This window comes from Gallinula chloropus, assembly GCF_964237585.1.
Source record: "Gallinula chloropus genome assembly, chromosome: 26".
Taxonomy (NCBI): Eukaryota; Metazoa; Chordata; class Aves; order Gruiformes; family Rallidae; genus Gallinula; species Gallinula chloropus.
The window spans coordinates 2,790,358-2,923,342 of record NC_140111.1 but is presented as its reverse complement, the minus strand read 5'-3'; the positions used below and the strand labels follow the sequence as shown (position 1 = coordinate 2,923,342).

The 132,985-nt window shown below is 63.8% G+C and overlaps 11 protein-coding genes across 16 annotated transcripts; 3 read left to right on the top strand and 8 right to left on the bottom strand.

The window, feature by feature from the left end:
• Nucleotides 1-9,725: 9,725 nt before the first annotated feature.
• On the bottom strand, nt 9,726-17,556 carry RAPGEFL1 (Rap guanine nucleotide exchange factor like 1; the record flags this gene model as incomplete). The annotated part of the gene is made up of 15 exons (XM_084275625.1): nt 9,726-9,875; nt 10,497-10,551; nt 10,833-10,897; nt 10,999-11,086; nt 11,331-11,381; nt 11,501-11,591; nt 11,675-11,853; nt 12,903-13,025; nt 13,135-13,232; nt 13,358-13,525; nt 13,783-13,895; nt 14,276-14,373; nt 14,463-14,640; nt 14,945-15,023; nt 17,154-17,556. The coding sequence occupies 15 exons, from the start codon at nt 17,554-17,556 to the stop codon at nt 9,751-9,753; spliced, it is 1,914 nt and encodes a 637-aa protein (XP_084131751.1). The 3' UTR covers nt 9,726-9,750.
• A 3,937-nt stretch (nt 17,557-21,493) lies between these two features.
• CASC3 (CASC3 exon junction complex subunit) lies at nt 21,494-33,748 on the bottom strand (the record flags this gene model as incomplete). Of its 4 annotated transcripts, none has more annotated exons than XM_084275502.1 (14): nt 21,494-21,938; nt 22,637-22,713; nt 22,866-22,988; nt 23,958-24,172; nt 24,885-24,983; nt 25,526-25,640; nt 25,899-25,963; nt 27,932-28,626; nt 29,291-29,467; nt 30,050-30,201; nt 30,289-30,447; nt 32,012-32,049; nt 32,366-32,393; nt 33,491-33,748. In XM_084275502.1, 13 exons carry the CDS (start codon nt 33,746-33,748, stop codon nt 22,678-22,680), a joined length of 2,160 nt encoding a protein of 719 aa, XP_084131628.1. In that variant the 3' UTR covers nt 21,494-21,938; nt 22,637-22,677. The 4 variants fall into 4 exon arrangements, with proteins under 4 accessions (XP_084131628.1, XP_084131627.1, XP_084131629.1 ...); XM_084275501.1 differs by having other exon boundaries at nt 21,494-22,549; nt 22,637-22,700; XM_084275503.1 differs by having other exon boundaries at nt 22,637-22,700.
• Nucleotides 33,749-35,211: 1,463 nt separating this feature from the next.
• Nucleotides 35,212-40,397, bottom strand: MSL1 (MSL complex subunit 1; the record flags this gene model as incomplete). Of its 2 annotated transcripts, XM_084275325.1 has the most annotated exons (9): nt 35,212-35,424; nt 35,463-35,559; nt 35,679-35,751; nt 35,836-35,960; nt 36,141-36,208; nt 36,376-36,440; nt 37,174-37,559; nt 37,910-38,133; nt 39,834-40,397. In XM_084275325.1, 8 exons carry the CDS (start codon nt 40,395-40,397, stop codon nt 35,469-35,471), a joined length of 1,596 nt encoding a protein of 531 aa, XP_084131451.1. In that variant the 3' UTR covers nt 35,212-35,424; nt 35,463-35,468. The 2 variants fall into 2 exon arrangements, with proteins under 2 accessions (XP_084131451.1, XP_084131450.1); XM_084275324.1 differs by having other exon boundaries at nt 35,212-35,559.
• Nucleotides 40,398-46,506: 6,109 nt separating this feature from the next.
• On the top strand, nt 46,507-52,211 carry NR1D1 (nuclear receptor subfamily 1 group D member 1). 2 transcript variants are annotated; one of them, XM_084275322.1, is made up of 8 exons: nt 46,507-46,602; nt 48,746-49,093; nt 49,184-49,272; nt 49,368-49,512; nt 49,944-50,404; nt 50,550-50,735; nt 51,271-51,481; nt 51,574-52,211. In XM_084275322.1, the coding sequence occupies exons 1-8, from the start codon at nt 46,575-46,577 to the stop codon at nt 51,771-51,773; spliced, it is 1,668 nt and encodes a 555-aa protein (XP_084131448.1). In that variant the 5' UTR covers nt 46,507-46,574; the 3' UTR covers nt 51,774-52,211. The 2 variants fall into 2 exon arrangements, with proteins under 2 accessions (XP_084131448.1, XP_084131447.1); XM_084275321.1 differs by lacking the exon at nt 46,507-46,602 and having other exon boundaries at nt 48,393-49,093.
• A 2,723-nt stretch (nt 52,212-54,934) lies between these two features.
• THRA (thyroid hormone receptor alpha) lies at nt 54,935-67,189 on the bottom strand. The gene is made up of 10 exons (XM_084275323.1): nt 67,097-67,189; nt 61,129-61,169; nt 60,236-60,461; nt 59,155-59,216; nt 57,937-58,037; nt 57,687-57,834; nt 57,263-57,468; nt 56,709-56,855; nt 56,354-56,612; nt 54,935-55,576 (listed from the first exon to the last, which is right to left on the bottom strand). Exons 3-10 carry the CDS (start codon nt 60,286-60,288, stop codon nt 55,326-55,328), a joined length of 1,227 nt encoding a protein of 408 aa, XP_084131449.1. The 5' UTR covers nt 60,289-60,461; nt 61,129-61,169; nt 67,097-67,189; the 3' UTR covers nt 54,935-55,325.
• Nucleotides 67,190-71,675: 4,486 nt separating this feature from the next.
• MED24 (mediator complex subunit 24) lies at nt 71,676-89,907 on the top strand (the record flags this gene model as incomplete). Its single annotated transcript, XM_084275535.1, has 25 exons — nt 71,676-71,805; nt 74,150-74,232; nt 74,695-74,733; nt 76,195-76,268; nt 77,401-77,624; nt 78,173-78,284; nt 78,761-78,911; nt 79,155-79,268; nt 79,878-79,925; nt 80,139-80,221; nt 80,586-80,672; nt 81,017-81,128; nt 81,662-81,804; nt 82,558-82,595; nt 83,246-83,328; nt 85,118-85,296; nt 85,418-85,517; nt 85,876-86,051; nt 86,140-86,404; nt 86,557-86,738; nt 86,886-86,979; nt 87,324-87,423; nt 89,116-89,193; nt 89,328-89,476; nt 89,565-89,907. The coding sequence occupies 25 exons, from the start codon at nt 71,676-71,678 to the stop codon at nt 89,679-89,681; spliced, it is 2,961 nt and encodes a 986-aa protein (XP_084131661.1). The 3' UTR covers nt 89,682-89,907.
• Nucleotides 89,908-92,550: 2,643 nt separating this feature from the next.
• CSF3 (colony stimulating factor 3) lies at nt 92,551-94,988 on the bottom strand. The gene is made up of 5 exons (XM_084275740.1): nt 94,959-94,988; nt 94,436-94,605; nt 93,932-94,039; nt 93,610-93,756; nt 92,551-93,443 (listed from the first exon to the last, which is right to left on the bottom strand). The coding sequence occupies exons 1-5, from the start codon at nt 94,972-94,974 to the stop codon at nt 93,273-93,275; spliced, it is 612 nt and encodes a 203-aa protein (XP_084131866.1). The 5' UTR covers nt 94,975-94,988; the 3' UTR covers nt 92,551-93,272.
• A 2,523-nt stretch (nt 94,989-97,511) lies between these two features.
• Nucleotides 97,512-102,152, bottom strand: PSMD3 (proteasome 26S subunit, non-ATPase 3). Its single transcript, XM_084275612.1, has 12 exons — nt 101,924-102,152; nt 100,589-100,779; nt 100,237-100,374; nt 99,899-100,035; nt 99,616-99,806; nt 99,354-99,457; nt 99,144-99,258; nt 98,874-98,993; nt 98,687-98,790; nt 98,260-98,415; nt 98,109-98,159; nt 97,512-98,014 (listed from the first exon to the last, which is right to left on the bottom strand). The coding sequence occupies exons 1-12, from the start codon at nt 102,090-102,092 to the stop codon at nt 97,937-97,939; spliced, it is 1,554 nt and encodes a 517-aa protein (XP_084131738.1). The 5' UTR covers nt 102,093-102,152; the 3' UTR covers nt 97,512-97,936.
• A 511-nt stretch (nt 102,153-102,663) lies between these two features.
• On the bottom strand, nt 102,664-108,137 carry GSDMA (gasdermin A; the record flags this gene model as incomplete). The annotated part of the gene is made up of 9 exons (XM_084275365.1): nt 102,664-103,699; nt 104,166-104,239; nt 104,879-105,020; nt 105,417-105,571; nt 105,848-105,895; nt 106,684-106,777; nt 106,864-107,029; nt 107,551-107,761; nt 107,924-108,137. The coding sequence occupies 9 exons, from the start codon at nt 108,135-108,137 to the stop codon at nt 103,454-103,456; spliced, it is 1,350 nt and encodes a 449-aa protein (XP_084131491.1). The 3' UTR covers nt 102,664-103,453.
• Nucleotides 108,138-114,101: 5,964 nt separating this feature from the next.
• ORMDL3 (ORMDL sphingolipid biosynthesis regulator 3) lies at nt 114,102-120,940 on the bottom strand. Its single transcript, XM_084275583.1, has 4 exons — nt 120,840-120,940; nt 116,342-116,548; nt 114,815-114,966; nt 114,102-114,674 (listed from the first exon to the last, which is right to left on the bottom strand). The coding sequence occupies exons 2-4, from the start codon at nt 116,513-116,515 to the stop codon at nt 114,539-114,541; spliced, it is 462 nt and encodes a 153-aa protein (XP_084131709.1). The 5' UTR covers nt 116,516-116,548; nt 120,840-120,940; the 3' UTR covers nt 114,102-114,538.
• A 5,715-nt stretch (nt 120,941-126,655) lies between these two features.
• Nucleotides 126,656-129,449, top strand: LRRC3C (leucine rich repeat containing 3C). Its single transcript, XM_084275338.1, has one exon. It carries the CDS (start codon nt 126,668-126,670, stop codon nt 127,448-127,450), a length of 783 nt encoding a protein of 260 aa, XP_084131464.1. The 5' UTR covers nt 126,656-126,667; the 3' UTR covers nt 127,451-129,449.
• Nucleotides 129,450-132,985: the final 3,536 nt, after the last annotated feature.

Genomic DNA, 132,985 nt, shown 5'->3' with positions numbered 1-132,985 from the left:
TAACAGCAAAGGTCACATTGAAAGACCAAAATCAAGAGGCACCGAACTCGGCACGCGGCAGCGACTGATGATGATTTCACAGCACGAGAGAAGCCAGAGCCTCTGGGTGGGAATGCTGGGGTGATCCCTGTCTGTCTGTAAAGCAAGCCTGGAACATAGAATCATAGAACCACAGACTGGTCTGGGTTGGGAGGGACCCCAAGGATCAGAGAGCTCCAACCCCCTGCCACAGGCAGGGACACCAACCTCCAGGCCTGGAGCTACACAAGGCTGCCCAGGGCCCCATCCAGCCTGGCCTTGAACACCCCCAGGGATGGGGCACCCACCCCCTCTCTGGGCAGCCTGTTCCAGCCCCTCACCACTCTCTCTGTAAAAAACTTCCCCCTAATATCTAATCTCACCCTTCCCTCATTCAGCTTCACTCCATCCCCCTTGTCCTGCCATTATCTACCCTTCTAAAAACCTGAGTCCCCTCCTGTTCCTCTGCTCCCTTCAGGGACTGGAAGGCTGCAATGAGGTCCCCCCTGCATCCTTCTCTTCTCCAGCCTGAACAAGCCAGCTCCCTCAGCCTCTCTTCATAGGGGATCTTAGTGTTCTGGAAGACAGAGCCAGCCCATAAAGATTAGGGAGACACAAACTAAATCCTCCAAGAAAAAAACCCAACCAAAAACAAGAGGAGGGGGTTCTCCCAGCAATGCTGACCACCCCCGAACGCCTGCGTACGCCTTACGGAAACCAAACCCTCTAAACAATGCTGCTCCAGCAGCCGACTTCTCTGTGTTCCTTCCCCTTTGTTCTTCCTTACAGGGATCCTTTCACCCAGCCAGGGCTGAGCATCTGAGGGCTCCATATGCCAGGCAGCAGCTCCTCATGCTCGCAGGGAAAGTGGTTGGAAAGACCTGAATCGGGGCAGGAGAGAGACACCCAGGAGATCAAAGTGCAGAGAAGAGCTCTGGAGAGCTTGTTTTCTGCTAAGCCAGGAGGGGCAGGGCTGCATGTTACCTCTCCTTTTAAAATCAAGCAAACCAGCCCCAAAGAGAGTGGTGAGAAAGTCAGGAGGAAGGTGATGTGTGAAAAGCTATCGCTCTGGAGGGGAGCAACTTCCCTGAAATCAGGGTGACCCAGCGTGGCTGCTGGGCCTCACCAGCGCTGCCTTTGGGGCAGGCCAGCAGCATCCCAAATCAGGGCTCTCCTGCCAACCTCGGCTTCAAAACACTCCTAAAAATGAAAACAAAATCAAGATGGTTACAACCAGCAGTACCCCTCTCCTGTAATAGGCTGGATTAGCCAGCTCCAGCCCGGACAGGAGTACCTGCCACGGTTTTTGGGGGCTTTTCAAGCCCCCATGTGCCGTGAAGGGAAATGAAATGCCATCTCCAGCAAGCAGCCCTGGATTCCACTCATCCCTGGGGGCTGGGGAAAGGGGGGGGGGGAGCGGTTGCTTTTTTAGCAGGACAGGCAGCAGTGACCTTCAGACGCTGTTTCCTGGCTTTTGGGGGATTTGGGCGCCGGTGGATTTGTATTTCACAGCTCGGCTGGCTGCGCCCAGAGCCGCATTTGCAAAGCCGAGCTGAAGCGCAGCATCCTCAGGGAGGCACCGGCTTTGAACTGCAGATCAAGAGGAATTTCCAGCCCTCTGATGTCGGCTGCAGAATGCGGCTGCACCGGTTTGGGGACGACTTCCAAGGCTGGACCTCTCAAACACCCTCCCCTCCCGCCCCCGCTTAGCAGGGAGCCTTTATCTTCCACCTCTTCCCATCCAAACCCTGAGCCGCAGCCCTTCCAAATGCAGAGCCTGTCCTCCCTAAGCAGCCTGACATTTCTCCCCCTGTTCCTGAGGAGCGCTGAGGATGCGACATAAATAATTTATCCTGAAAGACAGCCATCACAGGATTTAAGGTCATTCAGGCTTTTAAAATCGTATCAGCATGCTTTGAGAGAGCGAGCTGCCATCTCGATTTGGAGCGTCTCAAAGAGCACCCGGCGCATCTCTGCGTGCAGACAGACAGACACACTCCAGCCCCGCAGGACTCAGACGCTCACTGTGAATTATTAACAACCCACGGTCACTGACAATGCGTTTTTAACCAAACCCTGAGCACACAAAGTTCCTAATGCCCTGGGGGTTGAAGCCCACAGTCCCCGCAGCTCCCCCCAACCCCGAGCGGGGACCCCGGCGTCAGGCTGTTCTCCAGCAGCTTCCCACCCAGCTCAGCGTGGTTCGCTTTGGCAGAGGAAACCTTTAATCAGGAATTGTGTCCTGCCATCAGGCTGTGGTGAAGGGAAGAGCAGGAAAAGCCCGTCCCAGGAGGGCCTGTGGACTTCCCTGCCTCTCCCTGTCCCGTGTGCCAGGCGAGAAGGGAAAGGAAGCCGGAGCGGGAGAGGTGGCACACGAGGGGAGCGGGCAGGAACCGCTCTGAACCACCGCTCTCCGCGACCGACACCTCCGATTGTTCCAGGGGGAGGAAGCGGTGGGAGACACACAGCAACTTCCTGACTGCTGGGACGGTGACCCGTGGCTGGGAGCAGCCTGCTGCTGGCCCACCCCTCGCAAAGAACAATACGCTGCCACACAGACAGCAGCTCCCGAGCTGGGCACTGCTCAGCCTCCAGACAAAAACACCTTCTCATCATCGCCATCCCCTCCAGTGCCTGCGCCAGCACGGGGCAGCCACAGAGCTGTGAGCTGAGAAGGGTTCCCAGCCACCTCTGAGAGCCTTTGAAAGCCCCCTGGCAGCACAGGGGTTTGTGTGGAGCTGACCCAGCAGGGCAGACCCAGCACAGCATCAGCCTTCGGTCTCTGCCAGGCTGCGGCTGACACGCAGCCGGAGCAGGGAATGAACCTGGGGATCTCCCCAGCATCACTCAGAGCCGGCGGGGTGTGCAAAGTTATCCCTAAACCAGCACCGGGCGCAGAGCTTACAGCACCAGCAGCCTCACACACCCGGAGCAGGCAACCAGTCTCCAGCTCCAGCCTGCCACCCTGAGTCGATGCCGTCAGCTGCCGCATCGTCTGCCGACGCAGCTCTGAGTCATGAGGCAGGGACAAGAGTGCCCAGATGAAACCCTGCCAAAAAAAGCACATTAACCGGACGGGACCCCGCCGAAGGCCACGCTTTCAAACCAAACCCTTGCTCTTCTCCCAGACTCACCCCAATTTCTGAGCAGCTGGCAACAAGCCCACCCTCCCTCTCAGCAGAAGCGATGCCAGGCCAGCACTGAAGGTTTGGCATCTCTGGGTCTTCCTCCTCTGCTCCCTGGGAGTGGTGGCCCTGCCCCGGCCCATGGGGCCAACAGGCAGTGTCCCCGCAAGAGGTCACAGTACCACAAGAGCAAAGGGGCTGTGCCAGTGGTTTAGGAGAAAAGCCAGAGGTCTGCCCAGCCCCCAAGGGTTTGGTTACAACAGTGAGAAAAAACCCCAATAATCCTGGTGAGAACCCACGAGCCAAACACGCTGGCTGCCCAGAGGGCTGCTGCTCTCAGGAGCCCCCACAGAGAATAACCATGCCTTTGAAACACTGTAGGACCGGCTCCAGCCTCAGACCCTGTACCAGCCTCTGCCTGTTCTTAAACACTCGGCTTAAGCACAGCCCAGAGCATGCTGTGCTCCTGCAGCAGCCACCCCACCGCTCTGCCTGTGGCCCTTCAGCCCCTTCGCTCACTGAGGCAGCACCCAGACTGTGTTGGTCTCCCCAGCCCTGGCCAGGAACCTCCAGGACAGACAGCACCCCCCTGTCTCTCCCACCTCCCGCTGGGCTTTCAGGGAGGCTGAGGACAGAGACCCCCAGCTCTGCCACCTCTTGTCACCCCCCTGCTGCAGACCAGAGGCTCTGGGGCTCTGCCTGCTCACTGGCCTCCCGTGCCGGCTCTTTTGCAAGAGCTGCTCCCAGCCCGGCTGCGGGAAGGAGCCCTGAAGGAGCCGAGCTCGAGCCGGACCGGAGCACGAGGTCTCCCGCTGTTCCACGAAACCTGGCCAAGTATTCTCAGGGTTTTTCCTAGACAAAGGCCAAGCAGAGATGTGCCGATTCGCAATCCAGAATATACAGGGCAAGGTAACCGAGGCAGAGGGCAAGCTGCTGGGCGCCGTCAGGAGGTGCCAGCTAGAAGGGCGCTGTCCCCACCACGGAAAAAAAAGTCATCCCAAAGCCACAGAAAGGAAGAGGCCACTTGGAAAGTCATCACCAACTGCTCCTAAAAGATTTAATGGGCTAAAGAAACACGCCTTTCCTCCAACCAGGTCTGCACTCCGAGCCGTCAGGGGAAGGTTTACAAGGCACCGTGGAATACCCAGCATTTAAGTGTTATTCTGGGACACGTGCACGCACTTGGATGCTTGTGCAAGACCCCTGAAGCTATGGAAACCTTACAGAGAGCACTGATCCGTGCCACAGGATCAACAGGACGGCTTACGGCAAGCAGAGACCTTGGCGGGGCACGAGGCCGAAGGCGGCAAGGGCCCGGTGACAGCCGCAGCTGCGGGAGGTGTGAGAGCGCGAAGGAAGCGCCTGTGCCGGTGCCAAGGGGAAACGGAGCCAGGTCCCGTCAAGAGAGAGAGTTCTCCACACTCAGAGCCACACTCGGCTGCTTTTCAGGTCGGTGGGTGCCAAGAACACGCTGCGGATTTGCAGCCGGCGCGGAGGGAGAAGAGGGTTTTGCTTTGAGACGTGATCAAGGTAACGGGGAGTGACAGGCGGAGAGACTCCACGGCGGGGTCAGCCGGCCCGTGCGGACACAACCCCGGCACCCCCAGCGAGTCACCAGCAGCCCCCAGGCCACACACCCAGACTGCAGCCAGGGTGAGGGGAGATTTAAGCCCCCACACCTGCAGGGAAGGTGTTCAGCTGCTTCAGCAAGAGGGGAGACAGGCCCTGGGTGCAGGTAAGCACCGCGGGCATCGCCACAGGGGTGCCACGGGCATCGCCACAGGGGTGCCACACAGCAGCTCAGGCCTGACAGGGACACTCAAGTGCAGCAGCAGCACTGAATCCCTGCAAGAAGCATCCCGGGATGCAGCACCCAGCACCACACCCATGTCTCCCTGAGGCCCAGGCTCCCCGGCAGCCCCACTGCGAGGAAGCCCCATGAGCAGCATCTGCAGCTCACCTCACCCGCTGGAAAGGGGCAAGGAGCTTCCTGCAAAGCCCTGCACCCATGGCAGCTTCTCCCCTTTCCCCACCAACATCCCTCCGGAGCTGCCTCCGGCAGAGTCTGCGCCCAGGGCACGGGGCTGGAGCAGCAGGAATTTCCAGGGTTCCAGTACCACACGTGGGAGACACCAGAGGAAGGGGGTGGGGACGGGCAGAAGAAGCAGAGATGCAACCGAGCCCCAGCATCATGGTGCTGTGAGAGACCCCCATGATGGGCTTCAGCTCCCTGTACCGCAGACCCCCCACCACGCCACTCTGAAGCCAGGGATGAAGCAGCCAGCTCAGCTCTGGAAAAGACCTGCTTAATTTTTAAACCACCCTCATCACATGGAAGCGAGCAGCAAGCCCTGGGAGCAGTGCTCATTCCAGAGCTGCCCTGGCAGAGCCAGCGGGAGAAGCCCAAGCCACTCAGCCCCTCGTTTGGAGGGCACTTCGCACCCCCCCCCATTCCCTGCTCCCTCCTCCCACCTTCGCTTCTCAGCAGAAAGCTACTTCTTTGGCACAGCAAATCTGCCTTCCTTCCAAGCAGCCAGATGTAAGTAAGTAGGTCAGACAAGGACCAGAGCGCCTTGACAGCAGCACTTCACAGCACAGCAAAGCGGGAGGCGAGCCCTGACCTGGAACATGCCCCAGCACCTTGGCACTGGCAGCAGGGAGGAGGGGGGGGGGGACAATGACACGCCGGCATGCCTCACCTCAGAGGCAGCACGTTCAGCAGGGCAGGGGATCCAACAGCAGCAGAGCAGCGCCCTGCCTTCCACACACAGCTCTGACACCCGGCGGGCACAGCAGCCACAGGCTTTGCACGCGTGGTCGTGGCACCCAACTGCAGAAATGGGCTCAAACGGACCCAAATCACCAGGAGGGGACAGGGAGCAGGGGTGGTAAAGGTGGCACTGGTCAGCAGTGCTCCCACTGTGCCACGCTGCCATCTCCGCACCGGGCACGAGACGCAGTCCAGATGGCACCAGCCTGGCACAGCAATGCCAACAGCTCCCGATTGTTCCCAGCGGGATGGAGCCAAGTCCTCCCTCGTCACCCGGGGCACAAAGAAGGGTCTGTGCTCCCAGCCCCAGAGCAGCCATGGGAAACAGGCTCTGCCTGCACATTCCAGCAGCAGCGAGCGGCAGAGCGGCCGTGCCGCTGCCTGGTCACCCCCACGGATGGGGAGTGCAGCTGCCATCACACGAGGTGCAAAGAGGGGACATCTCCCCAGGGGGGGCTCAGCCAAAGCCACGGTGCTGAAACACGTCAGGGACATGACACACTCCATCAGCCCTGACAGGCAGGAGTGAAATGCAGAGGATGCACTCTCCAGGTAGCTCTGCTCCGGACAGGACAGCGTGTCCGAGCTGGAGCTGGGCAGATTTGCACCTCATCTGCAAACCCAGCAGACTCCTTGGTCCAGAGATGGGAGTCGGGTCAGATTAGAGCCTCTCTGGCACAGCTGAGAGCAGAGCAGCAACACTCTGCACCAGAGATCAGGCCAGAGCAACCCGAGCGGATGCCCATCCACAGCCAAGTCTGCCAAAGGTAAAACAAGGCCAATTTGGGATCATGGCACCTCCCCAAGGGCTCCTGCCCAGCCCAGCGCAGCCTGCGCCTCGCTGAAACCACTTTCATGCAAAACCTCTGCCTCCACCTGGCCTGAGGACGCTGCTGCACCAGCTCCATTCCACCTCCCCAGCAGCCAGGGCGGGAGGGAGCAGCAGCCCCCCCTCCAGCCCATGTTTCATCTGGCTTGTAGTGTGGTCAGCAGGTGTTGGGTGCCCTGTGTCTGCCCATCAGCGAGGGGCAGGAGGCAGCTGGCATCTCCTCCCTCCGCATCCCACACCACAAGCCTTGGAAACACTCCTCCAGTCCAGGCAGGTGGTGGTGGGGGGCATGACAGAGCCAGGGCCCCCACCTGCTCTCTGCTTGAGGGGTAGGTGGAGCAGAGTTGTGGTTCACAGCAACAGGGATTTGAGAGAAACCCCCCAAAATCTCATCTCTGAGCAGCACTCAGAGAATAAGCTGTTTCACTGCACGCTGCACAGCCCTGCCTTGCCCCAAACCCACCCTGGCTGCTGCCTCCCCAGCTCTGGGCTCACCATGACAGGGCAAACACCAGAGCAAGCAACACCTCGGTGGCAGCAGAGCCCCTGAGGTGGGACATCTCAGTGCCCAGGCACACCAGCTCACCGATACAGGCATATGCACAGCATCCAGGCTCACCCCTGGGGGACACACGTACCCTGCAGCCTGAACCCATCTGCGTCCCTCCCACATGGCAGCCGAGGGCATCGAGGCAGGCAGGGAACCCTGTGAACGCAGAGCCAGGGTGGCCAAGAGCTGCTCTGAAGGGCAGGCAGGAGACAGATCGATTCTGCTGAGTCTTCACGGGGGGAAGAGACGGCTGAGGCTGCTCACGCCACGGCCCCGCCGCTCTCCCTCCCCCTGTCCCAAAGGACACACAGAAAACAATCGGCTTCTTGTGATACGTGCTTAGGACCAGGGCTTGGGAAGGGGCCGGCGTGCCAGCCCGCAGCAGGGGTTGGGTGCTGGAGGCTGGGGCGCTGCCTGGACCACGTCAGGCCAGGCAGGCAGGGAGGGCCGGCCGGGAGCAGGCAGCCGCGGCCGTGTTTACACGGAGCAGAAGGCAGCGCACAGCCTCCTCCACCGTGGCATCTGCGGCACGGCCTGAGGGGGGGCCGGGCCGGGCCAGGCCGGGCCTGGCCCCGGGAGCATCACCCCCCCTGCCCAGGTCACCCGTCCCCCCCTGTGGCAGCTGCCCCCGCGGCTCCCCCAGGCGCCCTCCCAGCTCCCCCAAGGGGCAGCGCTCGGCGGGGGCTACGGGGGTGCCCAGTGGTGACACGGGGAGAAGGGGAGAGGAGAGAGCGGGGGCGCGGAAGGCGAGAGGCGGAAGATGAGAGCCGGAGGCAGAAGCTCTTCCCGGGATCCCCCGAGCCCCCCCCCCGCCCCGGCGCAGGGCTCCCAGCCGCCCGCTCCCTCCCCCGGGACCCCCCCCACCGCCCCTCCCGCAGCCCCAAAGGCCGCCTCGCTCCCCCCTCCCCGCGCAGCCCCCCGCGCCCGCCCCAGGCCCATCCCGCGGGCCCGGCCCGGCTCACCGCGGCCTCCTCCCGCCGCACCCGGAAACGCGGCCCCGCGACGCCGTCCGGCCTCCAGCCGCCGCCAAACAAAATGGCGGCTGCCGCCGCTCTTGCGCCTGCGCCGGCTGAAGCGGATGTGGGCGGGGTAGGGCGGCGCAGCCATGTTGGGGAGGTCGGGGTGAGGCGGTGGTTCGAGGCGCCGTGCAGGGCCGTGGCGCCCGGTAGCCCGGGCGGGTCTATACCCGCCGCGGGAGCGGAACGCGGTGCCGCCGTGGGGCCGTTCCCCGTTCCCATCCGGAAGCGCTGCTGAAGGCCGGAGGTGCCGTGGCCTATCAGCCCGCTCCGCCGCCATGCTGGGAAGGTCGGGGGGGGTGTGGGGTGGGTACAGCGGCCGCCATCTTGGTAAGGCCGTGCTCTGCCGGCCGCCACCTTGGGAAGGTCGCGGCTCCGGTAACGGCGCACGGCGGGGAGGGGAATGCCCGTCCCGCTCCGGCTCCGGGCGTGACGCCACCTCGCAGCACGGCTACGGCGTCACTCCCCGCATGACATCACAGCCGGGCGCCGGGACAGCCTTTTATTGGGGCTCCGCGCGCGGGGCGGGGGGTTGGGGCGGTTTTGGGGTCTTTTTTTTTTCTCCTTTTTTTCCTCCGTTTTCTTACAAAACCCCGGGCGCGCGCGGGCCGCGGCTCGGTACAAAATACACCCGCCGGGGGCGGCTCGTACAAAAATAGAGGGGGAGGGGCGGGGCTCCTCGGGGGGGGGGGGCTCCGCAGAGGGGGGCGGGGCTCCGGGAGGGGGAGGCGGGGCTCCTCTGGGGGTGGGGGGGGCTCCGCATGGAGGGGGAGCGCAGGGCTCCGCGGGGGAGGGGGGCGGCGCCGCAGAGGGGGGAGGCGGGGCTCCAGGGGAGGGCGGGGCTCCGCATGGAGGGGGCTCCGCCGAGGTGGGCGGGGCTCCGCAGAGGGAGGGGGGGCTCCGCCGAGGTGGGCGGGGCTCCGGAGAGGGAGGGGGACTCCGCGGGGGGGCGGCTCCCGAGGGGGGCGGGGCTCCCCGGGGGGCGGTGCCGCAGAGGGGGCGGGGCTCCGGGGGAGGGCGGGGCTCCGCATGGAGGGGGCTCCGCCGAGGTGGGCGGGGCTCCGCAGAGGGAGGGGGACTCCGCGGTGGGGGCGGCTCCCGAGGGGGGCGGGGCTCCCGCAGAGGGAGGGGCGGCTCCCGAGGGGGGCGGGGCTCCCCGGGGGCGGCTCCTCAGAGGGGGCGGGGCTCTGGGGGAGGGCGGGGCTCCGCATGGAGGGGGCTCCGCCGAGGTGGGCGGGGCTCCGCAGAGGGAGGGGAACTCCGCGGGGGGGCGGCTCCCGAGGGGGGCGGGGCTCCCCGGGGAGGCTCCGCAGAGGAGGGGCGGGGCTCCTTAAGGGGGCGTGGCCAGTGGGAGGCAGAGCCCCGCCCACCCACACCCCACCGCCCCGCCCAGCCACCCGGGCCCCGGGCAAAGTGCGTGGTGCGCGGCCGGAGGCGGGGGCTCACTGCCCGCCCGGCTCCAGCTTGTAGGAGAGCTCGAAGAGCAGGTTCTGGTTGTCGATGACCCGCAGCTGCCGCACGTAGGCCTTGGTCTGCAGCTGGCTCGGGGAGGCCTCCAGCTCCAGGCCTGGCGGGGGGATGGGGGGGGGAAATGGGGGGGGTCAGTGCCCGGGCGTGTGGAGCGCGTGGACCCGCCGGTGGGGGGATGTGATGGGGGGGGGGATGTAAGGAGGAGGGGGTAGAGGGGCAGGGATGTAGAGGGAGGATGCGGGGGTGGATATAGGGGGGGTAAGTAGAGGGGGGGGATGTAGGGGGGATGCAGGGGTGGGATGTCAGGGGAATGCGGGGGGGATGCAGGGGTGGGGGATGCAGAGGTGAGGGGATGTGGGAGGTGGGATGCAGAGGGGGGGGATGCAGGGGGGGATGCAGAGGTGGGGGGGATGCAGAGGTGGGGGGATTGGGGGGGAGGGATGCAGAGGTGGGGGGATGTGGGGGGTGGGATGCAGGTGGGGGGATACGGGGGGGGATGCAGAGGTGGGGGGGATGCAGAGGTGGGGGGGATGTGGGGGGTGGGATGCAGGTGGGGGGATGTAGAGGAGAGGGAGGGATGTTGGTCCAGGTACAACCCTGACCGGGGGGGGAGGGTACCACGCACATGTCCCCCACCACCCCCCGGGGTCAGCCCCCCTCACCCCCACCCCACCGGGGCTGCGGGGGTCCCGGCCCCCCTTCCCCCCCCCATACTCACAGAGCGGGCGGCTCCGGTACTTGCGGATGGTCCTCACCTTCTCGGCGATGCAGTGCTGGGGCAGAGAGCGGCGCCCCCCCCCGTCAGACCCCGGGTCCTGCTCAATCCCCTGGGACCTCCTGCTCCCCCCCCAGGACCCTGGGGACTCCCCTCCACCCCCACAACCTGCTGCACCCCCAAGGGACCCCATCACCAGGTACCACACTCCCCCCTGGGATCCTATTCTCCGCCCCCAGGTCCCCCCCACCCCACAGGAGGGGCAGGAGGGTCCAAGCCCCTCAGTGGGGTCCCTGCAGGGGTCCTTCGGCCACGTCACCCCCAGCAAGGGGCACCCACCAGTTTCTCCATGTTGACCAGCCCATCCAGGAGGGTCTTGCTGCCTTCGTGCAGGAAGGTCAGATCTGGGGGGCGAGGGGAGGGGGGGGGGTGAGGAGGTGCCTGTGGGGCAGCAGCAGGACCCCAACCCACCATGGGGTGTGGGGAGTCCCCCTGCCCCCCTCACCTTTCAGGATAAGCGGCACGAAGGGGATCAGGGGGGGCTTCATCTTCGCCAGCACCTCCCGGTAGGTTTTGTGGTTCCTGCAGGGGTCCTGGGGGGGTGGGAAGTGTCAGGGCTGGCAGGGGTGGGGGGGACTCCCCATGGGTGCCAGGACCCTGCCCTGCCAGCCCTGCATTGCTGGTGGCCTGGGAGTGGGGAATGGCTCAAGACCCCCCACTCAGGACACTGTCAACACCTCCTGCCCACCATCTCCCCAAATACCCGGTGGGGGGGGCACAGGGGCTCCCCCAACACCCCGGGAGGGGTGAGGGGTGCAGGGGGTGGGACTCTCTCACCGTCAGGTTCTCAAACTTCCGAAACAGGTTCTTGAACTTCCCAGGGAGCTTCTGCAAGACAAGTGCAGGGGAAAAGGCAGCGGGGTGGGGGGGGGAGCGGTGAGGACCTGGGTAGGGTGGGCTGGGATCACCCAGGGGGGTGCCAGGATCCCACCCCCCCAGTCCCTCACCTCCCAGGTGAGGCGCAGGCGGCTGATGGCAGAGTTGTTGAGCCCGATGATGATGGCGTAGAAGGAGAGCATGTCCTGGTTCTGCTTGCAGCTGGGGTGGGGGAGAGGGTGAGGGGTGGGCAGGTGACACCCCTCCCTTCCCATTGCCACCCCCCCCGGGCCCCGTGTGCTCACATGGCAGCGATCTTGATGAGCTTCTTGAGGAGGTGGGCGCGCTTGCCCAGCGCCTCGCAGAGCAGCAGCTCGGTGCCCACCCAGTGCTGCACCTCGCTGCAGCGCTGCAGCAGCAGCTCCAGGTTGGCCGTCTCGCGCCGCCCGCGCTCCCCGTGGAACACGTAATCCACGAACTCCAGCTGCAGGGGCAGGGGAGTCAGGGGGGGGACACACACACACATACACCTTCATAGCCTCAGGGTTGCCCCCACTCCTCGACCCATGGCACGACACCCCCGACCCCGCAGCCCCCTGGCCCCACAGCCCTCCAATCCTGCAGCATCCCTGACCCTGCAGCCCCCCAGCTCCCTGACCCCACAGCCCCTCGACCCCGCAGCCCCATGACCCTGTAGCCCCCCAGCTCCCTGACCCCACACCCCCTCGACCCCACAGCCCCCTGACCCCGCAGCCCCCTGATCCCACAGCCCTCCAATCCTGCAGCCTCCCGACACCGCAGCCCCGCAGCTCCCTGACCCCACAGCCCCATGACCCCACAGCCCCTGATCCCACAGCCCTCCAATCCTGCAGCCCCCCTGACCCCACAGCCCCCCAGCTCCCTGACCCCACAGCCCCTCAACCCCACAGCCCCCTGGCCCCACAGCCCCCTGACCCCACAGCCCCCCTGACCCCACAGCCCCCCAGCTCCCTGACCCCGCAGCCCCCTGATCCCACAGCCCTCCAATCCTGCAGCACCCCTGACCCCGCAGCCCCCCAGCTCCCTAACCCCACAGCCCCTCAACCCCACAGCCCCCTGGCCCCGCAGCCCCCTGACCCCACAGCCCCTGACCCTACAGCCCCCTGACCCCGCAGCCCCCTGATCTCACAGCCCTCCAATCCTGCAGCCCCCCCAACCCCACAGCCTCCCAGCCCTCTGACCCCGCAGCCCCTCAACCCCACAGCCCCCTGACCCCGCAGCCCTCCAATCTTGCAGCACCCCAGCCCCCTGACCCCACAGCCCCCTGACCCCACAGCCCCCCTGACCCTGCAGCCCCCTGATCCCACAGCCCTCCAATCCTGCAGCCCCCCCAACCCCACAGCCTCCTAGCTCCCTGACTCTGCAGCCCCCTGACCCCACAGCCCCCTGACCCCACAGCCCCCGAGCTCCCTTACCCTGCAGCCCCCTGATCCCACAGCCCTCCAATCCTGCAGCCCCACAGCCCCCTGACCCCACAGCCCCCCGACCCCGCACCTCGTGGATGCAGCGGAAGAGCTCCCAGTGGAAGGCCGTGAGGTGGTTGGCGACGTCCTCCGGCTCCGCGCGGTGAATCTCCGTGTCCCCCGGCACCACCTGGATCTCCTCGGGCAGCGGCACCTGCACGGGGACACGGGGATGCTCAGGGGGTCCTGTGGGAGGGATCCCCCCCATTCTACCCACGGCGTCACCGCAGCCCTGGGGTTCGGGGTGCCGGCGCGGCGCTCACCAGGGAGTCGAAGGTGTCGCGGGTACAGGCGAAGAGGTGGCTGTTGATGCCCAGGGTGGTGAAGACACATTCCTCACTGGGCTGCAGCACCGCTTTCTCTGTGGGCAGAGCGAGGTTTGTGGGGGGGGGTCAGCTCCTTGCAGACCCTCCCCCAGCCCTCCCAGAACCCCCCCCCCCATCCAGACCCTCCCAGACCCCCCCCCCAATCCAGCCCCAGGGGTACCTCCGGACGAGGCCATGGTGACGAGGATGAGGGCGTCCTCGCGGGCGCTCTGCTCCTCCGAGTACTGCAGCTTCTCGGTGACGGAGGCCAGGATGTCCTGCACCGAGGCCGAGAGGCGGCTGCGGATGGTGACGTACGAGTGGTCGGGCATGTACACGCGGCAGAAGACTGGGGAGAGGTGGGAGGAGGGGGGGGACACACACACGTCAGCCCCACGCCAGACCCCACACACCTCCCTGCATCGCTCTGCTGCCCAGTGGGGGAAACTGAGGCACGGAGCAGGCAAGGCCCCTTGGATCCCTGCTCGTTACCGAAGGGCTGCTAATGATACCCCCCCCCGAGTCCCTGGGCATCCTCAGGGACTGCAACTGGCAGGCCAGGGAGGGGGATCCCAGCACCCAGCGCCCATCCCAGCGGTCACTCACTCTCGTCGGAGCCCCGGAAGGCCACGCGTGTCTGCAGGCACGAGTCGATGCGCCGGAAGTGCCTGAACAGCGGCTTCACCTGCTTGTTCGGGGGGGGTGTCTCGTCGGCCACCCTGCGGTACCGGCACCGGGTCAGACCAGGGGCCCAGCACCCTGGGGTCCTGCACCCCAAACCCTGCCAGGGCAGGGATGGGGCACAAAGACCCCCCCCCGCCCTTGGATCATTGCTCATTACCGAAGGGCTGCTAATGACACACACACCCCCCCCCCAGCCCCTGGGCATCCTCAGGGACTGCAACTCCTTGTGTGCCCCCCCCCCCCCCAGGGACACTCTGACCCACAGGGACCCCCTGCCCCCCACCCCAAGGGATCCCCTGACCCCACTGGTGACCCCCTGACCCCCCTCCCAGAGACTCCCCTGACCTCCCCAGGGACCTGTTGACCACTCCGGTGACCCCCTGACCCCCCCAAGGACCCTCTACCCGCTCCTCACTTGAGCTCCACAGTCTCCACGAGCTGGTGCAGCTTCAGGATCTCGTCCTCCAGGTCGTGGTAGAGCGACGTGTCCTTCATGATGAGCAGGTAGAGCTCCTGGGGGTGGGGGGGTGGGGGGAGCGGCTCAGGGCGGGGGGCTGCGGGGTCGGGGGGGGGGGGGAACCAGGGAGGGGGCCGGCACCCACCTTGATCACCTTCCCGGCGCTCTCCTCCTCCTGCAGCAGCCCCTTGTAGGTCTCGAGGAAGTGCAGGAGCACGGCCAGCACCGCCCGCTTGCGCCGCAGCCCGGCCCCCTCCTCCCAGCGCGGCGGGGGGCTGCCCGCGGCCCGCACGAAGGTGGCAGCGTCAAGGAGGGACCCCCGGCTGCTGGGTACCCCTGGTCGAGGGGGACTCCCCACACCCCACCTCCTGCCCCAACCCCAGCCCCTCCTCCCCACGGCACCCCAATATCATCCTCGCTGCTCCCCACCTGCCCCCCCCTCAGCGCCCAGCCGCACCCCCCTCCCCTCCCCTCCCCTCCCCGATGCCCCCCCTGGGTCGCACCCCCCCCCGCGCTCACCCTCCCTCCATCCCCAGCCCCGGACCCCTCCCCATTGCAGCCTCGTGCCCAGCCCCTTTCCCATCCTTGTGGCCCCCCCGATGCCCCCCCCGTGCCCCCCAAGGATATTGCTGGTGCAGCTGCTGCAGGAAGCGCTCGGTGGGGAGGAAGAGCGAGTGTGTGAGGACGATGTCATCGAGCAACGACTCTGGGGGACACGGAGCAAGGGGGTGGGGGGCAGGTGTGGGCACCCTGCCCCACACCCCCCCCCCCCAACTGACACCCCCCAAGGCCTCGCGCCCGGCGGAGGGGCGCGATGTTAATTCCCAGGGTGGCACCGAACCCCGCGCCGAGCCCCCCACCCCGCACACACCCCCCCCCCGCCCGCCGCTGACTCACGGCCCCGCTCCCAGCCCTGCGGGGCAGACGGGGCGCGGGCAGAGCGCGGTGCGGGGGCAGGGCAGGACCTGAGCCGCGACGCCTCGGCCTGGCAGCCCCGGCTGCGGGCAGAGCGGGACACACACAGCTCAGGGCCACGGGGAAACTGAGGCACGGAGCGAGGCTTGGGGGGCGGGGGGGGGGCTGCAGCAGATATTCGGGCGGTGGCACCGTGGGACACGCAGCGCCGGTGCCCGCAGCCGGAGCATCTGGCTCGGCACAGGCAGCACCGGCCCCAGGGAAGGTGTTTTGAGGCGGCCCGGCCCGGCCGAGCCGAGGGGACCGACACCGGCGGCGGTGCCCGGCGGCGCCAGCACCCAGCCACCGCTGCGACCTTTGGATGAGGCTCCGCTGCCTCGCCCAGCCCCGGAGCAACCCTCAACCCTGGGCCCCGAGTGGGTCCCCGGCCGAGCCGGGGTGCCTGTGTGCCCCAAGGATGCTATGGCAGGACCCCAAGCTCCCCCCAGCACCCCCCCCCCCCGAGGCCCAGAGACCGGTCCCCGCCGGAGGGGCCATGCAGAGTGCCCCCCCCCACCCGACTGCCCCCTGGGCCGTGGCCCATTAACCCAGACGCGGATCTGTGCCAAACTGGGGCTGAGGCCACTCCCCCCCCCCCCCCCCCCCCCGCACCCCACGCAGGGGACAAGCTGCCACCAAAAGCGGGACACAGCGGTCTGGGACACAGGCTGGACCCCCCCAACCCAGCCCCTCGTGCTCTGGCCCCCAGCATTGGGGCCGGAGCAAACAGAGGCACTGGCAGTGGGGGGGGGTACAGGTACTTGTCCCCCGGCTCCCCCAGCCCCGCATGCAGCCCCCCTCCGGGCTGTGCCCGGGGGACAAGAGGAGCTGAGCACCAGTCCCACTTCCCTGCAGGCTGCAGTCCCCTCCAGCCCTGCCTCAGTTTCCCCACAGCACCCACACCATCCCCTGGAGCTGCAGGGATGGCTTTTCGGGAACGGCAGGAGCCTCCTGACCCATGGACCGGCTCCTGCCCCCCCTTACCCAGTCCCTGGCAGCCCAAGCACTGCAGGGCCGGGCCTGGCAGCGTGTTGGTGCAGGCAGGGCCTGGCGCTGCCAGTCCCGGCTCGCTCCTACCCAAAGGGCTCCGTGGTGTCGGTGGGGTAGCCCCACCCGGGCCCCGGGCACCCCTGGGCTCCCCGCTGCTCCCCCGGGTGTCCCCCAGCCCGGCACCGAGCGGAGTCGGTGGGAGAGGGGATGCCCGCGGTGCGGGAGCGCTCCCGGCACCCAGCTCAGCTCCCACGCAGCTCCGAGCGCCCAAAACCAGCCCCACAGAGCCGGGCGCGGGGAGCGGCGGTGGGACGGCACCGGGGAGCCTGTGCCGGAGGGAAGGGGCGTCCGTCCGGACACCCCCCACCCCCGCGCTGCGGCTCCTTCGGGGCTAAATTTAGCACCGGGAAATTGTTAAAGATTAACCGGGAGGCTGATGGCTGCGCCCGGTGCGGCGGCGGCGGTCGGTGCCCGGCCAACCTCGGCCTCCGCCGGGCCCCCGGCGAGCCCCTGCCCACCTCTCCGCCGCAGCGCGGGGACGGGCACCGATGCCCCGCGGGACCCCCGCCGGGCCCCTGCCCACCCCGCTGCCACGGGCACCCCGGCCCGACCTCGCCACCCCAACCGGGCACCCGGCGCCCATCAGCGCATCCCGGGGGCAGCGGGTGCCCATCACACCCCCGACCACGTCCCGCCCCCTCCCCCCCCGCATCGCCGCCCGCTGCCGCATCGCCCCCCAGTATCGCCCATCGCAGCGCCCGGCCCCCGCGCTCCCTGCACCGGGCACCCCCGCAGCCTCTCCCGCCGGTGCCCGCAGCCCACCCACCCCCCACCCCCTCTCCCCCTCCCCGGCCGCGCTCCCGGGGGTCCCGCCGACCCCGACCCGCGGTACCTGCTCCGCAGCCGCGGCCGTGCGCGCCGCCCGCCGGCAGCCGGTCGAGGAGCGCGGCCAGGAGCCGCTCGGGGGGCGCGGGAGCGGCGGGGGCGCAGCCGCAGCAGCAGCGGGCGGCGGGCGGCGGCTCCGGGCTCGGCAGCTCCCGGTCCCGATCGGCGCCCGGGGACGGCTCCTCCGGGGAGCGGAGCGGAGCCTCGGGCGGCCGCAGCTCCAGCCAGCGGCCCTCGCTCCCCGGCTGCGGCCCCGCCGGCCCCGCCGGTTCCTCGGGGGAAGCGGGCGACCGCGACAGGCTCTGCCGCCGCGGCCCCGGGCCCGATCCCTGCCCCGGTCCCGGTGCGGCGGCTGGGCGGGCGGGCAGGTGCGCGCCCGGTTTCTTCAGCAACTTCTCCAGCGGCTTCATGGCCGCCCGGGCGCGGCGGCGGCGGCGGCGGCTCAGGGGGCCATGGGCGGCGGCGGCGGCGGCGGCGGGGCGGCTCCGCTCGGCTTCGGGTCGGGCTCGGGCCCCGGCGCCGCTCCCCGCCCGCCCCGCGCCTGCTGCGCGCTGCGCCCCGCCGCGGCCCGCGGAGCCGCCGCCAGCGCCCGCCCCGCCGCCCCGCCCCGCCGCCGCCGCCTCCCCCCCGGCCCCGCCGCCGGCACCTGCCCGCCCCCGCCCGCCGCCGCACCGGGAACGGCACCGGGGCGCGGGGACCGGGGGCGGACCCGTCCCTGGGATGCGGTGACAGCGGGATGCGGCCGCAGCAGTGCCAGGCGCACGCCGGGACACGGCCGCCCCCCCCCCTCCCCGCAGGTGATGCGTTGCACACCCCCGTTCCCCGCCCCCCGCGGCACCGGGGACGCGGCCACACGCCCACACGCGATCAGTCACGGACGGGGATGCGTTGGCAGAGCCCCCCACACCCCCCCCCCGCCGTCGTACAGCCGAGGGGGACGGACAGACACGCCCCCTCCCGCCATGTAACCCCCCCCTCCCGCCCTCACACCAGGCACCGTCGCATCCCCCGATGGAGCGACACGGTGTGTGTCCCCCCGTGCTGTCTCACACCCGTGTCACACACGGCACAGCCACCTCCCCACCCCCCGCGTTGGTGTCCCCTCCACACGGGGCACTTCCCCGGGCAGGGCATGAGCCCCCCACTCCCCCCTTCCCCCCCAGCCCAATTCTCTACATCCCGTCGCAGCGTGGGAAAGGGCCGGGGGTGGGTGCGGGACCCCCCACCCTGGCGCGGGCACCCCCCCGGGGCCCAGGGCTGCCCGCGGGCAGGGCCGGGCAGGTCGGGGCAGCTGCCCCCCCCCACCCCGCGCTGCCAGCCCGGGAACAGGCCCTGCCGGGGCGGCAAGCCGGGGCAGGTGCGGGGCAGGGCGGGGTGGGACGCGGTCCCCGCCCGCAGCGGAGCCGCAGAGCTGTACCCCCCCCAACCCCCCCGCCCTGCCCCTGCCTTATGTCCCCCAGTCGCCATCTCCCGGGGGCTGTTCCCGGCAAACCCGCTGCCCCGTGAACGGGGAGGACGCGGGGGACACGCACCCCCTATAGTACCCGCTGTGTCCCGGGGGGTCCGGGGGGGGTGGAGGAACGGGGGGTCCCGGCAGCTCCCGCTTTGTTCCCGCTTCTCCCCCACCCGGCAGTTGCTTGGCAACTCCAGCCGAGCTGCCGCGGGCGAGCGGGAAAGCGTGTCCCGGTCCGCGGCCGCACGAGGCTCGGGATGAGGCGGGATGGGGTGGGACAGGGTGGGATGGGACGGGATGGGACGGCCCGGCCCCGCCAGCCCCCAGTGCTGCCCCCCCACACCTCCCACTTGAGACCCCAAAACGCTCCCACTTGGCTGAGCTTCTCCCAGTGCAATGCCCGGCCCCTGGTGCCAGCGGTGCTGCATGGAGAGGGGCTGCTCCCCTGCGGCCAGGCAGGAGGGGAAACTGAGGCACCGAGCCGGTGGGCAGGGGGTGCCACGGCCGGGCCGCAGCGGCAGGAGGGACCCAGAGCATCGTGCTGTGCCGAGTGCCGCGCTCGCCCCCGGGAAACGCACCCCGGATCCAGGCCCAGCTCCTCTCCCCCCAGCTTGGCAGGGACGGGGGCACTGCTGGCGCAGAGCGAGCTATTAGCTTAATTAATTTGCTGTTATTTCTCCTAACGAGCTGGGATCTGGAGCAGGCGCTTCCCTCCCAAAGCCTGCGCCTCCATTTGCAGCCGCGCTGCGTTCCCCCACCCTGCAGCTGAGCGGGGAGGGGGGGGGGGTGCAGCCTCCAGGCACTGCTCAAAACAGACCTTGTGTAGGAGGGAAAAATTACACGGAGGGAAAAATCCCTCCCCGAGCCAGCGCCTTAACCCACTTCCCAGCTGCAGCATGGGGAGAAGCGAGCTGGGTATTTGGGGGGGCCTGGGGAGTGTCCCCTGTCGAGGGGCTTCTCACCTGGCAGCTTCTCCACAAGGTCCCAACGATGGTCCCCAGCTCAGCCCCGAGCCCTGTGCCAGGGAGGGAAACTGAGGCAGTGGTGTTGGGGAGGGAAGGAGCAGTGTGGTGATGGGGGGGGCAGGAGGTCCATGGTTCCTGCCTCTGCTGCTGGATGGGCTCTGGGATTCACCCCTCCATGGTGTTAGTGGTGGGACAGTAGCCAGAGCTGGAGGGAATGGAGGAGAAGGGCTGGGGCAGGATGCAAAGGGGAAGCCAAAGGCCCCTTGCCCTCCCAAACTGCCCCCACCCCGGGCTGCCTGTGGGAGAGGAGAGCCCACCTCCACGCTCCCCGCCTCCCCCCCTCCACGATGGGGGTTTACTGGGTAGGTGCAGGAATGGGGTATGTGCCACCCACCCCCTGGTTTGCCGTGGGAAGCTGGGCGGGGTCTGGGGGGGCTGTCACAGCGCCGAGGAGGGGGCGGCAGCGCAGCACAGAAGCCGGGGGGGCGGGCGGCAGCTCCCGCACCACCTACACACCAGTTGTTCTTTCCTCTGTGAGCGAACAAGGCTGGAGGGAGAGGAAAAGAGAGGAGGGGGCTCGTTTCTGCGCCGAGCCCCGTTGCCAGAGCAGAGCTGGGCTTGGGAATGGGGCAGATGCTCCCCAGGGATGCCAGCACCCAGGGGGTGGCTGGCATCAGCCATGGGGGAGCCGCTCTTCCAGTCCCCCCCATGAGCCCCCAGAATGGGGAGAGCAGGTCCCAGCAGGCAGGACACTGGTCCCACCTGAGGGAATAGAGATGGAGCCGGCTGCTTCCTAAAATGCATCCTCATCCACGTGCTGAGGGAGCTCTGGGTACACAGCGGGCTCCTAAGGGCCTGGCCTACCCCCAAATCCATCCCAGCACTGTAAGGCCCAGGACTCCTGTCCCATGACTGATACACCAAGGACACCTCTCAGCCCTAAGGGAATTCTGCTCCTAAACTGTCGCAGTGACGTCTGTCACTGAGTTACAAACCACCAGCAAAGGGACAGCTGCCAGAGTCCAGCACACGGGAAGAGCTGGACCAGGGAGTGGGCAGGTGGATGGCTGGGCAGCCCCCTCTCCCCACAGATGGGGACACTGAGGCCAAGGCAGCGCTCCCCCTCTCACCGAGTGGCCTGTGCCAGCAGCTGGCACTTCCCCACGCTGCCCAGCACGCGCCCGGGGCTCGGCACGGATCAGCAGCCTGTCCTGCCAGGCTCCCCAAGGCAATCTGCAAACGGCTGCAGGGACATGGCCAAGCCCGAGCGGGAGTCGGAGCCGCTGCAGTGCCGGCGGGATGGTGCTGCAGGAACACAGCGCTGCGGCAGCGCGAGTCCAGCTCGGCACGCTCGGCGCTGCGGTGCCACTCGCTCCGGCAGATCAGCCTTTGAATCTTAACGAGGGAAACCAGCCTGCCAAGGTCCCCAGGGAAGGTGCAGGGCTGAGGCGCTTCCTCCTGGGGATGGGAGCCCAGGCTGGATGCGTCAGGGCGGGTTACAACATCCCCTTCCACTTCCGCGGCAGCAACACCCAGGCACCAGGGAGGGAATCACTCCTCCCCTTGCCCCGTCGAGCTGGTTTGGCTGCTGGCAGGGCTGTTCCGGCAGCATCAAGGTGCCTGGGCGCCCATAAACCTCCTCCCCTGCCTCTGATTTCACAAAGATGCCACCCACTCTGCAAGGGGAAGGGGGTACTCTGAGCATACGCACGGACAGGAGCTGATGGGGCTGGTTTGGGAAACGAAACAGGAGGAGTTTCTACATTAACTGGCAGCTGCACAGCCAGCATGTTCCTGCCAGGCTCCTATCACTGCCCTTCCCAGCCTCAAACAGTGGCAGAATTAAACTTAAAAAGAGAATTGAAATGAAGAATTAACTTAGGGCACAGGGGATGTTACCTTCCCCTTAGCAGAGAAACAAATTCAAAATACCCAAAAGAAACAAATCAGCTTTACTGAAGGAGCCACTTCGTTTCTTAAATAGAAAGAGCCCATGATGAAGCCAGTGGAGTTTAACAGGGAAGGGGCAGGTGTTTAGTACAGAGAGAAGTTGTGAGAACTCGTGGCCAAGGACTGACTCCAGGGGTTGATTCTTCGGTGACCACCGTGCCTCAGCGAGGGAGGAGGAGGAGGGTGGATCAGCAGCGGCGTGATGGTTTTCGGGAGGGCACCGGTACAACCAGAGAGGGAAGGTGTCTGGCCCTGAGCACAAGACGGTGCGGTTGGTTTCATCCCGCTGCCTCACCTACGCACAGGGAAGGAGCCTTTCCTGAGGAGCTTCGTCCTCGCAGAGGTGCTGGGTCTGGCGCCGGGATTCGCACGGCCGCATCCCCTACGTGTTGCTCCTCTCCTTTGGTTTTTCCCCTTTGCTGTCCTGGTGGGGGGAAGAGGAAGAAGAGCAGCAGAGGGTGAGGCTGCCCCACTGCAAACGCTGCGCAGGGCTCACGATGCTCTTGCCACAGTCCTGCCAAAAACACCCTCCACACACGGGTGCCAAAACACGCCCGCCCGCCCACGCCCCCGGCTGCCTCCGCGCCGGGCACAGCCAGCTCCCTTCAGCAGAGTGGTTAAACATTTTCCCATGGTGAGGCCCTTTCAAAGGGAACCTTGATCAGATGATCTCCCTGCGGATTTACAAACCCTGTGTGTGTTTCCCAGCCCTCCACCGCGCCGCCTCCCTGCGTCCCGGGAAGCCACCGGCACATGCCCACTCGGGTCTGGGCTTGCTGGGATCCGGGCTCGCTCAGCTCCCGTGCGCCCAGCGAGGTATTAAGAGAGGAAATGGGACACACACAGCACTCTGGCACGTGCCCACACACGCAGAGCTCCCAGTGCTGGAGCAAGGAAATCCTTCCCAGTGCAGTGAGACAGCTCTCAGCTCTGGGACACCTTCAAGTCCGCTGCCTGGATTACCTACTGCGGTCTCGACACGTGTTCTTTCAGAGAAGTCACTTCTAACTTAGGCCTGGGTTTCTCTCTCTCTCTCTCTAAAGTGTTTTGATTTCTACCCTGAGCAACTTATTTTAAAAAAGAAGGCAAAAAATAAAGAGCAAGAGTTGGCTTTGGACTTACTTTTTAGGTGGGTTTAGTTTTAAAGTATTTAGAAACTCAAATTAACTGGAGCCCTGCTTACCACCTGCAACGAGAAGCTGAGGTTTGGGACATGTCAAAGGTTAAGGCAGTTTAAGAGTTCCTTGGAATAACGTGGGGGTGGGGGAGGTTATTCAGATGGGAGAGGGAGACGGCAACGTCACGCGCATCCCGGCGGCGCAGCATCGCCCGCGCGGCGAGGGGACGGTACCTCGGGAGGTGGTGGCTTGATAGTCACGGGCTGGGACGTCCTGCGGGGTGGAGAGGGCTTGGGCTGTACTTGCTGCTGGACTGTGTTGTAGTAGGTGACCCCACCGTACACCTGGGACTGCGCCTGTGCTCCCCACAGAACAGAGAGGTCAGAGCTCTGTGCTGGAGGGGACACACACACACACACACACACACAGACAGGCATGGAAAGCTGCACCCCTCCCCGTGCCCCAGCCAGAGCTCAGGGCACACAGCTGGGCTGTGGAGGTGCCAACACCAAAGGTGAGGAGCTGGGGGGATGGAGGCTGCTTTGGCTGTGCCCCCTGAGGCCACACAGCACAATGCTGAAGGACTCTCACCTCCCCCCAAGCCCTTTCGGGGGCCTCTCCCTCTCAGCACGGAGAGGCTCCCAGCCACAAGCCGTGGGGCTTGGGATGTGCCCCAGAAGCCGAGGGGTTCCCTGCTGGGATCAGCCCAGGGCAGCGGGGAAGGTCAGAGAGGTTGCAGCGCTCGGGAAGCGTGCACATCTCCCGCCTGCCACTGCGTGTCAGCCGTGTGCCGCTCGCACGGCAGCCACGGGTTGTTCTGGCGTCATCGCGATCATCGCGATGCTCACGGCGATCTGCTGCCCCGCGGCTGCTGCAGACAGGGAGGTCGGTGGGTCGGACACAGCCAGACCCGCGCTGGTCACAGCAGCACCCGGCAGTTTCCAGCCTCCCCCTCGCACTGAAAGGGCCCCCTAAGCCATTCTTAAGGTGCCCTTGGCTGTGCAAGGACCTGCCGGGCACAAGCAGGGGCAGAGGCTGGGGCTGGGCTGTTTCCCTCTTCTGCAGGGGAAGGTGTTGGCTCAGGTCCCCCAGCACAGGCTTTTCACCCTCTAGACCCTAAATCCGGGGTGACTGCCCCACAGACATGTGAACCATGGTGCTTTTCCCACCCCAGAGAGAGGTGTGAGAGAAACAAGCTCCCACCGTGGAGCAGCCTGGCTGTTCCACACCCTCTCCCAGGAAGCCTCACAAAACCCATCCCCACAGCACAGGATCCCCTCTGCTCTTGACAGGTCCTGCTCAGGAGGGAGACACAGCACACTTACCTGCGTGTTGGAATAGAGATGAGGAGGGGGTGGAGGGGGCAGAGCTCCTGGGGGGTAGGGGTAGCCGGGATTCCCAAAATTCATCACTCCAGGAGGGGAGAAGTAAGTTGGTGCGAGCAGCTGCTGCGGAGGGGGCTGGCCTGGGGGCATGGAGACCGGTGGGGGGTACAGCCCAGGGTTGGCCATGGGGGCTGGCGTCTGGTGGGGGTGTAAACCTGGGGAGCAAGGAAAACGAGCTGAAGGAGCACAGGGTCACACGTAAAGCCAGTGGCTCTGATGCCAGCAGGGTAGCATGGCAGGAAGGAGAAGCACTTTGCCCAGAGGCCTTTCCTGAAGCCATGGGACCTCAGTTCCTGTGCTGGGGAGGGAAAAGGGGAAGCACTTCAGCACAGCATGCCCCCCCCTCCTTCCCCTTCCCAATGTCAGGGTCCTGATTCACCGGAAACGGACACGGCCCCGCAGTCAGCACATCCGCTTCAGGAAACGGTTTTTGTGGGCAGGAGAGAGAACATGCCAATTCAACAGCTCTCATTTCTCTTTTCTCCTCTAATCTGCAAGCAGCAGGGACCAGGAGCCAGCCTGGCACAGCAGCTGGCGGAGCCCCACGCCCCACGGAAGGGGCCAGGAGGGGCTGTGCAGAAGCTGGAGGCTGCCAAAAGGTTCCCATCACCCCAGCCCTGCACCAGCTGCAAGGGCCAGGAACGGCTGCTGCTCCTCCCCAAAAACACTCCCTGAGTCGGCCCCACCGCAGAACGGAAGCGGATCCCTTCCACACCGTAGCAATAAGGGAAATGGATTCCCCTGGTGACAAGAGGCTGTGTGAAACCAGAGCTATCTGCTTCCCAGCACAGGCTGAGCCTCCCCAGGGCACAACCACAACATCGGTCCCAGCTGCCCCCGTGTCGCGCCGGGGAGCCGGTTCCTCACCTGGGTGAGGGAGATGCATTTCTGGCTGTACGATCATCCCTTGGGGCGGCAGCGGGGCCGGGTTCTCGCTGTGGGTGTAGATTGGTCCCTGGAATTGTACTGCAAGGCAAAAGGGTTGGGAAGGAAAAGCTCTGCTGAGTTTTACTCTGCCCTAGTGGGCAGCCCCCAGCCAGCTACGGTTCCAGGAACGCCTGCGAGATCCATTCCCAGGCTACCAGGCTCACAGAGGCCACATAGTCCCAACAGAAAAGGCTTCTCCTCCCTTTGCAGGGCAGGGGAATAGACAGGGAATTTCTTCTCCAACACTTGAAGCGCTGGAGTGAATTCCTCAGCCTGTTCTGCAGTGCTCCCCACTCCCAAGTGTCACAGACATCGCCCTGATCACAAGGAAATTTTACATCCTGGTTTCTTAGGAAGAGAAACAGCCTCCTCACACAGGGAGTGGGGGCAGTGACACTGATCATTATGTTTTGGGTTTAAACACCCACCAGGGAGGCTCAGAGCAGCTCTGTAGTTCCTGTACCAGATGCCACAGTGATGCCTTTTGGGAAGGGAAAGGAAGGCAGAGCCCCAGAGCCCCCAACCCCAAGAGAAATGGAGGGCTCCTGCTCCAGCTGCTCAGGAGCAGGAGGGGAACTCACGTGGGTCATAGTAGTGCCCTTCCATGATGCTGATGTGCATGGGGGGAGCAGGCTCTGGCACTGGTGGTCTCTGCCGCTGCGAGGAGTAGCGTTTCACACGGCCCCCCTGCACCGCCTGAAAGAGCCCAAAGGCATCAGTGAGGGGCAGCAGCCCTCCCTCCCACCAGGGAGCACCCACCCGCTTCCCCATCAGCCCCTGGAAACCTCTGTCTGGGTCACAGAGTGGGGAAAACCCCCCCAAACAACCACATACACCCAGAAAAGGGACAAGCTGAGGTAGTATGGGCAAGCCTCTAATTACTGCAACCCCAAAACAAGTAACCACGCAGCTCCCGTGCTCCTAAAGAGAGTCCTGCTCAGCAAGGTGCTTTACCATCTCCTCCATCCTGTTAAACTGAGGTGGGGGCCCAGTTCCCACGTGCAGATGGTTTGGAATACCTGAGGAGGAAGAAACAAACTGGTTATTATGGTTTGCATGTGTTCTCAGCCCAGAGCCAGCTCAGCCACCGGTCGCTGGCCTGCCAGTGCCAGCAGCCCGGGGACATCGCTGTGTGATGAGCAGGTGCAGCTCTGGCTTTCACCATGAGAAGCCTTTTCTAACACCTTCACCTCCTGGGTTACAACTCTAAGTGTTTCAGCACTAAGGAGAAGCTGTTGTGCCCCTGTGCCATCATCACCCACGCTGCTCTACGCCCTCTGAATCTCGCTTTAAAACATCAAATCAGATCAAATCCTCAGCCTGGAATCCAGGTGCTGATCTGAACTCTGCTCCTGCCGGGACAAGGACCTTGTTGGAGCAGGGACAAGGATCTGAGTAAGCTGCAGTTTGAACTCTCAACAGGGTGTGACCACTGTTACAATGGGCAGCTTTGAATTCACACAGCAACGCGGCAGCACCCATCGAACACCCCAGCGCTGAACCGATGGCAGGTGATCCCAGGGGAGCCAAACTGGACAAAAGGACCATGTCAGAGCCCACAGTTGCTCACAGAGGCACACACACCGTGCATACAGAGAGAACTAACTCTGCCTTAAGCCTGTCAGGTGGGTCCAGAATGAGCACCTGCCTTCTCTGCTAGGAGGAAATGAAGGGATGGCGGAGTAATGACGTCCTTCGGACGGACAGGAGGTGCCTCCTTCCTGCAGCTGAGCTGCCTCGTGGTAAATGTGTTCAGATGCTTTATTTTAAGCATCAAAACCAGAAGAGGAGCAGAGAATAAAGGAAGGGAAGGTTTAGATATTAGGGGGAAGTTTTTTACAGAGAGAGTGGTGAGGTGCTGGAACAGGCTGCCCAGAGAGGTAGTGGATTCCCCGTCCCTGGAGGTGTTCAAGGCCAGGTTGGATGGGGCCCTGGGCAGCCTTGTGTAGCTCCAGGCCTGGAGGTTGGTGTCCCTGCCTGTGGCAGGGGGTTGGAGCTCTCTGATCCTTGGGGTCCTTCCCAACCCAGACCAGTCTATGATTCTATGAATCTCAGCTGGAAATCACAACACATCTCAACTCCTGCTCTGCCGGTGAGTTTAACGCCCGGCTACTCGCTCGCACCCACGGCTGAGACCAAGGGTCTATTCACACACAGGCTGTACCAGCCACACCAGTGCAAGGAGACTTCTGGTTTCACAGCCTAAACCTCAGGAGATGCTTATGAAAGCTGCAAGTCGCCTTCTCCTTGCTCCAGTTTTATGTCCCTCACGAAGGGCTCTAAACACTCCCTGGAAAAAGAGACTCTAATTCTGCAAAGAGATAATTATACCCAACGACCTCTCGTGTGGATGCTCAACTAGAACTCAGCCCTTGGCTCACAGGGGGGTAACTCTGCCCCACATCCCTCCCTCAGCTGCTGCTGTGACAGAACAGCTTCCCCCTACCAGGCACAGACATTTGCCAGCCCCAGTCAGGACTCAGGTGGTGGCACCCCAATCCCAGTGCCAGGAAACAAGCTGATCCACAGCAGGAAGCTCCCTCCAACTCGAGCAGGAGCCCCATCTTTCATTACCCTTCCTCACCAGCCGAGCACAAGGCTCCCTATCTCCCAAGCCCTGGCTCCTGGCTGCAGCAGCCAGTCTCACCAGGATTCACACCACACCAAGTCCCTGTTGCCTGTTCCACACATGGAACTTCAGCTTCACTGAAGCTTCCTGCTCTCCACAGACAGGGCAGAGAGGAGGAACAGATCTACTCCCACCTCCATCCCGGCCCCACTTTGATTTAACCTACACCAGCATGTTTAATTTCCCCTTTTTACCCTGTTTTGCCCTCTCTTCACCTCTGTGCTTTCTCACTGGCAGCACACATCACCATCACATGCTTGCCCCAGGCTAAGGCAGAGCGGGTTTGGCTCTGACCGACCACGTGGCCACAGATTTGGCTGGGGTCCCAGTGGAAAACCAAGGGGCTGCACCCACTTACCCCTCAGCTCCCGGGGCTGCAGGAACTGTGACTGCCCCGGAGTCCAGTTCTGCTCAGCGAGATTCATTTGGGTCATCTCCTGCTCCAGTCCATCCAAGCTGGATTCTACCTGCGACTCCCAGTTACCACTCTTGGCTGGTGGGGGGGACGTCTCAGCTTGCACAGGTTTTGGAGGCAGAGGAGTCAGCCCTTCTGAAGCAGGCACCTCATCTGGCAGCTTCCCTGTGTCCCCAGCTTTGATTCTGGTCCTTCTTGCCCGGGAATAAGACTTCTTTTCCACTGGTCTGTCTGGTGGGGGCTGTGCAGCATCAGCAGCTGCAGCCTGGCTTTCCAAAGGCACCTCCTCCTTCACAGGGCTGCTGTGGACATGTGCTGCTTCCACCTCGGGTGACTTGTCTCTCAGGGGGCTCTGCTCGGCACGCTTGGCTCGGTAGCCGCTCTCCGCTTTGGCCAGCTCCCCGTTGCGAGGAGGATGCTGGGCGTTTGCTTCTGAAGCTCGGTAGCCTGGACGGGTTTCCTTGTAGCCCCCCATCCTTGGGTAGTTCCTCGGTGGGGGCATCCTGCCCGTACCCGCTGAGTTCCTGTTGGTGAAGGTTCGCGGAGGCGTCGCGGTGGCGTCTGCTGCTTGGTGCCTCGGGGGCTTATTGGGCCTCTCGTTGGACCAGTTTGGGTCTCGCTGAGGGGGACTCCCAAACCTGGGGGAGAGAAATAGTACAAAGGACTGGAAAGGAAGCCCTGGGTAGGAGGTGCTGCTGTGCCAGGGAACCCCTTTCCTGTATGCCGCATGCAGAACCCCCCAGGACTGAGGTCCCACCCCAGTGGGGTGCCCCCTCTTTGGGGGCTTCATAGAATCATAGAATGGCATGGGTTGGAAGGGACCCCAAGGATCAGAGAGCTCCAACCCCCCTGCCACAGGCAGGGCCACCAACCTCTAGGCCTGGAGCTACACAAGGTTGCCCAGGGCCCCATCCAACCTGGCCTTGAACACCCCCAGGGATGGGGCATCCACCCCCTCTCTGGGCAGCCTGTTCCAGCCTCTCACCACTCTCTCTGTAAAACCTTCCCCCTAATATCTAATCTAAAGCTTCCTTCCTTTAGTTTTAATCCATTCCCCCTTGTCCTGCCATTGTCTATCCTTTTAAAAAGTTGAATCCCCTCCTGTTCCTCTGCTCCCTTCAGGGACTGGAAGGCTGCAATGAGTTCCCCCCACAGCTTCTCTTCTCCAGGCTGAACAAGCCCAGCTCCCTCAGCCTCTCTTCGTAGGGCAGGTGCTCCAGACCTGACCTCTCAAGCGCCCAGCACAAAGGCCCTGGTTTCCCTCTGGGATGAGCCAGGCTCTAGTTTGACTCTGCTGCTCACCTTGGTTTGCGCATCCTCCTTGGCTTGATGTCATCAGGGTTGTGAGCTGACCTGATGTCGTAGCCGTAGAGCGCGATCAGCTCCTGCCTGGTCTTGGGGGCCTGCTCGTCCTCCCTGAATTTGTCATGCTCCCAGCGCCCCTCGTCCTTCCACAGCTTCCGCTGACGACCCTTCGGCCTGGAGAAGTTACAGGGGGAGAATCAAGTTGTTGTGGAGATGTGGCAGCTTCAACCAGCCCCCCACACACAGATGGAGCATTTCCAGCGCAGGGTGTGCTCAGGAGACAGCGTCCCTCTCCCTCCCACGCCTCCTGCCCAGTAGCCACAGACAAATCCTCACTGCACTGCCAAATCCTGGCCAAGGCAGCTGGCCTCACCCTCCCAGAGAATCCCAGACTGTACTGAGTGGGAAGGGACCTTCCAAGGCCATCCAGTCCCACTCCACAGTGATCAAGGACATCCTCACTAGAGCAGGTCACTCAGAGCCCCATCCACCCTGACCTTGGACGTCTCCAGGGATGGGGCCTCCCCCACCTCTCTGAGCAACCTGGGGCAGTGTCCTACCACCCTCATACTGCAGAACATCTTCCTAATAATCTAAATCTCCCCTTTTCCAGTTTAAAACCATCCCACCTCATCCCATCTCTCCATGCCCTCAGAAACAGCTCTTCCCCAGGCAGAACTTTCCTTTCAGGGCCTGGAAGGTGCTGTAAGGTCCCCCCCAGAGCCTTCTGGGCTGGGTAGACACAGGGTCACATACCTGACCTCCTCCTCCTGCGTCTGCCCGCGGAGGTCGTGCTCAAAGAAGAGCCCCTTGCGTGGGATGTAGGCCGGGTTCTTCCGATCCTCATCGTCATCCAGGTGCTTGGGAGCTTTTTTCCCAACTTTATTCTCCACAGGTTCAGTGCTCTCCTGTCAAAACCAGGCAGCTCTCACCACTGCAGCAGTCCCTCCACGAGGAGCCTCCCGCAGCACCCAGAAGGCATGTTGAACACCTACCTGCCCATCCCCGCTCTGCCTCTCACCCGTTACGGCACCTTTGGGGTCAGGTTTCTCCTCCCCTTTCTCTGCTTTTGCTGCTGACTCACAGGAATCGTTACTCTCCTGCTTCAGTTCCACTTTGGCACTCTCTTCCTCGCTGTAATCCTCTTCCTCTGCCTGAAAAAGCTCCTGTTACTCAAACCTGCAGCTTGAGAGGTAGGAATTTCCCCGTGCAAGTCCCCACATCCCTGTTCCAGCTGCTGGAGACCCAGCTCTTGAGGTCCTTCTAATCCCTGTATTTTTACAGGAAAAGCAAAGACTAAACCCAACACCTCACCACTGGCACCAGACACAACAGCCAAGCTTTCAAGAGGAGAGCCAGGACCAGCTCCACTGTGTCTTGCCACCTTGGAAGGGTTCCTGCAAGGCCAGAAGCCACCGAACAAGGGCCCTCCTCAGACCGTCCCTTCCTTCCCACACCGAGGGCTCGGATCCAGCCAGCGCCGTGTTTCCAAATTCCCTGGAGTTACTGGGCTGACTCACTCAGAGCACTCTGCTGGCAGGAGCATGACCTCATTTCACCCTCCAGGAGCCTTGCAAGCCTTGCTGAGGCTGGAACCCACACTAAAAATAGCTCTGCATGATTAACAAAAAGGCTGCTCTATTTTTCTCTTTCAACACCGGGTATTTGCACATCAACTGCTCCTTTTGTTTACGTTGGGGAAACCCAGACGTGGCATTATTTTTAGGCACAGGAATGGAGTCATCCTGGCATGTCAGTGATGCAATACCCTCGCTGCTCCCAGTGCTGCTGCTACACGCAGGAGCCTCCGCGCAGGTTTCAGGGCTGGCAGAGCGGTGGACGTGGCTTTACCACCCCCTCCACGTTACAGCCCCTCCATGTTACAGCCCCACCATGCTCCTTCCCCACTACCAGCAGAGATTCACTCACAAATTAACAGCCCTGATGAGCTTTGAGTTCTCCTGTCTCATCGTTTTGCCTCCTCTAACCACTGTCTCCCTCAAGTCCCCCTGAACCAGCCGTCTCAAGGGAACAGACACAGTTCACTGTGATCGTTGGAAACCTGGATGACCCTGAACTCCCTGATGATGTTAAACTCACAGCTCTGCCCTAACAACCCCCAGCCACGGGTCACAGCCCAAGCTGCCTCCCTGGTGCATGGGAGGGGGGTTGTCAGCACACACCCAGGGCAGAGCTGCCGGCGCTGGCGGGGAGTGTTACCCCTCCAGCTGCTGCAGCAGAAGGCAGGGACGCTGCCTGGGATGCCTCCAAAGTGCTGCTTTTTAATTCCAGCTAATTAAAACACACCAAACATCCTACACTTCCTTCCACACCCTTCTCAGCCAGGGAAAACCCTGCTCCTGGTATTCAATGCCTGAGAAGCCAGGCGGTTTTCCTGCGCATTCCCATCCTGTTCATCTTGGGGTCACATCCACCCTCCTGGTTGCTCAGCACCGTGGGTCTGGTGGCAGAGAAGGGTGCAAGCAGGGGGCAGCAAGGGGCTCTGAAGGGGACGACCCTTCTCCTCTGCGGCGGCGGTGGCTACGCGGCAGCCCAGCTCGCGCCCCGGCTCCGCACGAGCCGGTGTCCTGAGACAGTCACTGCTGACAGGGTCAGTTGCAGGGAAGGAAGGACACAAACTGGGGTTTGTGCTGAAATCATGTGAGATGCAGACACTTGGCAGCACCCTCTGAAGGCCAGGACAGGGGCTCCTCTTACCTCCGAGTCTTCCGCGCTTTCGTAATCCGAGAGTACAGCTGCAAGGGAGAGGAAGGGGGTTGGTGTCAGGGCAGACAGACAGACACACAGCTTCTCTCCACAGACAACATGGGCAGACACACACTGAGTCCCTCCAAGGGGTTAGCAGGGGCTGGAACCAAAGCATCCCCAGTGAACGCTGCTCCCAGTCACACAGGGGGGATGCACACCGTCCCCACCCCCCCGTCTGCCTGCTATTCCAAGCTCATATCTGGGATGAGAACAACTGCAGGACTACTGGGGAGGGGTAAACGTGCCTGGGTTTTACTTTTCACATGCAGGCAACACTCATAGTGCCAGGGAATCATTACTCACCATCTCCCTCGATGCCATCCTCGCTTTCCTGTGGAGAGAGGGAGAGAAAGGTGTGTTAGCAGAGGGGAAGGTCGGCAGCCAGGTCCCTGTGGCACCCAACCATCCCAGGTACAGTCCTGACAAGGTCTGGCCCCGGTCCTAAGGCATCCACCCTTGGAAGTTCAACTTCAGTGATGGAGCAGGAAGATATTCAGGGCTGGCAGCACCTTTCTCTAAGATCCTTCTCGAGCCAACGACGTTGCTGGAATGCAGCTCAAGAAAAGACCACAGAGTGTGGTAACTGCTGGGGGAATTCTGAGGGAAGAGAGACATGTGGATGGACAGACAAGCCAGGCTTCTCTCCCTTGATAACAGAGAGCTAGCAGCTAATGGGGGAAAGGACAAGAGGATGACTTAAAACGGGAGCTGAGGAATAACAAACAGATGCTGAGCAGGACCAAGCTCAGACAGACATCAGCTGGAGACACTGATGACAGACACAGAACCCTGTGCCTGAGTGAAGGTGCTGGCTGAGGCCCTGCAGCTCTGCACACAGAAGGTTTCCAGGGAAGGAACAGACTGCTGGAGCTGGGCAGTGAAACCAATCCCAGATCAAAACACAGACCCGGCCGCGGCAGCGCGGGGATGGAGCCCAAAGGCCCCGCAGGAGCCGGAACAAACTGCAGAGCCCCGGCGGGAGGAAATCGGGGCGGCATCAGGGGCCGGGAAGAGGCTTCCCGCAGGGCGTGGGAGTGTGAGGCCGGTGGCGGCGGCGAGCGAGCGGAAGAGGCTTGGGTGGGCTGCGCCCCGGGCTGAGACCCCGAAGCGGGGGCACAGGAAGGGGCCCCGGCTGGGTGTGGGGGGCCCGCGGGGTGCAGCTCACCGCCCCAGCGCTCCCTCAGCCCACTCCCCCAATCCTATCCCGGCCCCACCCGCCCCCGAGGTCCCCGGGCCCAGGCCCGAGCCCACCCCCAGGTCCCCCCCGGCCCAGGCCATCACCGTCCCCAGGCCCCGCCGCCCAGGCCCTCGCTCTCCCCCCCCCCCCCACCTCCGCCCAGGCCACCCCGGGCCTATCCCAGGCCCCTCCCCGGCTCCCCCCCCGCCCAGGCCATCCCGGTCTGCCCCGGTCCCCCCCCCCGCACTCACACATTCGGACTCGGGAGCGCTCTTGGCCGCCCCCCCGGCGCTGCTCTCGGCCCCGCGGCCCCGCGGCCCAGCGCTGAGGGCCCCGGTAGCGCCCCGCTGGGGGCGATGGGACGGCCTGGGCGACCCGGAGCCCGACCCGGAGCCGGATCCCGACCGGGAACGGGCAGCGCTGGCGGCCGAGTCGGCGCTGTCGGAGGCGGCCGAGTCCGAGTCGTCCTCGCTGTCCTGCGAGGCGCGCTGCCGCCGCCGGTCCGCCATCTTGGGCAGCCGCAGGGGCGGGCGGCGGCGCGGGGCACCACGGGACGGACTACGGCTCCCGGCAGCCTCCGCGCCCGTCCCGGCGTCCCCCGCGGCGCTGGGCGCTCCTTCCCCCCCCCTCCCTCCCTCCCACCTCTCTCTCTGCCCGGCAGAGGGCAGGCGCGAGCCGGGCGAGGCCGCCGACGTCAAGACGCGGGTGGCGTCACGGCGCCGGAAGTGACGTCACAGGGGAAGGCGGGGAGGGGAAGGCACCCGCGGCCTGCGGCTGGTTTTCCTCGTTTATTGTGTTAAAATAACCCCAACACGGAGTGACACCCCCACCCGCCCTCACCCCCTTTCAGAGCTCAGTTTAGGGCTCCCCAGTTCCCTTCTGCCCGTTGCCCTGTGCCTGAGGCTGCTGGGGGTGGGAGGGGGTGGGGGTGTGAAGCCCCCGGACCCCCACAGCAGGGGGGATGGGGGGTGCAGCCCCTGGACCCCCACAGCAGGGGGGTTGGGGGGTGCAGCCCCTGGACCCCCACAGCAGGGGGGTGTGGGGGGTGCAGCCCCTGGCCCCCCACAGCAGGGGGGTGTGGGGGGTGCAGCCCCTGGACCCCCACAGCAGGGAGGGTGGGGGGGTTGGGGAGTGCAGCCCCTGGACCCCCACAGCAGGGTGGGGGGTACAAAATAAACCCGCTGCAGGGAGAGCCCAGCCAGAGCAGAGGACACAGAAGCATCCCCCCCACTCCCCTCCCAGCACTGAGGGGTCTGGGGGCAACCAAGGGGTCCAGCCAGGGCAGGGATGGGGTGGGGGGGGGGAATACATACAGCCACTCAGTGCCAGCCCCCTCCTCACAGCACAGCTCAGCAACCTCAGAACGTTTAAATTATATTTTTTTTTAAAAAAAAGAAAAACCAACCAATTAACCCCCCCAAGTTGTGCGCAGAGGATTCTATTTCACAACAAAAAAAAAAAAAAAAAAAAGAAAAAAAAAGAAAAAAAATTAGTTTTTCCAACTCTTTCCCCCCCCCTCCGACCCCGTTACAGCGACTCACGAGGGGGCAAAACCCCAACTGACAAACCCCAGAGAGGTTTCCTGGCGCTCTCCAGGCTCCTCGCCACAGCAGGGCTGGTGGCACTGGGAGCCCTGGCAGCGCCGCCGCTGCCTCTCACCCCTCTGGGACACAAACCCATGTTTATCCCCTTTCCTAACTAAACGTAACGAGGCGGCTGCAGGAAGAGTCCCGGCAGGATTGTGACCTGCCTGGCTGGTGGGCGCAGCACCCCCCACCCCCCCACCCCAACCCCAAGGTCAGGCTGTGGTGGTCTCCGTGCTCCTGTGCACTGCTTGAAGCTCAGTGTCCAGAACAAACCCAGCATCGGCTGCAGGAGGGCAGGGGCAGCACGTGGACCCGCAGCGGGTGGTGAGGATGGGCACAACAGGCAGGGTCTGGAGCCCATCTGCTTCCCCTTGGGACCACCAGCAGCCAGTGGGGAAACCTTGCCCAGCACTGGTGCAGGTGTGGCCGCTGGCACGGGGGAAAGAAGTCCAAGGAACGTGTTGCAAAACCCAAGAGAACAAAACCAGGGGGATGGAGGAACGAAACCATCCGCCAACGAGAAGGCCGGGGAGGGGCAGCGGCCATCGGCACGACCCGGGGGTGCAGGGAGCTGCCGGTGCCGTACGGGGCTGCCGGTGCCGTACGGGGCTGCCGGTGCCGTACGGGGCTGCCGGTGGCTCTGCTATTTCCGGCAGGTCCGGTGTGGCGTCTGCTTCTTCTGCATCTCCAGCCGGCAGCGGCTGCGCTCATCCAGCCAGGGCAGCTCGAAGTTCCTGTGGGTAGAGCTGGTGTCTGTGTTTGGCTACACCAGGGATGCCAACCCGAGCTGCGGTGCGCGGCACAGCCCGTCCTCCCCTCCCACACACACCGTGCTGGTGATGCCGGTACTCACTGTGGGGTCAGTTTTGGTAAGGGGCGGCCAAAGGCGACGACAGGCAGGTAAGGGGTGATGAGCAAGCTTTCGACTGTAGGGGAGACAGAGTGTTACACACCCACTGTGCCAGCACTCCCCCACAGCAGGCAGCACCCCAACACCGCCAGGCACTCACCATCATCTGGCTCAGGGAAAAATGAGGTAACTTCAGGCTCTGACTCCTGAATCCCTTTCCTTTTGTACATTCGGAGCTGCAGCCGCTGCAGAATTCTCTGTTCCCTGATCCGCTGAATGTCCCACCTGGAACGTGTGACACCCAGGAGGTGAGAACAGGCAGGTAACCGCCGCGGCAGCACCGGATCCTTCCGGGGAGCAGCCCTTCTCCAGCAGCATTTTCCACTGCAGCTGCCAGCCCACGTGTCCCATGTGTGACCCCCACCCCAGGTGACACCCCAGGCCCCCATCACCCTCTGTTCCCACCTTTTCCTTCGCTTCTCATCCAGCTCCAGCTTTGCGTGTCGTTTGGAAAAGACGCTGTCGTCCAGGTTCTGCAAGGACAGAGGGATGAGCGTGTCCTCCTGGCACCAGCGCAGCCCCGAGCCGGCAGCCAGAGCCACAGCAGTATGGAGGGGCTGATCCTCCACCCCCAGCCCGGCCGGGGTGCACCCCGAGCTGCTCTCCCAGAGAGGAGAACCAGCCAGGGCAGTGTACGTACCTCCAGGAGGTCTGAGGGGTTGGGGTCTCTCAGGGGCTCCACGACATGGTCCCTCCAAGATGGAACTGCAGGGCGAGAGGCCGGCCCATTAGCCCCATCCCAGGATCCCCCACAGCCCCATGGTCTGGCCCCTTCCCCACTGCTGCCTCTTGGCAGTGCACCCTCAGCACCCCCAAAACCCCAGTCCTGAGCTGGCAGGTGACATCACCACCATTCCCTGCGCCATTCCAAGGGGAGATGTGCCAAGCCCCTGGACCCCTCCCCATGCCGGGCCATCCAGCACTGCCTTGGGTGACTGGCACTGCCAGCACTCACCACACTGCAGCACCCATAGATGGGCCAGGAAAGGGGTGGGGGGGGTGGGGGGGCAGCAAAGCAAGATGGAAACAGCAGGTGACCCCAGGGAGGAAGCCACACCACGCCGTGGTGGCACAAGCCAGAGACACTTTCCCAACCGCCAAGGGGAAGTTGCATCACTCGAGCGGGCGCGCAGGCAGCTGGGCAAACCGGGCGGCTGAAGCACAGCGCAGCCCTGCCCAGCACCTGCCAGAGCTTGGGGAGCCGGAGACGTGGTTCACGAGCGCCCAAGCGCCAGCAGCGCAGCCGCTACCAGCCACCGCTGCACATCCGCACCGTGGCCGTCCCGCCGCGGCGCCGGCGCGGCAGTGAGGATGCCGACCCCACACTCCCCCATCCAGCGTGCCGCCCCTGAGGCGGTTGGGTTTGGCAAATCCCAATCCAGCTGCCGGGCTCTACCCCCAACGCCTGGCACGCCGTGGCGGACTCTCCATGGCTTACTTGCTACAGTCTCCTCCTTCTTTGGGGAGGGCTCCCGCAACGGCAGCGGCGACGGGGGCGGCTGGTGCCAGCGGCACAAGTACATTTCCGTGGTGGAGAGATAGGGCAGGTCGTCTGTCTCGCTGCTGAAGAAGCCCTTCTCCTTGGGGTGGGTGCCGAGGGCTTTTGGCAGCGCCGAGGCTCGGAGGGGGGTCTCCAGGAGCGTCCTGGGTTTTTCTGGAGTCTCTTGGCTCCGCAGTTCTCGTTTACAAACAGTTTCGGTCAAGGAGCCGCCCGATTCCTCCTTCCCTGGGGAGTGCTTTGGAGTTTTACTCTTCACTTTCGAGAACTCGGACACCAGTTTTTTAACGGGCGTCTTCCTCTCCGCGCTCCCAAACGCCGGCTTCCTGCAGGAGGAAGAGGAGCTGGGCTGGGGTTGCCATAGTGGGGGGGTTTCAGCACCCCTAAACTAGGTTCCTGTGCCAGGGCCAGCCTGAGGCAGGTTTCCAGAGGCAAGAGGGGCCTTCCTGGCATTTCGGGACCCCCCCCGTCATCCCCACTCAGACTTCGGCGAGGTTTCCCTGGGTGCTTGAGAGACACGGTCCCAGTGCTGGGGAGCCTCTCCGAGCAGCTGGGGGGGTCACTGGGCAGCTCTGTGGCTCAGGTGGACCCAGCCCCATGGATGGAGGGCAGAGACACAGGGAAGGCCCCCCCAGTCACCCCCCTGAGACCCACCCTCCCCTCCAACACCCTCTACCTTTTGTGCCCCTTCCCGTTCCTGCCGTAGGGGAAGTGTTTGGGCTGGAGGGTTGGGGGGGGCTCCAGCAGGTCCTGGGGACACTCCAGGGGCAGCTTCTCACACGCCTCAGCCTCTGGCTTCTCGTCCACCTCGAAGCCCTGGAAGATGCGGTGCTTCTCCCGCTCGTTGTCCTTCTTCACCAGCTGCACCCTCCTTTCCATGCGCTCGATGCGCGCAAGGAGCTGCAATGGAGGGAAGGTTCACCTCGCGCTGCGCTCCAGGGAAGGGGAGGATTAAGGACCCCCAGACCCCTGTTCCCCCAGAAGCATGTTTGTAAGACCCCCCCCCAAAAAGCATCTGCCCCAGAGACATCCCTGCTCAGGCTCAGCCAGCACCACGGGCTTCCCAGTGCTTCCCAGCATGTCAGGAGTGCCACAGCTCACTGTGCAGGGGGCCGAGGGCAGTGTCCCCAACCAGGCAGGGGCTACGATGTCTGAACCTCATGACTGGGACACTTGCTGCCCTCGGATGCTCATTGCCATCCAGCACTGCCCATCCCAGGGGCAGGAGGGACACAGCCGGCTGCAGAGCCGGACGTTTCGAGGGGCAATTTGAGGGTCTCAACCTCTGCTGCATCTTCCCAGGGAAGGAAGTTTGGGAGGGTGGGGTGGTAATTAGCTGAGGGATGCATTAGAGAGCAAGCCCCCAGCTCAGTGAGGCCTGACCCCCACCCCTCAGAGGATGCTCCCTGGTGAAGCCCTGTCGCGGCCTCGCCGCAGCAGCTCCTCCACGGTGGAGGATTCGGCACCCTGCGGCATCGCCGTGCGGCCACGCCGGCTGCACCACGTGGGGCGGCCCTTCCCCCTGCAACCGGGACGACGCCACCGCAGCCGCCACCGCAGCGGGGGCAGAGCCAGCGCGGGCTGAGGGCCCACGGCACGTGTCAGCCCACTCCGGCTTTGGCACGGCCTCACAGGAGGGCGATTGGGGTGCGTGGGGGAGACACAGGTGTGGGGCGATGCGGGCATGACACCCGTGGGGAGGGGATGCACATGGTGTGGGGGGAGGGCAGCACGCACCAGTGTGTCCCCCCCCCCACGCGTGAGAGGGGGGAGGCAGCCAGCCAGGAGGGATGAGGAGGACAGCTCCACCGTGGGGGGGGGGAAAGGGGAAGGAAGGGGGGGTTGCAGGCGTGCCCGGTACCCACAGGCCCCGCCCAGCCGTCCCGGTGGCGGCGCTAAGGCGGCCCCTTTAAGTTAACCCTGCACGGCGGGGCGGGCGCGCTCCGCGGGCCCTTTAAGGCCCCCCCCGCGGGCCCGCTGCCATGGCGACGGGCGGCGGCCCGTTAACCCCCGCCAGCCCGCCCCGCCCCGGCCCTTTGTGCCCCCGCCGGTCACCCCGCCCCCCGCCGGCCTTTGTCTGGGGGGGCGGGAGGGGGGGGGTGAAGGGGGCATCGATACCTGTTGGGGGGGATCAACCCCCGGGGGAGCAGGACCTGCCCCTGGGTCGCAACAACCCCTGGGGGGGGGAAGCACTACTGCCCCGGGGGCCGTTAATCCCTTGCGGGGGGGTTGGGGGGGGTATTAACCCCCTGGGGACCACGGGGAGGGGGGCTATACCCCTCCCCCCCCCAGGGAGTACACCCCCCCCCCCCAAGGAGTCGGGGGGGGGGGGGGGGTGTTAACCCGCCGGGTTGGCATTAACCCTTGGGGTGCCAGCGAGGGGGGGTAACCCCGATGGGGAGGGGGTTGTTAACCCCTTGGGTGCCGGGGGGAGGGGGGGGGGGGGGCATTTACCTGGGGGTGGGCGGAAGTCCCGGGGAACCCCGGGACGCCGGGGGAGGGGGGGGAATTAACCCATTGGGGTGCGGAGCCCCGCGGGTGGGGGTTAACCCCCGCCGTGCCACGTTCCCGCCCCTCCCCGCGCCCACCGCCGGTCGTACCGTGTCCCGTTCGGCCTTGAGCTCCTCGATCTGCCGTTCCTTGGCCTGTAGCTGCTGCTGCTGCTGCTCGATGAGGTCCAGCTGGAGCAGCAGGATCTGCCGCAGGCAGGCGGCCTGCCCCGGGGAGCCCCCGCCGGCCCCCATCCCGCCTCGCCGCGGACCGCTCTTCCACTTGCCCTCGGTGGACGGCGGCGGAGGAGGGCCCGGCTCGGTGGGTCCCGCTCCCGGCCCCGGCCCCGCTCCCGGCCCCGCCGCGCCCTCCCCGGCGCCGCGCCCGGGCAGCACCGCCTGGTAGCGCGGCCGGGCGCCGGCATCCCCCGCGCCGGCCTGCTTGCCGCCGGCCAGCGGCACCAGCCCGGCCCAGCGCTGCTGCTGCTGCTGCTCCGCCGCCGCCGCCACCACCCCACCGCCGCGGCCCTTGTGTGCCCCCAGCGGCGGCGGCTCCCGGGGCCGGCGGGGCGGCGGGCGGTGCGGCGCGGCGGCGCCCTCCTCCTCCTCCTCCTCCTCCTCCTCTCCCCCCCCGCCCCGCGGCGGCTCGGCCGCCCGGAAGGCGGTGGACCTCATGGCCGGGGCCCGCCGCTCCGCGCCGTCCTGCTACCGCCCGCCGACACGGCGCAACGGCGGCCGCCGCCGGCTGAGCGGCCCGGGGGGCGGCAGGGCCCCGCCGCCATCGGCGCGGCGCATCCCCCGCCCCGGGCGGCGGGGACGGCGGGACGCGGGCGGGGGCTGCCCCGCCGCCCCCCGCCCCGCGCGGGGCAGGGAAGGGGCTGAGCCCGAGCCCCGCTCGGGAGCGCTCCACGTGGAGGGGGGACTAGGAGAGGGGCGGGGGGAGGGGGGGTACGGGCCGGTACCGGGGGCGGGTCGGGGCCGGGGCCGCGCGGCGGCCCCCGGTTACCTTTAAACCGGGCTCGGTGCGCATGCGCCGCCCGGGCGGGGGGCGGCCGGGACCCCGGGGCGAGGAGCGGGGCAGGTCTGCGAGCGGGACACCCCCGGGGACAGCCTCCCCCCCCCCGTTCCCCCCTTCCCCCCTCGTCGCCGCCCCGGGACGGGGGTGGTCTCCTGCCGCCGATCCCGCGTGGGGCGCTGCCAGGTAGGGCCGGGACCGGCGGACGTCCCGGGCCCGCAGTACTGCGCACGGCCGCCCGGTGGCTCCCAAGCGCGGCGGCTCCGCCCGGAGCTCGGCGGGGTCCCGCTCCCGCCCGCCCCCGGCTCGTTCCGCCGCCCACCGGGGCTCTGTCCGGCCCCGCGGCGAGGAGACACGGAGGAGAGCGGGGAGCCTCCTCCCGCCCCGGGGGAGGGAGGGGGCTGGGGGGGGTGTGGGGGGTGTGCTGCGGGGCTGGGACCCACCACCACGACCCCCCACGCTGAAGGAAGGGGGTGGGCGAGGAGCGGGGAGGTCCCGTCTGCGGGGCCGGGTGTGTCCTGCCGGGGCCGGGCTCCGGCTGTGCCCCCCCGCGGTGTGCGCAGACACACGCGGGGACGTCTGTGTGTGTGTCCCCCCCCCGCAGCTCTGCAACTCCTGCTGTTTCAAGTGCGTTCTCCCCCCCGACCCCCCCACCCCCCCGCACGCACCGCAGCCCCAGCACACGCGCGCACCCCCCCGCAGTGAGGGGCTGCAGCCCCCCCCCCCTCCAGGCACACGCGCATCCTGCTGGCACTGCAGCCCCCCCCCCCCTGTACCGCAGCCCCCACACCCACGCGTGTGCACACACACACACACACAATTACCCCCCCCCCCGGGACACTGGGACATGAGGGACACATGCCAGGGCTGCAGAGGGGACGTGGGGGGGGGGGGTACACACACCTCTCGTTCACAGAAAGGGGTGTGAGGTGTGTGGGGTGCTCCCCCATACCCAGCAGCCCCCCCCATCCACAGGTCCCCCCCTTGCGCTGCAGCATCCACGCTGGCAGTGCCGCAGCCCCACACCACGGGGTGGGGGGGGGGACGGGGGGACGGGACTCATCCCACCCCGTGGCGTGTGTCACGCCAAGCCCTCCGGGGCACAGCCCTACGGCGCACGCGTGGCCGCGCTCGTCCACACGGCCGGGCCGCGCTCACCCACGCGCGTGGCCGCGGCCCGGGGGGTTCCCGGTGCCCGTCGCCGCTGCGGCAGGCCCACGTGCCGGCCGGGCGCCCGCCCGCACATGGCTCTGCAGCAGGGCGGCCGTGCGGGGAGGCTGCTGGGGCTAAAAATGGAGCAGGGCTCACATGCCAGCGCCACGTGACGCCGCAGCGATGGAGAGGGCTCCCTGCACCCGAGGAAGAGGAGGAGGAGGAGGAGGGGGAGGAGGGGAAGGCCCAGCTCACATGGGCTGCCACAGGCGCCAAGCGGCCCGCTGCCCCGAAGCCTGTGCCTGCCATGTCCCCCCCCCCACCACCACCCTCCGTGGGGTCACGGGCTGCTGGGGGGGGCTGCCCCGCATCCCCACCCGGGACGGTGCTGTGGGAAGGGCGGATATGGAGCTGAGGAGGCACGGGAAAGGGGAGTGGGATCCCCACGCTGCGTTCCCCAGGGAGGGGTGGAATGGGGAAAGAGGGGGGTGGAGGGGGGGGGGTCTGTGAGGCTGAAAGAGGCCCCACAGCCCCCACCTCCCCCCCTCCCCTCCCTGCGGCAGCTCCGGGATCCGGGGCTGTGGCGCTGCAAGGAGAACACAAACATCAGCACATGAGATTTATGGGGCTGCGGCCAAGAGGGGTGCAGGCAAGGGGGGGGCCGGTGCTGCTGCAGCCCCACCCCATGGGGGAAGGGGGGCTGTAAAGGTCCCCCCAACTCACCCCAGTTGCTCTTCATGTGGGGGCTTCCCAGAGCATCCCATGCGGAGGGCCCCCTCCTTCCCCCATGAGCTCTGCACCCCTGTATCCCAGTATCCCCCAAATCTTGGGGTCCCTGCACCACCACACCCTGTACCCCTCCACCCTCCTGGGCATCCTGCACCCTCCCTGGATCCCTGGGTCCATGCATCCTCCTGGGGTGCATTCACCCCTAAATCCTGCACCTCTGTGCACCCCTGCACCCCCACATCCTGCCCTGGGGTCTGTGCACCCCCAGACCTGCCCCCCCACATCCTGCCCCCCCACATCCTGCACACCCAGGGGTCTCTGCTCCCAACCCAGGTCTGCCCCATCCTGTGGTAACAGGGTGCTGTGGGGTGCCCCCCACACACACCGTGGGGTGCCCCCGCTTGCCCCCCCGGGGCGGCCCTGCCTTGTTTACCTGGTTTTCTTCCCTTTCCGCAGGGAGGGAAGAGGCGAGTCCTGGCAGCCAGGAGCCGGCGGCCCCAGCCAAGAGCTGCAGGGGCGAGCCAGGGCTGTGCTCAGCTCTTCAGCCACGGGGCTGCTGCTGCACGGCAGGAGAACACCCCAAAACCCGAGCACCCGGTCCTGCCTGGCACCCCAAAGTGAGACTGACCAGCGCTCCTGCCCTCCCACCCACCACCACCCGTGGGATCCTCTGGGGACAAAGGGGGATGCTCAGGAGTGCAGGACCCCCAACTGGGCTGAGAGCCAACGTCTTTGCTAGCTGCCCCCACCCCCCAGCATGACATCTACGGATGGGGAAACTGAGGCACGGAGTGACCCCCCCACACCCCGTGGTGGCACAGGAACCCAGCCAGCCCCAGTATCCTCAACCCCGTGGGAATGCTGCAACCCCACAGTGTTTTTGGGAGAGTGTTCAAGCACGGGGGGGGGGAGGGGAGGGGATTGTGTGTGGGGTGCTGGGGCTGCAGCACTCAAGGGGGTCTGCACCCCACTGGACCCCCAGTGCCCATCCTAAGGGGGGTGCTGCAGGCAGGAACAAACCCCATGGAGACACCCCCCCCTTGTCCCCCCCCCTTTTCCTGGAAAAGGTACAACAAGGTAAACAACCCGGAGTAAAAATAAACCCCGCTGCACGCAGGCGTGCGGCAAGCGGAGCGCGGAGTCACGTGGCAAGGCCGCACGGCACCGCCGGCAACCCGGGCACCGGGGCACGCGGCCGGCGGCCGGCCCTCGCGCCCACGCCGTGGCACCGGGACCCCATTCCTCAGCTGCCTCCTTGTCCCTGGAGGGCAGCGGGGGCCCCTCTGTAGGGCAGGGGGCTGGGGTCACCCCCCTCTCTGGGGGATGTGGAAACAGGGGGGGGACAGGGGCTGGGGTGCTGCAGGGGGTGCATTTGGGGTGGGGGGCATGGTGTGAGAGGGGGCATGGGCACAGTGGGCTGCTGCCCCCAGGCTAGGCCAGTGCTGGTGGCAGGAGCTGAGGTGACACGTGTGTCCCCTGCCGCTCCCAGGCAGCTCTACCTGTCACCTGAGCGCGGCGGCACATGATGACCTTGGGGGGGGTTGAGGTGCCCCATCTGCACCCTGGACCGGCTGGCACAGGCGCAGCCATGTCGGGGTGCACGGGGACCCCTGGAAAGCCCCCCCAAGGCACAGCCCCAGCCTTTGCGAGGGTCCCCAGGACGGCTCAGCCATGGGGGTCCAGCATGGAGCATGGGGTGGGCTCGTGCTTGGCTGCAGCACCGTGACATCCCGGTGGCTTTGGTGGCCCCCCACCTGCAGCCCCACAGCCCATGGGACACCCCCAGTTGGCATCCCCCATCCTGCTGCCGGCTGTCCCCGCTGCACCCACCCTGGGGACCCCCACACCAACCCTCCCTGCCAGGGTCTGGCTGCGGAACCCCATAGGGTTTATCTCATCCCTCCCAGCCCCCCTCCCATCCTGGGGACCCCTGAGGGATGCGGGCAGCCGGCTGCAGCCAAGCATCCCGGTGCGGATCCGGCCGTGTGCCGTGTGCCGTACACAGGATTGTTTTCCAGGCGGAGATGAGCGGCTGAGTCACGGCTGATCCCGGAACGTGCCGGGAGGGAACAAGGCGCCACGCGGGGCCCGTGGCACCTGCACGCTTGCAGGCAGCCCTGGCACAGCCACACTGCAGGGAGCAGGGATGGGGCAGCCCACCCCCCCCTGCCCCAGGCTGGTGTGGCCCCCCAGCACCCTGCCCCTGTGCTAACCTGGCCCCACACATCCTCCCCCAGTAGCTGTCGGGGATTCTCCCTGCCGGACGTGCTGGCTGTGGTGCTGTGCAACCTGCCAGTGACTCAGGGTGAGGATGCTTCCTGCAGGGTAACAGGGTGTCCCCATTGCCCCAGTGCTGTGGGGCACCCCACCAGCTGGGAACAGCTCCAGCACCTATCGAGGGCCCTGGGTGCCCCAGACCTGTGCACCCATGTGCTCCTCAGGGTGCAGGGCTGCAGCATCCCCACAGGCACCCTGCAGGCTCCCGGCATGGCGGGGGCACCCGAGGCCTCCCCTCCCGTGGGATTAGCTCCGAGGATTTCCCAGCGCTGGCACGTCTGTGCTCTGCACCTTCTCCTCCTGGCTGGGAGCCAAGGCAGCACCCGGCACGTGGCACCCAGGAGGGCGCTGGCACCCCTGAATTCCACCCCCCCCACCGATGGCCATGAGCATCCCATGGACCCCCCCCAGTGCTGCTGGACTGGGCTGGCCTCGGTGCTGCGACCCAGATCTGCTGGGTGGCTTTGCCCTGGCACCGCGGTGCTGGGCACAGCACGTCGCTGCGGCCCCTGCGGCAGCTGGGAGCGGGGCCAGGTTGGGCTGCAGCTGCCAGGCACGTGCCACACCGGGCACCAGCCACGGGCAGCACATTGTCCTGGTGGCACCAGGGGCTGGCCAGGGGGCTGTGCTGGGCATGGGCATCGCTGGTATCCCCAGTGCAGGGACCCTGTGGGGTGACAGGGGTACTGGGGTGTCCCCAGTGCAGGGACCATGCATGTGGGCTGGTAAGGGTCCCCGTGTGTCCCCAAGGGACCCTGCGGTGCTGGGTGCCAGCGGTGCCAGTGCTGTGCCCAGGTGTCCCCTGTGCTGGGGACGGTGCTGTGCAGGGTGATGGGGTGCCAGTGCCGTGGCTGAGGGTCCCTGGTGCAGGGGACAGTGCCAGGCTCAGGTGTTCCTCATGAAGTGACCGTGCTGTGGGGGGTAGCAGGTGTCCCCCAGTGTCCTCAGTGTGGGGGACAGCGCCATGCTGGGTGATGGGGGTGCCAGTGCTGCGCGTGGGTACCTCCAGTGCAGGGGACACAGCAGATGCAGGCACAGCAGGGATGTGCTGGATGGGGTGACAGTGGTACCCGGCATCCCCAGAGCAGAGCACAGCGCTGTGCATGGTGACAGGGATGCCTGTGCCGTCCCAGGTGTCACTGCTCTGGGTGCAGGGTACAGTCCCGGTGCCAGCCCTGGTCCCGGTCCGAGCGCAGGGCACGGTTCCAGTACCGGTGCCGGTCCAGGTTGCCGGTACCAGTCCCCCGCGGGCCGGGAGGCGGCCCCGGGGCGGGGGTCCCCGTTGTGCCCGGGCTCCCCGGTGGCGGCGCGGGGCCGGGGCCGCCGGCGGAAAGTGTGTCACTGGGGCACGAGGCTCTCCCCGGGAATCACATGGGGGAGGCGGCGGCGCCGCGTGCGGCCCAGTGCGCAGCCGCGGCCGGTGCCGGGCGGGCGGCGGGGCGGGCGGCGGGCGCACAACAGCCCTTGCCGGGCGGCGGCGCGGCACGGCTCGGCGCGGCTCCCCTCGCCTCGGCCCCCTTCGGTGCGGTTCCGCTTGCGGGAAGCTCGGCGGAGCTGGGACAGCCGCTGCCCCCTCTACACCCAACCCCCCCCCCCCCAACCTACGGCCCTCTATCCATCCATCCCACCCCCCCCTCCCCTCCTTCCAAGCCCCCTCCCCTCCCGCCCCCCGCCGCAGGATGGCCGCCCCCGAGGCCGGCAGCACAGGTCAGTGCCCCGCCGGAGCTCTCCCCCCCCCCTCTCCCCTCCCCCGCCCGCGGGCGTGCGCGCCGGGACCGTGCGGGCATCGGGGAGCGGTCGCGAGCAGCGGACCGGAGTCGGGGGTCAGTGCACCGGGACCGCAGCGAGGGGCTGCGCGCTGAGACCGCGAGGCGGAGGGGTCCGGACACCGGGACCGGAGGGTCCTGCGCAGCCCACCGGGGGCAGGATGCGCACCGGGACCGCATCCCGGGACGGGGCTCCTTCCTACCGGGACCGGGCGGTCCTGCATAGCGGGGTAAGGATCGGGCAGCGGGGCCGGGAAGTCCCCGGGAGGGAAGCTGGGAGGGAGGGAGGGAGGGAGCGGGGGATACGCGCTGGCACCGGGGGCGTCTTGAACACCGGGGTGACCTGGACACCGGCACCGGGGAGCACCGGTCGCCGGTGCAAGCGGGATAGGGACCGGGACCGGAGAGTCCCGAGTGATGGGGAGTGAGAAGGGTGAGGACAGCGATCGGTGCAGCGGCGCGTCCCGGGCGGCGGAACCGGCGTTGAGTTGCATTGGGGACCGGGGAGTCCCCGGGACCGGGACCGGAGCGGAGCGCGCCGGGGCAGCGGGGACCGGGCGGTCGGGGGGCGGCGGGGGCGGCGTCCCGCGTTCGGGGGCGCCCCGCGCGGGGCCGCGCACCGGGAGGGGGGGAAACGGAGGCGGTGCCCCCCCCCCCCCTCAACCCCCCCCTCGGCACGTGTCCCCCTCCCCGGCGCTGCCACGTGCGGAGTTTGTTTTCCCCGCAGCCCCGCCCCGCCCCCGCCCATTGGTCGCCTCATGACATCATCGCTGCCCCCCTCGTGACGTCACACCCGGAAGCGGGGACGCCGCGTTCAACTCGCCCTTTCCAACCGGGGGGGGGGCTGAGGGGGGGGCTGTCTCCGGGGCAACGGGAAGGGGCGGGGCGTCGGGCGGGCCAATGGGGGGCGGGGGGCGGGGCAAAGCGTGAAGGGGCGGGGCCGAGGGGGCCACGTGTGACACGAGCACGTGGGGCGGCGGCGTGAGACCGTCAGTTGGGGGGGGGGGGGGTGGTGGGGGGGGGGCGGTTTGTTTTCAGGGGGTGTGTGCAGCCGGGAGCGGCCTCTGCATCCCGGTGCTGCGGCGTGGGGGTTCCCCCACCCCAAAATACCGGGATCCCCCCCCCCTTTGGGAAGTCCCAGTGCTTTGGGGTGGGGGGAACCCCCCCAGTATTCTGCTACCCCAGGAGCTGCGGTGCTGCAAGGGGTGGGGATGGGACCCTCTACCCGCAGTTCAGTGCCCCCTCCATCCATGTCTTGGGGACCCTCTTTGGAGGAGGCTCAGGCGGGGTGGGGGGGGGTGGCAGGCTGGTTCTGGCGCGACCGCGGCAGTGGCACCGTGTGCAGCGGGAGACACATGGCCCTGGCATCGCCTGTTCCCAGGGTCGCCCTCCACGTGTCCCAGCCCTGAGGCTGTCGGGGCCGTGTCCCGATGCTGTCACCCCATGCGTGGCCGGGGGGGGGTCGTGACCTCGGCCGGGGCTGCCCGTGGGCACAGCACTGGGGCTGAGCATGTGCCCCCCCTGCCCCTTCCCACCTTTGTGGGGCTCCCCAGGCAAAGGTTGCCCTGCTTCCGCCCTTTGTTGCAGCCCTGCAGTGGGGCAGCATCCCCCTCAGCTGGGGAGGGCTGCTCTGGGACCCCCCTCGGTGGTGTGGGGAGGCTGCGTTGTGGGGTTCAGCCGGTGGGTGTAACTGCCGTGACCTCCTGGTTATGCCTCCGGTGGGTTCCCAGCCCACGTTCTTCCCACAGGCACTTCCGGGGCGCTGTGCCCGTGGCCCCAGCCAGCACACACCCTGGGCACCCTGGCTGTCCCCGTCCCACGTGGGGCCGGCACCCCGTGGCGTCCGGTGGGCGCGGCACCTGACTCAGGGCAGGCAGCGCACGTGCGGTCGCTCTGCGGCGGGATGCCCGTGGGGCCGGGATGCTTCCAGAGTGCTTCCCTATGGACATCCCAACCACCCCCCAACCCCCGCCCCACCACCACCACCCAGGGGCACGATCCGTCTCTCGGGGTACCCCCTCAGCTGGGGGAGGCTGAGCCCGGTGCAGCTCGGTGCATGCATGACCCTGCTGCTCTGCCCGCAGGCGGCGTGATCAGCTACGTGGGCTCCAGCGGCACCTCGCCCAACCGCACCAGCCCGGTCTCGCTCTGCAGCGACAGCTCCAACAGCAGCTCCCAGTCGGGCTCCCAGCCCTTCCCCACCTACTTTCCCCCGTCGCCCACCGGCTCCCTCCAGGACTCCCGTGCCTATGGCGGGGGCTCGCTGCCCCCCCGTGAGGATGGCTCCCCTTCATCCTCTTCCTCCTCCTCCTCCTCTTCCTCCTCTTCCTCCTCATCGTACGGCTCCTCGGTGAACTTCCCCGGGGTGCAGCAGGTCCCCACGGACGAGCGGCGCCGCAGTTCGCCCAGCAAAGCTGGCAGCACCGTCACCAGTGAGTGGGATGGGTGGGGAGAGGGGACAGTGGGTGTTCTCCCCCCATGGTGGGCACCCCAGGACCCCACTCACCCCCATCCCCCCACAGAGCTGAACGGGATGGTGCTGCTCTGCAAGGTCTGTGGGGACGTCGCCTCCGGCTTCCACTACGGCGTCCACGCCTGCGAGGGCTGCAAGGTACCAAGGAGGGACGTGGCTGGGGCGGTGCAGAGCCCCTGCTGTGTGGGGGGAACCTCGAGTGACCCCCTCCCCAACCCACCCCCGCCCTGCAGGGCTTCTTCCGCCGCAGCATCCAGCAGAACATCCAGTACAAGAAGTGCCTCAAGAACGAGAACTGCTCCATCGTGCGCATCAACCGCAACCGCTGCCAGCAGTGCCGCTTCAAGAAGTGTCTGCTGGTCGGCATGTCCCGTGATGGTGAGCTTGGGCCCAGCCTCCCCCCCACAAGGGTCATCCCACCCCCACCCAGGCTCCCCAGATCTCAGGACCCCACAGTCAGTGATTAACATCCCTCTCAGGGGGGGATCCCGTCTGTTCAGGGCTGTACCCCCCCCTTCAAGGTGTGTGTCCCTGTCTGCACTGGGTGCTGTGTGTGTCCCATAGGATGCACCCCCTCCTTACCCACCCCAGCTCAGGGCTGTCCATCCCCTCCAAGCCAGGTCCCGCTGCCTGCGCTGGGTGGATACATCCCCCCCTTCCCCTCTCCAGGGCTGTCCATCCCCTCCAAACTGGGGAGCGGGGGGGGTAAGGATGCAGCCACAGCCCTGATGGCTCCGGGCCCCACATCGTACAGGGCTGGGGGAGGATGTTGTGCCGGGGGTGCCCAGTAACACCGCTGTCCCCCGCAGCCGTGCGCTTCGGGCGCATCCCCAAGCGGGAGAAGCAGCGGATGCTGGCGGAGATGCAGAGCGCCATGAGCAGCATGGGCAGCGCCCCGCCGGGGATGCCTGGACCCGGCGAAGGTCCAGCGCTGGGCGGGGGCCGTGCGCCGCCCCCCGGCCCCCCACCGCTCGCCCCCCCAGCCTGCTTCTCCCAGTTCCCCCAGCAGCTGACACCCCCCCGCTCGCCCAGCCCCGGGGGGGCCACCGAGGATGTCATCGCGCAGGTGGCCAAGGCCCACAAGGAGATCTTCGTCTACGCCCACGACAAGCTGGGACCCCCCCCAGCCTGTGAGAGCAGCCTCCTGCGTTGGGACGTGCCCCCCGCCTGGGCCCCCGGCCCCCCCGATTCCCGGCTCTGCCCCCCTGCCTACCCCGAGCCCCCAGCGCGGGGCTGCCCGTGGCCCCGCGGCACCAAGGACGTCCTGCCGGTGAGCGCCCGGGGGCTCCTGCTCCCCCTCCCCGGGTATTTTTAGCCACTAATCGCACTAATCGCCTTGTCCACGCTGTGGTGGCGGCGGCAGCGGGGCCGGGGGAGCCCCGCAGCGCCCGGCTGAGCCGTGCCGTCGCCCGCAGGCCTGCCCCATGAACAGCCACCCGCCCGGCCGCAGCGGGCGCTCGGTGCAGGAGATCTGGGAGGATTTCTCCCTCAGCTTCACCCCCGCCGTCCGCGAGGTGGTCGAGTTCGCCAAGCACATTCCCGGCTTCCAGGCCCTCTCCCAGCACGACCAGGTCACCCTGCTCAAGGCCGGCACCTTTGAGGTATGTCCCAGGGTTGGTGAGGGGATGGCACGGTGCCCCACGGCATGGCATTCTGTGGTGCCCTGTGGCATGGCGTGGTAGCCCACCGTGTTACAGGGTGCCCCATGGGATGGAGCCCTGGGATGCAGCATGGCATTGCATGGTGCCCCTTGGTGCATCATGGTGGCCCATGGCATTGCACAGTGCCCTATGGTGTTGCACAGTGCCCCATGGCACCACATGATGCCCCATGGCACCACATGATGCCCCTTGGTGCAGCACAGTGCCCCATGGCATTCCATGGTGCTCTGTGGTGTTGCCTGGTGTTCCATGGCACCACACAGTGCCCCATGGCACCGTGTGGCGGCCCATGGCATTGCACAGTGCCCCTTGGTGCAGCATGGTGCCCCATGGCACCGTGTGGTGGCCCATGGCATTGCACAGTGCCCCATGGCACTGCGTGGTGCCTCATGGCATCGCACAGCAGCCCACGCTGCCGCAGGCTGTACCCCCGGCGCGGCGCCTTCGTCCGGCTGACGCCGCGGTGTTGCCGCAGGTGCTGATGGTTCGCTTCGCCTCGCTGTTCGACGTGAAGGAGCAGACGGTGACGTTCATGAGCCGGACGAAGTACAGCCTGGAGGAGCTGTGGGGCATGGGCATGGGCGACCTGCTCAGCTCCATGTTCGAGTTCAGCGAGAAGCTCAGCGCCCTCGACCTCAGCGACGAGGAGCTGGGGCTCTTCACCGCCGTCGTCCTGGTCTCAGCCGGTGAGAGCCGGGGCAGCGCCCAAGAGGTGGATGGGGGGGGGTGTGTGTGTCGGGGGTACCACTGCCTGTGTGCTGACACCCCATCCCTGCAGACCGCTCGGGCATGGAGGACACGGCGTCGGTGGAGCAGCTGCAGGAGACGCTGATCCGCGCCCTGCGCGCCCTCGTGCTCAAGACGCACCCGGCGGAGACGTCGCGGTTCACCAAGCTGCTGCTGAAGCTGCCCGACCTGCGCACCCTCAACAACCTCCACTCCGAGAAGCTGCTCTCCTTCCGCATCGACGCCCAGTAGGGCACCCACGGACCCCGGGGACCCCCCCCCTGCCGCGCACCCACCACCCCTGTACATAGCACCGTGGGTTTGAAAGGGGGGGGGGGCGGGGAACCCACACATTGGCCCTCTGAAGGGCAGCACGAACCCCACAGCGCCCACGGACTCACAGGGGTTACACCCCTCCTGGGTGGGCGCCAGGATGCCAGGACCGCCCCCCATCCTCCCCCCTCCCTCCTTCCCTCAGTTGGGCACCAGCCCCACGGCTCCGCTGGCAGCGCCGGGGGGGGGTGTTCCCCCAGCCTGGCACCCCCACACCGGTAGCCAGTGGTGGAAAGCAGAGCCCGGCTCCGGCCGAGCGCTGGGGGCAGGTCGGGTTGGGTTGGTTGGTTGGTTTTTCATCATATATTTATTACATAAATATATAGTAAAATAGACCAGCAACAATTACCATAAAAATATCTTTCTTTAAAATCCTGACCAAAACACAAAAGGGTTTAAAATCGCACGTCACAGACTGTGATTGTCACGGAGCTTAGCAGCCCCCCCCACCCCCCCCCCCACCCCCCCATCCCGCGCCCTACATTCAGCGACACCGGCTGTGGCCCCCGCTGCCACCGCGGCACCATGCATAGTAGGGGGGACCCTGCGCCGGACCGAGCCGAGCCCCCACCGCGGCGTGCTGGCCGTGCCAGGGGGGGGGCTCGATGCGGCCCTGGGCAGGGGCAGCTCCGGGAGCCATGAGGTATGTGCTTGGGGGGGCACGGGGGGGGGGGATACGGGAATGGGGGGACACGTGGGGGATGGGGATGGCCCAGGGGAGGCTGTGGGGGTTTTGGGGGGCCGACACTGGACGTGCGATGGCGACGTGAGACGGAGACGAGAGGGAGCGGCCCGGGGGGCGCGGGGGGAGTGCGAGGGCATGCTGGCTGGCAGGGCGGGGGGCTGGGCTGCACCCCCCCACCCCACCCTGGGATGAGCTACCCCAGGGGCACCGTGCTGTTGCCCGGGGTGGGGGGGTCCCCATGCCCAACTGTGGGGATGGGGATGGCGGGGTGTGGGGGGGGGTGACGTTCGCTGCTTAAGACACATCCTGCGCCAACGCTGCGGCCGGGCAGGCAGCGAGCACGGGCAGCGCGTGGGCAGCATCAGCACCGACTGCGCGTGGGACACGCGGGCATCGTGCGGCTGTCGCATGGCCATGGCCCCGCCACGGCGCGGTCCCTGCAGTGGCATCGCGCTGGGACACATGGCCATCGCACCGGGACAAATGGCCATCGCACCGGGACAAATGGCCATTGTGCCAGGACACACAGCCATTTGCACCGGGACACACGGCCACCGCGCCGGCACCGCTCCCCGCCCGTGCAGCCGTGGGCACCGCGTGGCGTGGGCTGTGCCCGCGTGCCGCACCGCGGGGCCGCAGCCCCTGCCCGCGCCCGAAGGCACGTGGTGAGGCCAGGGCGGGACAGCGGGCACAGGGCTGAGCATGGCAGCAGGGCCAGTGATGCCAGGGTGGGGGGGTGTAGGGGGGAAAATCATCCCCCCCCACCCTGCACCCCCCCTGGCCCGGGTGTTCCCCAGCACCGGTTACTATTGCACAACCCACAGCCGGTGCAGCCATGCGGGGTGGGGGGGGCCACGCCAGGACCCCCCCGCCAACACCAGGCACCGGGGGTGGGGGGTGTGTGTGGGGGGGCGGGGGGGGGAGAGTTTAAGACATTTTGCACCAAGTGCAAAGCTGGCCCTGCTGCGAGGGGCCGAGGGCACCAAGACACCCCCCCCCCCCAAAGCTGCAAGGGGTGCACCCCAGCCCCGTCCTGTGGGGGTCCCACCGCACCCCCAGACCGGGCTGCAGAGGGGCCGGCGGGACCCCCAGACACAACCCCCATGCCAAAGTGTGTGTGTGTGGTGGGGGGAGGTGGTGGGGAGCCCGGCCCAGCCCCCTGTGCTCAGGTTGGGGGGGGATGGGGGGGGGGGGGGAGGTGTCTCGTGGGGGATTTTTCTGCTTTTAAACGACCCGTAAAAAGATTTTTTTTTTTTAATTACAAAAATTATATATTTTATATATATTTATATATATATATATATTAGCTTAGGTGGGCCCCGGCGGGCCGCCTGCCTCGCCGGCCGCCCCCCGGCCCGCGCCCCCCCCTCGGCCTCCGCCTGAGGTAAGAAAAAATTCACAAACCTAAACTTGGGGGGGGGGGGTGGGGAAAGGTGATAAAAACCATTCCTGGGTTCCCCCACCGCAGCCCTGCCCCCCCCAACCGAGCCAGGACCCCCCCCACATCCCCACACCCTGCCAGCCCCCACCACAGCCCCCGGCCCCCCCTCCCAACCCCCGGGAGCAGAAAGGGGGGGGGGGCGGTTGGGGAGTGCAGCCCCCCCCCCCCCCCTTCCCCCCTCGAAGTGCTGCTGCTGGGGGGCTGGGGCAGTAGTGCAGTGGGGGCTGTGCGGGGTCCCAGGGGAGGGGGGGTGCACTCGCTGCCCCCCCTGCCCCCCCGCCAGCACCCCCAGGGCCATTGCAACTTCTGACGGACACAACAAATAAACCCACGAGGACAAGGAGGGGGTGGGGGGGGGAACAACAGAAAAAAAAAGGACAACAGAAAAGGTGGGGGTGTTGGGGGGGTGGGGGCAGCCACAGCGGGTCCCTGCGGCCCCCCCTCGGCGTCCTGCAGCGCCCACCGTCCGCCGGCGCTTGGCACAAAATCGTCTCCTCTCAGCCCAAAAAAAGACAGAGAAAACCAAAGCCCCGAATCTGGCCCCAAATTTGGGGGGGGGGGGGGGGAAATAGGGTGGGGAAAGGGGTGTGTGGGGGGGAGGTGTGGGGGGTAGGGGGGCCACCCCAGCCGGGGCAGACCCAGAGGTCAGCAGGCTGGGGAGAAGGGGGAAGGGGGGGGGGGGGGGGGAGTCCACCAGCACTGCACCCCCACGGGCTGGGGTCCCCCTCGCTGCTGCTGCGCCCCACAATGTGCCCCCCCCAGCCCTGCTATGGGGGGGGGGGGGTCCTGACACCCCCCATCCCCAGCCCCTGCGCTGCTGCCTGGCCAAAAGTGCATGTGGCCATGGCCCCCCCCCCACCCCCGGGGCCAGGGCAGCCTCTCCCTGTGCAGCCCAGAGCCCCCTCCTCTCCTCTGCTCTGCTCTTCCTCCTCCTCCTCCTCCTCCTCGCTCCTCTCAAAGTGCAGTCAGTTTAATATTTTAGCCTCGCAGGGAGGGAAATAAATGCTTAAAAAATAATAATCTACGAAGAGAAGGACAATAAAGGGGACGCTCGACCGTCGGGGCCCTTCCCTGTGCAAACAAACAAAATTCGTCAAGTCCTGGGGCGCGGGGGGGCAGCGGGCGGGCGGGGGGGGGGGGGGGCAGCTGCAGGGGGCACAGCCGGACCCCCACCCTGGGCGCAGCATCCCCCCCACCCTCACCCCTTTTTGGGGGGGTGTGAGTGTGTGTGTGTGTGTAGGGGTGAGAAAAATTTGGGGTGGTTGGGTGGGGGGGGGCAGAGCGGAGCTTGGTGGGGGTTTGGGAGGTGTGGGGGGGGTGGAGCACGAAGGGGGGGTGGCAGCCCCTACACCTCCTGGTCCTCGAAGACTTCGAGGAAGAGGGGGGGGAAGAGCTCGGTGGGACACTCCACCTTCATGTGCAGGAAGCGGCTGGCGTGGCAGGCGCCGATCATCCGCAGATCCGTCACCTTCATCAGCAGCTTGGGCCAGAAGTGGGGAATGTTGTGTTTGCGGTAGTTGATGTAGTGCTCGAAGGCCAGCAGGTACGTCTCCTGGCACTTCTCGATCTTCTCCACGCAGATCAGCCCCGTCCGGTCTGTGGGCACAGGGAAACGGGCAGTTGGGGTACAGTGGGAAAGGGCTGGGGGGGGGTGTGTCAGCCTCCTACCCCCAACCCACCAACCCCATCCTGGGTGGTGGGGTCCCTGTGCCCCCTTCAGAGCGGCACAGCTCCACAGGATGGGGAGGTGCTTGGTCTGTGCACACAGGTATTAGGGTGTTGTCCCCCCCCCCGTGGCAATTAGGGTGACCACCCCCTTGAGCACCCCTCCAGCTTCCCAGGCTATGGCAGCACTGGGAATTCGGGTGTCATCACCCCTTCACCCCAGGCTGCAGCAACATGGGGGATGAGGGGGTGTGCACCCCCCTACATCCATTCAGCCCCCCCCTACATCCATTCAGCCCCCTTCCAGGCATTAGGGAACACACCCTGTATTTCCCCCCACCCCAAGCTCACCCCAAATTCCCTCTGCAGAGCCTGGCACAGCTTCATGGGGGCATCTGGGTGCTCCCCTTCCTCCTCCAGATCCTTAGGCAGTCAGCATTTCCATGCCCACCCTGGGAGCCCCCACCTGTGCCCACCTCTGAGGGCTCGCAGCACCAGGGCACCCACCCCCCATCCTCCCAAAGCCCGTGGGCCAGAGGGTGCCCACCTTGGCGGGGAGGGGCTCAGAGCATCAGGGCACCCACCCAACACACCCCAAGGATGCTAAGGTTCTGGGCATCGGGTGGTGCCCACCTCATGCAGCCATATGGCTCCCCAGGCACCGGGGTGCCCACCCCATTCCCAGCAGCCCCGAGCCACTGTGGGTACCTGAGGACATGAGCAGCACAGCCTGGAGCAGGGCCACCTCGGTGTCGTCCAGGTTGAAGGCAGAGAGGGACTTGCCCAGGTCGAAGATGGCGTCGGAGACGACGCCCAGGCCGCCGTTCTTGAGCTGCTCGCGCTTGACGGCCATCTCCCCGCTGAGCGTCAGCGTCTCGCTCTCGGGGTCGTAGCGCACGGCCGCCCGCAGCGACATGATCTCCATGCAGCAGCCCTTCAGCAGGATGATCTGGTCTTCACAAGGCAGCTGGTGGGAGGCGGGGGGGAAGATGGCATCACCAGGGGGATAACTGCTGCGGCCCCCCGGCCCCGCCGCCCACCCCCCCCGAACTCCCCCCGTTACCTCCGAAAACATGGGCAGTTTTTTGGCAAAGTCGACCACGCGGGTGATGGCCGGGGTGATGATTTTTGTAAACTCGCTGAACGCCTCCAGGTCGACTTTGTCCCCATCGGGCATGGAGGCCATGGGCGACTGGCCGATGTCCTCGGGCTGCGGGGATGGACAGCGTGTCAGGGGGTGTGTGTCCCTTGTCCCTCCACAGGGACCCCCCCCCACCCCCATCCATCATGGTCAGGGAAACCGAGGCAGGGCTGGGAGCGGGGCGGCAGCCAGGAGAGGGAGCTGTGTGCCAGCGCTGCCATGGGGCCAGGGCCACCCCGCCGGCAGGGCCACAGCTGTCCCCTTCGGTCACCGCTCACCCCTTAACCCTTCCGGGCTCAAGGACATTGAGTGACATCCCAACCCCCACCCCCCAGCTCTAACCCACCCACCCGGTGCGGGAGCAGCGCGCACACTGCCTGCCACACATGCGCTGAGCGTGTGGGTGCTCAGCTGAGGCCGGCTGGAGCAGGGGTCCCAGGTGGCAGCCGGTTCCGCCCCCTACCCCGTGTCCTCACCAGGAATTTCCGCTTCTGCTTCCAGTGGCTGCCCTGGGCGTTGGTGCTGCGGTGGGCTTCCGTCACCACGTGGATCAGCTCCCACTCCTCGGCGCTGGGGTTGGGGCGATGCTGCAGCGACTTGATCATTTCCTCCTTCCGCCGCCGCTCCCGGTTCTCCTCGATCAGCTTCCGCTTCGCTACCCGCTTCGAGTCATCCAGCACCACTGCCGGGAGCAGCCCCCCCCCCCACCATACACCACACCATCAGCCGGTGTCTCCCCAGCCCCCTCCCCCACCACACCAGGACCCCCACCCCAATCCCGCAGCACAGCATCCCCACGCGACACTCCAGCACCCCGAGCTGTGCCAGGACCCCAACCTGTGCCCACAGCAGCTGCAGGTGCTGCCCCACGCCCCCCCCCCCCGTGCCCCCAGCACTCACAGTCCATGGCCATGCCCACGGAGATGCACTTCTTGAAGCGGCAGAGCTGGCACTGGTTGCGGGTGATCTTGTCGATGACGCAGCAGCCATCGTACTTGCAGGAGTAGGTGGGGTGCAGGTTCTTCTGGATGGTCCGACGGAAAAAGCCCTGGGGACGGCGTGGTGTGGGGAGGGAAGGGTCTGGTGAGCCTCCCCCCCAACCACTGTGACCCCCCCCCCCACACCTGCTGCCCACGCCCTGCCCTCTCACCTTGCAGCCCTCGCAGGTGATGCAGCGGTAGTGGTAGCCGGTGGCTTTGTCCCCGCACACCACACACTGTTCATCTTTGTCCAGGTAACTAGGGATGTACCCTGCGGGGTGCTGCACGTCAGGGACCCCCAGCTCACCCCAGCCCGGCCCGTGCCTCAGTTTCCCCCTGTTGTAACATCCACTCCCAGCCCTGCCCTGCTGTGCAGGCAGCCCCAGCACAGGAAGGGTTAAAGGCTGGGGGAGAAGCCTGAGCCCCCCCACCAGTAATAAAGCTCCCATTATCCAGCTCCCCAGCCGGCTGCAAGGGGGGGCATCCCTGTCCCCCGTCCCCCCAGCACACAATGGCCCACTGTCCCCGCTATTGTCCGGGGTCCCCCAGTCTGGGGACCAACTCCCCCCCCTCAAACCCTTCCCCATCACCACCCTCACTAGGAAACTGAGGCACTAAGGAGCTGTGATGCTCGGAGGTGGGGGTCCCCAGCACCCCGCGATGGGGCGAACCCGGGCGCAGGGATCCCGAGAGCCCACCCACCCCGGAGCTCCGCGGGTGCCGGATGTAGGGGGGCCCCGAGCCCACCCTCCCACCCCGAGAGCAGGGCGGGCTGGGGCTGGGCTGGCAGCCGGACGCCTCGGTCCCTCCGCCGGCCCCTCCCGCCCCGCAGGATCCCGCCGGCGCCGGCCGCTCCCCGCCGGGGAATGGGGCTGGGCTTGGGGGGCAGCGCCCGGCCGGGCCCCCCTTATCTCCCACCCCAGGGTGCTGCCGGGACCGATAGCGCCGGTCCGGACCGACCCACGGCCGCGGGGCGCGGAGGGGGACGTGCCCCCCGCGGGACCCTACAGGGATGTGGGGTGCTGAGAGCGTGGTGGGGGACGTGGGGGTGCCCGGCACGGGACATGGGGGATCCGGGGTGCTGGGCAGGGACGTGGGGTGCCCGCGGAACCCGGTAAGGTTGAGGGGTGCTTGGACAGGACCCAGGGGACCCGGTGAGGTTGGGGGTGCCCGAGGGGTGCCCGGCCAGGACACAGGATCCCCAGGAAGCCCTGGGGTGCCCACCGAGGACATGGGGTGCCCGTGGGACCCTCGTGCCCCCCCCGGGGTGCTCAGCAGGGCCGCGAGGCTCCTGCGGATTGCAGGCAGGACACCCGGCGAGGCTGGGGAGTGCCCGGGGGTGCCCGGCCGGGCCGTGGGGTGCGCGGGGTGCCCCGGGGTGCCCGTACCTGACATGCTGCTCTTCACCAAACATTGGCTGCTCTTTCTTTTGCGCTTGCCATCCAGCCACCTGCGGGAGGGGGCCGGGCTGGGACCGTGTCCCACGGCCCCCACGACCCCCCCCACGACCCGACACCCCCTCCCACCACCCCCTTCCATGCCCACTCCCTGCCCGCAGCCGGGAGATGGGCACCCCTCGCCCAGGGGGGGTGGAACCGGGGGACCGGGCAGGAGCGATGCCACATGTGGGGGCCGGACCCATGGGTGCTGAGCGCGGGGGGGAACCTGGGGACCCCCCCCCCACCCCCGACCCGGGACACGGCATCGCCCGGGGGGGGTGGGGGCTGAGCCGGGAAAGGGGGAGGGGGAGGGGGGGGAAAGAGGAGGGGGGGAGGGGCGGGGAAGGGGGGAGGGGAAGGGAAAGGGTGGCGGAGGGGGGGGGGGAGGAGAAGGGAAGGGGTGGGGGAGGGGCAGGGAATGGCTGGGGGAGGGGAGGCTGGGGGAGGGGCTCATTTACAGTCAAAGACAAAATGTCCTTTTGGCTCAGCGGGGAAGTGACATCAGAGGGGCTCAGCCAATGGCCAGCGGCGGGGGTCCGCGCCTCGCCCGCACGGCACCAGCCCATTGGCGGAGGCGCCTGGCACGGCTGGGCAATGGAAGGGGTGGGGGGGGGGCCCGACGCCACGGGGATGGGCACCTGCGGAGGGGAAGGGCGGGGGAGGGGGGTCCCCGCACCCAGGGGTGCGACGCAGGGTGGGGGGGGTCCCGGGCCCCAGCCCAAGGTGACCCCAGGCCTGTGTCGTCGTCCCCCCCCCGCCCCCACCCCGTGCACGTGAGAGCGGGCGGCCCTCCCGAAATAGCCCCGGGACTGGGTGGCCCGAGGGGCCGCGGCGGGGAAGGGGGGGGTGGGGGGTGGGGGCTGGGAGAGGCCCCCGTGGGGACACCGGTGGGAGTGGGGGGGACACGGGGCTGTGGGGTGCGGGGGGGGACACGGGGCACGCACCGGGTGTCAGCAGGGACCGGGACACAGGGCAGGAGGGGGGACACACAGCGGCGGTGCCAGCGTGGGCAGGGGGCGGGGGGGCTCACCGGGTGTCCTCTGGCTCCGACAGCGGGTCCAGGGTGCTGGGCTTCTGTTCCATTCACCGCAATTCCATCAAGGAGCACTCAGCACCGACCGAGTGGGCTCCGCCACCGGTGCCACGCGCGGGGGGGGGGGGCGGGGGGGGCCACAACGTGGGGTGGGGGGGCTACGACGCGCGCCCCATGGCGCCCACCTCAGTGCTCAGCTCCACGCAGCATCCCGGGCCGGACCCTGCGAGACAAACGGCACGTGAGCCCGGCCCCCCGGTGAAAGGGGGGTGAGCGTGGGGGTGCGAGGGCTGCAGCTGTGGGTGGCCCCCCCACCCCCACCCCCCACCCCAGGAGCTGGACAAAGGTGCATATGGGTGTGCAAGGCTGCATGGAGCGTGCAGAGACGTGCGGGGCTGGGCCCTGTGGGGCGTGCGACGGCGTGCAGAGCTGGGTGTGCACACGAGGGACGTGCAAGAACACGTGGAGCCAGCGAGGGCCTGCGGGGCGTGTGCAAGAGCCACGGGGCTGAGAGAGAGTGTGCAAAGGGGGTGTGAGTGTGCATGGGGGTGCAGGAGCGTGCATGGGGGTGCAAGGCTGCATGAGAGCACATGGAGTGTGCAAGAGCACGCACGGCTCTGTGAGAGCATGCATGGGTGTGCAAGAGAGAGGGGGAAGCACAAGCACACACAAGGGTGTTGCACACAGCCATGGGATGGGGCAGGGCTGGGGCCCCCCCAGGCACTGAAGCAGTGGGGGGATGCTGGGGTGTGGGGATGCACCGAGCAGCCCCCCTGCTGCCCAGGGCTGCCCCTATGGGTGCTGCACTCAGGAATGGGGCTGTGCACCAATGCATCTGCCCCACACATCCCCCCCCTTCACACATGCTGGGGGGGCAGGGGGAGACTTACGGGGTGGGGGCTGCCGGGGGATCCCTCCTCTGCGAGTTCTCCTGCAGCAAAGACACGGCGCTGTGGGGCTGGGGTGCAAACAGCACCACGGACCCCACTGTCATCACCCCCCCCCCCAAACCCCAATGACGGCGACACCAAAGCACGACCCTGGCGGACACCCCCCCACACCCCATCCCCATCCCCCTACCTCTGGTCTCCACATCCCAGCGGGTGCCCAGCACCCATCCTGCCCTCCTGGAGCACCCTGGTGCGATGGGGAGGTGGGGAAAGGTTGGGGAACCCTGCTTGCAATGAACCCCCGGTGACCCGCCCCGGCACAGGGTCGGGGCGGGGGGGGATGCTTGTGGGGGTGCGGGGGGCCCCCGGTCCATGCGGGGAGGGGGCGTGGGGCTGTGCCGGGCGCCGTGCCCGGCCCTCGGGCTCCTCCGCTCCGTGCGGGGACAGGCAGAAAGTAGGTCACGTTTGTCTTGGCCGCGGCAGAAATTCCTCCGGCGGATTTAAAACGCAGCGGCCGGGGCTCGGCAGCGCCCGCCCCCCCCCGCTCCATCTCTTCCCCCCCCCCACCCCCAGCACCCCCACGCCGCGGGGTGCCCCGGCCCAGCCCCCTGGCCCCCCTCCAGCCGGGGATGCCCGGGCAGAGCTGGGATGGGAGCGAGGGGATGCTGCACCCATGGGTGCAAAGCGGCAGCACCCCACGCTGTGGCGCAAGGGGGGGGTAAGGGGGTCACACGAAGGCTCCCTGCCAGCCCCAGGGACGTATCCCTGAGGGGAGGGGTATGGCCTGACCCGGCCTCTGCAGGGAAACCCAAAGCACCGTTCAGCACCCTAACACCCCTGGGTGCCCTCCCCACCTCGGGGTGCTGGGGCAGAAAGAAGGGGGGGGGTGTGTGCAGCACCCCTCACCGCAGCTCCAGGCCGGGCTTTGGTGCCGGCGGTACCTATAGAGCCGGGGCGGCGCGGCCGGGGGCTGCAGCAAATGTTTGTTCCATATGGGAACGGCGTGCGGAGACTTCCAAGTATAGGCACTGGCTGCGCGCCAGGGCTGTGCGGCCCCGCCGGGCACCGGCCCCCCCGCCGCCCCCCGCCCCCCTTCCCCCGAGACCCCGCGCGCCAGCAGAGCCCCAACCCGCTCGGTGCATGCATGGAGCTGGGGTGGGTCGCCACTGCGGCGAAGCCGGCACAGGCCGGAGCAGGGGGTGCTCCAAACCCGAGCGCAGGGTGGGCTGGGCTGTCACTGCCTCAGTTTCCCTGTTGGGGCGGCTGAGACGTGAGCAGGGGGACATCAGAGGGGCTCAGGGCTAACGCCAGGGCCCAGCGCTGCTACACCGGGGCTCGCCCGTGCATGTGAGCGTCCCCGTCAGCCTCCAACGACAACCCCGGGATCGCTGGCACCCAGCACCCGGCCAAACCCCCGGTGCCACTCCAGGAACTGTCACTCGAGGAATCCCAGCCGTGCTGGGGCGGCCCAGACAGACAGACAGACAGACACGGGAGGCGGCTCTCTTCCTCCTCCTCCTCCTCCTTCTCCGGCGGGACACATGTGATAAGTGCAGTTGGGTCTCAGCTGCCCAGTGCTGCTGCTGCTTCCAGCACTGGGCAGCAACCCAAACCTTGCGTGCCCACCCTGTGGGGCCAGGTGTGGGGCTGGGTGGGAACAGGGTGGCAGCGGGTGGGGGCCCCCACCCCATGTCATATCCCCCCCCCCCCAGCCCAGCCCCACGCCCAGGGGAGCGTTTCTGCTGAGTCGGGTGGTTGCAGGCGATGGAAAACAACCTGGGGACAAAGTCCAGGGCTGGGCTGGTGGCGGGAGCCACGTCGCCCCATGGGGGGCACCCCGCTTCCTAGGGACGACACCTCTGGGGTCCTCCCAGGATGGGGTCTGCAGCCCCCCAGGACACCCCTCCATGAAGGCAGCAGCCACCTCAGTACAGTCAGAAGCGGGCACCAGGTACAATGGACACCCCACGGGGACACCCGCTTGTGTCCCTGCCCCCCCTCCTCCTGGGACAGATGGGCTCTGGGGGTCCCGGGCGCCCCCTCCCCCCACCCAGCTGCCATCTGGGTCAGGGAGGTGAGGGCCTAAGCGCTTTAGCCAGGGTGCCAATTAGCACGATTAGCAGGGGCTGGGGGCAGGGCGCCGTGGGCAGACCCGCCGGCCCAACACCCCGCAAGCCACCCGCACGCGATGCCCAGTTGTGCTGGTGGCCACAGGCAGCCTCACGGCACAACCAGGGCGGCACCACGCTGCCCTGGCCAGTGAAAGCCCGGTGATGCCGCTGGCAGGACTGTGCCGTGGGAGCGCAGCCAGGCACAGGGGCACCTGCCGTGGCACGGCTGGCAGCACCCAGCACACGCCGGTGCCCACGTGTGCTGCTCTGCCTGGTACCACATGCCTTCCCTTGCCCAGTGCCGTGCACTTGCCCCACAACTCTGCTGGTGCCTGTCATCCTACGGCCGGTGCCACGCGGTGCCCGGTGTTGTGGGATGCCCGGTGCCGTGGGGTGCCTGGTGCCGTGGGGCACACATGGCAGAATGCTGCTGGGCCAGTGTGCTGAGAGGCTGCAGGAATCCCAGGCATGTGCAGCAGCTGGGCAGCCCAAGTGCAGGGGATGCCACGGGCCTGACATCAGGGCAGCCCACCCTGTGCCACAGGGGACCCGCGTGGTGACCCCCTCCCCATGCACGCGGGGTCTGGGCTGCTGCCTGTCAACACCACAGCTCAGCAGCTCAGGGAAGCCGCTGCCCGGGTGAGGGCAGGCGGCTGCAGGGACAGTGACCTGCCCTGGATCTGACCAGGCACCCGTGGCTGTCGCAGCCTCGTGCCTCCAACGGAACCCAAATCGCCGCTACATGGACCTGTGCCACAACACCAGACCCCATCTGGCCCCACCGCCACCACGAACCCCCCAAGGACTCCTGGTGCCCACCGAGGCTGCTGGACTCCTGGTCACACCAAGGCTGCGGCGACCGCTCCTTCCCACGGCACCTGACCGTGTGGCCGGGACCAGGTGGCAGCTGCAGCTCCACTCCCACCACCCTTCAGCTGTGCCTCGATTTCCCCATCCCACCGGGGCCAGCAGTGGGGAGCTGCTCTGCAGCGGAAGAGCTGCGGTGCCACCTCCCTCAGCACCATGCCCCTTGTGCCAGCGGGGCAGGATGTGGCCGACCCCCGTGCCCCCTGCTCCTCCTGGTCACAAAGGATGCCCAAAGGGGCACCAAGCACCCACGATCTCAGCGCGCTGGGGCAGTGGCGGGTCCCCAGCCCCGTGGGGTGCCCCTGTCCCCGCGGAGGCTGTGCTGGGACGCCGGGGAGCTATTTATTCTCAGCACTTGGAGCTTGGCACGGGGATGGGGATGTTTCTAAATCGGGGGCCCCGGTTCACGTGCACCGGAGCAGGGGTGGCTCCTGGGTTCCCTCCCCAGGGGCCCCCACTCACAGGGGGGACACACGGAGCCGCCACCTCGTCCCGAGGCTCCCGGGGTCGGCTCCAACAGTGGGGCACTGGAACCAACACCAGGCCGGCTCAGGAGGGGCTCACCCCACCCGGGAACGGGACACGCGGAAGGGTCCCCACAGTGTCCCCGTGGCCGCCTGACCCCTGCTCGCCCGGGCCGAGGGTCCACAGTCCCGGGGCCACCTCCGTGTATCACAGTCCCGGGGGATGTCCCGGCCCCGCCGCGCCCCCCGGCCGCATCCAGCTTGCGCGGGGCCCCGGGCGTCCTGCCCGCGCCCGCCTTCGCCTTCACCGCAGCGCCCCCCCCCTCAACTCCCCCCTCCTGGAAGGGGACCCAGGCGTCCGGCCCCGCCTCCGCGCTCCACCGGCGGCTGCGCGGGGTTTGGCGGGGCCGGGGGGGGCCGCGGGCTGGGACCCCCGGGAGGGCCCGGCCCGGTCGCCGCGCTCGCTGCCCCGGGACAGTGCGCGGAGGGAGGGGGCGGGGGGAAGAGGAGCGGGACACCCACTGCCTGGGAGAGGTCTGGGGGTGCGGGTACAGCCCCCCCACACCCAGCGCCGCGGAGCCCCGGGACTGTACGGCTCAGACCGGGCTCACCCCGCCCGAGACCCCCCCCCTCGCCGTGGGGCTGCCACGCCGCGGCTCCGGGAAGGTCACGGCGGCGGCCAGGCGGGGGGCGGGGAGAATCAGCCGGAGCCCCCCGCACGGAGATCCCTCCCCCGCTGTCGGCCGGGGGGTGCGGGGCTGCAGCAACGTGTGCGAGTAGTTGCGGGGGGGGGGCACACGCAGCCGCACGGCAGCGCCGGCTCGGGGGGGGGGGGGGGAAATATGCGCCGCGCCCCCACCCTGCGCCAAGACCCCCGGGCGGGGGAGCCCCCCCCCAAAACCGGTTCCACCGGGGCCTGCCCGCGCCCCGCGGCGGCCTCGGCCTCCCCCCCCCCCCCACACACACACTCCGCCCTGCCGGAGCCCCGGGGGTCACCAGTGCCGGCGGGGGTCAGGCGGGGTGAGGCGCAGCCCCGGCCCCCCCCGCGGCCGGTGCCGGCGGTGTCAGCCCCGCGGCGCGGGGGTCACGGCGGCCGCGGCGGCTGAAGGTCGGCGCGGGGCCGTCGGCTGAGCCGGGCCGGCAGGGGAGGTCGAGCTGGAGGCCCGGGCAAGGCCGGCCGGTCCCGGGGTGACCTTGGCCGCGGCGCCCTACTGCCCTGCCTCAGTTTCCCCGGTTCGTACGGGGGGGTGGGGGACACGCACCGGAGTCCGGCCCGGCCCGCAGCCTGAGCCCCGCCGGTGGCACCGGGACCGCCGCACCCCGGGCAGGATCCGGCCCCCCCCCTCCTTGGGATTAGGGTGGGGGGACGCGGCGGTCCGCGCTCCCCCCTGGGGCAGCGTGGGGAGGAAAGCCCCCGCCACGCCCCGCGCCCCGCTCGGCGGGGACGGCCCCGGGGGGTGCGGAGCCGGATCCCCCCCCCCCCCCCCCCCCTTCTCCTTCTCCTCCTCCTCCTCCTCCTCCCCGCTCCGCGCTGGGGACGCCCCCCTCTGCCCCCGCCCCAGCTGGGAGCGGCCGACCCGTCCCGTGTCCGTCCGTGTGTGTGTGTGTGTGTCCGTGTCCGCCCCCCCCGCGCTCCGCTCCCGGCGCAGAAAAATAATAATAATAATAATAAAAAAAAATTAAAAAATAAAATAAAAAAGCCAAGACATTCCCGGGCGGGCGGGGACGGCCACGGGGCACTGCCACGGCCCCCCCCCCCCCAACCCCACGGCCCTGCCCGGCCGGGCCACGGCCACCTCCAACCACCACCCCCCGCCCCGCGACACACGGCCACGGCCTGCCCACGGCACGGCCCCGCCGCGGCTCGGCCCCGCACCCGGCACCGCAGAGCCACGCCGCGGCCCGGGCCCACGAGCCCCGCCACGCCACGGCCACGCAGCCGACGCGGGGACGGCGGGGAGGGTGGGGAGAGGAGAGGAGGGGAGGGGAGGGGGGGGGGCACGGCCCTTCAGGCAGGCGGGGGGAGCCGCTCGCCGTGCACGGCCCCTCTCGCCCCCCCCCCACACCCCACCCCGGCCGTGGCGTGGCGGGCGGGGGGCAGCGGCCGTACCCCGCGGGCAGCCCCGCGCTGCAGCAGAGCCGGGGGGGGGGGGTGTGGGGTGTGCGCCCCCCACCCCCCATGGGGGGACGCGGTGTGTATGTGTGTCCGTCCCCCCCCCGTCCCGAACCCTCCCCCCACCACGCCAAACGCCCGGATTTTTTCAAGAGAAATATTTACCCGTGTTTTTCCTCCCGGTGCGCGCTCGGGTCGGGCCCCCCCCCCGCTCCCCGCTGCTCCCGCCCGCCCCCCCCTCCCCGATATCCCCACCCCCCCCCGCCATTGCACGCACCGAACTGCGCCCGGGCTCAGCCAGGGCGCCCGGAGTGGCGGAGGGAGTGGGGGGGGGCAGCCGCGGCCGGCGGTAAACAACCGGGCTGCGGCGGTGCCGGGCGGGAGGCGGCGGCGGGGCCCGGTTCGGGCCGTACCTGGGCGGCGGCGACGGTGGCGGCGACGGACGCGGGGCGGACGGCGGGCGCGGAGCGGGGCGCGGAGCGGAGCGGAGCGGGGCGCAGCGGCGGCCGACGGCGCCTGGCTCCTCCCCCGGCCCCGCCGCGCCGCCCGCCCGCCCGCTCCGCCGCGGCCGCAGCCCCCTCCGCCGGCCGCAGCCGCTCCCTGCACCCGCCGCGCCCGCCCCACGGGGGAGCGGCGGGGAACGGGGCTGGAGGGCGGCCCCGGGAGCGGGGCCCAGGGGACGGGGAGGGAAAAGGACGGGGGAGCCCGTGGCCGGGCGGAGATGGTGCCCGTATGGGGATGGTGCCCGCAGGGAGCTGGGCACGGGCACCGCGAGGGCGCCGTGACAGTGACAGCAGGGACAGCACCCACGGGTTGGGGGCTGTCCCCGGGGAGAAGGGGGGTGCTGGGGACGGTCCCCGCAGAGGCCCAGGGACGGTGATGCCCGTGGCAGGGTGGAGACGGTGCCCATGAGGACTGGGGACAGCACCCACAGGGATGCTGTGACAATGACAACGTGGGCTGGGGAACAGCACCCAGGGGAGTTGGACACGGTACCCACATGGCTTGGGGACAAAGCCCAGAGGTTGCTGGGGAAGGTGCCACTGGGGCCCAGGGATGGTGCCTGTGGTGGGGTGAAGGTCACGTCCAAAGGGGCTGGGAAGAGTGCCCACAGGGATGCAGTGATGGTGACAATGGGGCCTGGGGACACTGTCCATAGGGTTTGAGGACCATACCTAAGTGGAGCTGGAGGTGGTGCCCATCACAGGCTGGGGACGGTGCCCACGGGGATCAAGTGACAGTGCCCATGGTGATGGGGGACAGACAGATGGTGCCCACAGGGGTTGGGGACAGCACCCAGGGAAACTGGGCCCGGTGCCCATGGTGGGGTGACCCCTGGGGAGCTGAGGCTGGTGCCCATAGAAGGTGGGGACGATGCCTGTGGGGTGAGGGCGAGCTCCTCACTCCCGGGTGCCCGGCCTGGCCCCTACACCCGGCACGGGGGCCCGCCCGGCCCAGGAACCGCCCCGGGCAGGAGCCGGCCCCGGTCCCACGGTCCCGCGGGGTGACCACACGGTGGTCGAGGCCAGGTCTGGCACCCCCGGGCTTGTGGGGCTGTGGGGGCTGCGGGGTAGGGACCCGCTGCATAGCTGGGGCCGGATCCCGCCGTGGGGCCGGGACTGACGACGTGCACTGGGGGCGCGGAGTGGGGGCTCGCTGGGGGGGGCTCTGGGGCTCCCCCCCAGCAGCACCCCAACCCGCCCGTCCCACCCCACCTCTTTCCCAGCAGGCCCTGCGCCCAACCCCCCCCCTCCCCCCCGGACTACACATCCCATCATGCCCAGGCTTAAAGGGCCGCTGCGGTGCCCCCCCCCACCCTCCTGGATACTGCAGCTCGGCCCTGAGACCCCCGGGGGCCTCGGCTTGGCTGTCCCCCAGCCCCCTGACACCTCCTCCGTGGGCTGCACACGCAGCGTGGTGGCACACAGAGGATGAGGGTACCCAGGAGACAGGGGATGACAGGGGTCCCCAGGGGATGATGGTTTCCAGTGGGGTGGGGTACCCAGGGGATGGGAGTAGCCGGGGGATGGGGGTACCAATGGTATGGTGACAGGTACCCTGGGGATGAGGGTACCCTGGAGATGGGAGTATGCCCGGGCCATGGGGGTACCTGTGGCACAGCGGTGCCCAGGGTAGACCCCAGCCTCCACCGCCGGGCTGGGGGCAGAGTGACAGCCTGGGCTGCTGGTGGGTGTCCCACACCCATGGTCCCCATGGCCCTCAAGTCTCCTGGTCCCTCCAGTCATCCTGGTCCCCTGGTGCCCATAGCTCTGTCATCCCCATGGTCCCCCTGGCCCCCCTGGTTCCTGTGGCCCTCCTGGTCCCCAAGACCCCCCCAGGACCCCCATGCTCATGGCTGGCAGCAGTTGGGGCGCCAGCGTGGCAGGGGCAGGGTGTCGGCACCCCCGGCCTGGCCCCCGCCTGTGCCGTACACTTTATCCTCAGCAAACACCGCGTGTCTGTGGCCACCCCCCCGCAATGCCGTCTGCCCGCGATAAGGCCGGGGCTGAGCTCTGCTGCCCCCAGCCTGCTGGGCTCACCCCCCCCCAGCTCAGCACCATGACCCCAGATTCCCTCATCCGCTGCCACCCAGCATCTTCTGCTGTCCCAATGGGGGAAACTGAGGCACAGCTGGGGTTCACCACAAACCCTCCTGGGCATGGATGGGTGTCTCTCCCATCCATCGCCAACCCCATCACCCCTTGTCCCTGGTGATGATCCTGCAAGCTGACCCCGCTGCCACCGCCCAGATCCCTCTGTCCCCCTGCCCTAGGCTGGGTGGGGACCTCCGGCCCTGCTGCAGACTCTGGAGCTGGGGGGACGAGGGCCACGGAGGGGCCGCGTCGCTCTCGGGGTGCGATGCAGTCGGCCGGAACAAGCTCATTAAAATTCATCCCGCTGCTCTGCAGAGCGGAGCCGCTATATATAGCCCGAGCCCGGCGGCACGGCAGAGCAGGGCCCCCCCCCCGGGCGTGGGGAGATGCTGGGTGCAGCCCGGGCTCCTGCATCCCCATCACCGGAGACCCCCGTGGGGCAGCACCCACCGTCTCTGGGAGGGCAGGTGGCCCTTGGGAGTGTCCTTGATCCCACGGCCCCCTCCCGCTGGGATCCCCCCCCCTCCCCTCGAGAATCAAACCCCTCACACCCCATCCAACACCAGCGCGGGCGGGTGGGAACCGGCCGTGTCCCCCCCCCCTCCCCTCCCCTCCCCCCTCTGCAGTAGGCACCGGCTCGGGGGGTCCCGGCTGTCCCGGTTCCCCCGGGAAGGGGAAGCCCCCCGCGCCGGCCCCCTGCCTGCCCCCGGCGCTGGGAACGGCCCCGGCCCCTTCCGGCCGCCCCCCCCCCCCTACCCCCGGGGGCTGGAGGCAGCTGGGCCGGGGCGCCCTGCCAAGGCCGGGGCGCTGGGCCGAGGTCTCGACGCCCTCCCCCCGCGCTGGGCCGGGGCCCCCTCAGCGCATCCCACGCCTCCCCCCCCCTCTCCCCAAGCCGGTCTGGGGGTGCTTTGCCACAGGGCTGGGTGGGGGGGGACGACACACACGTGTCCCGGGGGGGCTCCTCTGGTCCTCTCCCGCTCGGGGACAGGGACTGGTCCCCGCGGTGGCCGGTCCCCCGCCCCCCGCCAGCTGCGGGGAGCGGGACCCCCCCCCGGCACAGGAAATCCCTCCTCATGAATAGGGGCCGCCCCCCCCCCCCCCGGCCGCGGGGGCCCCTCGCCGGCTGGGCAGCCGCCCGCCCGCCTAATCCCGGCCCCGGCGCGGGGGGATTTGCAGCGCCCCGGCCCCATGAATGATTAACCAGGGAATTAAGGGGCCGCCGAGCCCCCCCCCCCCCCCCCCAACCTCTCCCCCGAACAGAGCCCGGGAAGGCCGGGGGGGGGGGGCGGGGACCGGCGGCCCCCACCCCACAAAGGAACCACCGGGCACTCCCGGGGGGCTTCATCCCGCTCTTGAGACCCACGGGGCACCCTGCCCGTGGGTGGGGGGGGGGTGCTGGGGGCCGCCCCCCACCCAGGGCCCTGCAGCTCACACCCCCCTCCCCCCCCCCATCCTCCCGTTGCCGTGGCGATGGCTCGAGGCCGCCATGGGCGTTATTTTTAGCTGCTGGGACCGCACGGGGTGGGACACACACACACACACACACACACACACGACACCCCAGCTCCAGGGGAGGGGGCGAGTGTGTGAGTGTGGGCACACCTGGGCACACCTGTGTGCGTGGCTCTGCACCCCCCCCCGTGGGTGTCTGGCTCTGCACACACACACACCCTCCCCCGTCGTCCATCTCCTCACGGGCACACCCCGACACGCGTGTGCAAACACACACCCCCCCCCCGCCTTTGCACGCGTCCTACGCGCGGTTCTTTCTCTCCCCCCCCCCGCCACTTCCCCTCGCCGAACCACATCTCCCAGGAGCCCCCGCGCGCCGCCTTCCCTCCCATGGCCAATCAGCGAGCGCTTTGCTGGCAGGTGCCGTCATGGCGGTGCCCAGGCGCTGAGGGAAGCGGTTACCGGCCGGTGCGGGGCGGAGGTGGGGGACGGGCGGCACTGGTGGGGAGGGGGTGTTAGTGGTTTGGGGTCAGCCTCCAGTGCGGGGCTTGTCCTGGGGTGTTCCCCCGCTCCTCGGTCTAGGGAGTTTTCGGGGGCCAGACGGGGCCTGGCTCTGGGCGCCCGCTGGGCCGGGTGGGGGGGGTCAGGAGCCCTTTGCTCCCCCCCTTCTGCCTCGCTTCTCCTTCCCTTCCCTTCCCTTCCCTTCCCTTCCCTTCCCTTCCCTTCCCTTCCCTTCCCTTCCCTTCCCTTCCCTTCCCTTCCCTTCCCTTCCCTCCTTTTTGCTCCCCTTTCCTTCTTCCTCCTTTACCCCCTCCTTTCCCTCTCTTCCCTCCCCTTCCCCCTGTTATCCCCCTCTTATATCCCCCCTACTCCCCTTCTCTCCCCCCCGAACCCCCCCAAAGCCTGTCAGCCCTGACTTGCCCCTCTCCCTTTGCAGAGCGTGGCCATGAAGGTGGTGAACCTGAAGCAGGCCATCCTGCAGGCCTGGAAGGAGAGATGGAGCGACTACCAGTGGGCCATAAACATGAAGCGGTTTTTCCCCCGTGGAGCCACCTGGGACATCCTCAACCTGGCAGGTCTGAGGAGTTTGGGGCAGGGGGGGAGCTGTGGGAGGTGGAGGCTGTTTGGGCCAGAGTAGGGGGTGCAGAGATGGGGCTTTCTGCTTTGGGGGTCTGCTCTGGTGCTGTGCAGGGTGGTCCCATTGCTTGGCCCACATCTGGACCTGCGTTTAAGCTGGCCTAAAGGTCACCCAGGCAAGGCTGGGGTCACTGCTAACTGCAGTGCCACACGCACCAGTGCTGCTGACACAGCTCTGCCCCAACACCGCTCACCACCCAGCCGCATGCAGGTTCCCACTAGCTGCCTCAGTTTCCCCCTCTGAAAGCATATAATGACCCTTCAGCCTCATCAACACGTCTAGCCAGGGGAGGGAAAAGCACTGCAAGGGAGCCAGGTGCTGCTCCAAAGCCCTCCTCCCACCCCTGCTTTATTAGGGTTTTCTTTTCCCGTCCCTATTCAAGGGCGTTCGACACAAATCCTGCCAGGCGCTGGTGCCTGCTGAGCTCCGTGGTTTAAAGATTTGCCAGGCTTTTATGCCAATTATAGAAACTTGTTGCTAGGTTTGGTGGGTTGGTTTTTTTTTTTTCCTGTGCAGCAAGCACTGGGTAAATAAACAGAGCTGTGTGAGGGTGGCTGTGCTGGGGGATTTAAAGAGAAAGAGCCCCAGCACGCTGTGCACCCCACTGAGGGGCACCCCAGTCTCTAATGTGTCTCTTTTAACTCCCTTCATCTTCCTTCTGCTTTTTTTCTGGCTGTAGCTGGCCTGTGATGGGGGGTTTTGTCAAACCAGGTCCTCAGGGCTGAGCTCCTTGGGCTGGGTTTATCCTGCTGTGGCCCGTGGTGGGGTCAGCACACGGATGTGTCCGGCCCTGGGGTGATGTGGGGCTGGAGGAGCTGAGCTGGAGCTGTGGTGGGGGGCAGCCAGGTTTGCTTGTTGGGGCGCTGGTGTGATGGGGAGCGAGGGCTGTGAGTTCAGCATTGGGAGGACACAGGGGGTGGTTGGCTTGAGGGCCAGCCCTGCTGCTGGCCAGGTGGTCCCTGGTGCTCCTTGGGGTCTGTTCTCAGCCCAGCTCCTGCTCCACTCACAGACGCAGCGAGGCCTGTGGGGAGCTTGGTGTGGGCCTGTCTGTACCCCCAAAAACAGGGCCAGATGTAATCAGTCCCTACAATTTCCCTAGAAACAGATTTCTCCTGCCCAGTTCTTAGCCCCTTTGCCTGGCAAAGGCTCGTTAGCCCAGGCTTTGCTGGAGGGCAGCTCCTCTGCAAGGCGGGGAGGGAGCTGGGACCCTTTTTCCCTGCTGCAGAAGGGGGGGGATGCTGACATCCTGGGGCAGCATGAGCGGCGTGGGCACGCAGGGTGGCTGTTCCTGAGGTCCTGGCAGCTCTGCTACCCGCTGCAGCCCTGGAGTTGTCCTTTCCCAAGCTCGTGCCTTTCAGATTGAAGCTACAAAGGAGGCAGAGCTGGCACGAGCTGCCGGGATCACGGCGGTGCCCCGCAAATCTGTGCTGACACGTCTGCAGCGGGGAGCAGCATGTGGCTGGCTCGTGTTGACACTCCCTGATTAGATGGGGAGGGGAAAGCTGCCATTAGCCTTCTGTCCTCAAGCTGAGATGCTGTTGGCCAAGGCCCTCGGCCTTCGAGCGAGGCCCAGGGAGTCTCCTGCTCCCGCCGACAGGATCCGAACGACGGCTGCTGCTCCTCCTCATCTTTTTGGGGCGACGACTTCCCAAACGGCCGCTGCCCCCTCTTGCATCTGGATGCTCTGACCTACTTTACAGCCCGTGTTGCAGCCCGGGGCTCACTTTCAGGGGGTGGTTCCTACGCTCTGCCATAGTTCAAATGGTCAATTAAAGGCTTGGCTGAGCAGATAGGACGGGCAGAAGCCCCTCCAGCAGCCACGGGTCGGTGCTGGCAGGCAGCCGGCGACAGGGAGGGCCAGACGCTCAGGGCTGGGCCCAGCTGAGAGGGGCTGTCTGCCTGGAGCTCGGCCCCAGGTGCTGGAGCAAAAGGCACTCGGTGAAGGATGCGAGAACCTCCTGGGCAGGATGTGGGAGGGAGGGGAACGTGTTTGGAAAGCAGCAGGCACTGTTTTGGGGCCAGGGTGCCTGGGGAGAGCTGAGTTAGCAGGAGGCTGCTCGTGCTGCCTGCGTTATTTACCGGCTTTTGCCGTTGAGGAGTCGGTTGTTGTGGGATTTGGTTGGTGTTGGGGAAGAGTGAAGCAGAGTTGCTGTGGTTAGCACAACCTGTCTGTGCCACCTTTCCCCTGGGACGAGGGCAGAGCCTGTGAGTGTGTATCTGTGTGTCCCTGCACCATGTATGCACTGACCCAGGCCCTCCTGGCCCCTCTGCTTTGCTTGCAGAGGCTCTCCTGGAGCAGGCCATGATCGGGCCCTCACCGAACCCACTCATCTTGTCCTACCTGAAATACGCTATCAGCTCCCAGGTAAGGACGCTGCCTGCCTGGCCTCACACCTCAGGCGCTGCTGGGTGTCGCCTCGCAGCCCCAATTAGCAAGTGGGCAAAGAACCTGGGGTGTGGAGGAACCCCACATCTCCCATCTGTACCTCTCCTGGATGGGGGAAGGAGGGCCCAGTGCGTGCCCAAAGCCCGGGGTGTTTCTGTGACCAGCTCAATGGGGTGGGAATCCCCCCGAGCGCCTCACCGTGAGCTCTGCGCCGTCAGAGCGCGGTGTTTGACATCCTCTGAGGTTTGTGAGCGCGGAGCAACCAGCGCTCACCTAAAAATGTCTGTTGGGATCTGTGCCGGGTCAGCGCCCCGGCCCCGTCTGCGGGGACAGCGGGGCCGTGCCCTGACCTCGCCGCGCCTCGGCAGCAGCGAGCGCCGCGCTGGCAAACGGCACCCACTGACACGCTGCCTTTGTTTTGGTTCTGTTTTCCCCTCCTAGATGGTGTCTCATTCCACGGTCCTGACGGCCATCAGCAAGGTAGGGCTCTGGCAGGCGCTGGCTGAGGGGTTTCTCTTTACTCCCCCCTGTATCCGTGTCCCTCCCCACGGCTCTCACCAAATATAGGTCAAGTGGAAAGCGACATCCTCTGCTGAGTCAGCAAGCGGTCAGACAGAGCAGATTAGTGCCCAAGTCCTTCTGTGTCCTGCTGGGGACAGGCTGCTGCCACGCCTGGCGGGTCCCTCTCCGGTTTTTGGGGGGTGGCTGCGGGTGTGAAAGCCTCATCCCTCCTGTCGTGTGGGGCCTGGCAGGCTCCTGCCCCGCAGCACCATGCGTGTAAACCACGCCCCGGCTGCTGGAAACCACATCCTTCTGTGGCCGGCGGCGCTGGCAGCATCCTGGGGAGCCGGAGCTGGTGATGGAGAAGCAGTGCTGCTCGGTAGGGAGTGCTGCCAGCACCCGAGCTGTGTGTCCACAGTCAGCACCCTGCTTGGCCAGCCGGCTTCCCATGGGTGCTCAGCATCCCTGTGCTGCTTTGGTGGGGATGAGCCCTCTGTGGCTGCCTCTGCTTGGTGTTTGGGGAGCGATGGCCCCTTGGAGGCTGTGTCAGGGCCCCCCCCCACCTCTGCTCTGAATAATGGAAGGGAGAAAAATGTATTCCCCCCCACCCTGCCTTTGTGGTTACTAGGAGAGGAGGAGGGGGCACTGGTAGCTGTGTGGTGCTGGGGTGGCACAGGCTGACTTTGGAGCTGGGCTGTAAACGTGCCGCAAAGCCCCACCGAGGTTGGGGGACCCCTCCTGTTGGGCTTAACACCGATCTGGGTAGGGGGTGTGGGTAGAGTCAGCGTGTTGCTGGCTGGTGCAGCACGGTGCTGGGTCCACTCCCAACAGCACAGGCTCTTCACCATTCCCCTGGCTGTGTCGCTGCCCGTTCTGACAAGGCAGGCAGAGCCCTGACCTTGACAGGCCGAGGCTTCCTCCTTCAGAGCAGCGTGGGCCCAGAGCAGACCTGCGGGCTAGCTCCGGCCCGGCGGGGTGGCCCCATCTGCTCCGCGAAGAGGCGGGGAGCCACCCTTCTGCTGCCCACCGCCCTTCTGCTGCCCACCACCCTCCAGCCGGGCTGTTGGCGGATGCTGCCAGCCCCACCGAGCAAGGGGGTGGGCACGGGGGCTGGCGCCGAGCCACCGCCGCGTCACGGCAGCCGGCAGAGCGCGGGGCTCAGGCCCTCGCTGCCGTCTTGTGATGCTGCTGAGAAAACCCAGCCCTGGCCCCGCTGCTGCCGGGGATGGGTTTGCCTCCAGTGACCCCAGGAGGGCACGACCCGGCAGCCAGACAGCCCTGACCTACTTCTCATTCAAGTGGCTGCTGGGCAGCTGCCAGGGAGAGCATCCTGCGCCCGGCCCAGCCTGTGGGGGATGGGGCTGAGTTTAAGCTTGGGTTTAGGAGCTGCTGGAGCCCAGGAGCCCCCATCTGAAACCCTTCCTTGTTCTCCTGCTCTAGTTTGATGATTTCTCCCGGGACCTGTGTGTCCAGTCGCTCTTGGAGATCATGGACATGTTCTGTGACCGCCTCAGGTACGGTGTGGCCCTTCCAGCCTCCGCCCCAGGCTGTACCCTGGGCAGTGCCAGGAGCTGCTGGGGCCTGGATGAGCCCGGGACACTTGGGATACTCATCCTGGCAGAGACAGGCAGGTTCCCCCTCCAGCTCTGCATCCACTACAGAGTTGCTGCCCCCCTCCAGCTGCCCCAGGCTGGGCTGCCACATGAATGGGGAGAGCAGAGGGAGTCCAAAATCCCACCAGCTTTGTGGGAAGCTGCAAGAAACCCGGGATAAACATCTCTCCTGTGCTATTCCTTCCTGGCTCAGGTAGATAGGGGTGGACGTAAGTCCTGTGGCCTGTGTGTCTGTCCCCTCAAGTGTGTTTTGTTTCTCTTGTGTGGCCTCTGCAGCTTCCCAGGGCCCAGGCTCTGTGTCCCTTGTCTGCCAGCGCTCGCAGTCCTGCCTGTGCTGCCCCAGGCGTTCTAGGCAGCTGCCTTGTTTTGCTTCGTGCTCTTCCGTTGGTGTTGTGAGACCCAGGGGAGTCCAGACAATTCAGGCCACAAAAACTTTTTTAGAAAGCTCAGAAATCTTCCTGTTAACCCCTGACAGCCTCTTCGGGGAGGCTGGAGCTGGGAGCTTGTGGCAGGGGGGGGGCAGCAGGAGGAGAGAAGCTGGAGGTAGCAGCTCTTCAGTTACATGAAATGGAGCAGCAGGGATGAATATGCATCAGTTGGGGATGTTGATAGGGAGCTCTTGCTGGCCAAGAACGGCCACTTAATCCTGGCCCTGTCCCTGCCTAATCTGATCCCCTGCTTAATTTGATCCAAACTTCTGGCCCCGATGATTTGTGCATCAGGAGGGGAAAGCGCTCACCTCTGGCAGCATTGATCAGCGCTGAGCCTCTCTTAGCAAGATCATTTCATTAGAGGCTTGGAAAGTTTCCCTGTGGTAGCGTGGCCAGAGGGGAGGCTGTACTGGGGAGGCTGTACTGGGGAGGTTGGATTTCTCCTGGCACAGCGGGGATGGGGTGCTGGTGGGCTGAGCAGGTTGGGATCTGTGGCAGGGAGTGTGGGATGTGGGTTTGGCTTCTCCAGCCTGATGTTTCTGTGCCTGGGTTTCCCTGGCAGCCCACGCTGAGCACAGTTCCCTTTCTCTTCCCCTCTGCAGCTGCCACGGCAAGGCAGAGGAGTGCATCGGGCTGTGCCGGGCGCTGATGAGCGCCCTCAACTGGCTCCTGCGCTGCGCCGCCTTCTACGCCGAGAAGGTGAAGGAGACGCTGGAGCAGGCAGCAGCCGAGAGCCAGCTCAAGATGTGTCTGGAGAGGCTGGAGAAGATGCTCAGCAGCACCAAGAACCGCGCCCTGATCCACATTGCCAAGCTGGAGGAGACGTGTATGTTGCTGCCCCTGTCCTGCCCCGTGGCACGTGGTGCCCGTGGTCACTGGGGAGGGGTCACTGCCACCTCTCCCTTCCCCCTGCCCAGCTCCTGCCGCATTGTCCCTGTGGCTCCAAGCCCATCCATCTTCCAGCCCTGTTGCTGTAACCAGCTCCTCCCTGGCTCTGTGCCACCCTCTGCCCCCTCCCCTCTGCGCTGCCTTTGGAAGAGGAGCAGAATTAATGGGGAGGCTGCGTGAGCTGCTCCTGGGTGCGCAGCGGGTCCTGCGCTCTGCCTGGCACAGCCAGGTTGGTGCCTGTGGCTGGCCAGGGGGCTCTGCCAGGCTCTGCCCAGAGCAGGGGCTTCTGGCTGACATGCAGACCCTCAGCTTGGGCTCGTAGAGGTGTGCTGACTCTGCTCACCACAGGGCCTGGCTGGGAGCCCCAGCTTTGGCAGGCCCTCTGTGCTGCTGTAGACCTTGGAACCACCCTGTGCAGCCTCAACATGTCACTGTCTGTCCCTGTGTCCCTCCCATGCTGAAGGTCTGTCCTCACTCCCTCCCCAGCTTCCTGGAGTGCTGTGGAGCAGTCCCTGGTCAAGCTGGGGGAGAATCTGAACAACCTCAGCAACTCCCCGCTGAGAAGCCAGGCTGACGACTGCATCTCCCTCATCAAGAGGTACCTCAGTACTGCTCTCTGCAGGCCCAGAGGGTGAAATGGGATAGGGTACTTAGAGCCTCCTGCCTCCCTCCCTGCTGGCTCCCTGCCTTCCTGTCCCTTCCCAGCATGGACCTCTGCACCAGCAGTGGGATGGGGCTGGTGGTGACATGCTGCAGAGGAACCTTACTCAGGGCTTGTTCCTCTGGTGGCCCTGGGGCCTCTCGCCATCCTTCTGCTGCTCTGGCCACACCAGAGCTACTATCCTGGCTCTGGATTCCCCCAGAGTGGCTCCCAGGACCCTGGAATGTGATTTGGGGACTTTGCTGTGCCCAACATCTCCTCTGCAGGGCACAGAGCTAGAAGCTCTCCTGCCCCAGGGAAGATCAGGACAGCAACCTCATGGCTTGGCTGGGCAGGGAGGGTGGTACAGGAGGAGCAAGGATCCATCCCTGGATCCTGAATCCAGTGACCCTGTGCTGTCATCTCCCATCCAGCATCCCCACCATGCTCTCAGTCCACTCTGAGCAGCTGAACAAGACCGGCTTCCCCACCGTGCATGCTGTGGTGCTGCTGGAGGGGACCATGAACCTCACTGGAGAGACCCAGCCACTGGTGGAGCAGCTGATGATGGTGAAGAGGATGCAGGTACAGAAGTGATTCCTTGTTCTCCTGCTCTGGGTGGCTGGGGGCTGTGGGACCAGGGTCTTGCTGCAGCTCTGTGCCACGACCTCCCTGTGCTGGTGCTCATCCCAGGGGGTGGGTGCAGCTGCAGGGAGCAGCGTGAGCCCGTCAGCACCTTCACAGGGGGTTCAGGGGTTGCCAGTGGTTGGGGGAGATTCTTTGCTGCCTTGCCAGCACTGGGGGGTTTATTGTTTGTGTACCCTGCAGCGCATCCCTTCCCCACTCTTCGTGCTGGAGATCTGGAAGGCCTGTTTTGTGGGGCTCATCGAGTCCCCAGAGGGTACAGAGGAGCTGAAGTGGACAGCCTTCACCTTCCTGAAGGTACCCAGCCCCCTGCTAGCACAGTGCTCCCAGCCATGGGCTCACTGAGCACTGAGTCCTGGCAGAGGATTGGTTCTCCTCTCCCACAGCGTGTGGCTCAGGGACCCCCCAACGCCCCAGCTGAGCCCACAGCAGCCTTCCTGTGACCCACTGAGCATCGGCTTTGCCATTCAGGGCCTCTTTCCAGCCCAGCCCCGCTTTGTTGTGCTTTCCTGGGATGTTGTGGGGGAAAATCCTGGCCTCAGAAGGATGCCACAGCAGCTGTGGGGCCTGTGGCTCCGTGGGGCAGCCAGCTTCATCTCCTTCCTGTGTGCCAGACCAAAGGTGGCTGTGTCATCTCAGCCCTGACACACGCTCTGGCTCCTCCACAGCCTCAGTCCCCAGCCTGGCTGCTGAGTGGTGGCCGTGCCCTGCAGCTCCCTGTGACAACTCAAGGACCCTGCAGAGGGGCAGCAAAGCCACAAAGTCCCCTGGGTGCACAGGCTGCTCCAGGAACGTTCCTTTCCCTGGGTTGCAGGCGGCTTTGACGTGGGTCCTTGCTGCTGGGGGGTCCTGAGCCCAGAACGGGACCTGCCTGGGTCCCTCACATCCGTGTCTGGTGTCTTTCAGATCCCCCAGGTCCTGGTTAAACTCAAGAAGTATCCTCAAGGGGAGAAGGTGAGTCGAGGGCTGTCACTTGGAGCTGTCAGCCACGTCGTGTGTGCCTGTGAGCCATGTTTGTTCTGATGGTGCTGGTGCCTGGCCAGATGTGTGTGTGTGTGGAGTAGGAAATGCTCTGTGTCCCTGCAACCTTCCTCTGAGGGACAGGGCAGCGTGGTGGTGGGGGGAAGGTGGGCTCTGAGCTGAGTGCTTGGCTCCTGTGTGCTGCAGAACTTCACCGAGGACGTGAACTGCGCCTTCGAGTTCCTGCTGAAGCTCACCCCCCTGCTCGACAAAGCAGATCAGCGATGCAAGTGAGTGCTCCCCCTGTCTGGGGCTGGCCTGCAGCACTGAATTCCATGGCACTTGGATCCCAGCCCGTGCCACAACCACCCCGTGCTCCCTGCGAGGAGCAGCCCTGCAGGGTGCTGGGGCAGCTCCCGCAGAGTTTTGATCCAATTCCTGCTGCCAAACCAGCAAAGCAACGAGGGTCTGGCAGCTGATCCACGTCTTGGTGATGCTGTGTGATATCTGGAGCTGCTTTTGGCCCTGCAGCTTCCTCAGAGGTGTGGGAGCAGGGCCAGGAGGGCAGCCCAGGAGCCCCCTTACCCTGCAGCGCTGCCTGGAGCGGCAGGAACGCCGTCCTGTCCGTTGAGCCAGCTCTCTGCTCTCTTCCAGCTGTGACTGCACCAGTCTGCTGCTGCAGGAGTGCAGCAAGCAGGGGCTGCTTTCAGAGGCCAACATGAACAACCTGATTGACAAACGGTACGGTCTCCCCACAGCCTGGGTGTCTGGGGGGGTTGGAGCACCTCGCCTCGCTGCCCTTTGCTGGGGGGGTGTGAAGGACCAGCTGTGATGCCGCTGGCTGTCCTGCAGCTGGGACACTGTGGCCTGGAGGGATGAGAGCTTTGCTTTCAGTGGTGGGTTGAGTACAGCCTGTCTGTCCTCTCAGGGTGGCAGCTGGTGGTGGCCTGAGGTGGTGGCCTTCCCTCGGGGAGAGGGGGGGTGGTGGTGATGGTGTGGGGTGGGTGGGAGGTGGCTGAATGTGGGGAAGGGTGAGGCAGGGTGATGAATTCCTGCTCACTGGCTGCTCTCTGCTGATGCCCCAGGACTGCAGACAGAGAACACGCTCCGTGCCTGAAATCAGCAGAGAATGCCAACATCCAGCCCAACCCAGGGCTCATCCTGAGGGCTGAGCCCACGGTCACCAACATCCTGAAGGTGAGTCTTCCTCTTCCCACACTCCTGCCCAGCCAGCTGGTCTCAGCCCCAGAGCCTGTGGTGGGCAGCATTGGTCTCACCAGCCAGCTGGGGTGGTCAGGAGTTGCCTGATCTCCCCCTGCACCAGGGTGGGGGAACAGAAATCTCTCATAGCCTTCCCACTCTGTTGTGGAGCCCAGGAGTTCCTCTCCTCCCTCCCAGGAAACTGGTGGAGCCATCAGGCAGCATGTTGTCAGTGCCAGCAGCCTGAGCCCTGCCAGCTCTGCCCACCCTCCTGCATCTCTCTCGGTCCCCAGGGACTGTCCCTGTCCCTGCATCACTCTGCTGCCTCTCTGCTGGGTGCCAGAGGATGTTTTGTGGCTGGAGTGCTGCCCTGGTGTGCTGTGGCTCTCCCCAGCACCGTGCCCTGCAGTCCCTGAGGTCTCTCAGCGCTGGGATCGGCTCTGCCCCACGGTCAGAGTTCTGCTGCTGCTCTGGAGCTCACATTCCCTGTGACTTTTCCTTCCTCTGTTTCTTTTGTCTGGTGTGTGCAGACCATGGATGCAGATCACTCCAAGTCCCCTGAGGGTTTGCTGGGGGTCTTGGGCCACATGCTGTCTGGGAAGAGCCTGGACTTGCTGCTGGCAGCGGCAGCAGCCACGGGCAAGCTGAAATCCTTTGCTCGGAAGTTCATCAAGTGAGTGTCCACCTGCACGACACCATTCCTGGTGACTGGTGGGGCTGGGGTGAGCGAGCAGCCCCCCAAACTCTCCACCAGACAGGGCTGGATGTGCCTGTGGCCCAGTGTCTGTGCAGCACTGGGTCCAGAGCACGCTGTCCTCTCCTTTCCCTCTGTGTGAATGAGGCAGAGAACCCAAGTCAGGTTGATTTGAAGGGTGTGAAGGGATCTGAAAGCAGTGGCACAGCCTCACACCCAGGGAGCCTGCGTGTGTGTGTGTGTGTGTGTGTGTGTGTGTGTGTGTGCTCCAGTCCCCAGACACCCATGTCCTGGTTAGAGAACAGGCACCAGCACACATGGGGCTGCATGACACAGGGAGAGCAGGGAGGCCTGAAGGGGCTCCAGCCACACCAGCCCAACCAGGCGTGAGGCTTTGCTGTGTTCCCTCTGTCTGGGGGGGGTTCATGCTGCTCAGACACCCCCCCCAGCCTGGCAAAGCCGGCTCCAGTGAGAGGACGCGCTGGGATGCTGGGCTGCAGTGGGTGTGGGGAAGAGCAGCGTTGCCAGACCTGTTCTGCTGCAGGGGAGCAGAGGCAGAGGGAGGAGGCGGTTGGTCCCTGCCCTGCCAGAGGGTGCCTGTGGAGCTGGGTGCTGGGATGGGGTGCAGGGAAGGGGTCTGCAGGCAGGGGTAGCCCCCTGCCTGTTTTTGGGGTGGGAAGAGGTGTATTTCACGTGGTGATAATGCTCTGCTGCCGCTCTCTGCCCCTCCAGGCTGAACGAATTCACCAAGCACATCACTGGAGAAGGCTGTAAGTGCGTGTGTGTGATGAGGGGGGTGGTTTTGAGCTGTGCTCCCCCTGCTGCCACGTGCAGGGATGCTGTGGGGCCTGGATGGATTAGTCTGGGTCTGGCTGCGGCGCCAGAGCGAGCCAAATCCTTCCAGGCCCAGCAGGGAGCCAGGCACGGGGGGCAGGTGGCTGGGTGCCAGTGGGGATCTGAGCTCCCAGGGACCTGCTGCTCTCATGTGTGGCATGTGGGTGCACACCTCGAATTTGGGGTGCTCCCTGCTTGTGGGGGGATTGTTCCTTCTCCCAGCCCAGGGCCCCTCGGGCCAGCCCTGCCCCGGCTCCGGTTCCCTCCCTGGAAGGGGTGATGTGTCAGCACCCAGCCCCAGATAAGGACTCTGACTCTGCGTGTGATGAAACTTGCTGAGTGTTCTGACCTTCCATGGCATGGGGGGAGCCTGGGGATGGACTGGGGCTGCCCAACGGGACACCAGAGCTGCTGGGGTGGGGGGGTCTCGAGCAGAGGTGAATGGGGTTAGGGGAGATGCTCAGCTCATCCCCTGGAGCCCTTGTTGGCTCCCAAGCGCTCAGGGGTTAGAAAGGAGCTGGGAGGAGGCAGGGTCTTGGCCCTTGCCTCCCTCCCTGTGCCAAGGGCTTTGTTTCTTCCCCCTCAGCCAAAGGTGCTCCTGTTCGGGCCCTGCTCTTCGACATCTCTTTCCTCATGCTGTGCCATGTGGCCCAGACCTACGGCTCCGAGGTAAGTGTCCTGGGGAGGGGCTGGGGGCTCTGGGCTTGGCACCACGGCTGTGTGATGCAGCCTGACAGCCTCCTCTAGTGGCGTCCCCGCAGCTGCCGTCCCCTTGTCCCTGCAGCCACCATCCCCACAGCCTGGGGTAGAGCCCCCCAGGCCTTTCCCCTTGATGCAGGTCCCTGGGGTGGGGGGCAGTCTGTGAGTGCCAGGCAATGGAGCCAGGGTGGCCACAGCCATCCTGAGGACTTTGGGCTGTTCCCTGCACCAGTCCCTGGTATCAGTGGTGAACTTGGTGACTCTGATCTCACTGGACTTTTCCCAGCATCGTCCCTCTGTTTTGGCCCTGGCTGGGGGGGGTGGGGAGAGGGGGGGGGCCGTGTGTGGGGGGAGCTGAGCATCAGCCCTCCCCAGGGAGGGAAGGAACTTGAGCCCCACTCAGGAAACGGCACTTTGGTTGCGTGAAAACTTTCCAGGTTTCGACATCTGAGTGTGCTGGGAGATGAAACGATACCGAAAGGAGAGGAGGCAGGAGGGAGAGAGGGAGGGAAGGGCCCAGGGGAGGGAAGGGCAGGAGGGAGGGGGCTTGCCCCACAGTCTCTGGGGAGTCCTGGCCACAGGCAGCTCGGAGCGGATATGTCCAGGGGTGTCTGATGAGCTCACAGCCCCTGGCCCGGCCCTGAGCCCCTTTCCTGACCAGCTGCTGCTGAGCAGATGTGCAGAACTCTCTTTTTTTTGGACAAAAATAGTGTCCCTTGGGTGCTGGGGGTGAAGGGAGGAAGCAGCCTGTGGGGTTCCCAGCTCGTGCACCCCTCGGGAGCTCTCCCAGCCGGCTGCCAGTGGGGCCATGGGCCGGCCCCAGTGCTGGGGACCCTGAGCACAGCTTGGCAGGTGGGGGACAAGTGTCCCTCTCCAGGCAGGACACGGTGACACCGCTGCAGCCCCGTGGTACTGGGCCTGGCCTCTCCCTGAGGGAAGCCATTGGGGTGCTGCCCTGCGAGGGATGGGGTCTCGTGGGGCATCCTTTGCTGGAGGTGGAAAACTGCACCCCACGGACTGGGAACCAGTGGCTTACTGGGAGTGGCTGGCCAGTGGCTTACTGTGGGGGGCTGACCAATGGCTTACTGGGGGTGGCTGACCAGTGGCTTACTGGTGGGGGCTGACCAGTGGCTTACTGTGGGGGGCTGACCAGTGGCTTACTGGGGGGGGCTGACCAGTGGCTTACTGGGGGGGGCTGACCAGTGGCTTACTGGGGGGGGCTGACCAGTGGCTTACTGGGGGCGGCTGACCAGTGGCTTACTGTGGGAGGCTGACCAGTGGCTTACTGGGGGAGGCTGGCCAGTGGCTTACTGTGGGGGGCTGACCAGTGGCTTACTGTGGGGGCCTGACCAGTGTCTTACTGTGGGAGGCTGGCCAGTGGCTTACTGTGGGAGGCTGGCCAGTGGCTTACTGTGGGAGGCTGGCCAGTGGCTTACTGGGGGGGGGGGCTGACCAGTGGCTTACTGGGGGGGGGGCTGACCAGTGGCTTACTGGGGGGTGGGGGGGCTGACCAATGGCTTACTGGGGGGGGGGGGGGCTGACCAGTGGCTTACTGGGGCGGGGGGGGCTGACCAGTGGCTTACTGGGAGCCAGCCAGTGGCTGCCTGCCCGTGCAGGCCACACGGCGGTGCTGTTCCCCCGGCCATGACCCCCACGGCTGGGACACACACACGCAGAGCCCCGGGGACGGTCCCACCCCGGGGCGGGGGTCCCCAGCCGGATCCCGGCGGGATGCAGACCCTGTCCCGGTTCCCTCCAGGTGATCCTGTCGGAGTCGAGCCCGCCGGGGGAGGTGCCGTTCTTCGAGACCTGGATGCTGACCTGCATGCCCGAGGAGGGGAAGATCCTCAACCCCGACCACCCCTGCTTCCGCCCTGACTCCACCAAGGTGGAGTCCCTGGTTGCTCTCCTCAACAACTCCTCCGAGATGAAGCTGGTGTAAGGGCCCAGCCCACATGCCTGGCACAGGCTGGGAGGGGAGCACCCACCCCCCCCAATCTTCCCTGCCCCCTGGCTGCTCTGAGTGAGCCCCTGAAGCCCCCCCTCTCTCCCTTGGCAGGCAGATGAAGTGGCATGAGGTGTGTCTGAGCATCTCAGCTGCCATCCTGGAGATCCTCAACGCCTGGGAGAACAGCGTCCTCACCTTTGAGTCCATCCAGGTGGGGATGGTGGGAGGATGCTGTGGGGCAAAGCAGAGGTGTTGGCACTGTGCTGTGCCCTCAGGAGAGGCCGTGGCTTGAGCTGGGCAGGGGTCCCCTCTCCCCCTGCCCCCAAAGCTCCTGCAGCCGCTCTGGATCTCACAGGCTCCTTTGTGACTTGGGTGGGGACCTGGTGCAGCTCCAGTTCCATGATGCAGCCCCAAACCACCCCATTGGTGGCAGGGGGGTGGCAGGGGCAGGTTTTCCCCATGGAGCAAGAAAGGGCTTGGACCCTGCAAAGACCCAGGGGGGATGATGGGGAGAGGAACCCTGCGTGTCCCCACACCTGTGTTCACCCCCCTCCACTCTCCTCTCCCAGAAAATCACCGACAACATCAAGGGGAAGGTGTGCAGCATGGCAGTGTGTGCAGTGGCCTGGCTGGTGGCCCATGTCCGCATGCTGGGCCTGGATGAGCGGGAGAAGTCCCTGCAGATGATCCGGCAGTTGGCCACCCCCCTGTACGGCGAGAACACGCTGCAGTTCTACAACGAGCGGTGAGCTCCAGCACCACAGGCCCCCTGTTGTCTCCTGCCCTTTCTCCACTTCCCAGGGCTGGCCTCACCCTGTGTCTCTCTGCCACAGTGTGGTGATCATGAGCTCCATCCTGGAGCACATGTGTGCTGATGTCCTGCAGCAGACGGCCACACAGATCAAGTTCCCCTCCACGGGCATGGACACCATCCCGTACTGGAACCTGCTGCCCCCCAAGAAGCCCATCAAGGAGGTGCTGATGAACGTGTTCACCAAGGTGCTGGAGAAGGGTTGGGTTGACAGTCACTCCATCCACATCTTTGACACCCTGCTGCACATGGGGGGTGTCTACTGGTTCTGCAACAACCTGGTCAAGGTATGAGGAGGACGAGGAGTGCCGTGGCTGAGTCCAGCCTGTGCTCTTTGTGCCCAGGAGTCCTGGCTGTGCCCAGGCTGACAGTGCTGGAGGTGTGCAGGCCAGGCCCCACCGTGCCTGTGGCTCTCTCAGCCCTGCCTCCTGCCTCACAGGAGCTGCTGAAGGAGACGCGGAAGGAGCACACGCTGCGGGCTGTGGAGCTGCTTTATGCCATCTTCTGCCTGGACATGCAGCAGCTGACACTGACGCTGCTGGGCCACATCCTGCCCAACCTGCTCACCGACTCCTCCAAGTGGCACACGCTCATGGACCCCCCAGGGAAGGCCCTGGCCAAGTAAGACCCCCAGACCTGTGGGCACCGTCTCCTTCGGGGGGAACCTGCTGTGTCCTGGGGCATGTGCTGGGCTCTGCTGCCTTCCCTTGACATGAGCATCACCCGGGTGGGCTGGCAGCCCCTCCAGTGTCCCCTCTCTGCCTGCAGGCTCTCCGTCTGGTGTGCCCTGAGCTCCTACTCCTCCCACAACAAGGGTCAGGCATCTGCCAGGCAGAAGAAGAGGCACCGAGAGGACATTGAGGTGTGTCCGGTGCGGTGCTGGGATGGAGCCGTTGGCTGTGGGAGGTGGTGGAGGCTGGAGTGGGTAGCTGAGGGCAGTTCCCTGGCTGGGCTTTGCGCTGCCTGAGCTCCTTTGATCCTAAAACATGGAGCTTTCCCTTCCCATCCCCTTGGGAAGAGGGGCTGTGTGACAAGGTGGTTGTGTGGGTTTAGTCATGGCTGAGGGGCTCTGGGTGAACGGAGAGAGTGGTCCTGGGCTGTGGGGCTGTGCAGGGCCCAGGGTGGGACATCAGTCCTGGGGAGGGGGGAGCCAGGATCTTCCCTCTGAGAGAGGCTGGTGGGGCTGACCCCCTTTCCCTTCCCCAGGATTACATCAACCTGTTCCCACTGGATGACACGCAGCCCTCCAAGCTCATGCGCCTGCTGAGCTCCAATGAGGAAGACTCCAACATCCTCTCCAGCCCCAGTAAGTGTGGGTGGGGGAAGGTGTCTGAGGGGGGGAGGCTCCTGCTGCCCCACCACTCATTTTGGGGGTGAAACATGGATGGGCACAAAGCCTCTTCTCTTCACAAGCCACCTAGGTGGAGGTTTAGGGCTTTGGGGTGGGTTTTGCTGCGTTATCCTGGAGCTTTTACACCCAGAAAAGGTCAAACTCACTGCTCCTCTGACCAGAATTTAGGAAAGGGGGTGAGATTGCACCTTCCCTCCATGATGCTGCCACCCAACTCACTGCATCAAGCTCCAGGAGCCTGGGGTGTATTTCCTGGAGCCCCATCACTCCTGGCTGCTCCACGTGGGGCCGCAGGGCTGCTGTGCTGCAGCACGAGTGGCAGGAGGGGGATGTTCCTGATGTCTGTGGCTCAATCCTGAAATTCCATTGTTGTTAACGAGCCGGCGAGCGGAGCCGATGAGTCCCCACAGCCACGTCTGTGTCCCCGCAGAGCCGCGCCGCGGGTTGCGACAGCTCCGGCGGGACGTGCCGGGGGGTGTCCGGGGGGTGTCCGTGCCCTGCACCTCACCGAGGTGCTGTCATGGCTCCCTCAGGCCCCATCTGGACTCCTGGGCAGTGAGTCAGGGAGTTTCTTGGTCATTGTTTCTCCCACTGCCCTTATCCTAAGATACTCTTGATTTATTAGGTTCTCTTGGTTTCGTTACTGTTGAAATATGGGGTTTTCCCTTTAGTTCACTATCTTTTTTTAACTTTTGAGGCAGTCCCACCTCTTTCCAGTGACACTCAGGACTTTTTTTGGGCTGTTTTGCTGCAGTGATGTGGAAACGCCGCTTCCTGCGGCCACGTAACTCATGTGATTCCATGAGAAAAGAGTGGGAGGGCTTTTTTTATCTTGTAATGGGGAGCATCCTCACGGCAGCACAAGGTGGGTCCTGCTCAGCGTGGCCGTAGCTGTGTCCTGTGGGGTCTGCCCCCAGTCTTCCCAGTAAATTCCCATCCCGTTGGACTGGAGACAGCCCAGCTCCTCACCCAGCAAGCGCTGGGAGGCTGATGAACCTCCTGGGGGCTGGCCCCAGCTCCTGTTGGATGTGCCCCAGCTCTGGTAGCCAAAATCGCACCCCGAGAGTGAGCTGGGAGCGCTGCTGTACAGCTGTGGAACATCTGGCTGGCTCCAGCCCAGCAGCAGCAGCGTGCAGGGGCTGCGCAGCGTGCGTGACACTGGTGTGACACTGCTGTTCCCCAGCTCGTGCCCTCCAGGAGCATCAGGGGCGAGTCACTGCTGCCCTGCGGACAGGCAGGGAGCAGCGGGGCGGCTCGCTCATGCTCACGCTCACACTCACGTTCACACTCACTCTAACCCCCCCCCAGAGATGTCATTAAACTTGGTCAGAGTTGGAGTAAGCCTGGCTTGTGTAAGAGGTGAGTCTCACACCCCAGACCCAGCGGCGTGGTGCTCTGCTCCATCACGCCCAGGGCATGTGTGTGTGTGTGTGTCAGTGCCCATGCTGCCTGCCAGGGATGCCCATGCCACACAGCACCGCCTGCCCGCTGTTCAGGGGGTGCCAAGGACCCCAAATCCCCCCTGCAACCTGAGGTCTCTTGTGGCACAGCCCCTCCTAGAGCCCAAAGGCTGGGTGAGCTTGGGGTGGGCACGTTGGCAGGGTGAGGGGGCAGCTGCAGCCTGACCTGTGCTCTCCACCCCTACAGATCGCTCCATGAGCAGCTCCCTCTCTGCCTCCCAGCTTCACACCATCAGCATGAGGGACCCACTCAACAGGGTGCTAGGTAATGAGGGGACCCCACGGAGCCCTCAGTCCTGGGATGGTGTCAGCTCTGCACCCATGGGGAAGTGTCCTCTGTGCTTGGGCCACCCCCAGCCTCTGCGCCAGCCTGGTGCTGAACCTTCCCTGTTTCCACAGCAAACCTCTTCCTGCTCATCTCTTCCATCCTGGGTGCCAAGACAGCTGGCACCCACACCCAGTTTGTCCAGTGGTTCATGGAGGAGTGTGTGGACTGCCTGGAGCAGGGCAGCCGTGGCAGCATCCTCCAGTTCATGCCCTTCACCATGGTGAGTCCCGTGGCCACAAGATCCTTCTCCCTGGTCGTGGGTGCTGGTCCAGGCGCTGTTGTGACTCGTTTCTTCCCTCTCTGGGCAGGTTTCAGAGCTGGTGAAAGTCTCCACCATGTCCAGCCCCAAAATTGTCCTGGCCATCACGGATCTCAGCCTGCCCCTGGGCCGCCGTGTCGCTGCCAAGGCCATCGCTGCGCTGTGAGCAGGGAACCTCCCTTCTGCCATGCAGGAGAGCGCTGCTGGGAAAGCTGCAGGGACTGGGTGCTGCACTGGGATAACTGGGACTTGCTCTCACTGTGGGCTCGGCCTGACCCTGCCCAGGGGCGGCTTCCCTCTGCGTTCAGCCTCCCTGAGGTACCCCCTTGCTGCTTGGCTGTGGCCTTTCAGAGACACCCCCCTTTTTTATTCCATAAAGCAATCCTTTTGTAGGACTGGGCTCTGCCTCCTTCCATGGGGCTTCCTGAGCAGCCCAGCGCTTCCCTGCACCCCCATCTCGGGGCAGGCTTGCTGGTGGGGGGGCAGTGGGAGGGGAATATCCCCCACTTCATCCCAACTCCCCCTTGTACCTGGAGAAGCCCAGGTGGGCAGTGGGCTGCCTGTGATGTCCCGTTTGGGACTCGGGGCACCTGGGTGGAGTGAGGCCCTTTTCCTGCCGCCCTGTCAACGGCAAGTGAATTCTTGTTGGAAATTCCTCCACGTGAGGGTGAGTTCATCCCCCCTGGCCCTGGCTCTGAGCACGGCACCGGCCAACCGCTGAGTAACCGTGGCCTTGCCAGCACCGCACCGGCCTCGTGCTGGGTGGGAGAGGCTCCTGGCCGGGGCTGTCCCGGCACCCAGTCAGCTGCTTTGGTGGTGAATCTGCCTGGAGCTGTCACGAACCCCTGAGGCTGAGGGGGTGGCAGGGCCGGGGTGGCTTCGCCTCCGCTCCTTTCATTTATATTTACTGCTTGACTCACGAGAAAGGGGGAAGCGGTGCCGGGGGGAGCCGGGTGCTGGCCTTCCCCTCGGCTGGCCTCGACTCCCAGCCCCATCCCTCCTCCCCAGCTTGGCATTAAGGGGTGTCACAGCTCCTGGTGTGGGTGATGGGGGGGCACACAGGGGTGTGGGGAGGCACTGGAGCCATGCTGCAGGCTTTGGGTTAGTGCAGAGCATCCCGAGGCAGCCGGATGGTGACTCAGGGGATGCCTGACCCCTGCGTGCTCCCTGGGATGAGCTCAGCTCTGGCAGCTCACAGGCTTTGACTGGAGGGAGAGACCCCGATGAGGGTGCTGCAGTGGCTTTGCCACATTCTGGGTTGCTGTGGGTGATGGCTGCTCCTTTGCCACACCGCATCCCAGCATCCTGCCCCTTATTGTTCCCTCCTGGGCATCCAGCCCTGAGCCCGCAGCACCCTGGCACCCACTGGCAGAGCGGGGAGAGCTGCTCCCAGGGCTGGGTTCAGCAGCTGTTAGCGGTGCTGCCGTACCGGGGCGGGACACGGGGCGAGGGCTGCGGTGCCGCAGGGCTCGGTGCTCACGCTGTGCCGCGGCCGGTGCCGCATTCTGACTCGGGTCTGAGTCCTGCACTGAGCTGGCACCGACCCGCCCGGGCACCTCAGCCCGCGCGCCCAGGGGCGGCTCTTTACCGTTAGCTCGGAGCAAAGAGCAGCACCCGGCGCTCGTGGCCTTCCCACCTCTGTCAATATTTGCCGGTGGCCGTCCCGTCCCGCGCGGCGCTGGCGCACGGTGCTTCACCTTCCAGTAAGGGGCTGGAGCGGGAGAAAGGGGTTCCTGTAAGAACCGATAAGCTGGGGGGAGGAAGGACCTGGAGGGAGGAAGGACCTGGAGCGAGGATGGACCCATGGCCCTCACCATCGGCTCCCTTGGGTGATGCCACAGCCGCGGCGCGTGGGCATCAGCAGCTCCCCGACAGTGGGATGGCAGCGATGGGGTGGCACAGGCTGGGGAGCAGCAGTGGGACTCTGGTCTCATCTGCACCCCTTCTCAGGGCTGGGAAAGTGGGGGGGGAGGCAGGAACAGGGACCCCCCAGCATCCACGGGAGCTCGGCTCTGCCCTGGCCGGGCTGAGCGTGGGGCTGACAGCGGTCACAGGATGCGAGCATGGGACCCACGGGGGAAACTGGGCTGGTGCAAGCTGGGGCATGCAGGGACAGCCCGGGGTGGCCAAACAGCTGGGGGAGGGCGGGAGGTGGGGGGGACCGTGGGACGACGGGAGGGACTGCCCAGGGCAGGGGGGAGATGCCCAGTGCTCCTGGCGCTGCCAGTTTCACTCTGTGTTGCTTTTCCTGCTGCTGGAACTCCTGTACCCCTGCGATGGCTCCAGAGGGCTCCAGGCACACCCTGGGTGCCTCTGGGGCCCATTTCCCTACCAAAAAAGGGATGAACACCCCCCGTTACCACAGAGCCACACCACCCATGTCACCTCAACTGCTGCTGCAGAGCCCTGAGCGCTCATCACACCTGTGCCCGTGCTGCCCACACCAGCTGGGCATGCCCAGCGCTGCCAGGGCGGTTGGGAGCCCCTTCGGCAGCTGCCGGCACGGTGCCGGTGCTGGTGCCAGGGCAGCTCCCGGGGCTGCGGCGCTGGCGGCCTCCGGCGCTTTCTAGGAATCGGCTCTTGCCCAAGCGCCGCTGCCGGGCGTGGGGAGGAAGCTGCCGCCCCCGGGAGCTGCGCCCGGTCACCCCACGGGTGTTTCCTGCCCCACATGGGGCCTGTGCCGTGCTGCAGGAGGGATGGGGGTGCTGGTTTCCACTGGGGCTGGGTACTGCTGGACCGATGCTGGTGGAAATGAGCCAGGTGCCCAGTGCCACATCCCTCTGTCCGTGTGCTCTGGGCACACAGCATCCCCTCAACAGCATCCCCTGCCCCAACAGCATCTCCCCCCCCCCCCAACAGTATCCCCCCACACAGCAACCCCCCCAACAGCATCCTCCCCCCCAACAGCATCCCCTCCCTCCCCAACAGCATCCCCCTTCCCAACAACATCCCCGGCCCCGACAGCATCCCCTCCCTCCCCAACAGCATCCCTCCCTCCACCAGGCAGGAGCAGCAGGAACAACAAACAAGCCGGATTCTGGAGCAAAAATAGAGTTTATTTCCATTCTTATGGCGTATAAAACCAGGGGGTGTCCCCCCCCCTCTCTGGGGGTCCCCAGCACAGCAATAAATAGAGACTGAAATGCTGGGGTGTAAATCCACCCCTGTGAGCTGGTGGGACCAGCCGGCACTGCCGCGGGACTGGGAGCTGCACCAGAGCCGTGCCGGGCTCGGGGACAACAGGACGGTGCCCCGCCAGGCCAGCTCCTGGTTTCCCCCTTCCCAATGAGCTAATAAATAGTAATTAATGTCACTGTGCCTAATAGCATCGATACATGTCAGCTCCCTCCCCGCAGGCTGCCAGCCCAGGCAGGGAGATGCTGCTCTGAAGTATCCTCACCCACAGATGAAGATGATGTCCCCTTGGCCGGGTGCGATGCTGCACGAGCCGTGGGGAAACTGAGGCACACATGGTGCCTGCAGCAGCTGCCAGGGCTCAGCCCGGCTCCCAAACCTCATAGCAGAGATACGCTTCTGTTTAAATATTAAACAAGGGTGATGCTGCGCACAGATACCCGTGCGCGGTGCCAACGCAGGGCTGGCCGCCCTGCTCGGGGCTGAGGGGCTGGGAGCAGCCCCAGCCAGATAAATATTAAATAGCCATAAATATTAAATAAGCAGAAAAGCCGGGTGCTGCCGGGAAGGGCGCTCGGGCTGGGAGGTAAATAAATAGCGTGGGGCGGCGCGGGGCCGGGTGTCAGAGGCAGGCGAGGTGCCGCAGCGCCCGGTACGCCGTCTCCAGGAACCGCTGGAAGTTGGCCAGGATGAAGAAGCCGCTGACTTGGTGGTGGAAGCGGGAGGAGAAGGTGGGGAGGGGGCCAGGACCCTCCGTGGGGTATGTCACCGTCGCCAGGCCAAGGTCTTCCATCTGCAGCCGGGCAGAGGCATCATCAGCTCCGCGCCCAGAGAGCACAGCAGCATCCCGGCAGCGCCACGGGGTGCAGAGCCCCCTTTCACCTCCCCTATACCCCTCAGGGATGCAGCCCCCATGTATGCCCACCCCATCCCCTCAGTCCCTTCATGCCCCCCCTTACCTGCTGCTGGATGTTGGAGGAGAGGTTGGCAGCATCCAGCTGCAGGGTCTCCACCAGACCGGTGTGTCCAGGCAGCAGCTCCAGGAAGGCGGCGAGGGAGCCATGGTAGGCACGGAGCCCATCGCGGATCTGGCTGAAACAGGCTTCCTGCAGGTGGGCACAGCATGGTTGGTGGGGCACAGCTTGGCACAACACGGCCCAGCATGGCACAGCACGGCATGGACCCTGAGCCATGATGGGCTCCTGGCTGCCCCACGCAGTGGCAAAGCTGGCAGGGCTGAGACTGGCCAGCTCATGGCAGGGATGGGCTGTCTGCACTCACCGCCTGGAAGGTGCGGCTGTGGCACTGCTCCAGCGGTGCCTGCACGATGCCCAGGTCCTGCCGCACCAGCAGCAGCTCTTCCTCCTTGCACAGCTGGAAGGTGTCACACTGCAGACAAAGGAGGCTGGGTCAGCGCAGCCAGAGGACCCCGATGCCCCCTGACCTCCCGTCCCTGGGGTGTGGGGACCCCCCGTCCCCAAGCACAGCCAGGAGGAGGGAAGGGATGAGGTGAACCAGCCACCCGGTGAAGTGGGGACAGGACAAGAGTAACCACTCTGGTTGGTGTGCCCTGGGAAGGTCCCTGGGCACCATCACAGCCCCAGTGGGTGCCCCAGCACCCCACGGCAGAGCAGTGTGGCGGGAGGCTGAGGCGCAGGGGACACCACTGGCTCCCAGCCCCGCGGTGCCGATAAAGCCAGGGAGGGGAAGGTCACCTTATCTGTGACCCTGCAGTGGCCACGGCCACTGCTCCCCCTCCACCCCACCCCGGCAGCCGGCACTCACCACAACGTGCTGCAGCATGGCCACGTCCCCCTTGATCTTGCGGGTGAACTCGAGGTTCTTGTGCAGGAAGAGCTGGAAGTCCTGGTCCCCCGAGAGCTCAGCCAGCGGCGCCCCGTGCAGCACCCACCACGGAGCCCACAGCATCACACCCAGCAGCAGCGCCAGCACACCTGTGGGACAGCAGCTCAGCACCCGCCGTGGGGACACCCCAGTCCCCAACCCAGCGCCGGGGCCAATCAGATACCCCCCCGGGGGATGGTGACACCAACGCAGCCTGGGAACGTGGCAGGGACCACCCAAAAAGGGGGAGAACGTGCTGGAGAGCCCACTGCATCCCACCACCCCACAGTGCTGGGGGTCACAGGGCGGTGGGCTGGGGGTCTGCGGTGGCAGTGGGAGCAGCGGGAGCTGCGGGTGCTCGGGTACAGCGGGCGCAACAGGTACAGGGTGTATGGGTGCCCTGGGTGCTGTGGGAGCATTGGGTGCTGTGAGAGCAGCGGGTGCTGGGGCTGTGGGTACTCACGGGTTAGGAAGCACATGGTGCCCCGTTCAGTGTCGTCTCCTCTGTCTCTGCGAGCACGGCCCAGCCCAGCACAGCTCCTGCCCCGGCTCTGTGTGGCCTCATCGATTAGGGCATTTATAGCGGGCTCCGGGGATTCACACTGATGTGGCAACAGTGCCGATTGCCTCATTGTCTTAATCACCAACATGCAAATCTTGGGAGCCGGGTGCTCCCGGCCGGCCGCTGCCCACACCTCGAGCCTTGGGGGGCTTTCCCAGGACCCACGGGCAGCGGTGCCCCTCGGAGCAGCCACAGGCACCCGGCTGAGCAGGGCAGGTGCCGGCGCTGGGACGGTGCCGGGGGTGGCTCGGTGACTCATTAACCTGCTTGCTGGGCTCCCACCTCGCTGGTTGGGCTGGCCAGTGCCCAGCGCCGCAGGGTCACTTGTGGGTGACCGGGTGAGGGGATGGTGGCTTTTCACAGCCAGCGTCCCTCTGGGACTGTCACCATCCCTGGCCCATGGGGACATCATCCCCACCAGCTGCCCGAGCCCCTCACCCCAGCATCAGGGTGGTGGGACCTTCACGGTGTGGGACCAGCAGGAGGTGACCAAGGTGAGACCCCATCCTGGGATGTGACAGTCCAGCTCAGCACCCTGGGGCCACATCCTGCCCCCCTGGGTACTGTGGGGCTTAGACGGTGCTCAGCATCCCCGTGTGCGGCCCCCAGCGCTTGGCCACAGTGGGCCCCAACCCCCCTCTCAGTGAGGGGCCATCCCCTTTCGGGGAAGCGGCTCCCAGGGCAGCCCCAGGAGCGGGGCCGGCTGCCCGCTGCCCCGCCACGGCCCCACCGTGCTCATGTGGGAATTTTGGCTCCTGTTGGTTCCCGCAAGTGCTTCCAGGATGAGCGCTGGGTGGGTGCCAGCTGGCCCAGCTCCTGCACGGCTCCTGCACGGCTCCTGCACGGCTCCTGCACAGCTCCTGTCTGGCACGGGCCAGCCGGGGTGCTGGAGGCACCCGCTCAACCCGCAGCCATGGGGGGTCAGGGCAGGGTAACCCTGGGGCAGAGCTGAACTCTTGGGGGGGACAGGGGTCATTCTGGGCCTGGGTCCCATCACTGCTGTTCTACAGGCCACAGGGATGGAGATGGGGATAGGGACTCCCATCCTTGCACGCTGCAGGCACCCAGTGGGGCACAGCCCATGGGGGACAGCAGAGCCAGCCCCAAGCCCTGGGAAAGAAACCCCCTGCCCCCACCCCAGCCCAGCAGCTGCAGTCAGGCCATGAGCTCCTCCCAGGGCCCCACCCAGCACCAGGCAAGTGTTAACTCTGAATCCTAACGATTACTTCCCTTCCCCAGACCTGGCAGCACTAATTGTCCTGCCCTCAGGCTGGGTGAGATGCCAGAGCAGAGCCCATTCATGGGATTTCCTGGGAGAAAGAGCTCTGTGTGTGTGTGTGTCCCCAGCTCTGCCCTTTGCCCTCCCCGGAGCCAGAGGACACCAGGATCTTTCTGGAGCGGGTGGCCATGGAGGGGACGCGGAGCGATGCACCCGAGCGGCCTTGGGGGTTCACCCTAATTCTCAGAGAGGAGCTGCCACCTCAGCAGGTCAGTGCTTTCAGGAATTGGAGTGGGGGGGACGGGACGTGAATCAGCACTTTGTAGGGGCCCAAAGCCCCCGTCAGCTTTCCAAGGAAGGAAGTGGTGGCCAGACCCGAAACCCCGTGGGTGTTGGGGCGCGGGTGGGGGAGCTGGCCCAGCACAACCCCACCCTGGGGCTGGTGCTGCCTGGTCTGGTCCTGGGACTGCCCTGGGCACCCACCCTGCTGTGGTTCTGCCTCGTGAACACTCTTCCTCTCCCTTGGGGCTGATCCCGTCCTGCCACCTGCCCCCATGGGCACTCCCTGGGTGTCACTGTGTGTCCCCCCCGTGCTGGATGTGACCTCCCAGCATGTCCAGGCTCCCACCTTTCCTGCTCTGCCCCAGCTGCTGGGCTCCATCCCAGGGACCCTGCGTGTGGCCCCGGCCCAGGACAGCTGCGCCCAGCGCCATGGGCAGCCCCACACTTGACCCTTGGCCCCTGGCTGCCGGCCCAGCATGAGCACTTGGACATTCTCAGATTTGTCCAGAGGATGAGCCCAGCTGGTCCAAGATGCTGGTGGGACCCACCCAAGTGGGATGCAGATCCTGCCCCCATCCTCCCCAGGGTTGGTGTCTGGGGGTGGGGGGCCTGGAGGGCTCAGCCAGCCACCCCTTTGCCTTTCCTGGCTGTGGGGGGTGCACAGACCCCAGTAACACCCCAGGCCTGTGACTGTGGCAGCCCTGGAGCAGCAGGATCCCAGCCTGGAACAAACAGTGTCTGTTTCTGCTGCTGCTGTTGAGCCCCAAGCTGCCCCTGGCTCAGCTCCAGGCTGGGGCCCCCATCCCAGAGCCCCCAGTACCTCCTCCCTGAGCTGCCAGGGCCACCTGAAGTGAGGGGTCAGCTCCAACCCTGGGGGGGTGAAGGGGGAGCAGGCCCCAGGCAGCCCCTCACACTCACTCACAACACACCCAGAGTGGAAGAAGCCAGGCTGGTGTTTTTCCAACTTTTATTTTAAAAGTCATAATTGAAGCTTAACAAAGTTTGACCCCATTATTGTTGTGAGAGTTGGGGGCACCGGCGGTCCCTGGAGAGCCGCGCTCCTGCCCCCCACCCCTCCCTGCCCTGGCCCTGGTTTCCCCAGGAGCTCCCACTTCATGGGCACGGCCGCATCTCATGGGCTCAGCGACCTCAAGCAACCTTAAAAGAATGTTTGTTTCTTGGGGAAGGGGGTTCCCACCCTGGGTGGTGGGGGGGCTGCGAGAGCAGAGCTTGTGGCTGTGGGCCTGGAGGACCCCTGTGCCCCCCTCCCCTGGTACAGACATGCAGGTATTTATAAAAGAAAGGTGGGTGGGGGGAGCTCTGCTCAGACACCATCTGCCCCAGGGACACATAAAAAAACCACAGCCAGGCCAGAGGGTCAGGGGAAACCGTCGTCATCGTCCTCTGCCATCTCCTTGGCGAACTCCAGGTCCTGCTGCTCGCGCTCCCGGCGCTCCTGGGAGGCAAAAGGCAAAGGTTGGGGTGAGCTGGGGGACGGGGGCTGCGGCACGAAGGGGCTCCCAGCAGCAGAACCCCAGGTGAGATCTCACCTCTGCGGATTCCAAGTCCTTGTTGTAAGATTTGGGTGGGAACCTCATAGCCTGGGAAGATAAGGAAGGAGAGGAGAAAACTCTTTGAGCTGTAAATCCCCAGCCCAAGCCCGTGGTTGTGTCCCCTTGGGTGGTGTCTGGCTGTGCTCACCTTGACAGACATGTTGTGGATGTCGAGGCAGAAGGAGATGCGCTGGTGAAAGGCCAGCTGGGGCTCCCGGGTGGAGTAGATGTCAATCATTTCCTTGGACTGGACGTAGCCCTTCTCGTGGTTGATGCTGGCCTCGATCACGCCGTCCCGGATGGCCTGCAAGCCCAGGGCACGCGGTCAGGGCACCCGCTGCCTCCCCGGGGCTGAGGCAGCAGTTTTAGGGTGAAGGGAGGAGCTGTGACAGGAGCGCTGGGCTCAGGACATGGTGTGTGGTGAGGAGGGGGTTTGGTGCCCTGAGTGAACAGCCCTAGGAGGGGTTTTAACCTAAAACCAGCAACCCCCCCAGGAAGGAGAGCTGCAGGGAGGGGGAAGGCCGGCGGTGTGGGACCAGGGCTGTGCCCCAGGGACAGTGTGTGGCAGCAGCTACCTTGGCAACGATGAACTCAGCATCCTCAGGACTGTCCAGCTGCAGCTTCTGGGCGATGTCAGCCAGGGAGATGCGGGAGTAGGACAGGCTGATCATCCGGACGCCTGCGGGGAGAAGCGAGAGTGGAGCCCCCCTGAGAGTGCAGCTCCCAGCCCTGGGAGCCCCCAGCACCACAGCAGCATCTTACCTGTCTTGATGACGTTGTGCCTCAGGCGAATGATCAGGGTGTAGGTGCCATCGGCCTGGAATTTGTCCCCAAACTGATCGAGGACTTGGTTGAACTTGGCCAGGTTCCCGGTCCGGACAGCTGGAGGAAAGAACGTGTTAGTGGGGGAAGGAGTGAGGTGGAGGAGAGAGAAACCACTCCCTGTGCTCCCTTCTCCCTCAGAATGCAGGATGTTGCTGTGCCAAAGCACCAGGGAGGGACGGAGCCGGGGCAGGGGGTGGCCTGTTGTACCCTGAGTCAGGAGGAAGTAGGGCATGAGCGAGCGCTTCAGGGAGGGTTGTCTGAACTGGAGCCTGTCTGGGATCTCCCCGAGCAGCAGCTCCACCACGATGAGCAACTTGTGCACCTGGAGCAGAAAGAAAACAACCCCAAAGTGAGTCCTGAGCCCACACAGGTCCCATCCCGGGGTCCCAGGAGGTGGAATGTCCCATCCCCACTCACCGTCTGCTTGAAGCCGACGGCCGTGTGCTGCGGCGCTTTCCGCAGGGCGTTGGTCATGGTCCTCCTGGCCTCAGAGTACTCCAGCTGGATGGCCTTGATGCGCCCTGCACCCACACAGGGCAGGAGGTGGGGGGGGAAAGCCGCTCAGTGAACCCAACCAGAGCCCTCCAGGTGCAGCAGCAAACCCTCAAAGGGGTTTTCTGAGGAACCAAAGCCCTCAATCCCGAGCTGCCGGCACCGCGTGGGACCCTCTGCCTCTCACCTGTGTAATAGAGGTACCGAGCCCACTCGTTGTTGTTGGCCTGCTCAGGAAACACAGACTTAGAGACGAGCTTTTCTGCTTGGTCGTAGAGGTTGTAGTGCAGATAGTTCCTCAGGAGCAGGTTCAGGAGGGTGGCCTGTCCGTCTGCATCGTGGCGCAGCGTCGCCGTCCGGAGCCGGGCGTGCAGGAAGCTTGAGGGGAAGGGGAGAGAGGCTGTCAGGCAGGAGAAAGGAAACAGCCCTGTGGGAACAGGGTCAGGGAGAGCCCATGGGGAGCACCCTACCTCCTGACCACATCGAGTTTACTCAGGAACTCGTAGATGCGGGAGTGGTAGTAGTAACATTTTGCCACCACCAGGTCGAGGGCCCGGCGGTTTTGGGAACTGATCTTCTGCATCAGGTCATCAGACACTTTCTGAGCCTGTGGAAGGGGAACAGCGGTCAGGGCAGAGGAACCGCTGCCCAGGGAGAGCAGAGAGACATCCAGGGCTGTGCCAGGCCCAGCGCTGTGGGGCTGAGCCCAGGGGCTGCCTCCAAACACAGCTGGGGCAGAGCAGGAAGAGTCAGCGGGACCCTGGGGCTCTCTGCAGGAAGAGCTCGGCTTGAGGGCTGGGAATCTCACCTCTGGGTATCGTTTGCTGTTCATCAGGTAGATGACAAGCAGCAGTTGGAGGTAGGTCTCCACTTCTGGCAAGAGAGGGGCCGAAGCCGCCTTCCCCGTGCGCGGGCGGAACTGCAGCTCTGCTTCCGTGTCCATGGACTGGGGTGGGGGAGAGAGAGAGAGAGATGAGACACTGCAGGCCTGTCCCAGGAGCCACACTGAGCCAACTGGCCTCCTGCATGCTCCCAGCCTGCCTGTCCCCAGCATCCCCAAGCTCCTGCTGTTCCCAGTGCCCCCCAGCCCTGCGCAGCGGCACTCCCAGGGGGGGGTTCCTCCGCGGGCAGGTGCCTGTCCCCGTGCCTGGGGTCAGTACCTCCTCCAGGAAGCCGAGCAGAAAGTCCCTGGTGGTGCTGTTGGAGGTGAAGAAGCCGCTGATGGCCTTGTGAAGCACGTTGGAGTTGAGGCGGCGGGAGGTGGAGGGCAGGGCCCGCAGGGCGCGCAGGACGTAGCGCGGCTCCTTCCCCGACACCGCCTTCTCCAGCTGCTTCACGTGCTCCTTGATGTCTGCAGGAGGATACGGGATGTGCTGTCAGCCCCACACCTCTGCTGAAGGATGTGCCAGGCCAAAGGCAGCGCTGGGATCCCTCTGGGTGTGAGGGGACCCGTCCTGCTGCCAGGTCTGCTGGCTGAGCGGGGCTGTGCAGACTCAGCGGCCCACACGTCCTGACCCTGGGGCTTGGTGCTGGGTGCAGGCAAAAGCCCCTCAGGGTGCCCCTTCCCCCTCAGGCCTCCAGCCTCTCCTCAGCCCCGTGCGGCCCCTTCCCCACCCCCCAACTCCTTGTCCCATTGCAACCCCCATTCCCCATCTCTGACACGCTTCCCAGCGCCCCCCACTTCTCCCTCCTGCGCAAAGCTCCCCTCTCACCCCCCATCCCCTCCCTTATCCTCTTCCCCCATCCCCCAACCCCCCCCATCCACTTCCCTCCCCCAAAAGAACCCAACCCTGCCCCTTCCCCCCATCTCCCCTTCCTCCTCCTTCCCCCATCCCCTTCCTCCTCCTTCCCCCATCCCCTTCCTCCTCCTTCCCCCATCCCCTTCCTCCTCCTTCCCCCATCCCCTTCCTCCTCCTTCCCCCATCCCCTTCCTCCTCATCCCCCCCATCCCCTTCCTCCTCATCCCCCCCATCCCCTTCCTCCTCATCCCCCCCATCCCCTTCCTCCTCATCCCCCCCATCCCCTTCCTCCTCATCCCCCCCATCCCCTTCCTCCTCATCGCCCCCATCCCCTTCCTCCTCATCCCCCCCATCCCCTTCCTCCTCATCCCCCCCATCCCCTTCCTCCTCATCCCCCCCATCCCCTTCCTCCTCCTTCCCCCCATCCCCTTCCTCCTCATCCCCCCCATCCCCTCCCTCCTCATCCCCTCCATCCCCTCCCTCCTCATCCCCTCCCTCCTCCCCACATACCCCCCTCACCCTTCCCACTGCCCCCCCCCATCCCCTTCCTCTTCATCCCCTCCTTCCTCCCCACGTACCCCCTTCCCCCTTCTCCCTCCCCGCCCCCCCCCCCCATCCTCTCCTCCCCCATCCGGCCCCTCTTCCCCCTACCGCCCACACCGGCAGCCCCCGGCAGGGTACAGCGCAGGGACCCCTCCCCGCCGATCCCCCCTGGCCCGTTCTCCCGAGCAACCCCCCCCCACCCCCCCCCCTCACCCTCCAGCGTGATGGCGTCCAGCTCTCGCTGGGGCTGCCGCTCCCCGGCCGCCGCGTCGGCCGCCGCCGCTTCCTCCTGCATCTCCACGTCGGGCGGGGCAGGCGGCGGCCCGTCGGGAGGCGCCTTGGCCTTGTCGGCGCGGCGGCGGGCCGGGCCCTCCTGCTTCATGGCGGGGCGCGCCGGGCCGCCGTGACACTGCAACTACCGCGGGGCGCGCCGGGACGCGGCGGGCCCGACCGGCCGAGCGCCGAGCGCGCCGCCAGGCTCGACCAGCCGAGAGCCGAGGGCGGCTGCGGGTGGCTGGCGGCGCTCGGCTGTTTCCGCCAGGCTCTCGGTGATTTCCGGCAGGCGGCCGTGTGTTTCCGCCCAGCTCTCGGCTCCTCCCGGCTGTTCCCGCCTGTTTCCCCCCGCGCATGCGCGGCGCCTCAGCGCTGAGGCGAGGGGAGGTGCGAGGCTGTGGCGTTGCTTTGGTCCCGGTCTCCTCTCGCGGCTCCGCTTTTCAGCGCCTCACCGTGCCCCTTGTACCGGCAGCACCCTTGCTGGCAGCTCAGGTAAGCGGCGCTGCCCCTTGCTGAGCATCCTCCCTTCCCCTGGCAGCCTGAGGGCCTCCCCGGCCTGTGGGGAGCTGGGCCCCAGGCAGCGCTGCTGGGAGGCTGGAAACACCCGTGGGTTGAAGTGTCGCTCTGAAGAACGCTGGACTTCTCCACAAGAAATTGCTCTCTTTATTGATAAAGCAGCAATTAAAGTATTCCTATTGCTATTGGCGTGCTCACTGCTGCCCGTTACCCCTTGCTGCCACAGGGTGTGTGCTGGGTGTGTTGCTTTACCAGGCAGGTGTTGCTGGAACACTCCCACACCCCTCAGCAATGGCACTAAGAAGTGTTGGTAATGGTAAGGTGACCAGGCAGGTGTTGCTGGAGTGCTCCCATACCCCTCAGCAATGGCACTAAGAAATGTTGGTAGTGGTAAGGTGACCAGGCAGGTGTTGCTGGAACGCTCCCACATCCCGCATTAGTGGCACTAAGAAGTGCTGGTAGTGGTAAGGTGACCAGGCAGGTGTTGCTGGAGTGCTCCCATACCCCACAGCAGTGGCACTAAGCAGTGCTGGTAATGGTAAAGTGACCAGGGTAAGCAGGTTGTTACTGGTTTATTCCCATGCACCACTCCGATCGCATGAGTGGCTGTGTGCTACTGGCCTCTCTTATGGTTTTATTAAGGAAAACCAGGAGCGCCTCAAGTGTGACTGACAGGCTTGTGGTGGTTTGTGCTAGTGGGTTTTTCAGCTGTCCCTCTGCATTCGTACAGCCAAAGGGAGAATCAGTTTTGGGATCCAGCTTGTGGCTTCTCTAAGTGGTCTTTTTTTCTAGTTTCCCTTAATTTTGCTTTTCCTACTCATCTGAACGCAGCACTTAACATTAAGAACACCTCATTGGTGTGGGGGTGGAGTTGGGAATGAGAAACTGGCTTGTAGTAAGAGACTTTCAAATACAGTATCAAGTAAATCATCTGCAACGGGAGCACTGTGTAACCTAGTCTGACTTACTCAGGAGATTGAGGATGTACAGAGACACATACAAGGCTGCCACAGCTGGGAAGGCTTCTTCAGTATAGACAGCAGAATTGTCCTCCTGCAGTGTCACTCCACTCATTTCAACCATAGCAGTGGTTAACTTTAGTTCCTCTGGTGGGAGAGTGGGCAAACTGGCATCCAGGTCAGAACTTCCACACCTGTATTCTATGCCGTGTTCTGCGTTGTGTTCCAAGATGTGCTTAACCTTCACAACAATAAAAAAGAGCAGAATTGGCATTTTAATGCTCCCATCTCTGGAAGTTAAGTAAGTAGATGATCTCTCTGGTTTGCTTTACCACCTTACAGGCACATGAGAGAACCCACATTTACAGATGGGACTCTTCAGCCTGAAGGTTCATGGATTCTTGTGAATTAGTTACAGGAAAGTCTGACAGCCATTTCAAGAAAAATGGTAGTCAGCTGTATCTGACTTAATGTTTGTTATCAGCAAAACAGTTGTTCAGAGAACTCAGGTCTTGCTATCTTGGGGTCATTTCTGTTGAAGTACTTTGATCCCTGCCCAGTTTGAAGTGATTTTTCCTTCCCTTTTTCCCAGTGTTACCTTAAGTTGTGACACTGCTACCAATATTGTCAGCTAAATGTCACCTTGTTTAAAAGAACAGCCCCCCTGCCCCTTGGTTATGAGCTAAAAGTGATGTGTGCTCTCTCACCAGTTGAAGCTGTTGGTAGATAATCTTCTTGTCCACAGACTTGTCCAGTAGCTGCCGCTGATCCTCCGTTAGCTCTGCAGAATTAAAACAAGTTTGTACCAAAACCACCCCACCAATGTGTCAGGGACATCTGGCAATGTGTGAGGGGTTCTGCAGGGAATGCCTGTTTGGTCAGAAGCTCTTCAGAGGTTTTAAATTAAATTATTATTAGTGCAGCCTCCCTGTGAGATGAATACAGGTGTGACTGGATGCAGCTGACTAACATTGAGTGGACAGACCAAGAGGGTTGTGAAGGGGGATGGGGGGTTCAAATGATGTTTTCTAGCAGCCTTGGGAAAAGAACCCTGGAATTTGTTTCTGTAAGGTGATAATGCCATCATTGCCCACACGTCTAATTCTGATTTTAAGCCCTCATTTCCAGGATCCCCTTGTGCACACTGTTCCTGGACCGAGGGATAATTCGGTGTAACGCTTCCGGCAGTTGCTGCTCTGTGACTCTCCAACTGTTACTGAAGAGCAGCTGCCACGGGCAGGTCTGTGCCCTCAGCATAAACCACCTTCACCCCCACAACCTCAGAAACTGTTTTACCTGAATTCTCTACCTGTCTGAGGCGCTCTGTGTGCTTTGTGTGTTCTGATAGTCTGTCAGCAGGAACACTCCTCATAGGTTCCAATGCCAACTGATTTCTCCATTTAAGTGGCCAGAGCCTTACCATCTAATGCATCAAGAGTGGAGGTGATGGCTCCTGTTAGCAGATTATCTCCTGAAGAATGCTGTAGGCTGCTCAACAGGTCTTTTAAGTCTGGGCTTTCCGTTTCCAGCTCACAACTGCCAGTTTCATCAATTTCTATCATCTAAGGAGATAAGAAAAAGAAAGGTCAGGATTCAAGAGGCTGCTGCTAGTCCCTTTAGTCTCAGGAACAGTCATGTAAGGTGTCTCCTCTGCTTAAGCTATTTGGGAGGCTGTAACTGGAGCTTTAGCATTCATACTAATTAATGACAGAATGTGTGATGTAAGTGGTTGGATACCTTCAGGTAAATCTAGGCTACATTCAGGACATATTTCAGCAGTTGTCTCTGTCCTGATCACCTTCTTTCACTGTAAGGTAACAGGCAGCAGACAGATGTACTGAGTGAAGGATTTTTGGATTGATAGTTGTGGCACAGGAGAGATGACTTCTGGGGCCAGAGGTATGGTCGTGGATGTCTCTGTATTTATCAGTCCTGGCAGTAAGAAGAACTTTGCTTACTTTCTGGGTCAGCTCTTCAAAGAGGTTCTTGTCTCTCATGGCAGCTTTGATGACTTTTAATAATGTGGCACGCAGGGCAGTGGGCGATGTGGAGAGAACTTGATGAATCTCTTGAACTTCTGTCTCCAGTGTTCTTCTTTTTCCTTGTGAGATACCTGAAAACCAGAAAAAGTCCAAATATGTCACTTCCAAACGAGGCAAACCCACAAGAAATTCCCTGGCACCCTTAAACTCAGCATTGGAAACATTGCTGTGAGTATTTTCAGGATCAGAATGTGATTTAGAGTAGGGTGGCTGTCGTGTCTCGGGTAGCAGGCAGCACTCTACAGCAACATACCACTGCTGGTGGTTTGTGTTTATCCTGGGAGATTCTATCGTACCCAAAGGGGGTAAAAGCAGTGCAAGAGGAAGTAGCAAAACATGTTGCTTACCATCAGATACGAACAATGAATCGCTATCTTGTGGGAAATACTGGAGATCTGCAACAGGATAAAAAGGGCATTGCTGGCTTAGGATAGAGGTTTGGTTTTTTTTTTAAATCAGAGTTGTTTTCAAGTCTGAAGACACTGGTTTCCCAGGCCTGAAATCTCAAGTGCTAGTTGTAGATCAGACTGGTGCTTGCACGCCTCTCCAGCCCATCTGGCCTTCTGTCTGTCCATTTAAAACCCTTTAGTCCTGGGCCTTGTCCCCTACTGCTGTGTGTGTGCCTTATGTTAGGGTCTGTATTGGCCAAAACGTGTGTTAAAATACAAAGGACAGATACAAAATTAAAAGGACAACTTGTACTCAGCAAGATCCATACAGACAGGGGAGGCAAGCTGAGTGCAGTCTGGAATCCTGCAGCAGGCTTTGTGGATCTCATCCTTTCTTCTCTGCCTATCCAGGAGAAGCATCTTTCACACCAGCCTTCCCACTGAAGGGTCAGCTGCCCTGTTTTCTCCCTGGCTCTTGTGAGGTTAAAAAAAAGGGAAGAAAACAAACCTTTGTCCTCTGTGCTGCTTTTCAACAGGAGTTCTGTGCTTCCTGAACTGGTGGAGCTGAGACTCCAAGGTCCCTCTTGTATTTCTTCACCTGCCCCACCCCCGGAAGCTCCAGCTCCTTCCCAGGCAGCTCCTAACTTACGTACTACATGTTGGACTTTGCTCAGGGGATTTCTTGTTCGTTTTACTTGAGCTAAGGGTGGCTGTGAGGCCAAATGATACTTCAGGAAAGTGTTTTTCTCCTCTGAGTTACTTCCTGAATGGAGGAGTTCCCAAGGGTTACTTACTCCACGATCCATCTGTGATGATCAGCTGGATTGCCCTGAAGGCCAGCGTGCAGCCCTTGGGTATAGTGATGCCTTGGCTGTTCTGTCTGGCACCCTGATCAAAGAACAATGAAACCTGTTAGTAGGCTGGGATGGAGTGTGGATACTCAGGAGGCTCCAGAGGCTCAAGAGAAATCAAACCTTTGCACAAAGCTTGGCGTAGAGCTGGGTTTTGAAGCTCCCCTCTCCCTCGGTGGATTCCTCGTACGTGGCATCCTCTGAGGCCTGTAGTGTTTCATGAACCACGTATAAATTCTGTCGTGTTTTCTTCAGTTGTTGAAGGAAGGTGTGATTCTCATTTATTTTTCTGAAAGGGATGCCATATCCAGTCAGTTTTGTCCATCAGTTCTGACAAAAGTTCTGTACTCAGAGCCAGAAGCCCCAGTGCTCGTGTCCTTTCTCATGTCGTATGAGTACAGGGAAATAGCACAATTTCAGGGGCTTCTGGGGAAAAAGCTGGTAAAAAATGGGTTGCAGTTCTTGCCATCCTCAATGCATTCCCCTTCTGTGTCTGAGGGGTCTGGAGCTGTGAGGCTGTGGCCTGGCAGGTCATACAGACCTGTCCTGATCTGTGTGCTCCTCTCCAGGTGCAAGCCATGAGAAAAGATGGCTTGATCCTGTGGTGAGGAGTTGCTGCTTGCTGAATTACAAAGAAATCAGTAAGCATTACAGAGCTGGGAAAGGAATCTCTACTGCCTGTCCCCCAGAGGAATCCCTAGTTAGGGAGCATGGGTGCTCTCTGATCTTACCCTTGGGCTTTGGCTGTTTAAAAACCATAGTGTGGCTTGGCAGGGGGTAGAGGAGGATGACTGTAGATGTCTGCCTTACCTTTCTTCTCTCAGTGCCTCAAGTTTGGATACTGGTATGTCGTGCTTCTCCAGCTTGATGGACCACCCTTTGGACAAGGAGGTGGCTGCTTTCAACTCCATGCTCTTGGAATCAACAGAAAGGCTTAGACCCCCATCGACTTTGTCAGTGCAGCTTTTTTTGATTGTAAATTGCCTCGAATTTTGACAGCCTCCACTGGGAAGGAGAGCCTCTGAAATGATGTGATGCGTTAGCTTAAGCATGATTGCACAGGCTCAGTGGTAGAATTAGTGTGCAGACAGAGGGGAAGCGTCATACAGGTCAGGCACAAAGGAGCCAAATGTTTTTTGTCTGTGAAAACTGTAAACTTAAAAGTAATAAATGTGGCCTTTACCTGTGCTTTTATCATCTTCTCCTGGCAACAGCACATCGCAGAGACTGTACCCTGTCCGTTCGTAGTAGGGAGATGGTCGGAATATGGATTTTCTTTTCCTTTTCACTAGACAGAGGGGTCTGAAGTGCTCGTGGTCTGAGATGCTGTGAACTGGGACCAGCTCTCCCCTCGGATCCATTTGCTTCACTATGGATTTGGTGACTTTTTTAAACATTCTGCTGCGGCTGGGTGAATTTTTGAGCTGAGGTGACGTGTGCTTGTGCCTTAGGAAGGAGACAAGACACCCAGAATGACTTGGCATGCAAGCAGAAGGTTGTAACAAAATAGCAGTTCCTTTTATTACTAGCAACTTTTAAAAAATGGTAGCCTGAAAAATCCCACCTGGGAACAAGGACACACCTCTCATGGGATGGGGAAGCATTTGGGAAGGTAGGATGAACTGTGGGTTCCTGGTGAGGTGTGTTTAGACTCGCCCCCCTTTGCTGTGTAACTCCCAGGACTGAGAACACAGCTACCCCTCTCTGGGGACTGATCTTCAGCGTTGGAATCCACTACTGCTCTTTCAATTAAGATATTGTTGCACATACTAGTACATACCATAATTTTCATTACTAAACCAGACCTTATTCCTTAACCCAAGGCCTATCATGGTTATAAAATGCATTAATCTTTAATTACTTGATGTCTTGACACAAGTTTAAAAAGCAAAAAGCTTGAGCAGCTCCTTACTGGTTCTTACTGCCTCCGTGTGTCCCCCTCTCTGTCTGGCAGACAGCAGTGGTTCAGCATTGCTTGAAAATAGAGGACTAGAAAAAATTATTTCATTGCAGCCATTTTGCAAGGAAATGAAAGTGCTGAGAGCCGAATGATGGGTTGAAGGAGGAAGTAGGGAAGCACATGGTGTCTGTGATGTGGTGAAGAAGGTTTGATTTTCAGATGGAAAAATACAAACTTGTACTTGTTGAGAAGCAGAAAAGTGTGAGGGTCTGTTCCCTCTTCTGCACCCTGCTTTATCAAGCCTTGTTAGAGAGGAGATGCTGACCCCTGTTTATAGTTCAGAGAAGCAGCTGGGGAGTGTGTTTGGGGGGGTATCTTCCCTCTCACTAGTGCCCCACAGGGGTCTGAAAGAGAGACGTGACTTAGCGGATCCTTTGGGAAAGCAGCCAGCCGGTCACATCACAAAGGTTGGAGTTCGATGGAGCTAGGGAGGGAGGATGAACTTGCCTTTCATTTTAGCAGTACCTACAGGTTTCATTTCTTTGGGAGACAGATACAAACTAAACAAGAACACTTAACAGACAGTTCTCTCCCTAACCCAAAGCTTTTAAAAATGTACTTGCCTGTTTAGGGAGCGAATGGCTTCTCCTCTGTGACCCGTGGGATGTGTGGAGCAGGGTGCTGTGCCTCTGAACTGATGTGGCCCCTGTAAAGCAGCAGGGCTAGCAAAAGGCTCTTTTCCCCGCCCTTCTCATCTGATCAGGAAGTATTTGCTAATTCAGAATTAAAAAAGCCCACTTCTTGCATAATTCCTCAGTCATTGACCCAAGATAACCTGTTGCTGTCCTGAAGAGTGGGAGAAGTCTCTGTGCAGAGGTGGGTGGTAGAGGGTCATTCCACAGGGCTAACACAGATACTATTAGGTCGTTGGAGTCCAGGATGTTTGTTCTACCTGTTAGTTACACATACAACTGGCTGACTCTTCGCTTGCTTTTGTTGAAAGGCACAGAACCTTCCCTAAAAATACACTACCCTGTTTGGTGAGTAGGGGTCTTTATCTGGGGAGGGGTGTATTCAGGCATGGCTTTCATACTGTAATGTGGCAGTTCGCTCAAAGGACACCCATTAGAGAAATGTGCTGGCTTTTGACTCTCAAGGATGGAAATCTTGTTTGTTGGGAGGTTCTGTTTAAGGTCCCCCTGGTTACTTCTTATCTAAATATACATCCTTCATGCAAATAAACCGGGTGCGTGGCTTGTTAGTGGTGTTAACCTAGGCACCAGCTCTGTTAATTACGTCCTTGAGTAGCTAGGTGTCAGCCAGGCCTCACTAAAACAGTCATCCTATTTTACAGTGGACAACTTGTTCTACAGATGCATCATTCCTTTAAGGTTTGCTTCATTTCTACCGTGGTTCTGGTTTTCATTTGTACCTCTGATCCATTAAGGTGAGGAACGGTGTGTTCTGGTTTAGGAGGGTTTCTCTAAACCTGAGAGCACACTAATTGGGTGTGGTGGGACAAGGGGCCAATGATTCTGTTTCTGGAGGTGCTTTTATTGTGACCCCTTTGCTTTGCTGCACTCCCATCACTTGGTGGGCTTGGAATTACCACCTAGTATTCATTTGCTGTGCCTGTTTCTGAGTGTGAAGCCTGCCCCTGTGAAAAAGTGAAGACTCAAACCCAACGATTTACATGAATACTTTATTAGTTTCTCTGAGAATACTGTACAAAGGAGTAATAAAAATATTCACACTTTATTTTAGAAAGTTCTCTACATGAGACTTCTGTATACACAGCAAAAAGAAGGTCTACTGGAAAAAAAAAACAACTAAAACTTTGTACAATGTCAGAATGTTCCATTAAAAAACCCAACTAATTTATCTCACTTAAACTGATTCAAGGAGGATACAGATACACAAACACTTGCATGCTTAAAAGATATTATAGGCAATGATAAAGAAGGTAAGTTACAATGAGAAATAGTTGTGTTAACAATGGTAACCAGCTGCTGTCCTCTTTTCAAGGGCCAGTACCATGCTTCTAGTAAAACAAAATTAAACAATGATTAAAAAAACCAAAACAAAACCACCTCTGGAATTAAGTAGCCCCAGATATTTTGTTTTAAAGGCTTTTTTTCTGCAAAGGGTTAGACTGTGTGACATTCTCTTAGGGATCCTGGCTTCTGATTTGTTTAAGGGAGCTCATTGGGAAGCATTGGGCTGTCAGCACTTGATTGCTGGCTGCCTTTCCTGACGCAGCGACAGCCACGCTGTGCGAGCACACGCGTGGACACGCCTGTGTTTGGCAGTGGCTTGGAAGAGGCTTTGCCCAGGACAAGATGGGGCAGAGGGATGGCTTCTGCTAGTGCCTGGGAATGGTTCAGTCAGTGGTTTTCCAAAGCTTTTCTCCTCCAGCATTCATAGCAGAAGGAAAAAGAAAAGCTTTATAAGTACCTACTTAACTAGTCATTGTTTCTCAGTCACCAGACAGAGCCCTAGTCACTGTACAGGAAGCCAGTACAAGTTTGAGAGGAACAATCTGTCAAGTGTAATGTGATCAAAATACCATTTAAAAATCAGTAACAATTATCTCCTCTTTGCAGGTACTTGGGAGAAAATTGTACAGTCCAAAGAACGACGGGACAGTCTTTGCACTCATGTCCTGGCTTCCCACACAAGGCAGGCTTCACCCTTGGACCACTGCTACTGCTAGCTGCAAGTACACATCCAAAAATCTCTTATCCTGCTGTCCTGATCTCCCTTTCCTCAGGTGAGTTAGAGCCTTAGTGTTTTGTCTGTGCTCTTTAACCTGTGATTAGCCTTCGAGGGCTGAACTCACTTCTACGCCAATTTAACAAACACAAATAAACCAGAAGTGGGCTCAGTACAGGTTCCAGGAGACCCAGAACTGTCGGTTACATCCACACCACTGAAGTGGTGGTTTCCAACTAGAAACTTGTTTGGGTACCGCTCACTCCTATGAGAACAACCAGAAGGAGCCACGCAACAGGCGTGCGAGGGTGGCGCGACCAGCAGTACCCACAACCTTCACTTAAAACTGTACCTAACAATTAGCAACTGCGGCTTAATTACAATTAACTTACTGATCTTTTCTAATTAATTCTGATACCTCCCCTTAAGATGGGCTCTTAAGGAAGACGCTATCAGATCTGTAATTATTAATCTTATGTAGATACTTAACACACATTATTAACATGAAACTTTCTTCAACTCTGTCGCTACTTTCCACATCTGCCCAGTTCCCATTTCCCTGGGTCGGATTAACTGCACGAGTCCAAGTTAACTTCAGTTATTCCATGGCAAAAGTGCTGTCCCTGTGCTGTAAAGAATGTCACTTGCATGTGACACATCTGTGATGGCTACTGTAGTCATCTGGGCGAACAAGGTAAATCAGAAAAGCTTATTTTAATAATTAAGGCTTTGCCTGACAAGAAGTTTTAGACTTTAGGCTTTAAAAACTGTCTTTTTGAGAGGTTCACCATCTCATTCTGTTGTACAGTTTATCTTTAATTAACAAACAGAATCAGATGTCCATAGTGTCAGTTAACAGCACAAAGCCCACGTTGGAACCCTCAGCTGCTGTAATGCCGAGGCCTTTGAGGAAACTCTCTGAAGTGCTGTACTTCACGGAGAAGAGCTCCAAAATAAATACTTTTCCTTCCTCTGGAGATCCATCACTGGCATGTAAGTTGTGTCTGTGGGCAGATGTTTGACCTGCTCAGCAACACACAGTCTGCATTACAGACACAGCCTGTAGCCATCCTGCTAAGGACAGACCCCATCGCTCTGAGGGCAGCGGCCTTTCCCTAAGCATTCCACGCGTTAACACCAATTTCTCAGTCATTTCAAAGGTACTTGGCTGATTGATGATGTAGCTCTATTTTGAAAATCAATTTTTTTCCCCAAAAGTCATTGTCTAATAGCTTAGAGTATATTAGCTTTAGGGTATATAGTACCTTAACTAAAGCAGCAGTCCTTATGTCTTGGTGGTTAAAACATTTAACCCCCCCATCAAGTAAACTGCGTATCTGTTAAGCCCCTCACTGGAGATCAGCCAGACTCTCTTCTCTCTCTGCCTTCTTGAAAACTTCCTTCTCACTTAAAATATTTCCACTTTTCAAACATATCTGGTAATGATTCTCTGTGCATTCCTGCAGCCCTCTGAGGTACGTGAAATGGGTTTTTTTCCCTCTTCTGCAGCAGTCTGATAGTAAATCTGAGATAAAGTAAAGCAGCTTGCCTAAAATTATGCACGGAGTAGTACTAGATCTTCTATGCAAACCTGGACTTCTCCTATCCATGTCCTATGCTCAGACCATCAAACAGAACTCAGCAATACCCACAACGACCTCTACAGCTAGAACTGCCTAATGCAGGAACAAAAAATTAACGTATTTAAAATGTTTATACCATTGTCAAAAGTGTGAGACAACGTAAGCGCTGGGACAACGAAAATCCAGACTGTCAGGAGTTTACAGGGGCAGCATGAGGAAAACCACATTCCATCCAGCACACAACCCAAGGAAAATCCGATTGCTTTGAACAGCAGAGACCTATCTCAGCCAGGAAACCTGCAAACCTGCTTTTAGGTGCTAATTTTATGGGGAAAAAGGCTCAACTCTGTTTCTGTACTAAATAACCTATGATCTTTGGTGATCCGTTGTGTCAGTTCAGTCTGCTGCTGGTGCTGCTCCGTAGTACTGCTCTCCCACAGCTCCCTTGCCAGTGGTCACCAGAGAACTGGGGGACGCTGCTGCGGGGACGCTGCCGCAGCGCCTGTGCGTAGGGCTGAGTGACAGGCTTCCAGGTGAGGCCACAGTCAGACACTGCCTGCCTTGAGTCGTATACTGCGTTGAGTCCACATCCCAGCGACACACACACAGACTTAAGAGACTGAGGAGCTGAACTGAGGAGAAACATTCCGATTATTGTCACTAACCGGTTACAGCAAGCGGCCATCCATCCCTCGCTGGCCTGTACCGACCAGTCTTCAGTCTCTCCTGTGCTCCTGTAGCTCGGTGGTGTCTGTCAATCGCTAAAACAACCTGTGCCTCAGCCCTTGATCCCAACGCTGCACTGCCTGAGCGCTCGGAGCGTGCTTAAAAATACTCCTGGTTTGGGGTGGGGAGCGGAGTTAAGCAGGCGGACTCTGGTGTAAGCTGAAAACAAGAAGGGTGATTCAGGATCACTTGGCCTTCTCCCCCAACCACGTGGATGGTACCGTAGAAAACTGAAAGCTTTGTGGAATTGCAGGTCATTCCTTCCTGTGCTGTTTTTAGTAAAAGAACTTCCTTTCTCAGTGGTGTAAAAGATTGCAAAATAAAAAATCTGTCATTCTCTCCCTCCTCCCACTCCCCTGCCCCAAAATGGAACTCAAACCCAGAAACAATCAAGTATTGGGGAAGTCTGGCTGTATCCCTTTGAATTTCCCCCACATATCGCTTAAAGCACCTAGCTTCAGAAAGGGAAATATATTTTAAAGTGCATTTACCACAGCAAAAGTACCAGCACTAAAAGCTTTTCCTCTCATCCCTGTTCTCATCACTCAGTATCTGGGATAGATGAAAATCTTCCCTGGAATTCATCCTTGTTGTACCTTGAAGTTTCAGTTTATCCACATCTACTTATGACACTGGAATAAAATAGATCCAGTGTCAGGCATCCTGCTCCGCACTAAACTCTACTCTGGAGCTTGTTTAGATTTGTTGGGCATGAGGATCCAGCATGCGGTGTATGTCTATTGGATACTGCATTTAAACAGCCGCTGTGAAGTGACATCCCAGTGTGCGTGGGGGTGAGGGAACAGGACTGGAGAGAAGAAACTTCCCACCACCCCCCCCTCTCCTGCTCCTCTTCAATTCGCTCCAGCCATGCAGTTCAGTACTTGTTGATCCCAAAGATCCGGACTCCGTGAAACTGAGGCAGTTTGGGGATCAGGACGCTCATAAGGGAGATGGTGTTGATTATGAAGTGTATCCGGTCGTACTTTGTGTAAAAGCTGGTTAGAAAATACCTGGAAATGAGGGGAACAGAGAGGAGGGGGAGGGGGGGGGGTTGGAAACTGAATTACAGCCCTTTGTGGTTTTGCTCCCCAGGACAGCGCACGCAGAAGCAGCGGCGATGGGCGCGGGAGGCAGCGCCCCAGGTACTCACAGCACGATGGGCATGATGGTCAGGAACTTGCGCGACGCCGTGAACTGCACGCCGTAGTCCATCTGCTCCCAGTGTGTGAGCAGCCGAGCCTTCCCCTGGTCCGGGGTCTCAAAAGGAGTTCCTTTCACGGTATGTAGGAAGATGTACATGCTCTGCATCAAACACAAACGCAGTGTGAAGGCCCCAGAAACGTTCGCTTTGAGGAACAAGAGTTCCCGGGAGCTTGCAGCAGCGCGCCGTGCCGCTAGAGGGACGTGTCGCTGCTGGGAAACGCGCTCCAGCTCCCAGCGAGAGTTTGGGAGGAAGGCCGCTAGCCGGGGCTAGCTCAGACTTGGCTCTTACACGTGAGGCCTCTCCTTCAGCTCCTGGGCATCTGCCAAGAAGGTGGTTGCAAGATTACAGCCCTCAGATCTCTGGGATCAGGAGGTTGGCGTGGACTCGCTCTAGCGTGCAACAAGCAAGGCGAAACGCTTGCTATAAAAAGCCCTGTGGGCAGCGAGGGTCCGTTACCGCTCTGACAGCGAGCTAACCTCCCAAAGGGGTACAGAAGGCACCCATAACCAGCCAGTGTCTGGCTGCGTCACGTCTTTTAAGTACAGTCATTGCTGGCCTTTAAACTCCTTCCTCTTCTCAGACCTGATCAGTTAAGCTGCCAGAGAAGGGGAGGGAGCTGGATGAAAAGCAGGCAGCTTGCGAACAGAGCCCTCAGCAGCTCTTCTTGTATGTTGTTAGTGGCTTGGTTTTGGGTTGTTTTTTTTTTCCTGCTAGGGACATCCTGATGGGAGCATGTGGGGTCCCCATTTTGTCTGGAGAATATCCTCAGCCTGTGATTATTTAAAATAAAGGCTCTGAAATGGATCAGTGTATGCAAAGTACTGTGTCCCCTGTGCCTGAGGGTGAGCAGCTCCCCAGCCCGCTCCCCAGCCGTGGGACTCCAGCGTGTTCACAGAGGTGAACTTAAAACACAGCAGCTCCAGGGTGATGGGGAGCACTGGTACCCTGCGCTTACTGGTGCACCCCTAGCACTGACACCTCTTCCTTTGGGTACCTGAGCCTTAGGAGGAGACAGTCGTTTACCTGAAGCAGAAAAAAGTCTGGTTTTAATCTTGGTGTGTGTTGTTTTGGGGTTTGGTTTCTTTTAAACTCTGATGAGGCCGATTCAGATTGCATCAACCCAAGTGAAGCTGCTGTGCCAGCTTCTGTGGCTTGTCACAGCGATTCCTCCATTAAGGGGGGCATGACAAAGGGACTTACCCTGCGGGCAAATGAATTCAGTGTCCCCTCTGAGCAACCTCACCAGATGTTTGCTGTCTCATCAGTACCTAGGCTGGATTTAAATATGTGACCTAGAGGCAAAGGTGCAGTCTGAGGGGTGGAGGTTGAGTAACTTACTCTGCATCTTTGGAAATACAGAGAAAGGAATTGTTTCAACAAGAACCTTCCTAGATTGTTTGTAAAAGAACAGCTGGTGTGGACACCTGACCCTCCGTGCCCACGGAAGCCAAGCCAGCCCCCCTGCCCCCTTACCATGTTGTGAATGATGTTGGTAAGAGTCCAAACCACAGGGACGCTGAAGAAGGGGATGCTCAGGAGCACGACGTGCAGCAGGCCGATCCCGAGGACGTAGGACAGCCAGATGCCCCGGCTGTTCATGACGCGGGTGTTGGGGTTCACCTCGCTGTGCGCCGTTCCCACGTTCATCCTGGCGCTCTCGTCAAACGGGACCCCCTGAAACTAAAGCAGAGTGGGGTCAGTGCTTGGATCGTGGTACCCCCCCATCTGTATGACCCACAGCAGGACTCGAGCACCCTTTTGCTCTTAAGTGAACCCAAAATCTGTTTTTTGCTATAAAAAAATCCCAAGTCAGCTCAGTTCTCTGCACCTTGTTACCTCCATTTGTAGCGCTGACGTTTCTGACAGGAACCTAAATGCCAGAGTGGTTGAGATTTGGGAATAGTGTGTGGGAAGCCTGTCTGCGACTGAAGCTGCCTGTGATCTGCTGAAACGTTTCCCTGGAACCAAGATGTCAGGTTTCCTTCCCACAACTGCCTGACAAGACTCAAAACACACACTTCAGGTGCTTTTCAAGTCATCATCACAGCGATCATCGTGGAAGTGCTGGGGCACACGAAGCTTCTTGCATGTTTATGGGTCTGGCATACCTTAAACTTGAAGAGAGAGCACAGGGATTTGCAGAGTAAAGGCACTGGCAGCTCTGTACCAACAAATCTCATTAGTTCAACTAAATTAACAGGGTTCTGCACGGCTCCTGAGGCTGGCTTGTCTCCTGGTCTGGCTTGCCTGTTCTGCCTTCTGATTTAAGAGTTATAGTGGGGGAAGTAGCTAAAAAATTCCCCTGCAGGGAAGGAGTGAGATTCTTCTGGTGGAACATCAGCGATAACGAGGGAAACTGCTTCTGGAGGACAGTTCGTAGCAAGAGCTGCAGCGGAGACAATGGCTCTTCCCCTACCTGGAAAGAACAGCTGCCATGGAGGAGGAATAGAGAGAGAGGTTTCTCTGAACAATACCAGGAAGCTGAGGAAGCAGGACTGACATCTCGGACAGCAAGTCTTCTGGAGTGGTGCCCCACAGGCAGCACAATGATTGATGTGGCTCTTTTGGACTCTGCACTGACAGCAGCAGGTATCAGTCAGCTTTTAAGCTCTCAGGGAAGAAAGACACGAGCTCTGTTTTACCTGTTTTCCAGGGATTATGGGAAACAGCCCAAATTAGAGCCGCTGTAAAGTGGACTGTCTTTATGCTGACATCAGGGAAGGCCTTTGTGTAGAGTCCTACGGCAACGCAGCCTCGTTCAAGACCCCAGCCTGTCCCTCCTTGCACGCAGGACCCCGGGGCGAGCGCTGTTTCCTCATGTCCAGCCTTGTGTTCTTGCTGCTTTGGTTCCCACAGCTGGAAGGCAGCAGTGCTGTTCTCTCCAGCTCTCAGAGCCTTCAGTCTCAGGAGGTGAGGCCGAGCCAGCTCTAACATTGCACTGTGTGTGTCGCTGACAGCTGTTCCCAGTTCTCTTGCAGTGTGCTGGGCCTGGCTTGTTTCAGGAGCTGGCACTCTCTTCTGTCCCTGCCTAGGTCTGGGGCACAGAGCAAACACGTGGCTCTGTGGCTCCTGGGATGCTCGCTGTAAGTTCCCAGCCGCTCTGAACTGTGCAGGTGGCTGCTGCTTGGTGCTGCTGTGGGCAGCTCCGGTGAGGCAGAGCTGCGGGGTTTGCAGAACAGATGCCTGCCTACCTCTGCTCCCCAGGTGTCCATCACCAGGGCTCACATCCAGAGACTTTTGTTACCAGAGAAGAAGTTTGCAGGTCTGCAGAGGGCCCCCTATCTCCTGCATTACAGGATATCAGCTACTGGATATTCCAGAGAGAAGCCTGAAGCTTGGTTTGGAAGCAGGACCAGGAGGCAGAGTTCAGCTTTCAGCCTGAGCAGGGGCAGCAGCTCTGTCCTTAACCTGCTCTGATTCCAGAGGGCCTAGCAGGGACTCTAAGGGTTGCAGTGAAGCATAAAAGGAGTCACAAAAGTCATAGTAGTTGCAACAACAACCAAAAACAACAAGAAAAGGCAAACACCCCTGTGGAATGCATAAACAGGAGCACTGTTTGCCAGACATCGGAAATAATTCTCCCAGATACTGGTACGGCCTCAGCTAGAAAACTGTCCAGCTCTGGGAGGAGCTGGAGGGAGGCCAGGGGGAGCAGTGAGAATGAGCAGAGGTGTAGGAAAAACATGACCTGCAAGGATGGACTGAAGGAAATGGCTTTGTTTAGTCTGGAGGACGCTGGGGAGAGGCGTGAGGAACGGGCCTCAAACCGTACCGGGTGGCTGTGCCGAGGAGGGAGAGGAACTAACTAACTGCAACACGGAGCAGCACTGTAGTACAGGATGGCTGGGGTGGGAATGCAAGTGGTGGTTGTCCCAGAGGCTTCAATATCCCATTTCATAAACTGTTAAAAATCTTAAGATTCCTCCTTTTTTGGGTGGGGGAGGTTCTTCAGGAGCCTCCTGTCCTGAAATGATGTTGTTATCATTAGGCAAAGAGTCCAGGAGCAAGCAGACCTTCCTGCAGGCCCTATGGCTAGAGGTGCCCCCTCCTCTGTGGTAACACTGTGGGGTTTCCGTTCTGAGGGCGACCACGAGCACGACTTTGGGAACCTATCAAGCAACTTCTGCTTGGTTCCCCCTGCACAGCAGGGCAGTGGCCAACCTGCAGCTGAGGGCTGAGCATGAAGCAAGCCTGTTCTCTGTGCCTCAGTTTCCTTGCTTGTAAAAACGAGTAGATGGGTGAAACACTAGACCATATGAGATGGAATTCATTCCTGCAAGAGCCACATGGAGAGGCTGAGCACACTGTCCTGTGCTGGGGCTGTCCTATGCTGGGGCCGATTCTGTGTGCTTCTCCAGTTCTCCCCCTCCCCACCTTAAAAACATTTCGCCTGCTGCTCTCTCCCATTTCTGAACTGGTGTCTGCAGACTTTGCCCGAGCTCTCTGCTCTCCTCAAACTGCACACACAGCTCTGCCCCGTGTTGCAAAAGCTGGGCTGAGGGAGCGTGAGCTCTACCCCTGCCCCAGATCTCCTGGTGTTTGTTTTCCCATCTTAAAATGGGGATTTGATCTTTTTTTTCACCTGCAGAAAACTGAAGCAAAACACAAGAGTGAGAGGAACTGCAGCTTCCCCCCTCGAGCCCAGCTGGTGGCCAGGCCCTGCTTCCCTGCTTATGCAGTGGGGTTTTTTGGGACAGAAAAGCTCTTTTAATGTTTCACCAGACTTGGCGTGTGAAGGTCGGGACTGTGCTGACATTGGATGGTGTCCATCCAAAGAGGGGGGAAAAGTTCCAGCTGGTCAGAGGCAAACCACGTGCTGGGATGGTGGAGCTGAGCCCTTCTTCCAGCCCATCCTCTGCCTCCTGTTACCAGCTCCCTGTCCGGCTCTGCTGGGGAAGGCTGGGGTTCTGCAGCTCGGGGTGAGGGTTGGGGCTGTGCCCGTCCTGACACCATCTCCCTGCTTCTGACAAAAGGGGAAACAAAACCCACCATCACCAGTTTCCTCCTCGTTTTGTCTTCCATGTGTGGCCAGAGCGCCCACAGCTGCACACCCAGCACCTGGGGGCTCAGCTCCTTCCCCACCTTCATCCCCAGAGCAGCGTGACTGTTCCTGTCCCCCTGGCAGCATCGCTCTTCCTGCAGCCCTTCCCCTGGGACAGGGACCCCCAATCTGCCTCAGCCCCCGGTGGGATCACCACTAGGGAAGGAGGGCCAAGTCCTCGGTCGATCTTCCCTGGTGACCCCAAAACAACCAGTGAGTGTCCCAGGGAGCCGCTGCAGAGCTGCGCTCCCCCTTCTCTGGGAGCAACTCACTTGCCCTCTGCCCCACAAATACTTTAAACCCCTCTTTGCCAGCCAGCCTCGGGCACACCAGCTTGAAGGCGCTGGGTGAGAGGTCAGAGGAAAGCAGGGCTGCTTTGTGTGTGCCCCCCCAGAGCCGCCCGCTTCCCCTTCGGCCCCGAGGAGCACAAAGCAGGGGCTGCGGAGCTGTGCTGGAGCCGTCCCGCATGGAGCGGAGACGCTGGGGCTCGGCTCTTCCTGCTGCGTTCAGAGGGAAAGTTTTGGGGTGCGGGGATGGCTGCGCCGTGGCTTGCTGCGGGCACAAGCGGGTGTTGGGGGTCCAGGACCCCACAAACCTTGACACAAGGGCGGGGGAAGGACCTGCAGCCCGGGGTGCTGGGCCAGGACCCCTCCCCGACTGCGGGGGCTCCAGGAACCCCGGAGCTTTGGGCCTCCATCTCGGCAGCTGGTTTGGGGGTTGCTTGGGGTGTTTTTAGGGGTGTTTTTCTTCCGGGCTCCCGCGAGGAACCTTCCCTTTCCCACCCCCCCGCCCCCCCTCCGGGCCCGGGAACGGGGCTCGGCCGCCGCCTGCTCCCAGGAGGGGGGGGTAAGGCCGCCCGCCTGGCCCCGGGCCGGCCCCGTACCCTCGGGAGAGGCCGGAGAAGAGCCGCCGCGCCCGGCTCTCACTCACCGCTGCTCAGCTCGGCCCGGTTCGGCTCGGCGGGGCCGGGGCTCTCTCCGTCGCGCACCCCGCCGCCCCGGCTGCTCTCCCGGCGGGCACCTCGGCCCGGCCCGCCCCGCCACCGCGGCACGCTGGGAGCTGTAGTCCCGGTAGCGCCGAGCACCGGTACCCGCCCCGAGAGAGGCCGGTTCTGGGGCGGAGCCGGCACCGCGGGGCAGGGGCGGCGGGGGGAGCCGCGTTATGAACGGGGCGCGACCGCGGGGAAGGTCGGGAGGGTCCTGTGCCCCTTCGCTGCCCTCCTGTGCGTCTGGTCCCTCCGCCCGCGGGGTCCCCCCTGTGCCCTCCCCGGGATGGCGGGGAACGGCCCCGGGAGAGCGCTCGGGGCTGGAGCCGCTCCCCCAACGCGCCCTCACCCTGGAGAGCCGGGACCCACTGGGTGCTCCAACCCTACTCGGGGAGGGCCACCCCCACCCTGCTCGCCTGTCTGCCCAGCGGAAAACCTCAGCAGCAGGCGTGCAAGCGACCGGGACCCACCGGCACCGTGCCACCGGGACGCCCGGCCAAGGTCGGGGGCTGGGAGCTCGGATTCCTGCGCTGGGGCGCGGGGGGGGGAGACCATCTGGCTCCGCCTTTGTTTGCGCACCGATCAAAGCCAGCAGCGTGGTGCCGCCGCGGCCGCGCAGCCATCTGTGCACAGGCCTTTGTGCGCCTGCTGCCGGGAGCGGCGGAGGGTGCGGGGCCATCGCCCAGCCGCTTCGTGCCCGGAGCTGTGCCGGGGTGCCGGGCTTAGCAGGACCCCCCCAGGCCCGCACAGAGACCCCATGGAGCGTGGTGCTTCCCGGTGCTGCCTGCAGCACCCCCCACCCCCCCAGCTTTGCACGGCTGCTCCCAGCCCTTCCCAACCACTCGGCAAAGCCCGTTTATGAGGATTGGGGTTTGGTGTGAGGGGTTCTCAACGCTGCTGGAGATCCCTCTGGAGCTCCCCAGATCAGAGGGACCCTGTGCTGGTGTCCCCATGGGCTCCCAGGCTGAGCTCTGCATCCTGCGTGCATCCTCCCGGCCTCAGCGCCAGCCACACACCCAGCTCCGGGTCCAAGGCGCCTCGGCAGGTGGTTGTGTGCTGGTTGGGCACGCTGCAGGTGCTGACACCCCACCGGTTGCCAGGGCCGGGGCTGCCCGGGTGCCACGTGCTGGCACGGTGCTGCTGGCAGAGCACCGCGGTGGCTGCTCCCAGGGGGTCTCAAACCATGAGACACGCTCGTGTGGCCAAAGCAGCCGTGGGGCTGCCGGTGGGCACTCCGGCTGCCGGCCAGGAGAACCCAGTCCCTGCCTGGCCCCCTCCAGCGTGCCCTTGCCGGCAGGCCGAGGCGCGGGGATGCCGGGGAGCGGAGGCGGGGGATCCCGCGGGAGCTGGCCCTGCTTTGCAGGAGAGCCACGCACGCACGGCAGGCTCTATTTTTATCCCCGCTCCTGCCTGACTGAGCAGCTCCCTCTGCGCGGTGACATCTAATTTAGCAGCTTCCCCGCACCCCGCTGACTCCGCACGTGAGGGGGAAGCACAATGCGACAGCTATTTTTAAACGCCCATAAATATTCATCCCTCCCAGTGATGCAGCAGCAGCAGCAGCCGCCTCTCGCTGCCGGTGCGAGCGTGGGGAGGGTGGGGGAACGACCCTGCTCCCCAAGCTCCCCAGACTGGATTCCCAGGGAACCCCAGCACTGGGGGTGGGGGGTTCCCCAGGGGGATCCAGCTCCATCTGCAGCCCAGGCCAGCAGCTCCCTAGACCAGCGTTTCTCCAGTGCTCACTGGGCTGTTCCCATATGGATTCCCAGGCCTTGCTCGCTCCTGGCCTCCCGTTGTGCTGGGGGGCCGTGTTCCCCTCCCGCTCTCCCAGGCTGCCGGTCCCGCTGCCGGGTCGATACCGGCTATATTTAGCGCCGCAGTGGCAGAAAGAAGTCGGTGCTGGCTATTTTTAGCTATCCCTGCAGCAGCGGGGAAGGGTCTGCCTGGGGTCGTGCTGCACTGCAGGCTCTGGCTTTGGGATGGTGGGTGCTGGCCCAGCATGTGGGACTCCAGTGGGGCACAGATCCGGTGCTGCTCCAGCTCCCATGGTCTCTGCCCACTGCCACAGGGACCCTCTACCTCTCTGGGTCCCAGCATGAGCCAGCACTTGCTGACAGCTCAGGTGCCCCAAGACTCTGCATGCAGCCTCAGCACCTTGATTCCAGGTGGCTCAGTCATCCAGAGCCAGCCCTGCACTGCCACGGCCCTGGCACCACTCCTGCTCCATGCACAGCTCCCAGTGGCACTGGGAGTGGTGACAGGTTTCACGGGGCTCCTCTGCTTCCCGACCAAACAGGGAGATGCCAGTGAAGGTGCCCAGAGCACAGACCGTGGCTCCCCAGATGCCACCTGCCCGGTTCCAGGCCGTGTCCTGGGCCAGCCTGGTGACCCCCTGCCCCAGCCTGGTGTCGGGCTTGGCTCAGATCCCAGAGGCTCAGCCATGGACCGGTCGGCTGGACCATCCTGTGCCTGGGCTCTGTGGGCCGGCCCAGAGCCCTTCCGGACCGACAGCTGCCCCAGTGTGTGCTGATGCTCTGGTCCAGCAAACCCTCACTGGCCACAGGACCCTGAGGCCCAGAGCCTGGGGCTGGCTGGGCTCCCACTGGCCTGGCCCTGGCTCCATCCTCTCTGCCTGGTCCCAGAGGGCCGGGGTCTCCCTGGGAAGTGCAGGGGTCCCGGGGGAGCATCTGGCTCCGGCCCTGCCTGGCTGCGCCTCTCCCGTCAGGTTTTGTTCTCCTAATTGAGCCGAGATCCAGCCCAGGCGCCTGGTAACCGGTTTATTGAGAATGTCAGTGCGCAGGGCCGGGCTCTCCCGCCAAGGAGAACCGGGGACCGGGTGCGGGCGGCCGCTGCCGACCTTGCTGCGGCACGGCAAGGGCACAGCCCGGTGCCCGGTGTCCCGCTGGGGCGAGCCCCGGTGCTGACCGGGGCAGTCCCGGCCGTGTCCCGGGCAGCCAGGGGAGCTCGCCCCGGGTAGCTCGAGTCTTGCCCCCGCTCGGCGGTGCCGGACGCACCGGGGCTCGGCCCGGCCCGGTAACGGCGGCCGCTCTCCATGGTCCTGAGCCGGCCCCGCCGGTGTACCGGGGAGGCGGGACCCCGCGCAGCACCGAGCCCCTGCCCAGCTCAGCCGGCTCCGGTCCGGGCAGCTCGGGGCTGGGCTGGGGGCCAGCTCCGGCCCCCCCCCGGCAGGATCCTGCCCGCCGGCTGCCCGCCGCGGCTCGGGTTTCCCCGAGTAAGCGATGCCGGTGCCGGGCGGGGAGGGTGCGGGCGGGTGGGGGCACCTTCACCCCGCCGCGGGGCTGGGGGGTGTCTGCGCTCTCCGGGGGGCTGGGAGGGGGCGCGGGACCCCTGGGACGTTGAGGGGAGGGGGGCGGGAGCCGAGCCGGGGGATGTAAAGCGCCGAGGTCCCGGGGGGGGTGGGTGTGAGCCGAGGGGACCCGGGGGTGCTCCCACGCGAGGGCGGGGGGCGCCGCAGGGCGGGGGCGCGGTGTGTCCCCCCCCCCCCCCCGGGAGCCGCTGGCGCTGAATGCCTCGGGCTCGGGGGTCCCGGCAGCTCTTCGCCGGGTGTCCCCGGTCCTCCTCCCCGGGCTGCGGTCCCGGGACGGAGCCTCTGCCGAGGGCGGGCTGGCTGGAAAGGACCCGGGTGCGGGACCAGGGGTGCTCGGCGCTGTACGGCCCCCCCCGGCGGGGCGGGCAGGGGGCGGGGAGCCCCGGGGAGGCCCGGCCGGAGGATCCCGCCCACCGGCCCCGCCGCCGCCGCCGGCTCCGGGCCCGCCGCGCTGCGCGGGGCGCGGCCGCTCCGGCCCGGGGCGCGGGGCCGCTCCGCCGCCGCGGGGCTGCGCACGGCAGGTGAGTCCGCACCGGGACAGCCCCGGCCCCCGGTGCCGGGAGCGGGGCAGGGCGGGAGGCGCGGGCAGGAGAGGGGGGGGTCCCGGCAGCGCCGCGCCGAGCCGAGCTTCCCCCGGGGAAGCACCGGGGCTTCCCTCGCCCGCAACGCCCCCGGTGCCGAGCGGAGCCGGCGCTGGAGCGGGGCCGGGGCGGGATCCCCGGGCATCCCCGGCTGCGCTGGGCTCACGGCGGGTCCTGGGCTCGCACAGCCCCGGCGCGGGCAGCCCGTTCCGCCCCCGGGGCACCTCAACCGCCCTTCCCGGGGCTGGTGACGACGCCCGGGGTCGGGCTGGGGACCCCGGCGTTGGGGCAGAGGGCTGGTTGTGCCCGTCCTCGCTGCGGTGCGTGGTCCAGAGCACCGCGGCTGGTGACCGTCCGAGCCCAGCGCGGGGCCCTGGGGAGCCGCATCCCGCCCGCGGGGGTCCCCCGTGGGTAAAACACCCCCGGTCCTCGGCGCCCGGCTCAGTCCGGTGGGTTCCCACCGTGCCCGGCTCTGCCCACGGGGGCAGCGGAAGGGGGGTCCCGGGGGGCAGCATTTCCCCCGGGTAGCAGACTGGGGAGGGGGGCGGTCCCCCCGCCACGCTGATGTGCCGGTGTAGCGCTGGGGCTCCCGGTGCCCTTCAGCTGCTCTGAGCCCTGGTCCCCGCTTGGGGACCTTGAGGAAGCCGAGGGCCGGGGGGGGGTGGGATACAGCAGTGCAGGGGTCGGCTCCGCACCAACACGACCTTGGGGTGTTTGGCAGTTGGGGTCCCAGCAGTGCTACCAGGACCACCCTTGGGTGAGCACCTCTGCCCCTTGCTGGGGAGCCCCGGTCAGCACCCAGAGGTGGGTTTTGCTGCTGGCAGGGTGCTCCAGGGAGCACAGCATGGGGCTCTCTGCAGCACTGAGCTTTGCCTGACAGGGTGCCACCGGCTGCCCTTTTGTGCTGCTGGCTGGAATCCGGGGATGGTGGGGAGAGCTCTTGCATCCTGCCTCAATGGTTCTGCCATCACAGCCCTGCTGGGGATGGTCTGGGGCCCTTGGATGCAGCGGGACCCGCAGCCGGGCAGCACGCTCGCAGGGCTCAGACGTGGCCCTTATCTGCTGCCACCACCCTGGGAACTCACCACACACTCAGCTCCAATGAATTTCCTTTTTCTGTTTTTGTTTCTTTCCTGCTGACGTTTTTCCCCTCCGGAATAGAGGGCTGGATGGGGAGCAGGGTGACAGGGCGGTGTGGGCAGCCAGGCCCTGCGCCCGGGGTGGCACCGCGCAGGGGACAGCGGCGCTCAGCCACCCCCCTGCACCGGTCCCCTCGAAAAGGGAGAACCCAGCCTGTGTCCGGGTGCTGCTGGGGAGCAGAGCCAGGGAGCAGGAACCTGCTCTGCTGCTGCCCACACGTGTTTCCATCGCGTTCCCCGGGGGCTGCTGCAGCGGCTGCTTGCCCGGAGCCTGGGCTGGCCTGACGGCGCGTCCCGTCGCTGCAGGATGTGTCGGCCGCCTGCGAGCGAGCGACCCAACCGCTGGTGACCTTGGCGGGTGGGAGCTCAGCCCTGCTGCTGGCTCAGCCTGAGCCGTGTCCGTTTGTTACAGCCCAGCTGCTGGTGCGCAGGAGACACGGCTTCACTCGGCCCCTCTGGGGCCTGATCCTGCTGCACACGGTGGAGGATGGAGGGAGGCGTGAGCTGTGCCAGCTGTCCCTGTCCCCATCCCTATCCCCATCCCTATCCCATGTCCAGGCTGTGCCCAGGCAGGTGTGATGCTGGCTGCTGGTTCTGCCTCTTGGCACCCCTGTTCTGACGCTGTCCCCTTGCTGTCTCCATCTCAGATGTGCCGAGTCCAGCTGAAACCACCACGGGGAAGAGCTGCAGGGCCAGCAGCTGTGTGATAAAGCCAGTGCAGCACCATGCCTGTGGCAAAGCGGGTCCTTCTCCGCTCCGTGACCATGTGGCTGCTCCTACAGAGCCTCCTCCTCCTCACCTCCTGCCTCCACTCGGCCACCGCGTTCCCCAAGGGCTGCTACCCCTCGGAAGAGGAAGGGCTGAAGACGTTCCGCTGCAGCAACGCTCGTCTGACCGAGGTCCCCAGGGACATACCCAACGACACCCACAAGCTCTACCTGGACTCCAACCAAATCCCCTTCTTGCCCCGTGACGCCTTCCGGGACCTGCCGCTCCTTTTGGAGCTGGATCTGTCCCACAACGCCATCGCCAGGGTGGAGAGCGGGGCTTTCCGGGGCCTGGCAGAACACCTACACTCTCTGGACTTGTCTTCCAACAGGCTGGTGTCAGTCAGCAAAGACGCCTTTAGCAACCTGAAGGCCAAGGTCAACCTCTCCAACAACCCCTGGCTGTGTGACTGCCAGCTGCAGGAGCTGATCCGCACCGTGGACCTGGCGGCCGGTTCCTCGGGCGGCATCGTGTGCGACTCCTCGGTGCAGGAGGAGCACGTTGGCAAAGCCTTCCTGCAGGTCATCGCCGACACGGACTTCTGCAACATGTACAAAAAGACCACGGACATCGCCATGCTGGTCACCATGTTCGGCTGGTTCGCCATGGTGATCTCCTACCTGGTCTACTACGTGCGGCAGAACCAGGAGGATGCCCGGAGGCACCTGGAGTATCTCAAGTCCCTGCCCAGCAAGCAGCGGCGCTCGGAGGAGTCGTCCACCATCAGCACTGTGGTGTGAGGCACCGGCACCCTGCGGGACACGGGGACCGGTGGCGCTGGGGATCGGGTGCTCCGCGGGTTCGCCGTGGCCGCGGGAGCTGTCAGGAGCCACCGTCGCTGCATGGGAACAGTCACAGATTTGGTCTGTTCTCCTTGGGGAAGCGATGTCTGGCAGCAGGAGCCGTGGCCGGTGAGTGCCTGGCTGTGGCACAGCGAGGGGCGAAGCAGCAGCAGGCAGGGGGTCGTTATTGGCAACACTATCCACCCGCTGCCTGTGTGTTAGAAAGGATGGAGGGACCCCGAGGGTCCCCTCGGCACGTGGGCATTGCTCTGACCCACCTGGACATTCAGACTTCATTTAAAACTTCTCTATTTCCTTTGCAGAGTTCCCTTGGGGCATTAACGAAATCGGTGGGTTAATCCCTCCCCGCCGACCCTTGGCTGCTGGAGGGATGTTCCCGGCAGCGCCGGGCAGCCTGGGCCTGGCTCCCTGCCTGGCTGGGCAGCGCTGGGCAGCGGGGAGGAGTGGTACGGCCAGGAGGCCAGTGCCCTGCCGGGCTGTCGGCCCCAGGAGAGTCACGGAGGGTCACGGGCTCTGACTGCAGCCCGGTGGGACCAAAGGATGGGGCAGGAGGTGGGGATACATCGGTCAGGAAAACCAAGAGGCAGGTCCAGGGTGCCCCCCTCATGCTGGACAGTGTCACCCCACTCCCTGTCCCAGCCCCTGCTGCTCCCAGCACCTCTGGGCCAGGCAGAGTGAGGGGCATGGGGGGTCCCAGCTCAGAGATGGGGTGGCTGGTGGTGACCCCCTGCGCCTTCCCCCTCAGAGCACAAAGTTCCCATATGAAGAGGATGGAAACGAGCTCTCCCTTGGGGCTGCCAAGGGATGTGGGAGCTGATGGAGGGGAATTGAGGGGCCCAGGCGGTGGGTCCAGCCCTGCCGGTGCATCGGGGGGAGCGGGTTTCCCCTTGGTGCTCCCTGGGGACCACACAGGTGGGGGTCTGCAGCCAGGCAGCACCTCGGCTGCCATCTGCCACCTGAGGAGAACTCCTGCCTCTCGCTCGAGGACTCACGAGGCTGCTGACCGGTCACTGTGACGGGAAGTGGGGATGGGGGGAGCTGCTGCAGCCCCTCTGCCCTCTCCCCACTCCTGCGCCACTGGCAGAAGCCTGAATCTCCCCTAAAATGCCCCAAAGTCCCTTTTTCATGCTTCCAGTATTGGGCTGCACGTTCCTGGTGTTGGTAGGTAGCGGCGAGGCCGGAGTGCAGGAGGGCAGCAGGGTGGGGGTCAGCGCCCACCTTTGGGCACACAAGGTCCGAGCGGTGACTTGGAGCAAAGCCAGAGCAGACCCAGACTCTCCCAACCCAGTGTCTGGCCCCGGAGAGAGCTGGTTTTGCTGGTTTTGTCTTTTTTTTACAACCAACTGAAGCTAAATTGCCTTAATTCACCACGAGCACCAACCAAAGCTGCTTGAACATCCCCTGTGCCCGGTCAGACCCGGCGCTGGCTGCCCCGGCACAACAGGGGCCTGTTCCCAGGTCCGGTCTCAGGCACTGGTGCAGGCAGCTCTGTCCCCTTGCTGCTGCCTGTCCTCCCGCAGCCCGGAGCTGGTGGGGTTGTGGGTCAGAGCTGGCGGGGAGCGGCGCCCGCGCCCTTCCACAAGTGCCTATTTCCCAGCGCAGACCAGGGGCTCTGCCACGCACAAGCACCTCAGTCCCAGCTCCAGCCCAGGCATCCCCTGGGCCGGCAGCCCCACGGCAGCTCTCCCCTTCCCTTCCCCATCCCCCCCTACAACCAACTGCAGAGGAAAGGGGCTGAGGGGGGGGGACCAGACCGAGCCACCGCCAGCAGCTGCACTGCAGCCCCGGGTGCTGCTCCACCACGGGCATCCCCGGGGGCTGCTCTGCGCCGGTGGCGTGTGGGGACACCGGGACCATCTGACCCAATACGTGTTTTGTTTAAGGGACCTTTTACGTTCTTACTTTATACGACAATAAATTTGGCTTTTACTTTGGAGCCCCGTGCCCGGCGTGTGCTGGTGTGTGTGGCTGGGGGTGGCCACGGGGCGCTGCTCCCTCGGCAGCCGCGGCTTTGGGTGAGGTGGGTGGCATCGCCTCATGCTGGGGACACCGCGGCCTGCGGTGACACCCTGGCTGCAAGGCATGGATGAAGGGCGCTCGCCACACTCCATGTCTTGCAGGAGCCACGTCTGGCTCTGCTGGGTGCTCCCGGGCTGGTGCCGTCAGAAACACGATCCGCGGCCCCGCCGGTAACCCGGCCTTTGCCTTCAATAAATGAACACCCGGCGGCGCGGCCCCGAGTGCGGCTCAGGTCACTGGCACAGCGCCGGTCCCTGAGCCGCTGGGATGCTGGGAATGGTTTGCTGGGGTGCAGCTCCACTCCCTGCCCTCCCATCCCCGCTGGACCAGACCCGGGCATTGTGTGGCACAGGGACGGTACGGACGGGATGTTCCTGGTGCCCATGGTGGACGTGAGTAGCCTCTCCGGTGACGGCATCCACGGCGGCCTCGTGTTGGTTCCCCAGCACCCTTCCCTGTGCCGATTCGTGGTGCCACACAGGGTGAAACCCGCGACCTAACGCGGAGCGACAGCTCCCGCTCATGGGACATTAACCTTGTTTGTCACTCGCTGTCCCCAGACGCAGCGCGGCCGCGACAGCCCGCAGACCCCGGGCTCCCGAGCAGATGGCTGCTGTCCCCCGCCCTGGTTCGCTCCCTGGGGACCTTCCTCCTGCGGCCCTGGGAGCAGCTGGGGAGAGCTGGGGGTGCAGCAGGACAGGTGGCTGCAAGTGCCACCCCACCGTCAGGGCTGGGGCTCCCCAGGATCCTGTTGGTGTCCCCCCCTCTGAGGCTTGATAACATGGAGCCCTAGGGGCCAACCCTGCTCTGGTCCCTACCCCAGCTCTCCTGCACAAGGAGTTATTAGGATGGAAGCCACCAGACTCATTACAGCCAACACTAACGAACACAAGGGAAAGGAGGTGGGTCCCGGTGGCAGCCCTGCTGTGAGGGAGGTGGCTGTGGAAGAGCTGCTGGGCCCCGTGGATGCACCGGGGCATAAAATGTATGAGAAACCTTGTGGAAACCTGGGCTGAGCTCTGGGAAGGCAGCTTGGGAAGGCAGCTTGGGAAGGCAGCTCGGGCTGCCCCAGCGCTGTCGGTAATATGGGTATTTGATTGACCAGTGCAGGGGCTGGGGGGGAGCAGAAACCTGGGATGAGTGGAATGTTTCCAGGAGGTGCCTGAGGAGGCTGAGCCGGGGTGTCAGAGGGGGCTTGGATCCCCCAAGCACAGGAGGTCTGTGGCCAGCAGCCTGCCATCTCACTCCTTACCCTCTGGCAGCAGCAGGTCGCTGTGTGCAGGCTCCTGGCAGGGGCTGGGAGCTGTGCTTTGGGGGGGGGCCTTGGTGTTGGAGCTGGCACTTCTCCTTAAGCGAGGAAATAGACTCATCAGTTTTAATGCCGTGGTGCTGGGTAATTCATTTCCTGATGTGCTGCAGATTTATCTGCTGGGATCAGCGGCGGGAGAATTAGCAGCCTGACCTCCTTCTGTACCCTTGCAGCACGCCAGTAAATCTCAGTTATTAACTTCCAGGGTGCTCAGCCCACCCACGCCGGGCAGGTAATTACCTGGTCTGCCCGGGAGAGATTCTTCCTCCTCTGCAGGATGGAGGAAAATGTGTCACTGGGGCAAGACCGAAGAACCGGGTGTTCGGTGGTGGTGACACCTCCCCTGAAAGCCCCCAGGAGCCCGGGGATGGAGCGATGCTCCCCAGGCAGCAGCCAGGCTCTGCGTAGCCCCCAGCTCTGCTGGATATCCGCCTGTGTATTGAGCTGTGGGTCTGTTCAGCAGTGGGGATGGAGGCTCCGTGCCGGGGGTGAGCAGTTGCATTCACAGGGGGGGGTGTTTTCGGGGCGCGGTGGAGCAGGTTTTTATTCCTCAGTCCAGGAACGAAGCGTGTGCAGCATCCACGGCCCCAGCCAGCATCCTGAACCTTTAACTGATTAGATTTAGAAGAGGGAAGGAAGGATGTCTAATTGTTTAATTTCCACAATTATAAAAATATTTATAAATAATTAGAACTGATGGCAGCAATTACACTGGGATTAAAGCTGGTCTACACTTCATCAGCAGCCCTTCAGTTATGCAGCCTTATTTAGTTATTTGCACCACAAAAACCCCGTTTAGGGTGGATCCTGCTGCCAGTAACGAATCATCCCCACTGGCTGCCTGCAAAGGACTCATCAATCCGGTGAAGCTGCTGGGTACAGGACCTGTGCTCTGCAGAAAACGTGATCGCTGGACTTGGGCAGGAGGAAATTGAATTTCAGTGGGTAAGAAGCCAGAGCAGAGCTAACAAACCCCATCCCTTCCCGTGCGTGTGGCTCTGGGGGCAGCGTCCAAGCCGGCCGCACACTCCCCCTCCAGACTCATCCCTCCTGTCCCTATGCAAGCCGGGCACTGCTGAGCTGAGGGGACACTTCTCTGACTGCCAGGTTTTTAAGATGAAGTTGCTCCTGGAAATAAAAGAGGGGATCCTGCAAAGCTTTCCCTGCCAGAGGGGAACAGTGACATTCCAGGGGCTTTTCCCATCTCAGTGGGGGATGTGGGGCCATCAGCATCCATGGGCTGGGGCTGGTGCTCGTGTCCATCCCGTCCTCCTGTGGGAGCAGCACTGGACTGGGTGCTGCAGCACCCACTGTCTGCCCACAGCCTCACTCCAGGCCAGGATGTGCCTGTGACACCCAGCTGGGGGGTCCTGGGGACAGAAATGACACTTGACTCAGGCCAGGCTCTGCTTCCAAGCCACATTCCACCCCAAGGGGCTCTCAGATGGTTAGTGGGGGACGGGTCCAGTTGGGCTCGATGGTCTCAAAGGGCTTTTCCAGCCTGGGGACTGTGTGACTCTAAATTCCCAGGGGATGGGTTATTGGCAGGGCAGCACCCAGGTTTCCTCAGCTCAGCCCACCCCTGCCACAGGTGTGATGAGTTCCCAGGACATGCTGATCTCAGCACACCTGTCTCCACTCTTCCCTCCCCACAGCCCCTCTCCTTATATCTGCAGGGCAGGGGGAACGTTCATCCCCACATCAGAGGGTGTTGTGGGTGGTTCTGTGACCTCTCCAGCTCCTGCTGGCTTTGGTTTTGAGGACCAGTTTGCTTGTGGGATCGCAGAGATGCTGTGGGGAGCTGGGTGACTGGAGTGGAGGGGTCACCAGCGGATGTGGCCCTGTAACCTGGCGTGACAGCCCCACAGTGAGTGTTTTAACATGTGTTTGTTAAGTGAGTCTCAAGTGGTTTGTTCCAGGCTGGGAAAAGGCAGCTCTGATGCTGGAACAATGGGCTGCAGCTTCCACTTGGCAGGTGACTGATATTGTTTTTGTCCTTTGTGGATGTTTGAAGGTGCCTGGACATGCTGGTGTGTGGCCTGTGGGAAGGGCTGAGTTACCAGGGGCCTGTGTGGAGCAGGGCTGGGAAGTTTTAAGCTCTGAGCTAATTATTTTTGAGACTTCACTGTTACTCTTGAGGTGTA

Bases quoted from the DNA above. Each gene is read 5' to 3' on its own strand.
- CSF3 (XM_084275740.1), bottom strand. The intron at 94,040-94,435 runs GTGAGTGCCGGC...CTTTGTCTGCAG, and splicing joins CCATGCTGCAGCACGTTGTG to TGTGACACCTTCCAGCTGTG. The intron at 93,444-93,609 runs GTAAGGGGGGGC...GCCCGGCTGCAG, and splicing joins CCTCCAACATCCAGCAGCAG to ATGGAAGACCTTGGCCTGGC.
- THRA (XM_084275323.1), bottom strand. From the start codon at position 60,288: ATGGAACAGAAGCCCAGCACCCTGGACCCGCTGTCGGAGCCAGAGGAC. The intron at 57,835-57,936 runs GTGAGAGGGCAG...CGCCGTCCCCAG, and splicing joins TCACCTGCGAGGGCTGCAAG to GGCTTTTTCCGTCGGACCAT. The intron at 55,577-56,353 runs GTACCCACAGTG...CTGTGCCCACAG, and splicing joins TGTGCTGCTCATGTCCTCAG to ACCGGACGGGGCTGATCTGC.
- LRRC3C (XM_084275338.1), top strand. From the start codon at position 126,668: ATGCCTGTGGCAAAGCGGGTCCTTCTCCGCTCCGTGACCATGTGGCTG.
- ORMDL3 (XM_084275583.1), bottom strand. From the start codon at position 116,515: ATGAACGTGGGAACGGCGCACAGCGAGGTGAACCCCAACACCCGCGTC. The intron at 114,967-116,341 runs GTAAGGGGGCAG...TGTTTGATGCAG, and splicing joins CCAACATCATTCACAACATG to AGCATGTACATCTTCCTACA. The intron at 114,675-114,814 runs GTGAGTACCTGG...CCTCATTTCCAG, and splicing joins ACCATCATGCCCATCGTGCT to GTATTTTCTAACCAGCTTTT.
- NR1D1 (XM_084275321.1), top strand. From the start codon at position 48,565: ATGCCCGTGGGGCCGGGATGCTTCCAGAGTGCTTCCCTATGGACATCC. The intron at 50,405-50,549 runs GTGAGCGCCCGG...CGTCGCCCGCAG, and splicing joins GCACCAAGGACGTCCTGCCG to GCCTGCCCCATGAACAGCCA. The intron at 51,482-51,573 runs GTGAGAGCCGGG...CCATCCCTGCAG, and splicing joins CGTCGTCCTGGTCTCAGCCG to ACCGCTCGGGCATGGAGGAC.
- PSMD3 (XM_084275612.1), bottom strand. From the start codon at position 102,092: ATGAAGCAGGAGGGCCCGGCCCGCCGCCGCGCCGACAAGGCCAAGGCG. The intron at 99,259-99,353 runs GTGAGTGGGGAT...TTTCTGCTCCAG, and splicing joins CCGTCGGCTTCAAGCAGACG to GTGCACAAGTTGCTCATCGT. The intron at 98,416-98,686 runs GTAGCTGCTGCC...CTGGGCTTGCAG, and splicing joins CTGAGTTCATCGTTGCCAAG to GCCATCCGGGACGGCGTGAT.